Source organism: Apium graveolens, chromosome 8, assembly GCF_009905375.1.
Source record: "Apium graveolens cultivar Ventura chromosome 8, ASM990537v1, whole genome shotgun sequence".
Taxonomy (NCBI): Eukaryota; Viridiplantae; Streptophyta; class Magnoliopsida; order Apiales; family Apiaceae; genus Apium; species Apium graveolens.
Window position 1 is genome coordinate 265,445,022 of NC_133654.1, and position 120,233 is coordinate 265,565,254.

General features: G+C 34.4%; 16 protein-coding genes and 2 pseudogenes across 32 annotated transcripts; 6 read left to right on the plus strand and 12 right to left on the minus strand.

Annotated features, from left to right (window-relative positions):
- Positions 1 to 2,460: 2,460 nt before the first annotated feature.
- On the minus strand, positions 2,461 to 8,311 carry LOC141678436 (uncharacterized). Of its 2 annotated transcripts, none has more exons than XM_074484754.1 (4): positions 7,928 to 8,311; positions 6,890 to 7,327; positions 5,771 to 6,651; positions 2,461 to 2,972 (listed from the first exon to the last, which is right to left on the minus strand). In XM_074484754.1, exons 3-4 carry the CDS (start codon positions 6,147 to 6,149, stop codon positions 2,461 to 2,463), a joined length of 891 nt encoding a protein of 296 aa, XP_074340855.1. In that variant the 5' UTR covers positions 6,150 to 6,651; positions 6,890 to 7,327; positions 7,928 to 8,311. The 2 variants fall into 2 exon arrangements, 1 of the variants encoding a protein (XP_074340855.1); XR_012557756.1 differs by lacking the exon at positions 2,461 to 2,972 and adding an exon at positions 5,525 to 5,667 and having other exon boundaries at positions 7,928 to 8,303.
- A 6,867-nt stretch (positions 8,312 to 15,178) lies between these two features.
- Positions 15,179 to 16,999, plus strand: LOC141678865 (F-box/kelch-repeat protein At3g06240-like). The gene has a single exon (XM_074485280.1). It carries the CDS (start codon positions 15,262 to 15,264, stop codon positions 16,534 to 16,536), a length of 1,275 nt encoding a protein of 424 aa, XP_074341381.1. The 5' UTR covers positions 15,179 to 15,261; the 3' UTR covers positions 16,537 to 16,999.
- A 67-nt stretch (positions 17,000 to 17,066) lies between these two features.
- Positions 17,067 to 20,243, minus strand: LOC141678864 (uncharacterized). The gene is made up of 7 exons (XM_074485279.1): positions 19,933 to 20,243; positions 19,721 to 19,801; positions 19,438 to 19,614; positions 18,710 to 18,880; positions 18,263 to 18,475; positions 18,081 to 18,169; positions 17,067 to 17,944 (listed from the first exon to the last, which is right to left on the minus strand). The coding sequence occupies exons 1-7, from the start codon at positions 20,024 to 20,026 to the stop codon at positions 17,255 to 17,257; spliced, it is 1,515 nt and encodes a 504-aa protein (XP_074341380.1). The 5' UTR covers positions 20,027 to 20,243; the 3' UTR covers positions 17,067 to 17,254.
- Positions 20,244 to 21,089: 846 nt separating this feature from the next.
- Positions 21,090 to 26,289, minus strand: LOC141678974 (putative alpha,alpha-trehalose-phosphate synthase [UDP-forming] 10). Its single transcript, XM_074485446.1, has 5 exons — positions 26,067 to 26,289; positions 25,901 to 25,924; positions 22,395 to 24,465; positions 22,014 to 22,287; positions 21,090 to 21,734 (listed from the first exon to the last, which is right to left on the minus strand). The coding sequence occupies exons 3-5, from the start codon at positions 24,383 to 24,385 to the stop codon at positions 21,414 to 21,416; spliced, it is 2,586 nt and encodes an 861-aa protein (XP_074341547.1). The 5' UTR covers positions 24,386 to 24,465; positions 25,901 to 25,924; positions 26,067 to 26,289; the 3' UTR covers positions 21,090 to 21,413.
- A 16,445-nt stretch (positions 26,290 to 42,734) lies between these two features.
- Positions 42,735 to 44,425, minus strand: LOC141677389 (putative xyloglucan endotransglucosylase/hydrolase protein 33). Its single transcript, XM_074483294.1, has 4 exons — positions 44,107 to 44,425; positions 43,925 to 44,025; positions 43,570 to 43,778; positions 42,735 to 43,319 (listed from the first exon to the last, which is right to left on the minus strand). The coding sequence occupies exons 1-4, from the start codon at positions 44,333 to 44,335 to the stop codon at positions 42,920 to 42,922; spliced, it is 939 nt and encodes a 312-aa protein (XP_074339395.1). The 5' UTR covers positions 44,336 to 44,425; the 3' UTR covers positions 42,735 to 42,919.
- Positions 44,426 to 48,941: 4,516 nt separating this feature from the next.
- Positions 48,942 to 51,352, plus strand: LOC141677388 (U-box domain-containing protein 19-like). Its single transcript, XM_074483293.1, has one exon. The coding sequence runs from the start codon at positions 49,099 to 49,101 to the stop codon at positions 51,151 to 51,153; it is 2,055 nt and encodes a 684-aa protein (XP_074339394.1). The 5' UTR covers positions 48,942 to 49,098; the 3' UTR covers positions 51,154 to 51,352.
- Positions 51,353 to 52,799: 1,447 nt separating this feature from the next.
- LOC141676590 (RNA-binding motif protein 25-like) lies at positions 52,800 to 59,062 on the minus strand. Of its 14 annotated transcripts, XM_074482270.1 has the most exons (10): positions 58,508 to 58,646; positions 57,680 to 57,761; positions 57,372 to 57,479; positions 57,004 to 57,068; positions 56,618 to 56,868; positions 56,332 to 56,484; positions 55,633 to 56,059; positions 54,807 to 55,490; positions 54,135 to 54,733; positions 52,800 to 53,348 (listed from the first exon to the last, which is right to left on the minus strand). In XM_074482270.1, exons 4-10 carry the CDS (start codon positions 57,038 to 57,040, stop codon positions 53,097 to 53,099), a joined length of 2,403 nt encoding a protein of 800 aa, XP_074338371.1. In that variant the 5' UTR covers positions 57,041 to 57,068; positions 57,372 to 57,479; positions 57,680 to 57,761; positions 58,508 to 58,646; the 3' UTR covers positions 52,800 to 53,096. The 14 variants fall into 14 exon arrangements, with proteins under 14 accessions (XP_074338371.1, XP_074338366.1, XP_074338367.1 ...); XM_074482265.1 differs by having other exon boundaries at positions 57,004 to 57,479; positions 58,531 to 58,655; XM_074482266.1 differs by having other exon boundaries at positions 57,004 to 57,482; positions 58,531 to 58,655.
- A 1,597-nt stretch (positions 59,063 to 60,659) lies between these two features.
- LOC141677248 (polygalacturonase non-catalytic subunit AroGP3-like) lies at positions 60,660 to 63,558 on the minus strand. The gene is made up of 3 exons (XM_074483092.1): positions 63,406 to 63,558; positions 62,215 to 63,061; positions 60,660 to 61,868 (listed from the first exon to the last, which is right to left on the minus strand). Exons 1-3 carry the CDS (start codon positions 63,469 to 63,471, stop codon positions 60,877 to 60,879), a joined length of 1,905 nt encoding a protein of 634 aa, XP_074339193.1. The 5' UTR covers positions 63,472 to 63,558; the 3' UTR covers positions 60,660 to 60,876.
- Positions 63,559 to 74,627: 11,069 nt separating this feature from the next.
- LOC141677807 (uncharacterized protein At4g28440-like) lies at positions 74,628 to 78,007 on the minus strand. 2 transcript variants are annotated; one of them, XM_074483876.1, is made up of 3 exons: positions 76,905 to 77,142; positions 75,941 to 76,142; positions 74,628 to 74,799 (listed from the first exon to the last, which is right to left on the minus strand). In XM_074483876.1, the coding sequence occupies exons 1-2, from the start codon at positions 77,128 to 77,130 to the stop codon at positions 75,952 to 75,954; spliced, it is 417 nt and encodes a 138-aa protein (XP_074339977.1). In that variant the 5' UTR covers positions 77,131 to 77,142; the 3' UTR covers positions 74,628 to 74,799; positions 75,941 to 75,951. The 2 variants fall into 2 exon arrangements, with proteins under 2 accessions (XP_074339977.1, XP_074339978.1); XM_074483877.1 differs by lacking the exon at positions 74,628 to 74,799 and adding an exon at positions 77,877 to 78,007 and having other exon boundaries at positions 75,725 to 76,142; positions 76,905 to 77,119.
- Positions 78,008 to 78,121: 114 nt separating this feature from the next.
- On the plus strand, positions 78,122 to 80,433 carry LOC141677805 (2-methylene-furan-3-one reductase). Its single transcript, XM_074483874.1, has 4 exons — positions 78,122 to 78,570; positions 79,011 to 79,334; positions 79,484 to 79,643; positions 79,909 to 80,433. The coding sequence occupies exons 1-4, from the start codon at positions 78,160 to 78,162 to the stop codon at positions 80,172 to 80,174; spliced, it is 1,161 nt and encodes a 386-aa protein (XP_074339975.1). The 5' UTR covers positions 78,122 to 78,159; the 3' UTR covers positions 80,175 to 80,433.
- Positions 80,434 to 80,533: 100 nt separating this feature from the next.
- Positions 80,534 to 84,372, minus strand: LOC141677806 (carbonic anhydrase 2-like; annotated as a pseudogene).
- A 1,940-nt stretch (positions 84,373 to 86,312) lies between these two features.
- On the minus strand, positions 86,313 to 89,030 carry LOC141678853 (transcription factor bHLH90). Its single transcript, XM_074485261.1, has 8 exons — positions 88,575 to 89,030; positions 88,278 to 88,478; positions 88,106 to 88,175; positions 87,929 to 87,997; positions 87,363 to 87,833; positions 87,076 to 87,270; positions 86,799 to 86,975; positions 86,313 to 86,648 (listed from the first exon to the last, which is right to left on the minus strand). The coding sequence occupies exons 1-8, from the start codon at positions 88,673 to 88,675 to the stop codon at positions 86,514 to 86,516; spliced, it is 1,419 nt and encodes a 472-aa protein (XP_074341362.1). The 5' UTR covers positions 88,676 to 89,030; the 3' UTR covers positions 86,313 to 86,513.
- Positions 89,031 to 89,349: 319 nt separating this feature from the next.
- On the minus strand, positions 89,350 to 90,484 carry LOC141676675 (uncharacterized). Its single transcript, XM_074482373.1, has one exon. The coding sequence runs from the start codon at positions 90,251 to 90,253 to the stop codon at positions 89,579 to 89,581; it is 675 nt and encodes a 224-aa protein (XP_074338474.1). The 5' UTR covers positions 90,254 to 90,484; the 3' UTR covers positions 89,350 to 89,578.
- Positions 90,485 to 91,660: 1,176 nt separating this feature from the next.
- LOC141676848 (glucan endo-1,3-beta-glucosidase-like) lies at positions 91,661 to 93,199 on the plus strand. Its single transcript, XM_074482565.1, has 2 exons — positions 91,661 to 91,941; positions 92,081 to 93,199. Exons 1-2 carry the CDS (start codon positions 91,869 to 91,871, stop codon positions 93,040 to 93,042), a joined length of 1,035 nt encoding a protein of 344 aa, XP_074338666.1. The 5' UTR covers positions 91,661 to 91,868; the 3' UTR covers positions 93,043 to 93,199.
- A 1,219-nt stretch (positions 93,200 to 94,418) lies between these two features.
- On the plus strand, positions 94,419 to 98,147 carry LOC141678709 (uncharacterized). Of its 2 annotated transcripts, none has more exons than XM_074485076.1 (7): positions 94,419 to 94,634; positions 95,389 to 95,455; positions 95,934 to 96,074; positions 96,155 to 96,316; positions 96,847 to 96,969; positions 97,128 to 97,271; positions 97,551 to 98,147. In XM_074485076.1, exons 2-7 carry the CDS (start codon positions 95,426 to 95,428, stop codon positions 98,001 to 98,003), a joined length of 1,053 nt encoding a protein of 350 aa, XP_074341177.1. In that variant the 5' UTR covers positions 94,419 to 94,634; positions 95,389 to 95,425; the 3' UTR covers positions 98,004 to 98,147. The 2 variants fall into 2 exon arrangements, with proteins under 2 accessions (XP_074341177.1, XP_074341176.1); XM_074485075.1 differs by lacking the exon at positions 94,419 to 94,634 and adding an exon at positions 95,176 to 95,279.
- Positions 98,148 to 100,318: 2,171 nt separating this feature from the next.
- Positions 100,319 to 103,934, minus strand: LOC141678632 (polygalacturonase At1g48100-like). The gene is made up of 7 exons (XM_074484979.1): positions 103,483 to 103,934; positions 102,739 to 102,870; positions 102,317 to 102,544; positions 102,187 to 102,228; positions 101,907 to 102,114; positions 101,324 to 101,514; positions 100,319 to 100,974 (listed from the first exon to the last, which is right to left on the minus strand). Exons 1-7 carry the CDS (start codon positions 103,837 to 103,839, stop codon positions 100,582 to 100,584), a joined length of 1,551 nt encoding a protein of 516 aa, XP_074341080.1. The 5' UTR covers positions 103,840 to 103,934; the 3' UTR covers positions 100,319 to 100,581.
- Positions 103,935 to 112,857: 8,923 nt separating this feature from the next.
- On the minus strand, positions 112,858 to 116,988 carry LOC141677098 (uncharacterized). Its single transcript, XM_074482833.1, has 8 exons — positions 116,912 to 116,988; positions 116,524 to 116,607; positions 113,918 to 113,998; positions 113,666 to 113,805; positions 113,452 to 113,566; positions 113,301 to 113,373; positions 113,139 to 113,201; positions 112,858 to 113,066 (listed from the first exon to the last, which is right to left on the minus strand). Exons 1-8 carry the CDS (start codon positions 116,971 to 116,973, stop codon positions 112,992 to 112,994), a joined length of 693 nt encoding a protein of 230 aa, XP_074338934.1. The 5' UTR covers positions 116,974 to 116,988; the 3' UTR covers positions 112,858 to 112,991.
- Positions 115,023 to 115,767, plus strand: LOC141677615 (uncharacterized; annotated as a pseudogene).
- Positions 116,989 to 120,233: the final 3,245 nt, after the last annotated feature.

Here is a 120,233-nt window from a genome sequence, read left to right on the forward strand (position 1 = left end):
CAAATGTATTGATCCGGATGAGGCTGATTATTTTCTTCGGGGGGTTCATGAAGGAATTTACGGAGATCACTTAGCTGCCAAGGCCCTAGCCTACAAATTCATTAGAAAAGGGTATTACTGGTCAACTATCCATGCAGATATGATGGCATGCATAAAGAAGTGCAACAAATGCCAAAAGTTCAGCAATGTGCTGAAGCAAAGCCCAAACCTTCCGGGGTCAGTTCTCTCCCCGGTTCCCTTTGCTGTTTGGGGGATTGACATCATGGGTCCTTTTCCCCGAGCTAAAGGAGATTTACGCTACGTCCTAGTAGCGATTGACTACATGACTAAATGGGCGGAGGCTAAAGCCATGCGAACCATCAATCAACAGGATTACATAAAATTCATGAATTCAATCGTGATGAGGTTCAGAATCCTGATGTTCTTGATCTCGTATAACGGACCGCAGTTTGTCGGATCAGACTTCGAAGCATATCTGAAAGAACTCGGCATCAAGCATAAAAGCATATATTTGGCCCACCCCAGGGGAACGGACAGGTAGAGGTCACCAACAGGACCATACTCCGAGGTCTAGAGAAAAGACTAGAGGAATCCAAGAAGACCTGTCCAGAGGAACTCCTGAAAGTCTTATGGTCTTACAGAACCACCCCCGGGATAGGAACCGGAGAAACTCCATTCAAACTTGTTTATGGCACCGAGGATCGACTCACGGTCGAAACCGGGTCACCCTCCCACAGAGTTGTCAATTTCGATGAAGTCTCAAATATTGAAGGCCTTAAAACCAACCTGGAGCTCTTAGATGAGGTAAGATACCGGGCCATGGAAAAATGGAAAGCTACAAGGAAAAGACAAAGCTCTATTTTGCAAAGAAAGCCAAAATCAGGGAATATGGAGTGGGAGATCTGGTACTCCGTGACACCGAAGCTTCAAACCCAACAAAACAAGGAAAATTACAGCCCAACTGGGAAGGGCCTTACAAAATTAAGGAGGTGCTGCACCCCGGGACATACAAGCTATGTTATCTCAATGATACCGAGGTCCCGAACACCTGGCAAGGGGCCCGGTTAAGGAAATTCTACCAATGATTTAAAGGTGCACATTCCGGGATCATCTCTATGTCAGAACTATGATATCTCTATCTCTAAATCAAGTGATTTAAATTATGTATCTGCTCTCCCCGGAATATAATCTCTACTTTATTTCAATTTTAATGAAAAACCTTGTTTTGAGCATCCCATAGCTTAGAATAATTTTGTTCTATCGTTTGATTGCGATCATTATATATGCACAACCAAACGCGCGACTTGTATAAATTCATGACTTAGAAAATTTCTAAAAACTAGAAATTTTACCCCTGCCCGAGGTCAAAAAACACAACCCATGTGTACTTATAAAAATTTCTAAAAACTGGAAATTTTACCCCTGCCCGGGGGTCAAAAAACACAACTCATGTGTACTTAAAAAAATTTCTAAAAACTAGAAATTTTACCCATGCCCGGGGTCAAAAAACACAACCCATGTGTACTTAGAAAAACTTCTAAAAACTAGAAATTTTACCCCTGCCCGGGGTCAAAAAACATACAACGTATACTTAGAAAAATTTCCATAAACAATGATCTTTATCCCTACGAGGCAAACACAAGGAAGCAAAGCATATTAAAAACAAATTCGGGAAAACCAACCCCGGAAGAAACCAAAGTACATACAAATTAAAGTAGCCAAGAGGCTAAGTTCAGAAATTACTTAAAAACGTCAAGTTCAAATTACATGCCACAAAGGCCAAATATTTAATCTTCTGCCGCCGGATCGGGGGGAGGGGGAGGAGGCTGCTCTGGATCATCTTGTGGAAGAGGCGGCTGCTGAGCTAGGGGAGATTCAGGCAGAGGAGGCACATTGATGGATGGTCCAGCTCCAGACTCTATGGTTAAGATGGCGTTTGCTTCGTTCTCCGGACAGGTCTCCTCTTTAACGTACTTCTCAAGGAAGACATCGATGGTTCCCCCGGGATTGTCAGCAAGATATCGGGAGGCAACCCGCCAACAGATCTGAATCTTTTCAAGTGCCTTCTTATTCAGCTCCTCAAAGTAGGCAGGAGTTTCGCGGAAGCCGCCCAAAACCTCTTCCGGAGTGGGACTTGCAGCCAAATCATCTTTCAGTCTCAGGTTCTCCGCCCTCATCTCCCAGACTGAGGCCTCGTCCCGATCCTGCCTCTCCCTGATTTCATCCAAGATCTTTTTATGAGCCTCGGATTCCTTCACATTGGCCTCATTCAATTCCTTAACCTCATGGGACAGATTCTCGACCTCAGTCTTGGCAATCTCACCGGCATCAGCTTTCACCTTCAGAGTCCGGACGATGGCCACTAGTCCAGCAATCCGGGAGTTAGCCTGCGGGAAATTACATGACAAAACTGGAAGGTACAAAGTAAAAAAAGACAAGTATAAAGGATAAGACAAATACTCACAGCCGTGACTTCCTCCTGCATAGAAGCCAGGAAGTCTCAGAGAGGCTCCCTCCGGTACTGCCTCCTCTCGGCATTAGTGGCATAGTTTTCAACAATTCCTTCCGGCGAGTCTCCGGGGTAAAACTAGCTAACAATGCCTTGAGGGTCTCCGGAGTGTCCAGAACCAGCTCTGTAGCAGCCTTCTTGGAAACTCTGCTACCGGACCCCTCATCGTCCTCCTCCCCGATCTCCACAGGGGAAGCCTTACTCTTTCTTGGGGCCTTGTCTTTCTCTTTCTCTTTCTCCTTAACAGCCTCAGCCCGGGGCTCATTTATCACAATCGTAGTCCTCCCCGAACGTTTCGGCACAGTCTTCCCGGCCCCGGCACCGGCTCCACCATCCTCGCCCTCCCCAACCTTCTTCTTTTCGGTGTCCAGACTGTTCAAACCACCGATCCTCCTACACTTTGCAGCCAAATCCTTCAACTGTGCAGACATGTTGTTGGGGTAATGAATCAACTTCGGAATACCTAAAATTTCAACAGCTCAAACATCATTCCAGGATAGAAGAAGAAGACAATAATGAAAATCAAATAAAAAGCTAATGAAAGAGACTTACACCCGACTGCATGCATATTTTCGTTGTTATTAAAAGTGTCTCGGGTCCACTGTGCTCCGAGTGCCCCACAGAAGGCATAAACCATCGTGAGAGCTCCTTTCCCGAGCCGCCGGACCGAAAATTTATCTGTTTTTAAATTAAACTTATGGAGTAACATAAACTCCAAATCCCCACCCCGGACAAATATGAACTCCCGGTGCCAACCCTTAAGGGAAGTTAACATGCTGACCGGGAGAACCATCTTGTTGGACGGATAATCACAATCCTCGATCCGAAACAGAAACTCATATATTGGCCTACTGGTAGATTTTTTAATCTTGAGGAGATGGTGGAAGAGTCTAAAGGTAGGCAAGTAATCTTTGGCATGGCAGCAAGCCAAGAACCAACTAATCCACTTCACCGAGCTCGGGGCCAACTGAGTGAAAGGAATCCCATATACATCCCTGCAGAGGGATTTGGTGAACTGATGTAGGCCTAAGCGCATGCCCCGGAGATGTTCTAGAGGTATCCCGACATAGCCCCCCGTCGGTCTGTGATAAACCCTCTCATGTTCCTCGGGCCACCGCCACTCATACTCATCACCGAGGTTAAAGGCAAGCCTAAAGGCGCTATCTACTTCAGCGTCGGTATGCTTCTCCCCGATCTCTTTATGAACAGGGACACATTCATACCTGGTCCCCGGGGCGTTAAAAAATAGCATATCCATGGCCGCTTCATCATACGGTTCCCGCCCATCTAAACCCTTCGGGCCCCCATAGACCTCGGACAAGTCCCAATAGTAAAAACCCAAGGGCTTATGGTCTCTCCTACACTAGACAAAGTAGTGGTCCACATCCTCCCAGGACCCATCTGGATTGGACAGAGTATCCCCGGGGCCCAAAAGTAAGGTCTCGGCCAATACTTGAACATGTCTCTCAGCTCGGGGAGGCATCTCAAATGAATCGCTACTGAAAGTGGAAAAAGATGAACTGGGTACTATATCACATATAAATTCGGGTCTATCCGAGTTCCGTTTTTTAAGATTGGATATCTGCTTAAATCTCCTACCTTGCATATACTATATATACATATAGACGTACCCCGGAGTTAATGCCACACCCGAACCCAAACACAAAAACAAAAAAAAAACTTAGAAAAAAATATTAACAAATCAAAGCTCAAAAACAAGATCATGCAGTAAACATACACATATTGACAAAAACATAAACCAAGAACATACCCCGGGCTCAGCTACATTTTACACTGCTAAAAACCCATTTTACCACACACAAATAGAGCGATATCGATGTTTCCTACGCGAATCAAACAAAAAAACACAGCAAAACCCATTCAAAACCACTCAACTGTACAGATTCGAGCTCAAAACAACAAAACTGTTACAAAACTCGAACAAAAAAATGGCGACTATCAAAATATAACTCGCACAATATGATGGCATGCATGGAACAAAATGAAGAAAAACTAAAGGAGAGAAGGAAGAAGTGGAATAACTTACAAAAAGCATGAGAAAATGGAAGGCTTCAGGAAGAAACTTCGAAATTCGCCAAGAGTTCTTGTATCTGCTTTCTGTGTTCTGAGTTCGCGTAAAAGAAAAAAGAAGGAGGAGTTGGAGTTATTTATAGGGGAGTAAGAGAAAGAAGAAAAGAGATGAACCATTTTTAGGACAAGAAATACGCCCTTGCCACGTGGCGGCCTCTTATTGGTCCGCGTATTATAACTGCATAGCAGTTAATACACACCATGTCACAGTAATTATTGCAGGGGCGCGTCTTTTCAGAAAAAAGGGGGAGAGGAACGTTTTGTACACTCAAATATACATACATGTATATACGCATATATCTGTGAGTCCGGATTTTCCGCATCTACTTTCCAGAGTCCGGTCAAATCAAAGGACAACTTGTCCTTATCCATCCAACCTTATCCCAAATTCAAATTTCAAATTAAAGAGACTAACCAAGTCAACCCCGGAGTCTCATATTTATATGACTCCGGGGTTAGGTGCAACAAATCAAATAAAAACCCCAAAATTTTTCTTCCAAACAGTTTAAGGAACCCCACCTTGGACACAAATCAAAGAGACTAACCAAGTCAACCCCGGAGTCTCATATTCATATGACCCCGGGGTCAGGGGCAATAAATCAAAGAAAAACCCCAAAAATTATCAAAGAGGCTAACCAAGTCAACCCCGGAGTCTCATATTCATATGACCCCGGGATCGGGGGCAACAAATCAAAGAAAAACCCCAAAAAATTTCTTCCAAATAGTGCAACAATAACTAATCTACCTCCCCCCCTCCCATCCGGGAAACCCGCATAAGGGAGTGGGAGACAAATGATAGCCCATATTAGCTCAGGCCCAATAAGGGAAGCCCAGGACCCAATTAACAAGAACCTTGGAGGACTCCGGGACATGTGGCAACATCACCACCGTCCAGGTGGCCCGGATCCAGAACCTTCCAATGGTCCGGATCCAGAACCTTCCAATGGTCCGGATCTGGAGGTACTTTGGCTCATCGCAAACGTCCACGTGTCTTACAGTCCAAAACTCACATACGATCCAGATCCAAGGTGCAAACCCCTAAACCCTAATGGGAAGCCTATAAAAGGCTTAACAAAAGATGTACTAGGGGTTACTTCATCTTTGATATATACACACATATACACACACCACATTCGAATAATTCTCATTTTACCCTGTCTTCTCCATTACCTTTTCTCATTCTCACACCGAAGGTGCCCTTGGGGATGCCACCCCCCTCCGGTTCCGTGTTGCAGGAGCCCATCCTACAGCTACACCACACACCGCCATCATTTCTGCTCAAATGGAGGTTGAGTCCGAGTAGGATAAGGAGAGGACCCCGGGGTAATCTGGAATTATTTGACTGTACATAGCATTTTGCAACATGCTGAGAAATGTAATGTTGCCTTGTATAGCCAGAGATCTTGTGCATCTTAAGTTTTATTTTCTTTCTCCTGTAAAGTTGACGCGATTGATCATGGATGGCGTATGATTTCTGCAGGTTACATTTTAATATAATTACATTGAAACAGAATGGCTGCTTACTCGGATATGGAATATCGGCCTTCATGTTACAGGTTAACTACAATTGCAAGAAATAGAAGATTTGTGGTCGATTAAATTATTATTTCATTTGAATTACAACAATCCTCCAAGATATAAATGTAGAAGGTACACCACCTTCGACCTAGCTAGTCGGTTTAACTGGCAAGCTACTCAGATCCGGATGCCTCCTCCTGCGATGTGTTTAATGTCATAGATTGGCAGTCACTCGTGTTTGTTCCCAAATATGTTGCCTTTAAGGGTGATAATGATAAATTTCTCCGTGCCTACTGGTATATTAGTAGGCACGGAAAAATTGATCATTGATCACCCTTAAAGTCAACATATTTCAGAAGAAACACGAGTGAGTATCAATCTATGACATTAAAAACATCGTAGGAGGAGGCATCTGGATCTGAGTAGCTTGCGATTACACATCCATAATGCGGTGCAGCTCCTCCTTACAAGCACTGATTATTTTTAGATTATCGCGGAGACCTCCAACTCCTCCTATTTGCTCCTTATACCACCTGAAAAATAATACGAAATTATATGAATACATGTGTGCGCATTGTAAGCCCATGTACTAGCTAACATGCATGGTGACTTCGGCTAAAAACTGATGTCTATCTTCAGTTTTAACATCGGGTAAAAACCGATGTCAGAGACCCTGACTTTTCTCTACACAAGCGAAGATATCGGTTTGAAAAATTAAAGACATCAGTTAATAACCGATCTCTAATGCCATATTTTTAGTAGTTAACTAACCTGCAAGGGGAGTACTTATCCGGGGAGTACTTATCCAATAGACGCCGCCATAAAGGTACAAGGCACACCACCTTTGGCCTAATCATTTGGTTTTAATCGGCAAGCTACTCAGATCCAGATGCCTCCTCCTGTGATGTGTTCATGTCATAGCTAGACTGGCGGTAACTGGTATTTCATATTAGCGTCTGAAAGCTGAAGGTATTCATGATTATGACACCATTAGGCACGGAGAAATTTATCGTTATCACCCTTAAAGTCTAACATATTTCAGAAGAAACACTAGTGACTGCCAATCTATGACAGTAAACACATCGTAGAAAGAGGCATCTGGATCCGAGTATAGCTTGCCTTTACACATTCATAATGCGGTGCAGCTCCTCGCCCCAAGCACAGATTATTTTCAGATTGTCGCGGAGACCTCCAATGGTAACAAAATACCTGGAGGGTACAGAAGAATATATTTTCAGGCAATATTTGATAAAATGTAAATAACATACACAAGGTAATGTTGTCCTAAAATATAAGAAATGTTGTGTGGGAAAAGGTGTTTTGCAGATTCAAACAATTCAAACACCAGAATAATCAAGAATGAATGAACTTACAAGTTGAACTCTATTCGACAAAAAGGTACTTGTATACACAGTTAACTGCTAATCTAGTATTCAGTTTAGATTAATTGAGACCTCATATAATCCGGTATCACCTAAGATCTGATATCATGTGTTTTTGTGCATAGATCTGATATTTTGCTAAGTTAACAACACTCGACGACCTTACAGTGTTAGTAGATGGACTTATCGAATCATATATCCTTAACAAGTGGCTAGATATGATATCATGCCAAGTAAACAAAACTTAACGACAGTGTTAGTATATAGATCTTTAACAAGTGACAGAGTATATAGATCTGATATCATGCTACGTAAACAAAACTTAACGATCTTATGCTATTATAAGGATGGACTTATCGAATCATAAATCTTTGATGGAGCATATAGATCTGAAATCATGTTAACATAAGTAGGAAATAGAAAGTACCAGAGAGATTTTTCAAGAGCATGGCAGGAATGAACACTTGCAGACCATAGCTTATAAGAGCTGACTCGTAGATCCATCGTCATCGATGAACTGCCATCTTTATTATACTCAAGTGACCATGAAGTGACACTGTTGGGATCTCTATGGAAGAAATGCAAGGCTTTTGTTTTGTCTCTTAGGTCAACATACCATATATTTTGTTGAAGAACCTATAATTTGTATTAGAAAGTGAAATGCAAACACCTCTGCAGCACCTCCTTAAATAAACTTTTTTTATCTGTTAAACACACTCACACATCCGCCTTTGACAAGGTTTTAGCCCTCGACATCCCATAAACAGAGCGAGAGAGATACCATGCACCATAAACTGTAATCTGTTATATGGCCTATAGGTACAAATGTTAATGGTTGTGGTCCATGCAGGGCTACGGGACTTGTCCAGATCTGAACCAATTGCCTGCATTTGTCCTCTTGTATTTATTTCCAAGAATCTAGCTACAAAAATGGTCCTATTTTTTCGAAATTCTTGAATGGCTCTCATTATCAGTGACCAAGTCCTGTTCCTTGTTGATATTCATTCATATGTCTTATAGTAAATATAAAAAGATACCCCCTTCACGTCACAGTCCACTGCATTAGCCTTTAATAGTTGAAATATCTTGTTTCTAAAATTGAACAATTATGTCAACTTGAATAAGGTTTGCAATGGATTTGACACAAGATCTGAACAGAGATGGAATTAGTCTATGTGCTTTAATGGCATCGTTGTGCAAAGTGGTAACGATCAACAATAGTTAAACTTAAAGCCAAGAATAAAATGGCTTCTGTTGATGGTACTCTAGCGAAACCAGAACAACCTGCACCTAGTTAAAAAGCACGGTCACAGTGTAGTTGTGACAGTATGATCATAGGCTGGATCATCAGTTCTTTTGCCTTCAATTGCAGCAACTTTCTTGTAGGCGGATAGTGCAAGAGAGATCTGGAATGGTTTCATGCTCTTCAACAGGAAATTTTTCAGACTTTTCAAGAGTCGATGCCTATTGCAGAGTATTATAACACCTCAAGAAAATTCGGGATGAGCTAGATAATCTGAAGCCTTGGCAAACTGTGTGCCTGTACAAATTGTAATTGTAATCTCACTCGGAAGTTTCTCAAGATTCTGCAAGATCAGAGGTTAATGATGGCAAACTGTGACACATAATGCTAATACAGAAACGTTTAAACAGATGGCACTGTGAAACTGAACATAATCAATCAGTTTCATAGATGAACAACAATGGGGAATTAGTGCAGCTTAGAGAAACATTGAGATGTTAAAATGTTCTTCAAGATGCCATCATGCAACCATTGCTGTCATATTTTAGCAAACATCATATTATTTTAACAATCATATTTTTCTGAGTTCAACAGCCATCTACATTCATGATTAAAACTAAAATAATTATGACAGTAACAATCATACTATATTTACTCCAACTACCCGGATTCATATTATACTTGTTATGATATTGTTCTTAATAATTATAGTGTACTCTTCATGACTTAAACTTTTATTACGAGTCTCGAATTGATAATTTTTCAATGCTGACATTTGTTGTCAATATTATTAAATTCGGTGAATTCAATAGAGCGTTTTAGGAATAGATTAGAAATTGGAGTAAACTAAATTAATTATGTTTGAACTAATGTCTCATATCAATTACCTGACGAAAAACTATGTCTCTGTTCATTCCAAAAATAAAAATCTTATTATTGGCAATGATAATTGCAGACTTTGTAATTTGGGAAATCTGTGTGCTTACATAAAGCATTTCTTGCACTAAATATATAATTAGAACATTTTTTTTTTGACAAATGGAGAAAATTTTCATTAAATTGAATATAATACAGTCGGGACAAACCCCCAACTGTCGATACAACCAGGTGATTAAACAAATAACATACTAAAATCAATTAGATGATTTGTATCCTGATCGTTTAACACATAGAATTTAAAAATTCTTGAAGCTAAAAACGAAATCAAAAACATCTCAAGCGATCCAAATTACACCAGCATCTCTGAAGATAGCAACATCGCAATTGATCATATCACGTAAAAACTATGGTTAGCCTAATGTTCAGAAACAACAATCGCATAAAATGAGATTGGAGAAGCGGCACCCCAATTATCTACATGCCGGATACCAGCTATAGACATGCCGAAGGCACCCCAGCTATCTACATGTCGGATATCAGCTATAGACATGCCGAAAGTGTAAACCCATAAAACATGAACAATCTTTGATTGTGAAAGGTGAGCTCTTGCAATAACCATCACCGTCCCAGATTCGATACAGGTTTTGCAGATCACCAAAAATATCAGCAATTTCATCCTCAACAGATCCAATATCAGATTAACCCAAGCATGACTAAACAAAAACATAACAAACATTCCAAAAGGAGAGACAAACACACACTTCAAGAGGAGAGACACACAAATATCCAAAAGAATTGTGTTTTATTGAAAAGAAATCAACCAGAATAAAAGAAAATGAAGAGATCGGGGCTTTCCACTAGAGAAAACCAGTGGAAGCCCCTCGATTTACTTGAAAATGGACAAACCCTAGGAGAGGGGAGACTTTCATATAAACTTGTTAATTAGCAAACAATTATCGTTCCTTAATCACAAATTCATCTATTATCTCACTGTCGTTAACCTATTGTTGATTGTAATTATTGTTGATTGCCTATGATTACATTGCTAAGCGAAGGTATCCCTGGTTTGGGAAAGCGGACAGCTAGTTCTGCAGGAGAAAGAGTTGCTTGAGCGTTTAATAGACATAGATGAATTACTAGATGATAAGCAATCCGATTCCTGATCAGCTCCATCTGTTCTTTTAGATGCATGCTGGATCTTATTTCAGGACTAATGTCTAGTTATTTACTGTAGAATATTTGTGAAGGTTATGTAAATACAGTTTTCTGGCAATCATGTACATAGGTATTCTAGCTCGAGGTACTGCAGAAGAAAAAACTGCAAAATCCGATCCAATTTATCGTAATCGATTAGTTAAGGTTAACCGTATTCTGAGTTCAAAACATTAATATAAACTACACTATACATTGTTAACTACACTATACATTGTTTGGAATATGTAAATGTTTGTGACACTTTTGATTTGGGGCATATATATATATAGGCATTTACTCCATGAAAACCATTTTATATGGAAAAATGTGGAGAATTATTGATTTTATTATAAAATCTTATCGCAAATTGTAAAATTTTATTTTAAAAAATATATAATTTGATGCTAATCTATAATAATAATTATATTTGAATATAATAAAAAATTTAACAATTAAAATTTTAAACAATAATGAATTTTAAATTTGATTCTACAGTGAAATAATTTTTAATAAGTGTGATTTTACTGTGATTCTACTATAGAACCAAGTTAAGCTTTTTCATTAAATTTCAATGATTTTTTATATAAAATATTGTGTAACTTCGATTTTTAACTTGGTAATTAACATTTCTCACTATATATGATGAAAAATGAAATAAATTATATATTCTATATTTTTAAACTAGTGGTTCTCCACAATTTTTTATATAAGATGGTTTTTCCTAGAGTCCTATGCAGGCAGGTGTGGATTCAGAAATTTTTATTTTAGGAGGACATGACGTATTTTGAAAAAATCCCTTTAAATTTTTGAATTTTGAGCAGGCACTTTCATATATTTTCAAAAAATAATAATAATGAAAAAACATAAAATTTGATTTTATGCAGAACACTTGTCCCTTGATGCCCCTTACTACTCCTCCCCTTTATGAAGGCGTGTCCATGTTATTATTTGGATACTTAGTAATTACACAATTGACACATCAATATTTAAGAAAGATTTTAGAAAAAATATTTGAGTTCCTTGGAATTTTTCTTATAATCATGCTAATTTCGCAGTTCTTTGACAATTCTTCATTCATAATTAGAAATAAAATAACTACGACAACAACATTCATACTATATTTACTCTAACCACCCACACATTCATAATATGTTATGATATTATATTTATTCATAATATGTTTAGTGTAACTCTTCATGAGTTAAAACTATTATTATGAATCTGGAGTGATTATTACTAGTATAAATGAATCCAATCGAACGGGCCCTCGGATTTAGAAATTGGAGTAAATTAAATTGATTAAGACCCCGTTTGGAATTGCCGTTGCAGAAAGCTACAGCTTTTCAGAAAAGCTGTCAGAAGGTGTTTAGTAAATTCTAAAAGCTGCTGTCTGGAAAAGCGTTTTTGATCTAAAAGCTGCTGTTAGAAAAAGCATGTCCTCCCATGCTTTTGAAAAAAGTTGTTTTTAGCTTTTGCAGGAAGTAGCTATCAGTTTCACAATCAAACCTTCTCAAAAATATTATTTTTATATATTATATCTAAAAATATGCATAAATTAAAAAAAATTACCAAACAGTCATCTAATTTTCCTGACAACACATTTTCCACCAGCACTTTTTCTCACAGTACAGCAGTTTTTAACAGCACTCTCAAACGGAGTCTAAGTTTCGATTGAGCCTCCCTAGCGGTTTAAAACCTAAAAGAAAAAAATTTAACAAGAACTCATACATCAACTCAGATTGTAATTGAAGTTGTGCCGGTGAAAATTAAATATAACTTTTATTTAGAAGTCAAGTACTTCCATATTGAATAATTAATTTACATCAATAGAGCAAATAAATAAGTTACGATCATTTTTATTATTCATTATTGTATATTCAACCTTCTTTCAATCTCCTTTCATTAGCCTATTATTATTTTCCACTTAAATGGTGTCATTTATATTTTCATGCAAAGAAAAAGGTCATAATTACTTCGTGAAAAGAAAAAAAGAGGCTCAACATTTAGCAAAAAAAAAAAAAAAAAAAGAGGCTCAATTAAATTTAAATTTTTTTATTGTAAATAACCCGCAGACGCTACCCTTCGGGTGCGTACTGAGTAAATTTTTATTTATATTGTAGTGAAGTTTAATCAATTATGTGTTATATTTTATTAAAAAAATCCAATATTGATTTATCGAACACACTTGTATTTATCATCTTAATATCTTATTAGGAAGGAAGACACTTTTTTTTGCCAAAGAAGGAAGACACTTTTAACCAATTTAAAAATAGCAAGTCGAATAATATTCTAGTAAATGTCTTAAAAGTATAATGAAATATATTATACTGGTGATTTACGATAATTTTATTATATATTGATTCCAATAACATGCATTATATTTGTACTTTATTATTAAAATAATAATTTATTTGAATTATAACGAGTAGGGGAAGAAATTGATGAAAGAAGAAAGGCGTGTGAAAAGAAGGGGAAATAATCTTTTTGTAATTTAAATAAATGAGATAGATCATGCTCCGTAAAAATGAGGTACATAACAAATGTCTCGGTATTTTTAGACACTAACAAGATATTGTTCGAGCATTATTTTATTTTACTTGCATCAAATTTTAATTTAGGATATTGTCGAATCTTGTGCCATGTAGTCTCATACTTGGTCATCATTGGGGAAACTGAAATTATTTATTAATCAAAACCATTGGATAGTTTATTCGGGTTGGCGGTGTGGTGCGGTGGGGTACGGTGCGGTTTAGACCAAAATCGTAAATTAAATTGTGGGTATGATTTATTCAAATTCTCAAACCGCAATTGTACCGCATAAATCTTAAATCGCGCAAATCACACCACGAAAATGTGGTGCGGTGCGGTTTAAGCGATTTGAGCGGTTTAAACTATTTAAGAAAATAAAAAATTTTAGTGCGGGCTGTTTACTATTTTCAATACATCAATAAATGAATTAATAAATAAGTTTCATTACATCAAAATACAATTTTAGTAAATCCGAACCATGAACTACAATTTCTTTTTTTTTTGTCATCCGGAAAAAAGCCGGCCCGGTTCGGCCCGGTCCATGGGCCTTAAATGGACCTCCTTTTTCTCGAAAATTCATTCCGGCCCGAACTCGAAAAATTCGGATAAAAACCCGGATTTAAAAAAGTCCAGATAAAAGTCCGGGTCTAAAAAAGCCCGAATAAAGTCCAGTTCGGCCCGGATAAAAAAACCCGAGCATTTTGATAAGCCCGATTAAAAAACCGGATTTTTTATATAAAATTTGAAAATATACAACACTTTTTATAATTTTTAAAAAATTATCTTATAATATTACAAGCAATTAAGATATATATAATTATTTATAAGTATTATATTAAAAATTATTTATTTATTTCGGTGTCGAAATTAATTTATCTGATATATCAAGATATATTTTCTCCGGTATTTAAACTACTCATAATTCGAGTTATAAAATATTAAAATAATTTTTAATATATAAATAAAAATTCCGGATAAAGTCCAGTTTGGCTCGATCCGGTCCGGCCCAAGGGTGTAAAACGAGCCTTATATTTCTTAGGAAGCTCGGCCCGACTTTTAAAAAAGCTTGGCTCGATCCATTTTCAAAAAAATCGGGCTTTTTAAAGTCTGGATGAAACCCGACCCGATATACTTTTTGTGCATCTTTAAATTACACGTTGGCGCCTTGTTTGTGAAAATTGTTAAATGCAAATATAATAAATTAAAATGAAATGATAAATCCGGTTTTGCTATTTAAACTTCCAAAATTTTGATAGCACATGTGCGTAAAATAATATTTTATATGCAATTTAATCTCTAAATTCTGTAATTTATCATTTTCTAAATTAAAAATATTGTTGATCAATATAGTCATACGTGGAGGTTTTATCTTATAAAATACAAATTCTAAAATTATTTTATATAATTATGCATGAAGGTATTATTTTCAATTAAATGATACATTAAGGTTTATTTTCAAAAACATATTGAAAATCAAATTCAGAAACTTCAGGGTTAAAAATCCTATTGAGCCTTTAATTTAAGACCTCTTTCATTCATTTACTTAAATTAGTTATAAAAAAGTGTTCAGATCCAATACTGACAACAACAAATATTTAATTATTTGTTTATAAATAAGGCTAATAGTTCACATCTAATCAAAATCATAAGCTATTTTATACTATATTATTTGATCTTAATTTTAAATTATAAATAATCAAATTATATATTATTAGTGTTAGTCATTAATTATTACATCAGAATTTCAATAAAAACATGTGCAGCTAATGCGGGATGGTATGGTTTACCCAGTGCGCGCTGCGGTTCCCTTCTCGAAAAAGGGCTTAAGGATTAAGGCTTCCGTTCCATGTTCTATTGAAGTCTAGGGCACTTGCTTTATATGTTCCATTAAGTTTCTGCCTCTCACTTATCAATCTATGGTAGCTAGAGATATACCAACGATGGCAAAGAAGATGGCAACTCGAGCAAAACGTAACCTAAACGAACTCCTCCCAGAAGAAATCATCAACAACATATTCTTAGAGTTCTCAGTTAAGGATCTTCTGCGGTTAAGGTCTGTTTGTAAGTCATGGTTGTTTCTAATTTCTAGTCCCAATTTCGTCAAAACTCATGTAATGATCATGTACAACATATTCTTAAGGCTTTCGGTGCATGATCTTTTGCGGTTAAGGTCAGTTTGTAAGTCATGGTTGTCGATAATATCTAGTCGTGATTTCATCAAAACTCGGCTCATTATATCAACTAGAGACCCTCAGTTTACTTACCATCGCCTTCTTCTAGGGGGAGAACCACTCGATTTCGCTATTTGTTCCGTATACTCTCTGCTTCGTGAGCCCTATACTGAAAGACGGCTTGATTACTCTGATGAAAGCCTGCTTGATGAGCTCCTTACCGCAACTTTAATTGACAGCAATGTGCAGTGTGTAGTGGGTTGCTGCAACGGGTTGGTTTGTTTAGCAAGTAACGATGGACATGCGATTTTCTGGAACCCGGCTACTAGACAATCAAGAAGACTTCCTAAACCCGATACGATTGATCATTTTAGAGCATATAATGGGTTCTGCTACGATGAATTGAATGATGATTACAAAGTAATCTTCATCTATTCTTGTAGTCCTTGGCCCGGTAGAAGTGATTATAAAGTCTCAGTTTATAGCTCCAAATCTGATTGTTGGAGACTTATCGGAGATTTTCCTTTTCTCACAGTGTCACTAGGAGGGGAGTTTGCAGATGGAGCTATGCACTGGAAGGGTAGAAATGATACCGAAAAAGAGAATGTCATTGTTTCTTTCGATATAATAACAGAGGAGTATCAAGATATCTTGTTGCCAGAATATGGAGAAGATGAAAATCATGTAACTGACTGGACCATGGACACTTTTGGAGGAAACCTTTCAGTACTTCTCGGGTTTAGGGATATTCGCAGAGATTTCTGGGTAATGAAGGAACGCGATGTTAAAGAGCCTTGGACAAAATTGTTCAGTATCCCGTATAATATAGATGGACTAACAAACTCGTTCTATATAAGCCCGATATACATATCTGTGAATGGTGATATCTTGATATATTCAGATACAACAATAGTAGTATACAACTCTGAGGATCAAACGTTAAAGGGTCTTCCCGACGGATATTTTCAAAGCCTTAGTGTGTTTAGCTATGTAGAGAGCCTAGTCAGTCCTCATCTCTAAACTTGCAGACATGTGAGGAAGAAGGTCCATTTTTCGCTTTCTTATGTTGTCTAATATTACTCCAACCTCAGTTTTCTTCTAAACTACTTACGCCTTTTAAAGGGTACGATTAGGTACTCACCCTTTACCTGCATTTGTTTATGTTTTAGATCTTGAAAGTTTGCGAGACACTTATATTCTTAACAGACATCCTTCACTTATTGAGCTCTAGTAGCAGTATTTTATTAGGGTTTTATATGCAACAACCTTAGTACTTCGTCATGTGACCTTTCTATTTTAGACTGTTTTATTGCTTTTGTTTGTATGTTAATTGCTAACCTGCTCAGATCTATAATGTCTATACAAAGTACTAGAATATAAATCTAATATATTTGTGTCACATGCTAGTTAATACAGAAGTAGATTTACCATGATCTTGCAACAATTAATAATAGTTTTCTCGAAAAAGATACCTAATGCTAAAGTATCAAAAAGTGTAGGGAGTTTCTTGAAGAATTTTCACTGCAATGGAGTAATATAACATTTCAAACTTAGAAACAATATACTCATGATTTGTGCCTCGAACACTTAATTGAACATGTATCTTAAGCAATCACTACATTCCCCCCAATGATATATATTATACCTGCTATACCCTTGACCCCTAAGTTTAAAATTAGAGCACTCCTATAGTATGATAGAATAATTTGAAACATCAAAATTTCAGAAACGTATTTACTCAGCTAGTGTAAGGATTACCCTTGGAACTAATCCGAGAGCGGGATATAGTACGACGGTCATAAATAGTATTACCGTAGTCCAGAGGCTTAATAACAGATTCCCGTGGCTTATCTTGCTCCTGAACTGCTCCGAACATAACTTCATTTGTTTTCTCAGCACTCTGCTCATAGTATGTCTCAGGGGTGGACGAGAAATGACGATGGTGATGCTGTTGTTGTTTCTGTGTCTGTGCTGGTTGTTGCTGTTGCGGTTCTCCATCCCATCCACTGTAAAATTTGCGGCTTTGTCGAAATTGTTGCATTTTTTCGACATCTTGGGACATGAATGGATATGTTTTTCGTGGAGTAGGAGTTCTCGTGTCGATAGAGGGCGGCTCCTCTTCATCTGGTATAACAAAACTGTCCTGCACTGGCCAAGTATTTGAATACTTGTGCTCTTGCTGATATTCTTGCTGGTCTGGAAACTGATGGTTTGGATGCTTCTTCCTAAGCCCGGGAAATATCCCGCCCATTATTTCCACAGCTGAAGCTCCGGTACTAGAAATAAGCTTTCCAAGAGATACGATAAACCCTTCTTCTTCTTGCTTTTCTTGTTCGTCGGCACTTGGAATCAATGGTGGCCTGACTGATAACTTCAAAGGCTTTTGGTATGGACCAGAAGTATGACCCGTTTCTGTTGTGCTCTGAACCTGCAAAAGCATTTATAATGAAGTACTCTGTTTTTCTAATAAAATAAAGGGAGATCATTTGCATTTTGATGAACCTAATGAATTTTCATCACGTATTTGATAAAGACCAAATGGTCAAGTAATCTTTTGAACTCACATTTTGAGAAGATACGATTGAACCAACCCTGCGTTGTAGCAATGCCAGCATGTAACCAAAGAAGCCTGCTGCTAATAGCACAGCAATTCCTGTATAGAGATATTATATATGTCCTGTAGGTTATAATCAGTTTATATTATTATGTGTATAGAAGTGCAACTGAGTGAGTGAGATTAGTATACCAATAGGGAAGCCACTGTTATACTGATAAGCGCAGTCGTCGAAAGGAAGTTGGATTTCACGGATTGCCTTGTACCCTCTGTCAATAACAAGGAGGGAGCAACTGCTTCCAATGTAAACCACATCAAAATCACTTGAAAATTTTGCATCTTCACTTCGTCCATCAACATGCCCCGCGCCTTTACTCCGTTTGCCTCCAGCAATTGTTGTAATCCCTGCATTAATCAAAGTATCAAGATAGCTATTTTAAAGCTGAACTGTTCCCAGTTGTAAACGCTTTGCCACTGCATCCCAATGACTACATATTCCAGTCATGTCATATAACACAATTTGTGAACTGCAGTCGTGGTGCGGATCAAAATAAAAAAGAACCCTCCCCCACCCTATGTATATGCATGAATTAAAATATGTCCGCACAAATACATGTTAGGAAAATGAATAACACATACCTGAATCACTTATCTTCCGAATTGCGGTGTTCATAGTGTCTGCAACATATATATTTCCTCTGTAATCAACAGTAAGCCCCTTTGGATGGTTCATCCTTGCCTCTCTAGGTTTCCCGTCTATATGTCCATAGTATCCCTCAGCAGATCCAGCAATAAGTTTCGGTCTGGTAACTGCAGTTTTCCCCAAATACAGTGTTAGCACGGTTGCTGATTAGGGTTAAAAATAGGAAAATGAGAAACAACAGAAAAACAATTATGGGAAAGCAAAAGGATGCTACAGCTTCGTCTAAAGAATACTAGATTTTTTATAAGAGATACATGCTCAAGTCTTATAACAAGAGATGCCTCGATAAAATGAAGCAAGCATACATAGTTTAGCAACTAGTCCAGTGAAAGGTTGAATGTCATTGAAGTAAATCTATAAGCACTTCATACCTCAAATACCATTAGTCAGTAGAGATATACGAATGATATAAAAAGTTAACAAGAACTTAAGCAAGAAAACAAGATCATAAAAAACTGCCAAATTGTACAACCCCCAACTCCAAACACCTTATATCTTATTTGGTTGCTGAGGTATGGACAAAAAACAAAGACCAATAAACTTCCGAAAGCTGTCATCATCATAAAATCTAAACAAACATAAATCCACCAATCAGAGCAAATGCTTCTACAAACTAAAACCAAACAAAATCATACAAGAAAGAATTGAGATAACAATGACTCACATTGGGACAAAGAGGAGGAGATCTTGTAAAGATTACTATTCGCAGAATCCAAAACCAAAAGGTCTCCACTCGACAAAACCTCGACAGTATAAGGCTCAATGCCAAGCTTACTTCCATCGAAAACTGTCTCAACAGTGTATCCACTCTCAAACTTCATCATTGGACGGCCAGTAATTGCTAAACACACAAGAACATAAAAACCCCAACTGCTCAACATTCGAAAAATATTATTACATACATCATAAATGAAAAAAAAAACACATCAAGAATCAAAGGGCTAAACCTGTTTTTGTAGTCCTTTTGAATGATAACAGCCATTTCATTGCAATAGATACACCATTTGAAACTAGCCCATTTACAATTTCTGCAATATATAAACATTTTACACACATACCAACATTAAAATCAAGAAAAGTGCTCAAATTAGACCAAAAGATTCAATCTTTAAAATGGAACTTCTATAAAGACACATATAGAATGTAAGTATATACTCACTTGCAGGTGAAGTAGATGAAGAAGCTGCAAAAGACCCACATAAAAGAACCAAAAGGGTCAGTGTAAAAACAATCACATTCTTACCAAGAACCATAATTATTGAGAAAATTCAAGAAATGGGTCAAAAATGAGCAAGATTTAAACTTTGCATTTGAATGGAAACCCTAGTGTTTTGTGAGGAAAGTGTAGTGAAGAGTGGCTTTTTGTTGGGTTTTTTTTAATTTTCAAGAAAAGTTGTAGTGGGCATATTTTTAAAAAGAGAGAAAAGTTTGAAGAGATAGAAAAGAATGAAAGAGACAAAGAAAAAAATAGAGGGGCCAGAGTACATTAGAGTCCAGTGGTTTTAGTAGTGAAGTAGTGAACTACACTATGATCTGTATAGTGTGTGTGTGTGTGTTGCTGTTTGTTTGTATATTGTGTACATTGTTTTGGTTGGTTTGCAGAGAATTTGATATAGTTTGTTTTAGTGAAAAATGCCAAAATGTGACTTGTCTCTTGAATTTTATTTGTTGTAGCTATAAGTTTGTATGATTATTTTTGTAACGGATAGGCATTTATGAAAATATTTAGGGTCGATGATTGTTTTTTAACGTCTGAGATAGATATTTATGACAGAGTCGGATAGTTATTTACGAAAACCCTCTCTCTTCAAGTTGAAGTTTTAAGAATTAAGATTATCAACTTATCTCGGTGTAAGACTGAAACTTATGAAATCCGTGAACACGTCATATAAAAACCGTAAATAAAATTTTAGATAATGTGAAAATGAGTTGAATATCTGCCAGAGGTAATCAAACTATTGCAGACTTGCAATGACATATAAACCAACCTGTGATACGTTGGCTACCCTAGTCCCTACTCAATACTGTGCCCCCATGAAAGCACAATAATACTCCAACAATTGTAATGGCCTTGGCTTCTTAAAGTTGAGGTTCTTGAACTACATTACTGCTATTTCAGAATTGAATTATTGGGTTTTCAATTATTATGGTTTCTCAGAAACTATTACATTTGATGAGGTGTAGTTTCATGAAATTTAACAATTTCATTTTCTGTATTCTGCAAATCAGAAGATATTGAATAATGTATGTGTTTGTTAAATGCTCAAGTTCAATACTGACCCATACAAGATCACTGTGCTCTTCTAAAAATAGAAATACTCATGAAAAGTTCTATGGTTAGAAATTAGAATAGTTCGATAAAGAAGGTTTTGTTCACAACAAATTATACATCTATACTGAAACAAAGTGTGCCTATACAGTGTAATACTGAAATGGTGATTTCCAATCAGGAACCCCAGCTATCTTCTATTAAACATCAGCAGACTTTATGCTCAGCACGACAATTTGCTTCAAAGGTGTAGTGTCGCCAGATTGTATGTTTAATCCCCGTCGAGCATTAGCAGTATAAGTTAAGATATGACGCCCAAAAGACCTTCTCTACAACAAAACAATGTACATGCAGCATCACAATTGTCTACCTCAGATGAAATTGTCGAAAGAAACTTTGACATGTGGTGATGGTCTTGGATTTGGACTTGAAGCATTAGCAAGGCCTTGGAGCAGCTTTACAACTTCAGCACTATCATCAAGATAAAACTTGGCTTTGCTTGGCTTCCTTCCAACAGTGCAGGCAAAGACATCCGGAGCAGGGATGGATGCAGATGACACTGTGCTTAAGATGCTCTCGAACATATCTTCATCTGACTTGTCATCTCCAATACATACAACAAAATCTGGAGGCTTTCCGCTACTGACCATAGTTGACAGTACCCTCTCGGCCACCAACCCTTTGCTTACACCCTACAGGTTGTTGGAGTACATTAGTGAAGTTATTCCATGTTATAAAAAGAGAGATTTAACCATATATGCTATATGATGTAATTCTCTGTTCCCTCTCGCATTTTTACCCTAGTATTAAGAGGCTTTATCCGACGCTATAACTTTTAGTATTTAATTTCTAGTTGTCGTTTTAATCATGTCATTGGTGTTGGGCACTTGTTTACTAAATCAGGCACAGATATGTTGTATACATGACATATACTCTATGTGTGTCTGTGTGTGTAGAAAGAGAGTTTATACCTGTGGCTTGACTTCGACAATATACTGGCCTCTTTTAACAAGTGCAGGTTCATTTGCAAGGACCTTTTCCAAATGATCCAACAATTCTTTTGCCTGGCAAGATCCGAAGTCGGGATCGGCATCTTGATGATGCCACACAAGAGCACTCTCCTTAGTTTCTACGTAGGAGCCATCTGTTGATTCCGTGTACAGTTTCATGATAGGCTCAACAATTTCTTTCCAGTCAAGATCTATGGCCATGGGACTGCATTCCCATTCAGAATTTTTGCTCCACCTGCATGATAAAAAAATAAGGAAACATATACGTGATATTTGATGACCCTCATGAAGCTTCAGAATCAAATAGCACAAGTGAAAAGGCTGACTTTTAGTAAAAAATACCTTGTGAAGTACCCATGTTCAGCAGCTATGCCTAGCCTTTCGCATGGGGCAAGCCACTCACTCAAGGAACTTTTACCTCTTCCACTAACAATAAACACTGTGTTGTTGGGATCATTGCACAGAGTGTTGATAGCGCGAATGACTTCAGGGGTAGGGCTTTTATTAATAGATGTCTGAGGAACAACAGTACCGTCATAATCCAGAAATATTGCCCTGCTACTAGACCTTTTATATGGTGGTACAATATAATCGATAGACAACTTTCTAAAACTTGGGGAAAGAGAGACTACTCTAAAACCCAGGCCAAATCCAATGCCCCAACAACGCTTACTATAGTGATCTTTACAGGCTCTCTCCAGATCTTGCAGAAAGCTTCGAGCCCAATAAGCCACATCATGGGAGCTAACATACCGATGGTGTTTTTCATGTCTCATTTGCCTTTCATTATCAGGCATAGTGATAGCAGTATACATAGCCTCCGCAACTGAATCAATATCCCATGGATTAACCCTGATTGCTCCACTTAAAGATGGTGAGCATCCTATAAATTCCGACACAACAAGCATGCTTGTACGAGGAGAATCCTTCTTAATACCCTTAGCTTCATCTATCTGTGGAGATCCGTTCCTACAAATTATATACTTGTAAGGTACTAGGTTCATCCCATCCCTCACAGCATTCACAATGCAACATTCCGCAATGGCATAATACGCACTCTTCTCGTAACGAGCCACGTAACGATCAATGAGAATTACTGGCTCATAGTCAGGAGAACCGTACACTTCATTTATTCTAGTGGCAGTTGAATATGTCTCCCGTTTCACTTCCTGTACATCCTTTCCTGAGCTTCTGGCAGGATTCACAATCTGAATTAGAACTAAGTTTCCCTGTAAGTCCTGATGCTGCTGCAAGAGCTGTTCAAAGGCTAACAATTTAAGGCTAATGCCCTTAAATATATCCATATCATCAACACCAAGAATAACCTTTTTCCCCTTAAATTTCTCTTGAATCTCTTTGATTTTGGTACATGTAGAAGGAAGACTTAATACAGACTCGAGTCTACCCAAATGGATTCCAACAGGTAGAATTTTTATATAAACAGTGCGACCAGAGTAATCAAGTCCAATGTGCCCTCTTTTAGATTCATAATACAGACCCAGCATTCTACTACAGCACGAAAGGAAGTGACGAGCATAATCAAATGTATGGAACCCGACTAGATCACAGTTGAGTAATCCTCTTAAAATCTCATTCCTAACAGGGAGTGTGCGATATATCTCAGATGAAGGGAATGGACTGTGCAAAAAGAATCCAAGCTTGACTCTGTTGAAGTGCTTCCTTAAGAACGTCGGGAGAAGCATTAGATGATAATCATGTACCCAAATATAATCATCCTCGGGATTCACAACTTCCATAACCTTATCGGCATATATTTTATTTGCAGAGACATAGGCCTTCCAGAGCACACGATCGAACCTCTCGCCATGGTCTGGGGACATAGGTAGCATGTAATGAAACAGAGGCCATAACTGTTGCTTGCAGAAACCGTGATAAAATTTCTTCTGCAGATCATGCGGAAGATAAGTTGGCACACATTTGAAATTGTCCATCAGTTGTTGTGCAACTTCATCCTGTTCACTGGCATCCACCTCAACTTTTAGGGACCCCACATATATAACTTCAGTTTCTGGGGAAAACCCATCCCTTAACTGCAAATACAACGAGTCCTCATCCCTAGTGAAAACCCATTTGTTTGTTTCTAAATCCTTGTGCGCATTAATAGGCAACATATTTGTTACAATAATTTTTCTCTCACGGGAAAAAGTACTGCCATCAGAATCTGCGTCATTAAATTCGGAACCGTCTACATCAGGTATAACCCCAGGAGTAGTCATCACCTTTGGAAGAGCTCTAGGGCTTGGAATTTGAGGAATATCCAGTAGGTTCCCAGAAGCCAAACTAGCAAAGTTCACACGAGATCTTGAGTCCATTTTTCGCGAGAAGAGTTTTGATAGTTAACTAGCCACAATTAGAACCAGTGTTTTTCCAAGGAAGATAAGATCCAATTTTCCTGTAAAATTAGTATACAAAGAGGAATCACAAAGTTAACTTGGTCCACATAGGATCACAAAATGTTAAATAATGTTGAATTCCGAAAAAGGGTAGTCAGACAATGCTCTTTTAAATTGAAAACTACCAAGGAAAGATTTCTGTGTATAAAACAGGATTGGTGCTAGTTGTCAGCTCAGGAAATCTAGCAAGGTCATCAAGTCACTTATAATATTCATTAAATATCTCCTAAAGCTATATAAATACACCACATTGCAATCTATTCATGCATAATGTTGTGCAAGCAAGGAATGTAAAACCTTACAAGCAGTCGATCATCGTATTAAGCATAAATCTAAAAGAAAAAATTACAATAATGATAAAAAAAACTGAAAGGCACTCACACCAAAGACTTCATTAATCAGTATGACTGGAACGGGAGTCAGACAACCAAAGGCAAAGTGTAGAAGAAGAAACAGATATTTACTAACTTGATATAAAGGAGCTCAGAGCAGCAAATATGTTCATAACCATTATAGCTAGACAACTATAAAACATGCATTGGAGAGAAGAACGTTTAAGCCACAAGAGGCCACAAGTGTGAACTGACTAATAGTAAGTAACAGAAGAATGGGGACATGTTAGTTTGCTCATATGACCGACGTATAGTCTAATTAGCTAGTCTCCTTTGAAAATTAACACCATAAGATTCTATCATAAATTCGTAATAAAAACACAATTTTGAAACAAAATGACTAAAAAGTTAGGCATTCAAAATCAAGAAAACAAGTTTGGGGATACCAGTTACATTAAATGAACATACACAACAAATAATACAGATGTGTCATGTGTATACAGATTTACCATGATGTATTTGATTTGGATATCAGTTAGTCGAACAGTGAGAAACGGATATCCAAATTGCAACACAAACACATAGATCAAGAACTAATAAATCAAGATAAACAATAGCTTCTCGCCACCCAAATGCATCCTACACCACACTCCACAATTAGCATCTTCTTTAAACAAAACAAGTACACACTCAACCACATAATTTGTTCCGCAGCTAATAAACATATACTCGAAACAGCTCCTAGTGCCAACAGAGGTCTAAACTTACATTTTTACCTCCCAGAGTACTTTAAAAATCTAATTACATCGAAAACTATGTCAATTATGAATTAGTACCCAAAACACAACTCCCAGCAGAACATCTAAATACAGACCTAAAAATCCTTCAATTATCTCCACAAATTGCTACATGAACATAATTATAAGCACACAATAAAATCTTAAACACAACCAAAAACAAGAAACACATAATTAATAAGCATATAAACAATCAAAAACAAGACTAATCTCAACACTATCTACAAGTACATAAATCTATACACACAAAAATAAACTAAACCAAGATAACATAAAATCAAACCAACCCAAAAGCTCAAACTCACCTCAAAGCTAAAATCACCAATCACCTGAAAAATTGCAAAAAAAACAAATTAAACAAAGAATATTAATTTAATCAAAAAAATCAACTTGGGTATCTTAGAAATTTAAAAATGAGCAAAAAAGATAGTAAAAGATCAGATAAAGCAATGATCTTGACAGGTAACTCACCGGAGAGTGGCCGGAAATCAATCTGAAAATGCAAAAAGACGGCGAGAGTTGTCTGAAAATGAAAGCTTTTTATGTGGGTGCTGCTAAAAAAAATGAAAGGGAGACAATGTGAATGTGGGTAAACTAAAGACCCAATGTAACTAAATAGTTTTAGAGAGAGAAAGAGATATAGACTTGTGGAGAGAGAGAGGTAACTTTTGTAAGAGAAAGACAGGAGGGGGTCTTATCTATTGTTTTTGTATGTACATGTATAGTTGTATACATGTACTCTATACATGTACTTGTTGAATAGTTGAGTGTCCCGGTAGTAAAACGGGTTTTCAATCTATGTCCAAGTGTACACAATGAGCACCAAGTTTGGTGCATTTTGATCGATGCTCTCGTCATAAATATTGATGGACCTCTGTATTTAGAACAAGTCCACCAATAACAAGTTCACCAATAAAAATGAACCAAACTCATAAAATTTAGCGCTTAATGTGTGCCCTTGGGCACACATTAGAAAGACCTATTGTAAAAATAACCAAAAATGATGCTCTCTCCGTCCCCCATTTATTTATATTTGGGTTTTAAAAAAATAACTAGCATAAAAGCCCGTGCGAGGCACGAGCTCGAACGAATTTATGTTTATAAAAAATTAATTTTTGAATAAAGTAAATGATTTTTATAACTCTATTTTATATTCATACATCAATTACGTAAAAAGGAATAATATATTTTTATAAATTTAATTACATTTCATACAAATTTAAATAAATAAATATGCAATGAAAATGAGATGACATAAAGGTTATCACTGTATTTTCTTATTTTTTCCTTTTCGAACATATAGACAACTTAAGTGGTGAAAACTTATTTTTATCGTAAAGTTCGATTCTCGCTCACCCCCGATATTTTTAATATTAAATACTTAGTTTAAGGTAGATAAATCTAATTACTAAAAAAATTAAAACTATACTATTATAACAAAAATACTTGTAATTATTCATACGGATATGCATTGGATCATTTCAGGATCAGGAAGTGCTATATGATCCCCTACACCCCGAACGAAGATTGTATTCATTTCCAGTACTCACCCGAATGGGAAATTCTGCGAGAATTCTGGATATAATTAAAAATAATAATCATGTATTTTTATTTTTATTTTTAAAAAAATTCTACTAATTCGTATTATACAAAATCATTAGTAATATCTCAAATTTTTTAAATTAAATGATATTAAAATTGATTTACAATATAAAAAAATGATAAATTAAATTTCAGACAAATATTTTAAATTATAATATAAAAAAGTTGATCAACAAAGTTTTAGATTATAACGTCCATTGTTGCCTCCTCAAACCCTAAAAAAAAACTCTCTCAGCCTCTCTTTTTCTCTAGCCGTCGTTCGGGGCTTCCATCGGTTTTCACCGGTGGAAAGCCCCAAATCAGCTATTTTCTTTACTTTGTTCGTGTTTTTCAATAATACTCCTACCCGGATAAGAATTTTTATCGTTCAAGATTGCATTTTTATTTGATAAAATCTTTGTTGGGTGAGATTTGTTCCCAATTTATTTGGGTTTTGTTTATTCTCTCCTTATGAGAGCTTGGTGTGTTTTTGGTGTGTTTTGGTGTGATTCGATGTCCAGGACGTTAGATCTGCCGGATTTTCAGAGGTTTGATTCAGTGATAAAGATTTATATGGGATTACAATTACGATCGATAGCTCAAACTGGTTTTGGTGAAGGCGATACACGTGTATATATCAATTTCAACAAATCGCTTGATGGTGTCTTCGTAAAGACTAAATTAATCAGCGATATGATCTGTTTTATGTTTGTTCGACTCGATTGTTCTTGTAGATGCCGTATGGCTTTTCATTATTGAATTAATTCTGATTTTTTCAAAAAAAAACAAAGTTTTAGATTAATTTAAGAATAAAATAATATTTTATTCATATTTTTATAATAATTAATTTAATATAATATATAAATATGTTGTTATACATATATATACATATAATCGGGGTCATGGAAATGGGGCTAGAAGACACTAATCCTAAACTCCGCCTGACCCCCGAAATTTTATAAAACTTTCCTCGTTGTTAGGTCCGCCCCCGAAAACTTCTCGAAATTCCTGACCTAAACGGGCTGGGATCAGTCAGGGTCAGGAGGGATAACGTTAATTCCCATTCCTATTTATTTCGTTGAGATTAAAAAAACAAAGAGTGAGAAAAAGAGCGAATTCATTATACTTAGGTTGACTAAGCGCGTAAATTAATAAGTCTGTAAAATATTTTAAATCATGCATATCCTTTTTGCGGTTCTTGCAAATATTTTTTATCTATTAAAGTTCATCCTTACGTCGTTTTAATAGTAGTCTGTTATACATTTGAAATTTAGACGTAATTCCTAAAAATAAGAAAGCAATACATTTGAACCGTTTGTCACTCTTTGCAAAAGAATACAAACGTAACTAGAGACGTCTATCATCTGTATACACTTTAATCAAATTTTGTAGTTATAATGAAAAATTGAACGTTGAAAGAAATGATAAATACAATATTGAAAGAATATCTTAAACTTAAACATTTTTGTGTCAAAGTAATGTCAACGATTTTATATGTTCTTAATCGAGTATTACTACAACCTATTAAAATGAAGACTCCGCATGAGATTTATTTAAAAAAATCCCAATATAATTTATTTCAATATTTTTACAAGTGCTTTATTTTAAATATAAAAAACTAAATAACAAATTTTGACACTAAATTTAGTAAGGATAAACTGGATAATGGATATTTAATGTATAAAAACTTCATTGTACTAATTTACGTATAATTTATAAGATCAAACATAGTCACGAGTAATTTTGTTGGATTCGTATTTATGAGCACTTTAATACAATGAAGTTTTTATATTTAATATTAATACGAAACTAAAGATATTAACAATAAAAAATGTGCATTGACAAGCGTGTCCAACATAAATAGGAAATATTTTTTGGGACGGAGGGAGTATAATATACTGTATAATATACTGTACTTGTAAAATGACAAATATATGAATTATCACATCAAATAGTTTAAACGGGCATGTAATTTGGTAAATACCTCATCAAGTGCATTAAATCTAACCGATTTTTACAACACTGCTTACATTTTTATTATATCCTCAGTTAACCGACATTAATAATTTAAGACATCCATATCCCAAATTTGGATATGGTTGTATATATACGTGTAAGGGGATGGAAGACTGTGACTTAAATAAATGACAACGATAAGGTTATGTCAGCTTTTTGGAAGTAATTTCATGATACAAGATGTGTTCTTATAATCTTATCCGAAATCTTTAAAATAATTGTAATAATACCTAGTTTTATAATGCATAATAGTAGTTTATTATTTGATACATCAAGTTTCAACACCTATTCTCCGCACGCTAGTTTTTTTTTTAATAAGTTCATTTATGCCAAAAGTTCAATCCTTCTTCTAAATTTTTTTGTTCATGAATGTAGAATTTTAGGCTTCCATTTTACTTATAAATAAATCATAAAAAGGAACAAATTTGAAAACTAGAAAAGATGAACAAGAACTTCATTTATGACCCAGCTAATTTTCCGGTAATACCAAATCAAACTAAACTAAATATATTAGGAGGACGTTTGAAAACTTACATTTCATTTCAAACGAGGGATTGCAAATGACAGGATTTGAGTTGTCATTTCAAATTCACATGTTTATAATAATATTTATATGTCTGAATTTCAAATGAAATTTAATTTTTCAAACAACTTATTTGATCAAAACTAGAATTTCAAATGAAATTCAGATTTCCAAACAGGCCATAAGTTTATCCAGTACGCACCCGAAAGGTAGCGGCCGCGGGTTATATACGATAATATATATATATATATATATATATATATATATATATACACTAAGTTTATCTTGTTTAGAACAGTGTTCTCGAAAACTAAGATATACGTAGATTATATCTCTATTTTCTATAATAATAAGACTATTTTTTTAATAATCTTGATGCTAAAGAAGATGAGGGCGGATAATTAATAACTGGATAATTTTTTATATATAATGCTAATAATATATTATTTATGCTGTTTATTTTTGACACATTCAGATATTTGATTTTTGATACAATTGAAGTTTTAAAAAGAGGAAAGGAAAAAGTAATTAAAAAAATATAATGATCATAGATTAGGTGAATAACCTTCTTTTATTTGTCTTGCACATGTACCACTTAATTTTTATTCCACATGGATATACTAATTACAATTATTTTTTTTGTGGCTGGTTGGTTTTAAGGTAGTTTGGAAAACTAATTAAGCACCAATGCACAATAATGTTTTCAAATTGAGGGTTGTCGACATGCCATTCATTAGCATTAAAAAATTATTATTGTTTTTAGGTAGATTTGCCAATAAAGCGTACCTCCAAAACTTCAATCGCTTTCAATCTGAGTAATTCAATCTTATGGATATGGAACAAATTTCTCCGATTCACTTAAAGATAAGATTCAATTTCAATGTTAATAAACTGTTTGGTGCAGTAGTCGAGCTCGTGTCCCTCTTGCAGGAGATCACGAGTTCGACTCAGGTTCATGCGTGTGTTTAATTATAAAAAAAAAAAATCAATTTTAACATTTCGAAGTTTTTAAATTAATTCATTATGCGTCAATTGCCATCGGCTCAATCCAACAAATAACCTCGAATCAACATGTTTTTAGTTTTTTTGAGAAATATAGAAAAATACAAATTTAATCGAATTCAAGGTGTATTAACTTAGATGACTATACAAATTTATAAAATGTTCTTGCTAAGTGTTATAAATATGAAATAAAATAATAAAACAGATTCACTTCGTTTCTCTCATTTCTTTATATTTCAGAAAAAATATTCAATACATATTTTAAGGTATATATAAATTATACTTTCAAAACTTATATTTATAATTTTATGATTTTAAATAAAAACATAATCCTTAAATATTACGCAATCCTTAAAATTTTATTACAAAAATATATTTTTTAAAATAAAATTATGGAACTATCCTCTATATGAATCTTAAAATATGTACCGGAGATTCTTTTCGAAAGTTAAAAAAATTATACTCCCTTCATCCCTCCTAATTTATATCCTCCTAATTTATATCGTTTCTGGGAGAGTGTCCGACACGGGCGGACGTTACAAAGAAGTGGTAAGTGGTACCACATTTGTTAGTTTTCTTGCAGAAAATAAACGGGAAAAGAAACATAAAAATAAAACAGCTGTACGCAGCTCTATAATGTACTGACAATATTATTACGGTTTTGCAGCTGTAATAGATTGCGGGATTTATCTGTTTTTCAAAAAAAACTTTTTGAGCAAATTTGACAACTATCAGTTCTACTGGGTTGTTTACATTGGGAGACGGGGAATGAGCAAATATTCTAAGACTCTCGTAAAATATGGTTTTCTAAATAATTTTAAATATTTTTTTTTAAAATGAAAATATAATGTTTATATTTTTATACAGAAAAAAATTCTAAAAATAAATTATAGAACTATATTTTATAGTACCCTTAAAATACGTGTCAATCATGAGAAAAAAAGTATGAAAAAAATTCAGTGGGACAAAGGGAGTACAAAAAATTAGAGAAACGCTGATGTCAAAATAATTATTCCCGAAAACATTCCAAATAATAAGTTATCTATTTTTTATTGGATGATTTTTCATAAATAATTCTCGTGTATTAATACGAATCATTGAATTGAAAATGATTTGTGCCATTTTGAAAAAAAAAGATTTTTTTTTTAAATTCAACATTACTCAGAAAACTGTGTTATTTTATTCATATTTAAAACTTTTATAAATGGGCGTAAAAATTTATCCGTTAATATATAATCAACCATCGCATATTAGAATGTGACCTACAATTTCTGTTATATAAATCGTCCGATTTTTCAAAAATTACCGATAAATCGCTTAAAATCGGTCAAAAATATTGACCTGATTTGACCGATTCCCGATAAATCGCCGATAAATCATCCGATTTTTTAAAAATCGTCCGATAAATCGTAAATCAGTACCTCAACCGAATAATTCTGATTTTCGAAATCTGTAACACTGCCTACAATGAAATTGTACAAAAGAGGGAAATTAAATATTTAATAATATAAATTAATGAAGAAAAAGAAGAAGAAAATAGGGATTTGAGAGTGCCGCGGTGGGGGGTAAAATAGGATGCTGCTGTCTCCTCCTCCACAGCTGGCCGGCAGCTGGCCATTTCACAACATTTCTTGTCTTTACTCGTGCAAAATGCAATCTCAAATGCAACTCGATGCAACATCAACCGTAACAAAAAAAAAATCAGTATTTTTTCAGTGAAGTTGTATATATGGTTGATTTTAGCTACAAAACGCATTTTTAAAAAAAAATTAAAATATCATAAAATTACAAACAAATTTAGAAAAGTAATATTTTTGGTAACTTCTCTTTTTTTTTATTATTTAAGTTCAATTTACATAGCTTAATTTTGTTTGAGTAAATTAAGTTGACCATTAACATCACATCGTATCGTAAAAACTTTCGGCCACATGTATATTGTACGAAGACGGGTTTTAACAAAAAGTTAATTCCATATATTTAACAAAAATTAATCGGAATATGATATTCTGCAACAAACGTTAATTTTAATCAGTCCCATTCATTTTTTTAGTTTTATTTTAGGAAGAATAGCCCATGTTTTGCATAGTAGAATATACTTGTATATCTTTATATTTAAGTACTAATTAAGTTGGTGAACCATAACATATCACTAAATTATAAAACAAGATAGGACTAGCAAAACATATACATCCATAATCATAATCATTTTGTTAATGCAACATGGCCTTAAAAAACCATGTGTTGTTTGTAAATTGCAATTATCCCAAACTTAGTGCTAATAGTCAATCCCCATACCTACCAAAACCAACCAACGCATTTAGATTACAATCATAAAGTCGACAACAAAATTGTTAAAGTAAAAAGAAACTACTTTTTGAGATATCAAAAATAATGAATTAGGATTAAGAAATGGACTTCGCAACAAATGAGTTTCAAAAACAAAATACATGTCGTGCTCACTTTTATATTCTTGGGCCCTTTAGATACGGTATGGAAAATTGTTGAATTTTTTATAATTATCTTTAAACGTGTGGAGTTTTGGAGGATAGCGAGGTCGTGTTATTTTTACATTTTGGTTACAACAAAATTTAATAATTTTCAACACTAACCCATAAAATATATATTAGCTTCAAATAAATATCAATTTTTTCAAATTTTTTTTACAACACTAACCAAAATCACCGTCAATTTCCCAAACCCATAAAATATATTCACATAATAACAAAAGGGTCCATAAATCTAAAACTCATACAATGTTATAAAAATCGGTAATCGGAAAAGATTAGTCTAGGAACAAAGTTGGATTAATTGAAATAGATTAATTAAAAAATTGAGGATTAATCGAAGAAAAAAATCATATGCATTTCAATATTTTAAATATTATATATTTTATTATCCTTATTTTTTAATAATTTACAAGCTAATACATATTTAAAATATAATATAGTTTATAGTTAGGGTGAAATTCCTAAAGAACCGTTGTTCAAAATACCCACCAAAATTTTAAGTTTTCCAAAACACCCACCACATATTCCATTTCCGGTGGAGTAACAGTTTGATTTACAGTAACATATTAGTATTAGGATGATACTCCTTTTTTAGAGGAGTATACTTCTTTGTCAATGAATTCTGGACTCAGATACTCCTTAGTCACGGAATAACATGTGAGATACTCTTTTTCCACTGAAATGTCATTTAAAATTTTAAACTAAGATTCACACTTTAATCGGGGATTAGACTATAGGCTTTAGGACACCCTAAACCGTAAATCGATTTTATTTTTGTTCATTTTTTTAAATAATTATAAACCTCATATGAAATTGTTAAATCATAAAATATTAAAAATTATAAAATATAGTACATATTTAAATAATAAAATTATTAAAAAAATATTTAAATTAAAAAAATACACAATACTCCAATGAGGTGGAGTATCGGGCTTGATATTTTACTGGGAAAGGACTATCATGACTAATACTCCACTAACACAGGAATATTCACCATGATACTGCACTAGAAAAGGAGTATCACCCTGATGTTCCATTGGAAATGACGTATCATCCTTATACTTGATTGATAGTGAAGTATATGGTGAGTATTTATGTCACATTATTTCAGAATGAGTATTTTTAGCACAAGGACCTTTAAAAAGAGGTATTTCGGTCTTTTTTTATATAGTTATCTAAATTTAACTGAGATTATATTTTATATATAATAGTTTGTTTGCAAGATAACGCCGGGACGAATACATTAGGATTTATCGAAATTCAAAAATCGGATCGATCACATGCATTGCAAATAATTAATCGAGAATTAATCGACAAGACCGGGAATTCTTAGAAGCATAAACTCGATATATAATAGTTTTATTTGCAAGATACCGTCAAGAAAAATGCATAAAAAGTAATCAGATTTTAAAAATTGGACCGATTACCTGCTTTGCGGATAATTAATCGAAAATTAATCTATAAAATGAGAAACTTTTAGAACCATAAACTCATGTATTAATCAATATATAATTTATTTATTATTATTGTTTTGAAACTAAAATATACTCACTCTGTCCCGTTGATTAAAACATGCATTGTCTACACGTATTTCAAGTCTTCTATAAAGTATAATTTCTTAATGTTTTTTTTAATAAAAGTTTAAACATGCAACTTTTATTCAGAAAAAAATATATTGTGAAGTTATGTTTTACAAGAGCATTGAAAAGCGTGCCGAAAAGTAATGTATAGAATTTAACGAGAGAGGTAGTAAACTTTGTCATTGTCCATTTAAGAATCAACCCGACCCGTTCATTTGCAACTCCAACTCTCCAAGACATGTCTAGAAGGACTGAACTTTCTAAAAATCTTTATTTTGGAAAGAAATCTCGGGGTCCGAGCACGTGCCAACCACGTGGGAGTAGTGGATATTTGGATAGGGTTAAAAAGTGGGCCCAGATTTATCCCAATGCCGCATTTCCAGGCAACTTCGTTGAAAATAAAGAGGCCTTGGGAATTAGGCTTCCCCCATCCAGACACATGAATGCTCTTATCTTCAAACCCGGGCCCACTTTGCAAAAATCAAATTATCGTTTGGATTATTATTTGAGAGCCGAAAATAATCATTGGAAATATTGATAAGCTGAAATCTTAAAAAGTTGGTGATAAATAATAAATTTTAGGGAATTTATCAAAATTATCCATGTTTTTAAACTTAATTTACAAAAATACGGTTAATACTAGAATGCTGAGGAGGTTAGTCGAAATTACATAAGAAATTGTATATGTTATAAAAGAGATTATTTTTGAAAATAATTTCTATAAAAAGGAGGTTAGTTGAAGTTGAATACTCCCTCTGTCCCAAAATAAGTGTCGCTTTGACTTTTGACACGTTTTTTAAGGTACTAAAAAAAAAATTTACATATATTTTTTTCAAATTTTTTTTTCTTGAATTAAAATTTTACATTTATATTTTTATTTAGAAAAGAAAATTTATAAAAAAAATATACACAAGTACCTTTTTTTTACACCTCAAAATCTGGGTCAAAAGTCAAAACGACACTTATTTTGGGACGGAGGGAGTACGAACCTGCAAATGCAGAGGTTAGTTGAAGTTGAATATGAGCCTGCAAATGTGGTAGGCCATATTTTTGAAAATAATTTCTATAAAATAGGTATTTTTGAAAAAAATCAATTATTTTTAAAGGTAAAAATGTAATTATTAGTTCGCAGTGAGGTTTTATATATATATGTGGGTATGCGCGCGTCTAGAGCGCTCCAGTTAAAATTGTATACGAGTCGTATTTGAACAAATTTTTAATGAATTTAAACAAAATTTTAAGAACTAACCAATATTTTGTATGTTCATCGGATAAATTTTGTTACCCAAACTACTAATTATATTCGAACACCTTATAAATTCAGTTTCGCTAATTAATATTATCTAATTACACATGTAGGGGTTGTTCGAATATGTTTTCAACATAATGCATAAAGAGTTTATTTAATTCATCGCACTAGTTTTGTCTCACGAATAGTTAAACTCATTTATAACCAAAAAATTATATTTTATGATTCATTATCGATTTATTTCGTATATTTGTGTTTTAAATGAAAAAATATTGTTGATTACTTTAACACTATCTAGTTTAAATACACATATATGTTATATTTAATGTCATAAATTCAGTTGTTACTTGTGTACTTTGGAATAATTTGATCTTATTTTAAATACTCAATTTTGTCATAACCCGTTTGGTCTTTAACCTAATTAATCAAAAGAGTAAGTTTGAATGTTTGATCACTCATGCTAAATTATATCGATCTGCAAGAAGAATAAACTATGGAATGTTCCAAACTTGCCTTTCAAGGTCAACTATAATTTTACAGTAATTTTAAATTTTAGCAATTTTTTTTTTAACTCTATCTCTTAGCTTTTAACTCGTGCAATAGTTATTTATCTTTGTAAAATACGAGATATGATAATAGTAAAATCAATTTCCAACACTTTAAGTTTTATACTAACTCATTTTTTTACAAGGTATCAAGAGGTCATGAAAGTGGTATGACTTAAATTCGAATCCATTATCCTTAATATTATCAATAATTATTCAAAAAATTAATATTATACCTTGATAAGGTCAAAATAAATGGGACGAGATCACCACTGGTTAATTGAAAAATGTGTACTAATTAATAATTTAATAATTTTTGCTACAATTTAGTTAAAAATTTCAAAATTTCGATTTCAACGTTTAGGATACATCATACGGAAATCGATTTAGGCCATGTTTGACCAGCACTTATAAGGGACTTATTAACTTATAAGTCATAAGTACTTATTGATGAGTGTTGATCGATTTAATTTATAAGTCGAATTTATAATTTACAAGCTGAAAAATTGAATGTTAGCAACGACGTGTTTTTTCTCCAACTTATTTTTATTTTTGCTTTTTAATTAACTTTAGCTTAAAAAGTATATATTTATAAATGTTAATCTAATCTAAAATTTACGAATTAAGATAATTATATTTATAAACTATTTATTTTGATCCATTTAAGTAGAAAGATTCTGATTTATAAGTAGAATTATCCAAATATTTATATTACTTTTAAGTATTTATTTACTTATCACTTATAAATCACTTATTCATTTTAAATTATAAGTTACTTATTTCAAAATTACCAAACAGACACGAAATGTTATCATTTATTAAATATTAAATATTTTTTTAAGATAAGATAGTATTGATGGATAAGGTCCCCAATAATAATGTATTTTTTTTAATATATTTTTTTTTTGATGGTAGTGATTGGACCAAACATTAGCAATACATAGTTAAATCAATCTAACAATACACATGACTTTTATAATATGTGTGTGCATGCATATTCGATAAGATGCTCGATATGGCGTAGATTTTGCGATAGGTTAAAGTGAAGTTCGTTAACTTGCACCTTGTTTGGATTGAAGTAGATAGACAAATGATGTTGACGTATGGGCAAGAATCTATTAGGTAACGAAAGATTTTTATAAAATTTGTCAGCTATTTTGTTGGAATAATTAGATATAAAACGTTTGAAATGTTGCTAAGTTCTAAACTTACGCACCGACTTTATGTTGAATAATTATTTCGGAAAGTTGGCGGAAAATATTGTAATATTCTATTACGACAGACATGAATAGATCTAGAAATCAACGGTGAGAGAACACTGTCTATATATTATATGAATATATATTTATATTTTTAAGTTCTCGGGACACTTTTATATTTTTTTAAAAAAATTAATGATAAAAAAATGTAAATTTTATTTTATGAACTCCTCACTAGTTACTAGAGTGAGTGCCTGTAATGAAAAATTACGACAACGGTATTACATTCAACAATAATCGGTAGATTTTAATATTAGATAAAATCGGGTCCGAGGGTGTTCTCGGGCAAATTACATGAGGTTATGACATTTTATAGTGTAATATTTTAAGGGAAAATCTGTAAATATAAAAAAGACCCCTATATTTACAAAATTACCTATATTCTACACTTATTTTCTTTAACCCCAGGCAAGTCTTTTGAGATCATACTCAGGGTCAACAATCCCTTCATATTATTATTATTGGTAGACGTTTATATTATTATTATAATTTTTTGAAAGGGCTCATCTGATGATTGTGCTATTGGGTCGAAAGTCCGCCAGACCCATAAGCCGAAGATCCAAGGATAACCACAGGTCATGGCCCACCTTTCCTCCCAACCGTTGGAAAGCAGAAGAGGTACACCGCCCTCTTTTCACTCCGTCCTTAATGATAATTAACGTAAAGAACATTCATTGACAGAGAGGGGTATAAAATCCTTTGAAAAGTCTGACAAAAAAAAGACACATTCTCTCAAACACTCTGCTTCTCTTGTATTTTCTACGCACTTTACAATCAGATTCTTATTCTCACACCGGAGGTAAATCGGGGGAACAATCCCTCGCATTCTTTTCACTTTCAGGTCTTAGCAGAAGCCATCTTCACGGAAACCGAAACCTGTTCATCCACATGTGAGAATCTGGGCATAATATTAATATTTTTTCTTTGAAAATTCATGAAATATATTTGTTGACATTTGAAATTAGGCCGATTAGTACATATCTTATACACAAGCACGTATGTGTGGATAAGTTTGTCGGGATGGGAGGATCAGTATAATACTATTTGCTAAGTATGGATGTGATCGGATTAGATTTCATTTGATTATTGGAATTTAGCCGAATTGTTTGACTCCTCCCACTAGCTAGACAAATCAGAAATGTGTACGTTATTTATGACTTGGATTTCTATTCATTTCCCTCTAGTGACAACGGACCAATTTATCAAAGATTATCGTTTATTCTTCAGGATAGAATATGAATTTGTGTTGAAATTGAAGAATATATATTAGTCTCTCAGTGTAGTGTTTTGGAAAAAAAATTGGATTAATGGATAAATTTTTGCTTGCCGCCTCTTTTTTTCCTAACGACAAAGTGAAAAATTCATTAAAATATTGAATTTCAGCCGGGACAAACCCCCAACTGTCAATTACAACCTGATTTTGAAACAAAAATTGAGCTAACCAAATAGCTGTTTTGTTTTAAGATTGTTTAACATATAGAATATTCAAATTCTTTAATCTAAAAAGTTTTACAATGACATCTCCAGTAATCCAACATGTATCAATTCTGAAACTATTAGTAACACAATTGGCTTTCACATAAGCACCGGTAGCCCAATGTTCAGAATTATCAATTATATCAACTGATATTAGACCAACAAATACCCCTAAAATACGAACACTTTTTATTGTAAAATGTGAGCTTTTGCGAAATCCACCACCGTCCCGATCTGATACACGCTTTACGGATCTCCAAAAATATCATATAAAATCTTGTCAGAGTGACTTTCAAAACCGGCAATAAAATACAGAAAAATATCACAATATAAAATACTAACATCCCCGAAAGATGGGTACGACTAATAATCTTGCCGTTTCTTGATTTATCATGAACATGACCAAAAAAATCAGATGTGTATATATGGTGCATGTATATACAAGTGTCTATCTCATTCACTTTAACATGAGTGTGATGTGGAATTTTAGAATTTAGAAGGAAATTGCTTAGAGAATTGCCAAGCAAAAATATTAACCTCGTGTTTGACTAATGACTATAGTAGTCATTTACGTTGCATTTTACACAAAAATATCACTTGTCTATTTTCCTTTTTATCCACACAAGTCAATTCCTTATCTGCAATTATGTGATCTTGAATTGAAGTTTTTGTTGCAAAGCTTGTTTGTTTGATAGTAATATCAGGAGTCAAGACTAAGATTATATGGACTGTTGTACACAATTTGTTTTAAAAATTTAAATTCTTTGGAGGCCCAGTAAAGGTTAAATTCCTTATTGGGCTTTCTGGTTTTATCCGGTCTCAAATAGTGGGCTACTTGCTCTTCTATAACAGTACTTGAGGCCCAGTTATAAATTTGCTGGAGGGCACTTGCAAAACATGAGGAACTTGTCAACTTGGTCTTCTTTCATGCAATAACTGTAGAGTTTTTCTTTTCTATTTTTAATTTTTTTTTACAAAAAAGTCATATTTACAAAAAAAATTGCGAAAATATATTTGCCAACTTTGCAACCAAAGTTTGCAATGCAAATCAACCACAATTGTAATTTTAAAACTTAATAATTAGAATAATTTTTGGTTGCATAATACGTTGCTTAACTAATTGGACTCATTAAATCAAATGCCACATTGAAAAAATCCGTATACAATTGAACGGGATTCATGTGTAGCATATGTTATTAGTTTATGGTTAAATTTTGCTAGTTTAAACTATTCCCTCCGTCCCTCCCAATTGTTATAGTTTATAAGAGAGTGTCCGACACACATTTTAAGATGAATAAAAAGTATAGTTGTATAACTTTTTTAAAAAAAAAAAATTCTGAATAAAAATTTAAACATTCTATTTTTATTCAGAAAAAGAAAATTTTTAAAAAAAGTTATAGAACTATACTTTATATTCATTTTAAAATGCGTGTCGGACACTCTTTCAGAAACGATAACAATTGGCCGGGAGGGAGTATGTTTTACTCTTGGTTCTTCCTACTTTGATAATGTCTAACATAGAGATGGTTTTGATTTATAGTAATAATAGAGAGCATCAGATGAATATGTCTCTTGGGTAGAATTTTGATGTTGAATTAAGGAGTACAGTTTGCATTTTGCTTTCTATTTCTCTGCATGTTATAGAAAGGCAGAATGTCTAAATTCTAGTTCTTGCATGAATGGTTGTAATTCTGCTTTCTAATTTTTCTGCATTTTGTTGTTTGTTAGAAAGTCTGGGATGCCAACTTCTTCAGTTGAAACAGTTGAAGCACTCTGGGAGACATTTGAGAAGAAAATCGAGTTCGTAAAACAAGAAATGGAGGCTCATGCTGAAGCTTAAAGAAAAGAAATGGAGCTGAGAATGGAAACCTTAAATCAAGAATTGCTCTCTCAACTACAATCTAAGAGAGGTAATTGACTATATCTATATTATTGTGTTCTGGAGATTTATACATACTGAAGTTGCATTTTTTAGTCTGCGTATAGGCATTAATAATCTTTGTTGCTAAATTTTGTTTGTTGTTACATGATTGATTGATTTATATACAATGTACATCTGTCATTTCCCTTAGGTGCTAAGCAGGCCAGCTGTAAACGATACTTGGAAACTGATTTTAGTATTCATAATTCTAGGGATGGACATACAGATATCCATGGAAGCTCTTTACTTCTGATAGTTTCTGTAACATAATTTTGAGATACCTATATAATCGTTAGATTGTTTTGAATATGTTTCATCTTGTAACATATGTGTTACTATCTGGTTTTCTGTTATATGGCTTCAGAATGCAGTTCAATGTGCATGACTTTTCATGAACTCCAAGTGTAGGACTATAGATTTTCTTGACTTGATAGTCGACCAAAGTGGTGAAATCTCTTGCAAGGTTCGATTTCAAACCTAGATAATAGCATATTTGGAAGCTAAAGAAAAAGATTATGTCTATGTATGAACCATCTGCACTAACAATTCTTGTATTTTCCTATACAACTCCTGTAAAATAACACCTGGAAGCAATCAGACAGTTTTTTTTACTTGATAAAGCACTTAGTATGTAAGATGAGGATATAATTGCTGACAATATAGTTCTATATATTATGATTATCTTCACTGGCATTCGACGTTTACTAAGATTAACTTCCACTGTTATGACCTCAGGTGTAGGTTCAACGAGAGGCATCCTGTTTTGAAAATATGTTAGATCTGAATCCTGATCATCGAATAGCTAATTGGTTGGTGGTTTTAACTTCCACTAATCTTTATGCAGTGAGAGCTTCAAAAGTATTTCGATGATCAGAGGCTCAAATTGGTTGGTGGTTTAGTCTGCAAAAACATGAAGTAGTACTTGAAATGCAACTCGTAAACACTAGTAGTACAATTTTGCATTTTTGCAATTAAGATATCTGTTTTAACCTTTTGGTTTGGGCTTGAATGTAATATTGCTTTGAAGTTATGATTTTAATAAGCAATTGGCCCCCCGAAATCGATCATCGAATATTTGTTTCTTGGTCTTATATAAGGTTCACTAGACAAATTTGATTGTTTATAACTCTTTCAGAACACAAGAAACTTGGTCTTCTCTTCATGAAGTTTTGCAGAACACAAAGTTTGCTACAGGATCATGTTGTATACCTTCTTGATTTGGTAATGTGGGAACGGACAGTGACAGAACCAGAATTTTAAAATTGTCGGGGCTAAATGAAATATCGTCAGTATTAGGTTTTTCAAAATTTTTTAACAATTAATCACTCCTTGTAAGCTTTGTTATGGAAATTGCCCGATTTTTCAAAAATCAAACAAATCGCGACTTAATTATCCGATTTTAAAAAACTCCCGAAAAATCGTAAATCGGTAACTTAACCGAATAACTCCGATTTCCGGAAATCTGCAATGTCTGTGTCTGTATAGCAAACTCAACCAATCTAGAACATATATTTATGAATTTACAATAAAGTTGCAGAATATCACAAATTAATGTTGCTTGCTTAAAGCTAATACATTACAAAGAATTGTTAACATGATTCTTCACTAAATTACCTCCACATCTTATTATGTTGTCATAGATTTATGTAGTGAGATTACTGGTTCCTAAGCTTTGTTGCACTCTGCTGGCAGGACTTTATATCGAGAAGTATCTTTACAATACGAATAAAACATGTGCTTCCTCCTCGCCCAATCCATCCCTGTTGTCTGTTGCTTGGATAGCTTAGCAAACTCTTGTCCTTCAACAGGATCTAATGTTGAAGGGCCTGTGACACATGATTGAGTTGAATCTGTTCTTTGTTTGATGCAGCCTCCCATCTCGATTTGTCCAAGTGAGGCAACAAATGGCGCGTACTTGTAATTGACTGCGTACTTCCCACCATGAGTAGCCCACTCTGATGCATCCCATATTGTTGCATAAACTGACATCGGCTTTGACGGATAGGCAGATGCAATGGCAGCATTGTGAACTACTTCTCTCACCGGCACGTTGTCTACCAAGAATCTGCAGAAGTTCATTAACAATTTCAGAATCACAAGTGGGAAATTTTAGCGTCTTACTTGTTAGGAGTTGTCTCACAGTTTGCTAGTATATAAGCAGCCAGATGAACTTCATTAGTACGAGGCCTTTTGGGGGTTCGGACCAGAGTGGACAATATCATACTAATGTGGAGTTAGACATGCTGAAGCCCAACATTACTGTTGTTAGTATGAGTGCTTAATTTTGATTAAATTTGCGGTTAGATTAATCTTACACGGTGTGATGGTTGTTCCAGAGGATGCTGTATTGATGGGATTCGATTGTTGGATCAAACCAAAGGTAAAACTTCTCTTCTCTTCCTGTTTTAGTACTTCCATTTCCATATATGTTTGTTTGCAGAACCCAATCTCTTCTCTTTTCGTGTCCGAGCAATTCAAAGTCAATCTCATCATGGTTATGAGGATACATATCTGAATTTGACAACTGAACATGGCAAATATATTAGTAATTATACGTAATTCTTTTTTATCGTAGTGGAGACTTTAGACCCCGCTAGCCCCTATGTAGCTCCGCCACTGCATACTGATTACTGTGCATGGAAATGTAATAAACGACGATCAAGAACTTACATAAAAGGCTACTACAACTCCTGATGTAAAACTAGCAGGCAGTTTAATGGCTGCACTGAAAAATCCGTAATAGTATCTGTTCTTGGAGATTAAACCTGATCCTGTAAAATGCAACAAACATGTTAAAAGTTCTGCAATTCTGCTTAAACATATTTAGGCATTTTTCGAGGAAATTCATATACCTGAGGATTTATCCAGAATAATATTTACACTCGAACCGTTATTGAGTTGATGAATGTTCTTGTTCCCATACAAGTTAGAGAAGGCCTTATCAACTGACTGCTGAACGAAACGATCTGTTAATCTCTCCACAGGTGGCGGTTTATAAATCGGACCACGAGAGGATACTGCAACTATGGAGCTGCAGATGAAGAGTACTAACAAGAATGATCTCATTTGCAGAATACTCATACTTTGATACTTCTGCACTGGATGCTTAAAGATTGTTGTGTGGAGTAAAGGTGTGAAGTTAGAGGTATTTATTTGTAAAAAAGAAAGTATGAGAAGAATCCATAATTGTTAATTTGCTTAGTTGTAGCAAGCTGGCTGTATCAACCTAGAATCTTAGTAATGTTTGTTGATGGAGATTAATGATTTGAAATTCATGTAGGGTTGATTTGGACATAATTGGAGAAAAGCTCTTTTACTCTTGTTGTCTAGTAGAGGTTCTTGAGAGTAGTTCACTAGTTCTACACTTTAAGGATCATGGGACCAAATTTGAAACTTGTAAAGTTGACTCTTCTCAAAATTGTTAAATCCATGAAACCAAATTTGTAGATTTTACACCACTGACCAGCACTTTTAATCTTTTTACTTTTCTATTTCGGAATGCGATACGACATATATCTTTGATTTACGAATTGATTATACTGCAACTCCTTTACGTAAAAAATTGCTTTTACACTACCAGAAACAGGGCAATAGACATCAGTTCAGAACTGATGTCTTTTTATTTCAAAACCGATTTCTTCGTGGGTATAGAGAAAAGTCGGGATCTTTTTACATCGGTTTCTAACTGACGTTACTAGGACTCTACTTGACTACTTTGGAATGAGACATAATGCATTATCTTGTATTAATTGGTTTTGGTTTTGGTTTTGGTTTTGGTTTATATACATTGCATTGCAATTTGCAACTCCATTATGCATACTACAAGACACCATTATTTGTGGCTTAAACTTGATTAGGTTCTATAATCTGAGTGTCAGTTTCATCAACTAATATGTTCATGCACACATACAGCTGCAAGATTCCATGAATGCAAGTAGTACCTAAACCTGCCAATACTAAAGATGGAGCTAACCAAGCATTCAGCAAGCATTTATGCAAGGCCAGCTTAGGCTCATGCGCTGGAATGGGAACAAGTCACTTTTCATATCATTCATAGTCATCTGACAGTTGGGCGCCACCGTTCTGTTTTTGTTGTCACTATATGTCGTCCATCAGAATTATTAACTCCTTTATTACTAATATAATCATGCGTTTAGTCACTTTATAGTTGGAGAGAAAGAGAACTCCGAAGGTATTAACATCTTGAGATTTTAGAAAAGTTCATGTAATCTCGAGTTGCAGGTTCTTGAAATGTTAAATCTAGAGCAGGTATTTCGTTCAGTTTCGTATCATGAATGTCTAACCTATAACCGACCAGTTAAGGGTTCATTTTGTTTCGTGTTCGTGTATCATAATTTCGTGTCCGTTTCGTATAATTTTAAATTAAAAATAGAAATAATAATAAATGAATAAACTATTTAAATATTAAGTTTTTACTAGCTGAGTCTCAAGTCAGTAAGTCATGAAAAATTAAGCGCGGTCAAGTCCTGTAAAATTTGAATTTGATATCTTTTGTAAAAATTATATATACTGTTATTTTAAGATATATACTCACATAATTTTATTAAATTTATTTAACTATTTATTTATTTCGTGTACTTTCGTTTTGTGTCGTGTACCCAGGGGTAAACCCAAAACCAACACTAAATTCATCAGTGTAATTTTATGTTCGTGTATCGAAAAGGTCAACCCAAACCCGTAATTTTCGTGTCGTATACAAAATTGTCGGCTCTAGTTAAATCTATCTCGTTGTTCGTTCTCGAAAATCTTTTGTGGTTTAAACAAGTAATTCAGCTATAAATTATACTCCCTCTATTTCATAAAAACTCGCGTGATATAAAAATTTAGAGTCAAACTAGCCTAAATGGTTAAACTCGAATATGTTTAATTTTTAAAAATTATGTTAAAACAATCATATTGTAGGAGAATATGAAGATCCGGAGGAAGATTGTGACCAGAGTGGTTGTAATTCTAAATTATTTCTACTACGTATGCATGTTGCTACAACTTATAGACAATATCTCCATGCATAATTGTAAGTGTAGATTATATAAATGATGAAGATTTATTTATTAGAGACTAATTACTGAATGGAATGAATTCCGAAGCTGAGGCAGGGGGTGGCCGGTAGGTGCGGCTGCCACTTCAAACTCCGTATATTCATGAAATTAGTATTAAAATTTATGAAAAATGTTACATATTCATATATTCAACAGTTTTTATTTTCAATTTTCGCCCCCTCAACAATATATAAATTTTATAAATTTAGTACTAATAAGAATGATTTTTACAAGAGTTATGAATTTAGATACAGAAATTCAAGTATAATTTGTATATTGAAATTGTTAAAAATAATATTTATTAATTTATCTAATATATAATAAATTAAAAATATATATCAGTTATTCCCGAAAAAAATTCTCCACCCCAAACTCTCCGGTTTCTGGCTCCGTCCCTGTTTCCCAGTGTGTAATATTAATATTCTATTCCAATCTGTCCTGCCCATGATTGTCCAAACACAATTATATAAAATTAGCCACTAAATCATTGTATTATCTCTGAAATGTTTATATTATGATCATCCTGGTTTGATACCTATGTTTAACCAAACAAGCCACTTACAAAAATATGTCTGTTTAAAGAGGTGTTACATATGTAGGTGTTTATTTGGTCGGCCCATTCAGAATGCTACATCTATTGATACACATTTTTTTGGGCCTTGTTAAAGTCCAGCGTATGATCAAATGGGCCTAACAGGCCTCAAAACCCAGCTTGTCGACTACTCTCCTCCGCGTATAAGGCTGGCCGACTAAAGTCTGATCCAAACTCATCTAGTTAAATAAGTGAAGTCGACTAGCTACTAGGGCTGGACATTCGGTTGGTTCGGTCCAAAATCGGACCGAACTGAATAGACCGAAAAATCGAATAGTCATTTTTTCTTAAACCGAACCGGACCGAAGTTATACTATGGACCGGACCGAATAGACCGAAATCTTTTAAAAAAAAATGCATTCAAAATTAAATCACAAATTATAAAATTTAAAATATAATTAAAGTAATGTGATATGTAGAGTTCCAATACTCCATAAATATAATTAAAAAATTAAACATTTATATTTTTAAGATATATGTAAAATATATATAATATGAAATTATATTATTTATGATTTGGTCTATTCGGTCCGGACCGAAATATTTGTTCAAAAACCCGAACCGAACCGAATTTTATTTCGGTCTATTCGGTCCGGACCGAATAGACCGAATTTCTGAAAAATTTAGGACCGAACCGAACCAAATTAGCACGGTTCAGTTCGGTTTTTCGGTTTCGGTACGGTTTTGCTCAGCTCTAACTAGTAGATAAACTTGACTCGGCTCGTTAATTAGAGAGGCGAGTTCGATCTGATATTTAAGTTTGATTCGTTAAAAGAGTGGTTAAATTACCCAAACTTGACCTCATTTACTATCTAACCCGCTTTACTCGATCGGAATTATAGCCCTGCTCGGCTCTGCCCGAGTCTAGAGGGTAGGGTGCATGTCACAACGGCACGGGCATGCCAAGATGGGCATGCCCATGACGTTAATTAGCCAGACATGCCTTTTCATGATTCGACATGCCTTTTTACTAATTTTTTAATAATTATTTTAATATTAGAAATATCCATAGATAACAAATATAATTTTAAAATATTTACATATATTTTAATATCTAAAAAGTTATTAATTTAAATGAGTATTATGATGATATTTGGTTGTTATTGTCAACTTTAATTTTATATTCAAGTTCATTGTATATTAGTATAATAATTATTTATTAAATTTTATTATATTTAATTGATAAATGGCATGCCATTTGGGCATGTCTTTTGACAAAAAACATGCCTATGCCCAAAGGCATGCCTTCGGGGAGTCTCGTAACAGGTACTCTACTAACGTGAAAATTACAATAGGATAAAATATTTATAATGTATATATAGTCCTTTCAAATAAAATCTCTATTTAGTGTTCCATTAACATTGTTGACCACATTTCTATAATTGATCTACAAATAATGTAGAAAAAAGGGGGAAAAATAATTATGGCTCAAATTGATAAACATCACTCATAGGAACCTACATACACACTGCCTCATCAATTTTCCAAAAACAGTCGGCCACAAAAATTCAAAACCTCATTTAATTCCAACTAATTGCTTAATTATTGTCCTAAAATAAATAAACAAAACATTTTTTAATAAATTCATGTAAATTCACGTCTGCATGTCGGCTAGCCCTTCATTATTTCAACGCCTTACGTGTCACGCTATCATTCGTTATCTGTAACTTCCCCTGAAGCTGCCTTTTTAATCTCCCCATATCTCTCCACGTTCTTCACTTCTCATACGTTCAATCTTTCCCTCGTCTTAAAATACAAGTGCGTTTGACTTTTTACACGTATTTTAAGGTGAGTAAAAAGTATAGTTTCGCAAATTATTTTTCTATTTTTTTATAAATAAAAGGATATATATTAAATTTAATTTAACAAAATAAATTTTAGAAAAAAATATACGGAGATATGACTTTATACACCGCAAAGTACCCGTAAGTGAAAGAGACTGTATTTTGGGACGGAGGGAGTATTCATTCTTTCAGATTTAACTCCTAGATCCTAGATTTTCACTATATATAAATCTAGCCTCGTACCTTAATAATCTATAATCTCACATACCCCAAGTTCACATTTTCACAAGATCATTGAAAAACAAACAAAAAAACCTAGCAAAATAACAAAAATCTTCCCTACTTTCTTTGTAAAAAAATTTCGAAAAATTTCTACTTATTTTTTTTTTCAGTTCTTTTTTCGTATCCATGTTGAACATTTCTGATGATTTTAAACGTCGGATGTTAAAAACTCCGGCGATACGACCTTGCGAGTCGGTTAATCCGGCGACACTTTTGTCATCATTGATAAATCTTGCACAAACAATAACATGCAAGTACAAGTCTAGTGTTATTTTTAGTAACAAACGAAATTTTAAAGAAGTTACTAGGCTCATTAGTAATCTTCTCATGTTTTTGGTCGAAATTAAAGATGGTTCTTCGAGATTTTCGGATGAATTTGTTTTGAGCTTCTCGGAGCTACATTTTATTTTTCAGAAAATTGAGTTTTTGTTGCAGGATTGTGGTAATGAGGATGCTAAGCTCTGGATGTTGATGAAGTGTGAGTATGTTTCAGATCAGTTGCGAATGCTGGTGAGAGCGGTTGGTGTGGCCTTAGATGTGATAGAGCTCGAAAAAATCGATGTTTCGGATGAAGTTAAGGAGGTGGTTGGTTTGGTTAAGAGGCAAGCATTGGGAGGAAATGTTGGAGTTGAGGAGGATGATAAGAGATGTTTCGATAAGGTTTTGTCGATTTTGAGATGTTTTGAGGTTGGTGTTGTTCCGAAAACAAGTGATTTAAGTTGTGTTCTTGAGTATTTGGGAATAGAAAAGTGGAGTCAGTGTGATCAGGAAATGAAGTTCTTGGAATCTGAGATTTTGTTGGAGAGTTTGAGTACTGAGAAGAAAGATTTGGGACTTCTGAGTAGTTTGATGGGGCTTATGACTTATTTTCGATGTGTTCATTTCGTGTCTGTTGGGGATATGACACTGATCAAACAATATGATGAGTCTGGTTGTGATAGTGAAGTGATCAGTAGCCTGAATTCGGATGATTTTCAGTGTCCGATTTCTTTAGAGGTTATGCTTGATCCGGTGACTATAGCCACCGGTCATACTTATGATCGATCATCGATTTTGAAATGGTTCAGAGCTGGGAACTCCACATGTCCCAAGACTGGTAAGAAGCTAATCTGCAGAGATTTAGTTTCTAATCTAGCTATGAAGCGTCTTGTCAGGCAGTTTTGCCTGGAAGGAGGCGTTGCAACGGGTGAAATGGGGAGGCAGGATCGTCGTAAAAGAGAGGCATCTGTTGCTGGAAGTGTGGCAGCTGAAGGGGCAATAAGAATGGTTGCTGTTTTTATCAATGGCAAGCTTGTGAAAGGGACTAATGAAGAGCAGAAGAAAGCTGTACACGAGATCCGATTGCTCACCAAATCAAGCAGTTTTAATAGATCTTGTTTGGTTGAGGCTGGTGTGATCCCGAGTCTGCTGAATCTGCTTTGTTCAAAAGATTCTGTAAAGCAAGAAGATGCAAGTGCAGCCTTACTGAATCTTTCAAAGTACTCAGAGACAAAGAGGATACTGGTGGAGAACGGAGGCTTGGAGTTGGTTCTAGATGTTATCAAGAATGGCCTAAAGATGGAAGCTCGACAGCATGCTGCTGGTACGCTGTTTTACATTTCTTCTGTGGAGGAGTATCGCATTCTGATAGGTGAAATTCCATGGACTATCCCAGTTCTAATGGAGTTGCTACTGGAGGGGACTTTTCGGGCAAAAAAAAATGCACTGGTGACAATCTTAGGTCTTCTTATGTACCCTGACAACCATTGGAGGGTACTGTCAGCCGGTGTTGTCCCTTTACTGCTTAATCTCTTAGGATCTCTTCAAAGAGAAGATCTCATTTCTGATTGTCTCGCGGTTTTAGCAACTCTGGCAGAAAATCATGATGGAGCAATGGCCATTTTAAGTGCCAGGGCATTACATCAAATTGTGGAAGTTTTTGGTGTTTCTACGACAAGATCAGTGAAGGAACACTGCGTTTCATTGTTACTGTATTTGTGCATCAATGGTGGGGCAGATGTGGTTCGAGTTTTAGTAAAGAACCAGGCTCTGATGGTACCATTGTATGATCTACTTGCTGATGGATCTCCTCGAGCAGGCAGAAAAGCCAGTTCACTCATTAGAATCATACACGAATTCGATGAGAAGAGCTCCTCTGGCTTGATGAATCTACCTCTTCACCATCAGTTTATCCATGTCTGATAGCATGTACATAGACTTTCCTCTGTAGATACACTTAGCCCTAGAATTTCCATTTGATTTCGGTTGTGTTTAGCTCGTCTTTTTAAGAGCTAATCACTTGACAGCTTCTGTTTTTGGGAATGAAGCTTTGTCAACATGTATGCATAGCTAAATATTTTCATGATAATGCAAATAAAGATACTTTACCAATGTTCACTTCTGATAAGATTGTGTGATGTTACTGCAAAGACCATTTATTTATCAAAAACTTATCACAGGCTCAACTTTTTCTTACTCAAGTATGGATTAAGGCACATCAAACTTGGCCAAAATTTCAAGTGCTTTTACTATCATTCCAAAAACTTGCTTCATGGAAGGTCTTCACTGCTTGGAACCAGGGATCTTGAATGCTTCCTCTGGTGACTTTCCACGAAGTTTCGGATCTGTGAGTCAACAACATTTCCTTCCCTTGTAAGCATCTTTGCCTAAACAAAGAGAGATAGAAACAGATGATCTATGGTAACATGCACATGGTTCTCAGACTTCCCAATATGAGTAGTCATCCATGTTGGATCAAAATTCAGATTAATAGGAAGTTCTGGCATTGTTTCTAGCCTCTCTTGATCCAGATCAAAGTAGAAACAAGGGGCTGAGCCAGTTATCCAGTGGATACGCCCATTGCAGTAGACACTATTCCCATAATGTATATCAGATGACAAAACAGGTGTAAAAGCAGTGATAGGTTGGCCAGAAGGCGTCCAAGTCCCGGTTTCAGACGAGTAGGTCTGAAAGTGTTAAAGTCTTGTCTGATCAGAGGCGATAAGGCCAACACATATAGAAACTTTGTAGTGAGGTGACTTTGATGGATCAAATAAGGGCAAGAAGCACATAACTGTAGGCCAGCACACGAGTCGAGAATACGAAGCTTAGAAACATAAGGCTCAGAAGCAACCTCAAAAGGGTAGGTTCTGAAGGGGAAAACTGAACTTCTCTGGTTGTCTAGAGGAACAAAAAGGATATCATTGGGTACATTGTATCTGGTAACATTGAATTGGAGGAATATTGCAGATGCAGAGGAGGTGATTGGATTCGCGGAGACGACAGAAACGGGGATTGTTGATGAGGTAAAACCAGAGCTTTGATACAGTTTGAAAACACACAAGTTTTCTAACAGGAACATGCAAGAGGATGAATGTTAACAGGTCTTGGTTTGAAAACACTTTTTCAGCAGAAGAAAGATTGTCATTGTCCTGATGAGATGAACAAACAATGTCAGAAAGTTGGGATTCGATTTTCGAATAACGTCTAAATTTATAACGCTTCCTTCTTCTCTACAATCCAATGTCGTCAGATCAAATCGACAAGAACCGTTAGATTTATTCTTAAAAAATAGTATTATTTAAGAGGTATAATGTTCTAATTCTGCCAGCAATATATTAAAATTATATAAAAAAAAGTATTCTCTAAGAGGTATAAAGTTCCAATCTTGCCAGCAACATACCGAAAATAGAATTTACAATATATTGTGGTGAAAACAACCGTGCATCGCACGGATTATATACTAGTAATGTGTTATATATAAGAAAACATTGAATATATGATTAAACTCCTAATTAGTTAATGAATAGGAAACTAAGCCTTGATTGAATACCCAACTGAATTAAATATAACATACGTAAAAAAAGAATTAATATAACAGAAAACAATACTAAACAAGACATTTTTGCTTGTCACATTTCTATGATACATAGATCTATTAAGCAACTGATACAACTTTATTTATCCCCCAAAAATGAGCCAAGTAACTTACTTTTCAGCCTTTGTTGTTACTTCTAAAGCAAAAATTGCCTAAAATTAAGATCTAAGATTACATGCTTGGACAGCAGTTTCACCTCAAGAAGGTGCTGATAGAAAAATTGCTTAAAGAAAGAATTTCTAAAGGATCAATTGTGGAACAAATGATATCAACCCTTGGGCCTTGCAGCAAGCCCGGTCTCTACTTTCTTGATTTCGAATATAAGCATCCTCCACATCTTCAGCACAAACATCTCAGCTTCATCATCAAGGATGGTCTGAAGTCTGTCCAGTACCTCAGACGCATTCACGTGTTCCTGAGTGGTAGACACAATGTAGTTTACCAGTGAGGTCTCTTCTTCACCCAAGAACTCGGTTATCTTCTTCGAGATCCATGGTCTCATCCTTTCATGTAAATGATTCTGCAAGTGATGAAGAAATTAGAAAATACTAGGGAAATAGTGAGCATAATTGACCAAGAAACCAATTTGCTCCTTTTATAATTATAGAAATTGACCCTATTACATTAAAACAAGTCTAAACTGGTCTGAATTTTATGGATTTACACCCCCAAAGTTCCTTATGCCCCCAAAGTTCCTTATGTTTTCCTTATTTCCAACGAATTTATGATTGCTTATTCTAACAGCACAATAATTTACCAAACCTAAATATCAAGTGCATAACAAATTCCATGATACAATTTGAATTTCCGTTCTATATCATCGAAGTTAACAAGTGTAGATTTATGCAAATTTATAGCTAAATAAACCGGTAGGGGCTCAACTTGCCGCATAAGAACTAATGCCTAGACTAGCAAGTCAACTGGTGGCTGCTAAGTGCAAGTGAATGTACAAACTTAATGCAAGTGGAGGCCATTTCTGTCTTTTGACAAATTTTAAAATATGCAACAGTGTGTGCAGGTTTAAAAAACATGCTATTTACACTGGAAAAAAACATGCATCCACTATGACTCATGCAAGGTTACAAGTCTTGACGGAAAAAGGATGGAGAACCAGTCACCATCCTGGACTAGACCAGTGTAAAAATTGAAATTTAGCTAATTCACAGTCAGAACATATTGTGTCCTTGACAAGTTAGGTTCAAGTTTAACCAGGTATGTTTATGCTTTCCTCTATAAATTAAAATTCAAGATGAATAAAAACAGCATACATACTCAAGTTCAATATTAAAGATTAAAAATAAAATACCTTATCATAAATGGTCCAATTGATCTCATACGAGAACAACTCATCTTTTGTCTTTGGAATTGTATCAATCAACTGCTTTGCATCTAAAAGTTTCCTGTTATCTGGTGTCTTTACTTTATCCAATCGGCGTTCCCTTTCCCTGTCATGGTCAACAGTCTCTTTTCTGTTATCATCTCTGGTCCGATGACTTCCATGATCATTCCACTCTTGGTCCCGTTGGTTAGATTTTTCATGTGAACGTCTACTTCTGTCCTTTTCATCGTCAGGCCTCTCTTCTTTGGACTTAACACCTGTAATACGCTTTGCAAATTCAGCTGCTGCTGCCAAGTCTGGAGATAATGCCCCAGAAGGACGATGTTGGACAGCCTGCAGTTCCTCATTTGAGTAGTCAATGGGAACCAGAGGCCGCAACTTTTTCTCCTTCTGCGCATCCTCGTCTTCTTCGTGAAAAACAGAGGGTACTGCAGTTCGTTTTCCAGATGCTACAAGCCCAAAGCCTAACCTTCTACTTTGAGGATGGCTGCTCTGCTGGGCATCTTCCGCAGTAACAGAGTTTGCACATATTTCATCACCGGTGCCATTTTGTTGGATCCTATCAGCTGTCATACAAAAGTACAGAATTAGATAAGAAGAACAGATGAACTACAATACTGAAAGGTAATAGAAACTTACTCCTATGGTTATCATCGTCAGAATCACCATTAGAAGACTGATCAATGAAGTTAACTTTACTTTCAGCAGTGGTTTCATCAAACAGCACATCCTCTTCTTCACGCTTTTTAGTTGCAGAAGCAGCAGCCAAAAGCCTCATAGCTTCTTCTTCATCCTGTTTCTGCTTCTTCCGAACCTCTTCAGCCCTCAACTTGGCCTCTTCAATTTCTTCCTCTTCTTTTAACCTGTCGGCCAAGTCATCTTCCTTCTCTCTTTGCCTCCTCTTCCTCTCATCCCCACTACTTCTGTGTTTCCGCTTCTTGTTATAACCATCATAAGTGTCATGCTCTTGATCTATAATTTCATACTTCCTCTCCTCCGCCCTATCTTCCTCACTCTCTCTCTCCAACTTCCGCATATGATCTTTTTGTTTTTCTCGAGCTTCCCAATCATCGAGACGTAACCTGTATCGACGCTCATCCTCTCGAGTCTTGTATTGTCTTTCTCTATCTCTTCTAGCTCGTTCTTGTTCCCATTCTATCTCGTTCCTTTCAAGTTCTCTTTCCCTTTCCCTTTTAGCATCCCGTTCCTTTTTATCACTTTTTCTGTTCTTGTCAGGTGAACTTGTATCTGGTTTATCATGCTCATTAGGAGTTCTATTTGCACTTTTCATTTCATCCACATTTCTGTCTTCTGCTGCTTCTGCTAAATCAAGAAATATTTAAGTTAAAAAGCAAATCAATGTGACTACATCGTACAGTGTACATCCATAGTCAATCAAAGTATCTCTAGAAAAGTCTAGAAGAGATTAACAGAATATACTAGTTATGTCTAAAATAGGACTCACCATTTTTCACTCTATCCACATCCATGTCCCCTTCCTTCGATCCTACCTGAACTTCTTGGCTTAAAGTACCAGAACCATCGGTAGCCACTGGCGGCGGGGGTGGAGGTGGTAATGGATGCGTCTTCAACCTTTCCTCTATCATGCCATTGAGTTTCTCTAAAACCTCTTTATCAGCTTCCCTATCTTCATCAGTCACAAGACCAAATTTAGTAATGTCTTGATCTTTTTGGTCAGTAACGCTGTCTTCTTTGGACTCCTCTTGGGTGGACTCTGAAGGGACACCTTCCCCACTACCTGTAGCTTTTCCTTCCTCTTTATCAATCTCTTGGCCCCCTTCGGTGTCAACTGCTTCAGATTTTTTTATATTTTCCCTTTTCTTTTGAAGATAACGCTCCAGATATTCTTTAGTTGCTGAATTAAAATTTAACTGTGAAGGTGACAAGTAGCCAATTATACATATGAAGTATCAACCAATAAAAAAATTATCTAGTAATCTGGTAAGTAGAGCATGCAAAAGTCTACAAGTAACACTAATTATTGTAAATGCTAGAAAGAATAGCACAAACTATGTATTAAGTCTGCATACGATCTCCGAAAAATAAAAATCTCAAGAGCCTAGATCATTTAATAAAAGCAAACATGATCTCTAGACTCTAATCATGAAAATTCAATATTTGACAAATTAAGTAAAAACAATACCATCAGTTCTTGTCCATCAATATTTAATTTGCTCAGCAACCTTATTGCACGAAGAATTCCCTCTGCTGAATCAAACTCACAAAATCCATAGCCTTTCAGAGTCCCAGATGTTGGATCTTGAGGGCGTTTCCAGCTCTTAACAGGCCCACAGAGCTTCATAAGATGCAAAATTTCAACATTTAATGAAGTCATAATTCATGTCGCCTAATTAGGATTAAAAATATAAGAATGACAAGTGATGAAATAGCTAGCTGATTAGAACAAAATAGCAAAAAAAATTACGTACTTGCAGGATAGAAAGGATGAAATCATTGTCCACTGTCGATGCTATCTTTCCTACATAAACTGTTGTTTGTGGCTTCTCTGCAGGAGTAAGACTTGGAATTCCACCTGGTCTGATAACAGGAGGGATAATTGGACCACGTATTCCAGGAACAGGAGGGCGTGCTAGTGCAGGATTGATGCCAACTATTCCCATAGGACGTGGAATTACCGGCCGAACCATTACTGGGTACACACCGGGATAACGAGGAATTCCTGCACAACAGAAAAGAAGATACTATGCAACTTTGTTAGAACAGGATCACAGATAAATCTGAACAATAATTCTTTAATAAGAGAACAAATATCCAATCACATAATAATGTTTGAAGAAAAATTAGTTGCTCTTACGACGCGGTACAATCAATTTGAATAGCAGCAAAGGCATGTCAAAAGTCACCAGTTGAACATAAAACCTGAAGTAAAACAAAGAGAACATCGAACTCGGAAAAGAAAAATGAAATAAAATTGCGAGTAAGGTTACCTTCATTTCCGCAGCATAATAATAGTCTTCTTAGACTATCCAATGCACCAATTGAATAATTGGAATAGGTAAATATGAGACCCCTTGTGTCCCACTCAAACTGACCCAATTGACGACAAAAACATTCTACTACTACCTACAAACTTAATGCACTTATGCTTTTTTATATTTTACATTTCTTTTTAGTAAAGAATAACATAAAGAAAATACTGGATATATTAAAAGATTGTGATACCTTGGTATACAAAGGCAAGGAGCAGTCAGTTGCTAGCATGGGTCTGCTGCCGGAAAATAAAGTAACGAGAACCCAAGGATAAGTCCCCCTTACGACTACAATACAAGCCTACTAAGATGAACATGGCACAAACCAGGTATAATTTAGCGTATCAAGTGGGAATAGATTATAATTGCTCAAATTGCCATTGCAAGATGTTCAATCAACTCCAAGGCTATCTTTGAGTCAACATAATCTATAAAAATTTGTATCTTTTCCATTTCAAAAACTACTAAACAACGACAATCAAGAAGGTACATAAAGCATACCAAAAGCATTGTTGATAGTGGTAGTCTCTACATTGAAGCCTTCAGAACGATTCTCATCGTAACCTCAATCAAGAGGTAGACACTGTAGGAGAAAACATCTGGTCACAGATATCCCTAAAACCGACTAACCCCACTCAATTTCTCCTCACCAAACACTCACACTCTTTATCGTACTACCACATTTAATCCAAAAATCATGCATTGTATAATCGATTAATTTAACAACAACAAATTCATCTACCAATACTATCAACATACTAATGTCAAAGTTTTGTTTTTTATCATATTCTTGACAAAGTTTCGATTTTATCACATTCCCATCACTAAAAATCCAAATGGACATAGAATTCCTTACAGATTCTTGTATATACATAACATAACACACATTCACTTACAATCAACATAATAATGTCAAAGTTTCGATTTTTATCACATTCCCATCACTAAAAATCCAAATGCACATATAATAACATAAAGATTCTTGTATTTACAGTATTTACATCAGATAACACACATTCATCTACCACCAACATAATAATGCCAAATTTCGATTTTTATCACATACCCATCACTAAAAATCCAAATGGGCATAAAATAAAATACAGATTCTTCTAAATACATAACATAACACACATTCATCGACCATCAATAAACTAATGTCAAAGTTTCGATTTTTACCACATACCCATCACTAAAAATCCAAATGGGCATAGAATTCCATACAGATTCTTGCATAACATAACATAACACACATTCAAATATCCACACACATAAATAATAAAAAAATAAATTTAAAAAATTTAAAAAACAATAAAAAATAAAACCCACCAGGAGGAGGCAAAGGCAAGTACCCATTAGGCAGCTGCATATACGGAGGCCTCTGATTCGGCAACTGGGCAAACACCAACCCACCGGGTCCGGGTCCTGATCCGGGTCCGGATCCGGGTACGGATCCGGGTATAGGCGGAACACCCGGAGGCTGAACTACATTATTCTGGGTCTGAAAATTGGGAACCGGCGAAAATTGCGGCGGCAATGGCAACAGAACCGGCGGCCGGAAAGAAGGGGGCAGCTGAAGAAGCGGCGGTTGGGGTTGATTTAACGGTGGGGTTAATTGGGGATTAGGGTTTGACGGAGGAGTTTGAGATGGGTCGGGTTGGGAGATTGGGGTGTTCGGGTCGGGTTTTGGGGGAATCGGGTCGGTGGGTTTTTCTGGGGAGGTTGTAGTTGTAGTTTCCGCCATTGATATGCAGAGATACCAGTAAAATCAAGAAATTGAAATTGAATTGATGTGAAATTTGTGCCCTGATTTCTTGAATTGAATTTAATTATTTTTATACTTTGTAAATCGCTTATGTGAATGATGAATTGTGATATGATAAAAGGTAGTTCTAGTTTGATTTACTAAACCCTTCATGGGTATTTATAGATTTTTAAATTTGATCCCTTTTCACATATCTTTTTAATTTTTTTTGAAAAATTGTAGTTTTCTTGAAAATGACATATTATACTTTCAAGTGAATAACATAAATGTTTAATTGAATTATGCTTAAAGTGTTATTTGTTTGATAAAAGTGATTTTAAATATGGACCAAATATTTCAGTTTTAGGTTATATGTCAGTTACATTCCAAATTCCAATAAAGCTGAAGTGTTTAGATATCGTACTGTACGGAATGTAGTATCAGATATCGCATGTACGGAGTGTAGTATCAAGTATGTTTAGATATTGTATTTTACGAAGCGGATTATCAAGATTCGAGAGGATGAAATCTTAATTTAATATTTTATCGAGAGTGAATTTATGTAGATATTTTTTGTCATTTTTTCAAAATTGGTATTGGAGTAGTATATCTTAAAAAATGATGAGTTTTTTCATTTTCTCATGTAATTCAAATGTTTATATTTTAACTATTTTTTAAAATTATTTTTTAGATAAAAAACCTTCAAATCTTTTTTTAGCTCAACAATACTAGTACTACTATGTAATTTTAAGTAATTTTGGATTGGGCCGGATGTCTTTCAGAATCATTGAGCCTGCTCTCCTTTAATTTTTGGATTGGGCCGGATATGTTTTAGAATACATTAAGCCTGCAATCCTTTGTCATCCTGGACTGGGCCGGGTATTCTTCAGAATTCATTAAGTGTCCGTTTGAGAAATCTTAAAATAAGTAATTTTTGATTTAAAATGAATAAATGACTTATAAGTGATAAGTAGATTATTATTTATAAGTTGTATTAGTGTTTGGATAATTTTACTTATAAGTCAGATTTTTTTTTTACTTAAATGAACTATAATAAATAATTTTAAATACAATTATCTTAATTCATGAATTTTAAATGATAAAAACATTTTAAAACATATATTTTAAAACCAAAGTTAATAAAAAAGTAAAAAAATCAAAATAAGTTGAGAAAAAATATGTCGTTACTAACATTTAACTTATCAGCTTATAAGTTACAAATTCAACTTTATAAGTTGGGTCGACAAACACTCGTCGATAAATTGTTACGAGCTTATAAGTCCACTTATAAGTTAGAGCCAAACAGACCCTAAGCATCAGCTCCCGTTTCATGATTTTTAGTTCCCTTCAAAGCTAATGGATTGGCGAAAATTATTTGAATAATTTTATTAGAGCTTCTCTCCTAATTAACACATTTTTGTGAAGAAAGTTTAAGGGAAGTTGGTTATGTCAAGCGATTGTTGCTAATCATCCATCCCCATGGATGGACACGTCGCCCCCTTGCATTCACAAACAAATTTAATGTTAAACCTATCCGCGGATAATTTTGACGGCTAGATGTTACAACAATCGGTTGTCGGAACCGGACCATGGTTTAAGAGATTTAAATTTATGACTACAGGCTTTTAACCTGATCATAGGTTATATAACACCCCTAAAAATAGCTTCAGAAATGTAAGCAAACATGTGAAGATGACAAGCATCAAAAAGACATTGACCCAACACAATGCTGGTCTGTTATAGGTAACAATTATTTCATAAAATGAGTTGGTTTGTGCAGAAACCTATATTTTCAGTTGAAAATATACTATTCTTACACCAAAAAGAAAAGCTAAATTGACCCATCTTTACAATTGTGATCCTAAATATATTATTTTGCTCAAAATATATATTCACATTTGCAATCGGATCAGATTCTGCAAATGGATCTTCCTGTCAGCATGCATTCATTCAATCAATCAGCAATAGCCCAGTTCATATCATTCTCAAAAATCCAATGGCACACCTCAATTTTCCCAGGAGCTGAGCCTAAAGCTGCAAATGCTCCATGACTTGCACTCCAGTCAGACGTGTCGACGTGACAGACAGCCACACCATGGTTGATCTTGGCCTTGGTTTTCGAATCCAGGATATCAGCCTCGTAAACCCGAACCTTAGGAACTGAATGACAGTAGTACATCAAATAAGGGTACAGGCTCTGATGGCATGAGACTGACTTAGTGACTTTACCACCATTGATCCCTTTAACTTCCCCTATCATAATGTCTTCCTTTGATCCCTCTGTGTTCTCCGTTGAACGGACAACGACATTTCGTCCCAACACTGATGTTGCAAAGTCAAGCATGTCTTCAATTGAACCAACACACCGCTTTGTCTCACCTCGACTTGGTGCCCTCTCACACTCGGTCAGAGTGTTAACTATCATCCCTTCCATAGTAGAATTATCACTCGCGTGGAACAACTTCTTCAACTCATTAAGTTTAGTCGTCGAAAATGGCAACTTCGATGACAAGACCCGAGGCAAAAATGCCCTCTCAGGCATCTTATCTTTGATATCAGGCATTGGCATAATTGTTCCAGTCTTCAGCATTTTCTCCCTGAAAAACTTGCCAGGCTCAACCCATTTATTTACAAGTTTGGCATTCACCTCTTTCAAAGAACCCAACTCTGCAGAGCCTTTTGTTGCATATGTACTAAATTTAACATCCTTCTTGTTAGCATACTCTTTAAAAGTATTATTAACACCATACTTCTTGAATCCGATATCAGAAAACGAGCCCTTTTTGCCGTATCCAGTAAATTTATCAGTACCTTCGTTGAACGACTGACCATAATTCGAGAAACTAGCCTTAGCAGCATTAGAGTTCTTAGCATAGGACTCAAAAGAATCATCACCTACATTGGACTGATCCCTATAACTTGTAAAAGTTTCAACAGCACCGTTACCTGCAGGAGCAATTGCAGTCGAAAACATCAACAAAATTACAAATTAAGGCCAAACTTTAATAATCAATTATCAAGTACTGCCAAAATCAGAATTATATACAAAAACATTGGGCCTGAGGAGATCATCTAACTACATTGCCTTGGGAAAATTTGCATATAAAAATTCGGGAACATATAATTTCAGGTTAACGAGTCAATCATATTACCTGTATCACCGTAATTCTTGAATTTGTTATATACAAAAACATTGGGCCTGAGGAGATCATCTAACTACATTGCCTTGGGAAAATTTGCATATAAAAATTCGGGAACATATAATTACAGGTTAACGAGTCAATCATATTACCTGTATCACCGTAGTTCTTGAATTTGTTTTCGGGGACATTGCCATCGAAGCCGTAAGAAGTGAAATTATTGGCAACACCATTAGCATTTTGTCCATAGCCTGAGAAGGTGGAGCCAATAACATTGGAATCTTTGCCGTAATTTTCAAAATTGTTGGGCTGACCATTACCATCTTTTCCATAGCTAGCAAAACTTTGACTACCTGAATTAGCTTCTTCAGTATAAGCCGTAAATGTTTGCAATTGACCATTACTGTCCGCTGAGTAAGAATTGAAGTTCAGATTAGGCACATTGGCGTCTTTGCTGTAAATAGTAAAGCCACTAGCACCACCAGTTGAGCCCGCGGCATAAGTATTGAAACTCTGATCAACTACATTGGCATCAGTAGCATAACTAGTAAAATCCGTGTCGTGTCCTACCGAGTCACGCCCGTAGCGTCTAAACGTGTTGACGGGGACATTGTCCCCGTCAGAATATTTTTGAAAACTATCGGTATCACCGCCTTTTAATGTCCCGTAATTTGTGAAATTCTTGTCACTGTACGAGGAAAACGCGACATTCTGGTCATGTTTTTCGAGACTAGGCGATAAATCAGAAAAACAGAGGAGTTTCGCAGAGGAACAGAATGATGAGAGCTTTGTTGACAGGGTGTTTTGGTCAGCTAGTTTCGAAAAAGTTGCTGTCTCAACAGCTGTTAATGGAGATGCCTTTTTTAAAAGAAATTCTGGTTTAGCTAAGTCATTAGATACTTGTTTTCTCCAGTAACGGAGAAGAGAGCCCTTAGGGGAAAACGGGCTCTCTCCGGTTGTCGAATCTAATAGATTCCGGCGAGCTCCGACGACATTTAACTGCAAAAATAAATACAACAACAATGTACACAATTTATAAATCAAGAACCAATACATATAATAACAATCGCAGAACCAAACCAAACCAAACATGCACAGTATGTCACGCCACTAAACCAAACCAAACCAAACATACGCAATATAGATAATGTACAAAATTTTGAATCATGAAACTCGATTAATATGTAAATAAACTGAAATCATGGTAAAACCGAATCAAACTGGACCAAACATATACAGTATATCCCGTTTCGTATATTAATGAAACAACATACAACATATTTCACTAGGAACTCATAATGTACATGCTAAGTGATGGTAAAATATTGAAACATGAAACTTACATTGAGGAGGAAGAATATGGAAGATAACAGGATGAAGAGATGAGTGATAAGCTTGAGTTCATTCATATTTTGAGAGAGAGAGAGAGATAAAGAATGTTGGTGGATTTTTCGTATGGTTGGGAGGTGAGAATTATATACTAGAAAGCTTGTGACTTATTGGGCCCGAATTTTATTATATTTTCCTCTATTATATAAATTGTTTCTTTTGTTAATATATTTGTTTTATTTCTATCATATTACCTTGCTATATGCTTGTCAAAATGAACTTGGTAAGAGAGAGCTTTTAGCATCACTACCAAAAGGCATGATCATTTGTTCATGAGATTTTTATGGCTAAAAGATTATAATTTTTTTTTTCTAAATAAAAAGATTATAATTTTAATCACAATAAGATAAGAGTTATCCCCTATGATTTTAATCGGAGTAACAGTAAGACGAGAGTTATCTGTTAGTTCTTTTTTGCTTTAAAATAATTGACATCTCAAATTATATATTCTACAAAGTATAACGAAACAGAACTTCTAATATTTTTCGTTCATAGTAAAAAGTAAAGCGTAAGTTCACTTCACTAAAATTGATTAATATTTTTCCGTAAAAAGTAACAGTGTAAGACAAGAGTTATCCGTTATTATTTTTTGTCAGAAAACAATTGACACCTCGAATTATATCTTCTAGAAAGTATAACGAAACAAAACTTCTAGTATTTTGCGTTCATAGTAAAAAGCAAAGCGTAAATTCACTTCACTAAAATTGATTAATATTTTCCCCTAAAAGGTAGTTGGCTAAAATCGGACTTATCAGTCTGATCGTAATCATCCTAAATCAAGCGCAAGATGAGTTGGCTAAAATCGAACCTGAATCTCATCATAATATTGCAAAATTGAACCCTTAATCTTAATTTTAGATGTGTCCATTAAGAACATTCAAGTTACCATGAACATGACCTAACATTTAGACATAGAGATAGAGATGGAAAAAGAAACAAGTGCAGTTATACTAAGAATGACAGACAGGTAAGTGTAAGAAGCCGCGTAATGAGCAACAAAGGAAAAAAAATCACATGTCCTTGTCATATTTTATAAGCTTAGCTGGGTTCAATTTTAAGTTTGTGTAAAAAGATTGGATTCTAACGCGTTTACAAGTTTGTTTTATTTTGTTTTATTTTATGAATTTTATGTAAATAAAAACTTTTCGTGAACCGCTCTTCTCCACTCACTCTCATAACACTTACTACTCGTTTTCCAACATTTGTTTTTGTGATATTATTTGTGAAGAAGATGATAAAAACACCTCTTGTCATCGACAAAGTCCGTGATTATATATGGCAAGTTCTTCATATATCTATTCTATACACACTTGTTTTTTTCTTCTCATTATACATGTTCACCATTAATATTGCATGTTTTCTGTTTTCTTTTAACCTTTTATATTTTACGAGCTCACGGTGACGGTAAGTGGACACTTTTCGAATAAGATCTGTCGCAAAAAAAATAAAGAAAATTTACCAAAAATACTAAAATTTTTAAGTTTTTTCATAATTTTACTATTTTCTGGTTTTTTTTGCAAAAATACGGAATCAACCAAAATTAACTAGATATGCAACTATTTGAATAAAGTTTTTTTTGGTTGATTTGAGGTTGCATGTATTTGCAGAAACTCGTCAAAATTTGCATCTTATTGATTCCAGTTGCCAAAAAACGTATTTTTGCAAAAAAAATATATTAAAAAATAGTATTTTTGCAAATTAAAAAGTATTTTACAAATTATTTTTAAAAATGACAGTATATTTGAAAAAATATTTTTAGCCTTCGGTATTTTTCAAAAGAGCCCAAAAATTAAATATTTGTACATAAATTTTACGAAACTAAAATTCTCAATTTTTGGTAACTGAAAATGTGAAATATCGTTTCGAAAACTCGATCATTCGAAAACCTTTTTTTCGTCAAAAAGTGAATCACGAACGTCAAACTGAGTACTCTGCCGTTCTTAAAGATGATAATATTTTAAATTATCGGTCCTTAATTTTGACATCATTTAAAATAATAAATTCATCTAAAATTATAAAATGTTAAAGACAAATCCGGTAGAATCTTATATTATACTTTAACAATTGTAAAAATATATCGGATTTGATTTTCGCTCACACGTATTAGAATTTACGACATTAATATAATCTCTTTAATACTAAATACTAGTATTATATTAGGTCTCACGTGAAGGTACTTTTGACAATACTCACCTTTCTCACTGCCACCATCTCGAGTGTTATTCTTTACTACTTTTTAGTATCCTTTGAATTACCAAACATACAATGATGGTATATGATAGGTTTAAAACATGTTATGCAATTATATGTTGAGCTGCAGGAACAAGAAAATTAAAGCATGAATCTTGAATGCTTTTGTACATTCTTCTCCCTCGAGCATCAAATTTTATTTATTAATTTTATACCGACTAGCTTGAGGAATAAAGAACTTTGGCCTTTGGGGCTACAATGCTTTGAATATTTTTATGCTTATCTTCATACTGTCTACATGGACCATTTGTAGATATAAATGCTTTTCCCAATATGTAATCTTGCCTCAACCATATTTGAAAGAACATAGGAATAATTTTTAGTAAAAGTGTAACCTTCATTTTCCCATGTTAGCTAAAAACAACTTACGTTTATCGACAGTCAACAAAGAGCAAAGAGATGGTGCAGTGGTTTCTTCGGACGAGGAATTTCTGAGTTTGTGTAGGTTTACTAAAAAAAAGAGAAAAGAAAACTTTTGTTTATTAATCTCTTTGCTAAGCTATCACCACCTCAATTAATTGTAAGTCTTTATCAAGTGTTCACCTTTTAATTAGATAATCATGTAACATTATTCTTTCAAACATTTTTTAAATGGATTTGAGATGACAAGTGGAAAAGACAAAATCACAAGGAATGACACCATGGAAAATGAGAAAAGAGCTTGTAACATGGGATTTGTTGGAATATTACATTATTTTTCGGGTTTTAACAAAGGTGTGTTGTCATACTTAACGTGTTTAATAATCACTGTAAAATATAAATTAGTTATATTTATATTTTTACGAGTTTAATTATTCTTAATTTAAGTGATTTTTTCCGATGTACAACCATTTCGCGCTATAAAAAGTGATAAAAATGTTAATCGATATTTAATTATATTACAGAAATCGTTTGACGTGTAATGTATGCCTTATACAAAACTTTATTACATTCATATATGTTAGTGTTAGACCACCAGCAGCCTAGCAAGTGAAGTGGAGCAGATGGAAGAAGGCTAAATTCCATTCTCTATCATGATTCAAAGAATTATATGTAAAAATATAATGACATAATTATAAAATGTGGGGTTGATAATACAAAGAGTACTAGATATAATTTATATAAACAATTCTATTATAAAAATCGGTCGATTTTTCAAAAATTGCCGATAAATCGCTCAAAAATCGGTCAAAAATATTTGTCCGATTTGACCGATTTCTGATAAATCTCCGATAAATCATCCGATTTTTTAAAAATCGTCCGATAAATCGTAAATCGGTATCTTAACCAAATAGTTCCGATTTTCGAAATCCGTAAAAACACGTGTAAATAGAAAGTGGATAGGGATGCCATGCATTGTCGGCAAATATGTAAGACTGATGTTTTCGAGTATGTTGTTTTATTATTTGTTCTGAATTATTATTGCAAAAAATAAAATAAAATAAAATCAAGCAAATACAATAATAAGTTGACAAAAATAAATTAAACAATAGTGAACAGCTGCAGATGGCATTCATGGCAAAGTGGTTTGCTGATTGAACTTTAACTTGACTAATGCTTTTTCAAAATTGATGTTAAAATATTACTCACTCCGTACCAATTTATCTGTCCTCTTTGACTTTTTGCAGTCAAATTGATCCAACCCAATTTATCTGTCATGTTTGACTTTTTGCGGTCAAATTGACCCAACTTTGACTGAAAATTGCACGTGGTATATTATTAAAATATTTATAAAAATTATATCATTAGAAAATATGTTCACTCTACTTTAATATATATTTTTCAGTTTTTCAAAATAATGAAATAATGAGTTTATATTTATGGTCAAAGTTGAGTCAATTTGACCATCAAAAATCAAACAAAACAGATAAATTGGGACGGAGGTAGTATTTAATTATGATAAAATTTATTTATTATGTTGAGAAATGATGATTTTTGTGAAAAGCATCTTTAAATCAGCTAGAAAACATCAATAAGTTGGTATAACACTTTATCACCATATGAAATGAATAATTAGGTTTAGTCATGAGCATAGGAGTTGAGCTTTGTTGCTGTCAATACTTTGTGAATTTGTGTAAAAGTTTTATTCTTAATAAACTAGTAAAATACGAGTTAGATATTTGTAGACTTTATCATGATTAATTATTTAGCAAATAATAAACTCTTAATCATTTAAGCTAATCATGCGTGCTCAACTCTTTCTTTTTTATATACGTAATTTTTAAAAAAATATGTAAAATGAGATGAAAGGAGTATTTAACCACTTAAGCTAAACCAATTAAACTAACAAATGGTGTTCAACTCTTTTTATAATATACATAACTTTTCAAAAGAGATATATAAAATGGGACAAAAAGAATATTGTAACTAATTCTCTGTTCTAGAAATCGGTCGATTTTTCAAAAATCGTCGATAAATCGCTCAAAAATCGGTAAATAATATTGATCCGATTTGACCGATTTCCGATAAATCGCCGATAAATCATTCGATTTTTTAAAATCGTCCGATAAATCATAAATCGGTATATCAACAGAATAATTCCGATTTCCGAAATCTATAAACATTTACAGTTTAATTGCAGTAACTTAAGTATGCTTTCTTGACATTTGACTTATGTCTCACTCTCACCTATAAAGTTTCGATATTCGAAATTCTTATAAACACCATAAAAGGTCAATATGAGCCGACCTAGGTGTGTACATATTCCATGAAAATGAATGCAAAAGGAGTGTTTCCATGGAAGCTAGAGGGGACCTTGTGAGATACTGAGATCACAATACATGGGTGGTTGGGCAGCGAGGTTTCAAATTTGAGGGCATTAATGCCCCCATTAAATTTGTGCTGCTGCAACTATCTCTAGCTAGGGAAGAGGGTCAGATGAAAATAGCTGTCACACGCATGGACAATGTAGCTGGTAGATGCGGTCGTCACCCCAAATTTCGAAAAATTTACGAAATTATAGATTTGACCTACAAGGGAGAAATAATAAATTCAGTAATATTTTAAAATCGGTTGACTTATATGAGTATTCTGAAATCGAAGGTAAATCAATTCAGATGTAATCGAGTACATATCGAAAATGAGTACTTAAAAATTGGTCGAATATTCGGATTTTGAAGCGGCAAATGAGTTAAACCGATTTCAAAGTTTTAGTTTTATAACCGCGATTAAATCAAAGGTTACATGTTGTAATGCATAACAAGATGTGTACAAATTTATGTAGCCGGGATAACACTATTATCGCGGTGGTCACGCCAAATTTTGAAAAAATTACAAAAAATTTGGTTGGGCTTATATGTGAGCAATAATTAAATTCAGTTGACTCGGACGAGTACTCTTACATTGAAGGTCGATCAATTTAGATGTAAACAGGCACATACCGAAAACGAGTACTCTGAAACCGGTCGATAACTTTGATTCTGAAGTGACAACTGAGTTAAACTGATTTCGGAGTTTTATAACCTCGATTAAATCAAAGATTACATAGTGTAATGCATAACAAGATGTGTACAAATTTTTATAGTCGGGTCGGGATAATACCATTACTCACACACACTTTCCAACTAATAATCGACCTTCGGTAAAAGGAAGCGAGGAAGATATCACCGGTCTTTTTATCACAATATCACACTTATAAACAAGATTCTATTGGCCAAACAGTACGAGACCAATAAATGTATGTAAACTACGATCTATCTTATTCAGTCCCATGCCTTCATGACCAACTACCATTTATGTTGTGTATGTAATTATATGTACTACACATAGTATTTGTATGGTCGCAGCTTGTACGTAGCATGCTGTAAAAAGTGTATTCAAGACTGACCAGTGACCACAAGGAAGAAGGATTTATAAAACTCAACTACTTTTGTTTGGAAATTAGATGAGAAGTTTTAAACATTGCTGAGCAAGGGAGCATGGTCTCCCAGTTTTGAACATTTCGATTATGCAAACACATGAGTTTCCTGACAGATATTTGGGACTGGGATCTTTGGTGTACTGGCATCTTGAGGTCCTTAAATCTTGGACTAGATCCCATTTACATGAATCTCCATGCTAAGTTAAAATTTCGTATGTAGGCAAATTATCCACATTCGACTTGTTTTGGTATATACCGGTCGCAATATTTCATTGCGGCAGATAAATGTTATTGCAATGAAATATTACGACAACTTAAACCATCCAATGATGACCGGGAAGCGCCCCTCTATGTAAATTACATTCTATAAATGCACTGCCTTCATATTTCAAATTATATAAACGATAATTAAATGTGCCCGTATTTATATGCGCCTTATTCAGTTGAATTTAGTCGTGATCTTAAATTCGACCGAACGCAGTCAAATTTAGCCCCGCTTGAATTTCTCCTATTGTACTTAGCCCTATTTTCTTATAATGATATTCACGGTCATTTATAAGTATCGTCAGAATCAGGATTCCGAAAAACAATTTTTTTTTTGAAAAGTAGTCATGACTTACTAGAATAATACTATAAAATCCGGTTAAAGCGTTCTCCGACCCTTTACGATTTTAATGAGCTAATTACTCGACCTGATATTAAATTTACGCTGTCAAACGACTCCCGCCTTCCCTAACATTCTAGCCGCTTCTGTTCCGCCATCTTGTTCCTGTACAATACAACTCAGCCTTACAAGTTACAGTTACATCACCTACTACCACATGGCACTTGAGTTTTAAAACCTCAGTTAGAGCAGGTGGGTAATCAGACATTGGCTATATTTCAAAGGAACATGCTTTTATGCTGTTGAAATTTAAATCTATATGAAAAGTGCAGAGATTGATACTTTTTCATATGCTCAGAAACTCTGTTATATAAATCAGCCGATTTTTCAAAAATCGCCGATAAATCGGTAAAATATATTTGATCGATTTGACCGATTTTTAATAAAACGCCGATATATCATTCGATTTTTTAAAATCGTCCAATAAATCGAATATCGATACCTCAACCGAAAAATTACGATTTCCGAAATCTGTAACACTGCTCCGTGAAAAAAGAGAGGCATATATCTTACTCAAAAATAATTGTCTATACAGAAGGACACACATAATAAGAGGGTAGGTTTGAATATTGTTTATGACAGATTCATATCTTAGTTGATCAATGGAGATTAGTTTAGCTCCTCAAAATTAATCACAGTACAAAGATATATTATAACATAGGATCAGTAGATGATTAACTGGTGTCTTATCTGCACTTGGGATTTCAGTATTTCACACTTCCTTGTTACAAGGGTCAAATAACTGTATTCTATTCCATTTCAGAATTAACAAGTTTAATATGAGTCCAATATGTTGACTCATAATAAAACAAGAAAGGAAAAATCATGAAAATCAGTATCCTGCTGGTCTTTAAGTACTGCAACTATGTTATAGAGTGTTTAGAAGTTTTTTTTGTTTTTTTTGTTACTCCGGTATCCGGGCTAGTTTTCACGCGTCTCAACTAATCCGGAAAACTGCTAGCACACTTTAACCACCGAGTATGACAATCCACTTACTTACGTGTTTTCCAGCAGATTCGAACTTGTGATTGAAACCTCTAGTTTTAAGATTTTTCCAAACAATACAAGACTACAAGCAGAAAAACAAAGGTGCAAAGTTCGATTCTCACCGAACCCCATAAATAGCTAAAGTAATTAAGCACGATAAGATAAACTAATTTATTATCGTATCCGATTCGAAATTTGTTGTAACATATATTCAATTTTAAGACAAACAAGACTAATTTTCATAAATAAAATTAGGACAAAGTACACATCAAAGTACTAATATTGTTCCGCGATTGATCGACCGACTACTAAATTGTTACCAAATAAAATTAAAGCTCGTCTCGATCCAACATAATCCAGTTAAATGTCTGAAAGTATATTTTCATATTATCACGGCTATCTCATGTTGACTCAAATCGAATCATTATCATTAAAAACCAGCATGCATAACATGAGTGATGAGCCTTATTCCCTGATTTGCTGTCACCACCCATCGTCTCCGATCAAATCTCACATGGCTCATGATTGTCAATTAGTCATCAACAAAGGTTGCCGACAATTTGTGGGTGCAGTAATCTAACTCTGGGTTTTTCAAATAAAGGCATAAAAGCCAAAGGTTAAATTAACGGTGTGTAAGTGAGTTTAATTATTGAAAAGAAAAAAAAATAACAGATACATAAATAACCACTATTCCCATAGATAAGAGCGCAGATTTGATATTTCAAATAAAAAAAATATGAAAAACATTATTTTCAGAGCCGAAAAATGGAGGTGACCATCAAATAGACTCGACAATTTCGGACACGACACGACTTACACGACACAAAACGACACGGAAATTTAGTGTTTGTGTTTGTCATTTTAGTACACGGCATGAAAATACACGAACACGAAAGTACACAACCGAGATTTAGTGTCGGTTTTGTGTTTTCCCTTCGAGTACACGACACGACACGAAGTAATGAAGTTTGTGAGGTGAAGCAATCGATTGATACAATAAGGTGGACAAGCTGTGAGGCACCCATGGTTTCAAGGGACCATATGAAAGAACATTATACAAGAATTAACATGCATGGACAGGAAATTGAATTTCTGCAATAGTATGATCATGACCATTCACCAAAGCTCTATACTTTAATTGACAAAACAAGTCATATGAGAAGAAAGGATAAAAACACTGTGAATGGCAATCATATACTTGCATTGGCTTCGTTGACAATTCCAAGTCCATGCAATTTTTCTTTCTTTGTATAAGAGATACACTAGCTGCCCAACTTGGCTTGTCTAATTGTTTATAGGCTAATACTTTTTCGGAATATAATATAAGATTCAGTTCGGATATGATTTTTTGAATGTATTAATATTTTAGAAGAGTTGGTTGCTTGACTCGATATCAAAATTGTAGTTGAGGGACTCATCAAGTTCGATTCCCGGTCATTAATGGTACTCCCCAATTTATTATGAATACAACTATACTTCTTATTGCAGTGATGATGTTAGTGATTCACTCTTCGATTATTTTCGGTTGACACAATTAAATTATTTTTGTAGATTCATATGCAATCCTTCGATTCCTCCCGGCCTATTTCGGTATTTCCTATTAATAATTTTGGGAATCCCATAAAGATAATGACGTGGATTAGATATCGATTCGTTTTTGAATTTCTATACGTGCAATTCTCTCAACGACGAATGAAATTTTCATATTTTTTTTACATAATTTTTAAGAAAATCTCTTGTTTTTTAGTTTTTTTGGTTCTTTAAACCAGTGATTCACTCTTTGATTCAAAAATGAATTTTCGAATATTAAGAAGTATTAGGATATAATATAAGATTCAACCGGATCTTGCTCCGTTAAATTAACCTTGATTTTGAGGTAAAAAGCATGCAAGTCACTACACTAGCGACTAGTCATTCAATATCTAAAAATAATTAAAATTAATAACATACATTAGTAATTTGAGTGCAGATACATAACTAATCAATCATAAACTAGATTCTTTGACTAGTGAATAGTGACGCAGAGATATCGTAAGCAATGCATCACTGCATCAAAGATCATCTTATATTTTATTTCAGATTCTAGAATAATTTTTGGGCGGCTTTGTTGTTCTTTGTATCCATAGTGTAATAAGTGTTCATATCTTGAGAGAATTTAAAAAAATGAAATAGTTTTTCTGGGGCCTGTTTCTTGTTTGTTAATCTATTTGATCCTTACTTTCCTCTACCAGCTAGCTGGATATCATTAGCCTCCGAATTATATTAGCTTTTTCTCGCATACGTAATTATCGCGTCATCGGTATATTTTCGGTCAAATAATTTTATGTATCGTACGTTAAGGACGTGTTTAGATGCACCGTAAATGAGGATGAGAATAAGAATGAAATGAAAACACAAGAGATAGTATTAGTTAATTTACCCCCTATATAAGATCTGGTTCTCATTTCACGGTTGCGATTCCTGATAAAACCGAATACATTAACCATTAACTATTAACCAAACACCGCTTACGATAGACGTTAGTAGTTTTGCATTGCAATGAACTTTCGATTATTCAATAAAATGTCGAAAGAAGATTAATTGATTATTGTGTATTTCGCGAACTTATCGATTATTATTTTTCGGTGAGTACTGATCAAGTGATCTTATTGGTTAGATTAATTAATTATCGTGCATTTTCGCGAACTTATCGACTACTCCATCCGTCCCTAAAAACGTTTCATATTTGTGTTGGACACATTTGCCAATGCACACTTTTGATTGTTAATATCTTTAATTTCGTATTAGTATTAAATATAAAAACTTCATTGTATTAAATTACTCATAAATACGAATCCAACAACATAACTCACGACTATATTTCATCACATAGATTAGATGTAAATTAGTAGTCAATAGTTGATCATGAACAGTGTAAAAAGTCAAAACGAGAAACGTAATATGGGACGGAGGGAGTATTATTTTTCGGCGAGTACTCATTAAGTGATCTTATTGGTCTTGCAGAGCTACTATAATTGGCCTGTAAAACAGATGTTGATCTGATAGTGTCTCATTCATACTCATCAAAACAAGAAGAAATCCAGCTACTCATGATCTTAGAATAGAATCCACTTGGTTTACAATTACTACTTCTCAGTTCTGTGGCATCTGTACTATAATAGTGGATAATGCAAAAATCTTAAATTTAAATCAGATATATAATGATGTCGTTATTGTGCGATTCATTCACCTACTCTATTGAATATCCCCCTACCATTTTGACCCACCTCTTGTCCTCACTAATCATCCTGTTCTTACTCATTTGATCCTCGTTCTTTTACGGATTTTCTATTGTGTGCCCATATGGATATGATAAACGCGAAGACTTATAACTTTAGACCAGTTTGATTGCTGAAGTTGGTATGAATGCAGGAGTTCACGCTATTATAAAAAAAGAACCAATCAAGACGACTAAATAGAAAAACCGTTACTTTTATGCATCGGATTCTTAGTTTTCTAAGTAGTCTTTATCTACCTTCCTGCAGACTGCAGCTGGTATCAACATTCTTCCATAACCAAAAAATCTATAATTTTATATGATCACATTTAGTCGACATGGATTCGTTTGACCTGTCAGATAAGGAACTTATAAGTTGAAAGATAAGGGAAACTGAACGATTACGAGACGTGTATATACTGTTAAAAAACTTAGGCATTTCATTATTGTTCATACAAAAGAATATCAACAAGGTCATGACAATACAGGTTAACAGATCAAAATCTCACATTTCTCGCATCACAGGCTTGCAGATTGCGTATGATGCATAATGTGGATGATATGCATTTTTTTCTTAATGAATCTTGAAGATGGTAAACATTCATGATACACAGTCCATGCTGATAAAGAATTACCACATCCGAGATTCCTGAGGCATTTTCATTCCTTGTCTATAACATTTTCGACAAACTTTTCCTAAATTGTGGTGATTTTCTACCGACAACCTAGCTTATAACAAGTTAACATCGAACTTGGGCTGTCAAACAGAGAAAATTCTACACGAAGGCCCCTCAGTTGTTTGAACTTCAATCAAACTAGTAGTGTTTCTGAAAAGGCCAACTGCCAATAAATATTTCATTGCCATATTGTTATCATGCTATTTCAAGGGGTTCAAGCCAAGATCCGGAAATATATGCAAGGCCTAACACACAAAGCTATTCTCTAAAGTCTAAATGAATAACATGAGTCCAGTAATAGACATAAGAACAATATTGAACTATACATAGATTAAAAAGCCAAACTAGAGGTTTTTCGAGGAAAAAAAGTCGCTGATCCATGGGCAATGTCAGATTAAGTTCCAATAAATAGGTATCAAGAACACTAGTAGAACTAACATAGATGCGATATACAAGTCCTAAGTAGATACACTACTACAATTAGATTAGTCATATCTATAACATTAAGTATTCTAGCAGTACCCCTCACCCTTTTTACCAGGTGGTTAAGGGTTTAAACCTCCTTGGAGGCAAATGTGGTGTGTGAGTTCGATTATTAAAAGAACAATCGGAAACTGTCTAACTCAGATAAGAAAGAGTTTAAACACAAATTTAAATACTTGCCTTACATTATTTATCCTCGGTTCCATTAAATTCTAACTCGACTGAATTCAACTTCAAAAACCCTATTCTTATAGGCATACGTACATGGGCATCTTAGGCAAGTCAAGAAAAAGCAAAACCTTTCCTAGATTATACTCTCGATTAGGATCAGAACCTGTTCAAATATCACTCTTCAACAGCATTCAGAAGCTCGTACTCAATCAAGGAGAGGTTGTTATCTTCCTTAACAGAGAAGCTGGCTGGCTCGGTAACTTCAACACGGCCCCACTTGTCCACTGCAAGCCTCATTGATCCTTTGAACATGTCAATTTTCGCATTACGCAGAATCACAGTAGTGCCCTCTTTCATCAACTCCACTGAAAATAAGACTCCTCGTCAATTTACAACTATATATGCGAAATTGAAATTTGAGCAAGTACGAATCAACTTATTATATCTCGCATCGATTCCATGAGCATTTGGATAAGTTGCGAGACCTAATTTTGTGCTAGGATGAATTAGTTTTCTGTGCTCTGTCAGTAAGTCCACTGGACAGAAGAAAATCCCAACAAAGCAATAGAAGAGAGCTTAGTCTCGTAAATATTCAAGTGACTCTCAATCTTTTCCTCAGTGCCAAAATAAGGAACGAATTAAATTAAAAGCATAACAAAGGGATGTTTTTTCCTGCATATTCTTCCCAGAATTTGTGAAGGTTCCACTGATAAATATAGAGGTAAATATTGAAATGATAATGCAATTCTGATAAGAATTTGGGACATTATAAAGTTTTCATAAAACTGTATTTTGCAGAAGAATTTATCGTATCTGCTAATTCAAATCTTTTTGTATCGGCAACTGAACAATTGTTTCATAGCTGAACCTCACTTGCAATATTCCCCTAATTACTTGCACAAGTCCAAAAGCTGGCTTAGAACTTACATCAAAAGTAAGAACCACAAATGCAAAAGAATGCACACTTTGCAATCCTCTGAAAAGAGTTTTTAAATCCTATAGACCACAGAGTCCTATAAAATGTAACTCTAATTATTTACTGCAAGTTTACTCCGCTAAAAATGTCATTTGAAGGACAAACAACAACTTCCTGCAAATATAAATAGTAGATGAGGAAAAAGAGATACCTTGATCATTTCTGGCTGTGAAGATAACCATTCCCGTCTCATCTCCTACCAAGCATTCAGCAAGACGCATTGGGCGTGCCTGACCTCGCTGCATTATTATTTTAGAACTAACAATCTTTACGGTGAGATTAAGCCCATTGGCTGCAGGTCGAAGTTGTTCCACCTTAATGAAAACTGGTTGCTTCTTCTTTGTTTCGGCCATATAGAAGCACTCTCTAAATATCATGTTTTCATTACAAAAAGTATAAAAGGAATAGCATATCCAACATATATTCCGAAGTGCCAATCATAGGTTTATCTAATAAAAAGATTCAAGACATACATGAGTTAAGCTTCGGAGATTTTAAAGCTACGAGGAACTAATACTCAACTTGTTTGAAAGCAAAGGAATGGGGTTGAGAACGGCCTTGAAACAGAAACACTATCGTGTACTCCTGTTGACATTAACATACAAACTCCTACATTCCATTCTTACATTACTCGACCACAAGTCACACTAAGCTTCAGTCCATCCGATTATTAACGAATTCTCATTCATTTCTAACACTCATATCCTAACATAAACAATCGTAAGAGGTTCAAACTTTAACAATCTTTCAACTCTTGCCACCTCCATCCTTCTCTCCCACCCAACAAAATGCAAATAAACAGAAACTAATTATTAACTTCCCAGTAAAAACTAGACCTTTTTTCTTGAACAAGTGATTCTTGAATTACCATTTTAATTTCAACAAATAAGCTGAAAAAGTGAATACACACACATGTATATATGCAAAATTCTAAATTGCTACAAGAAACCACTTTTCTATAAGGCCACAACTATTCATCCATCTCTTGATAGAACATAACAACAATCTCATATTCAATCACAATTCACATACATCAGTGACAAAAACATATAATACACACAAACAAATACACAATCAAAATAAAAAAAATTAAAACATATCTCAAATTTGCAAGATTACTAACCTGGGTAAACACAATGAAGAAAAAATGAAAATTAAGATCTGGGCACTGGTCAAAATTATCCACTAGTACTTACAATTTCATAAAAAAATAGTCAACTCTTGCTGATACATGCAAGTTCTTGAACCGGGTCACCTTCATTATCATCAGGCCCATTAAAACACCATCTGGGCCTGTTAACTATTCACCAAGGTCCAAGAACTAGCCCAAGCCTGGTGACACAATAACCATATATTTGAAACAAAGAGATAAACTTGTCACAAACAAGAAAAAACAGTTGCAACTCATGGAGACTACCCTCCTCAGCTCCACACCTCTACACCTCAAAAATCTTGAAAAATCTTCTCCATTTCAATCCCCATTTTTGTTGCCTACATGCAAATTTACGAGGTCGAAAAACCCGAAAAATAAGGCTTTAAGTACTAAATTGTCACCTTGTTACAAATTTTTTCCAAGAATTTCAGCTAGCTCACAGGCAGCTACTGAGACTGCAACTTCTACTACCATTCCTTCTGTAATGAAGGCATGGATGTATGATGAGTATGGTGGTGTTGAGGTCCTGAAATTCGATACGAGTGTTTCGGTACCTGAGGTTAAGGATGATCAGGTCTTGATCAAGGTTGCTGCAGCTGCTTTGAACCCTGTGGATTTTAAAAGGAGGCTTGGAAAATTTAAGGCCACTGATTCTCCTCTTCCGGTAAATTTTCGATATAATTTATTATTTACGGATAAATGTTGCTAAATTTAATTTGTAGCATGTCCAAGAAAATGTTTCAATGTGCACACACTTCACTTTAGGTCTTATCAAGCTTTCATCATGTTTAGTCCTTGTTACAAATTATTTAATATCATTGTAGATTTTTAATATTATTGTAATCGGAGATAGTCAGGAGCAAACGTTTGTTGCAGCATATCATGACACGGACGCAATAGTGGTCTCATTGTATAACTATATTAATTAGTGGCTTTCTTGACAAAAAAAAATATTAATTAGTGGCTTGACATTTTGATTGTACATTGTTTATTTATAATCTTTGGTTTATAAATTTATATCGGTTAATCTTGCTCGAATAACTTATATACTACATTTCGATTAAATTGTTAGTTATGCATATGAAAGGGTTGATTTTTTTGTAGACGGTGCCAGGGTATGATGCTGCTGGTGTGGTAGTAAAGGTTGGTAGCCAAGTTAGTAGTCTAAAGGAAGGGGATGAAGTTTACGGAAACATAAGCGAGTTTGCACTTGAAGGGCCTAAACAATCTGGCTCGTTGGCAGAGTATACTGCTGTTGAGGAGAAATTGTTGGCTTTAAAGCCTAAAAATCTGTCGTTTGTCGAGGCTGCTAGTCTACCACTAGCAATTGAGACTGCTCATGAAGGTCTCGAAAGGTCTGCATTTTCAGCTGGAAAATCTATTCTTGTTCTTAATGGCTCAGGTGGAGTTGGATCCCTGGTGATTCAGGTATCTACTACATTCCGGTTAATTTCTTGCTTGAAACAAAGTAATATTCCAATTCTTTTTTTTTTGCTAAGTGAAATATTCCAATTTTTAGAGGAAAGCGTCTAAATATTAAGTTACACGCATCAATCAGATTTGTTAATGTTATGCAGGTTGCTAAACAAGTGTTTGGTGCTTCAAGAGTTGCAGCGACATCTAGCACAAGCAAACTGGAGTTGCTAAAAAGTTTGGGTGCTGATTTGGCAATTGACTACACTAAGGAGAACTATGAAGAGCTAGACGAGAAATTTGATGTAGTCTATGATGCAATTGGTAAGGTTGTTTTTAGTTGGCTACTTAGTTGCAGTTGCATTTACTTTCCTATAACAACATGAAAACAATCGCATGGATGATAATAGTCCGATGCTAGATATATGTCAATGACCCTATCTTATGTTCTGTGAGGTACCTTGACAACTTACTAGTGACAATCATTCTAATATTTCATTTTCATTGTAACTCAATCTGCAGAATACTCTGTATACAACTCTTATACGCTTTTAGATATGACATTCTATTAACCCGATGAAATGAACAGGTCAAGGTGATAAGTCATTAAAGGTTTTGAAGGAAGGAGGTACTGTGGTGGCTCTAACTGGTGCAGTCCCAACACCTGGTTTTAGATTTGTTGTCACTTCTAAAGGATCAGTCTTGACAAAACTGAACCCCTATCTAGAGAGTGGGGAAGTGAAGCCAGTGGTCGACTCTAAGGGGCCATTCCCATTTGACAAGGTTGTTGAAGCCTTCTCGTATATTGAAACAAATAGAGCCACCGGAAAGGTAGTTATAGCTCCAGTTCCATGAGAAGAGAAATAGACTACCTATTTAGGAATGTTCAATAAAGATTGCTTGCAATTGGAATTTGTCAAGGGTTGTACTGCGGAATAGAGGTATAGATAATGACTTTGTACAACTCCTATCTGATGAACAACTACAATATGTAGTAATGTCTTAGAAAAAAAATTCTGCAGCTGTTAGAGTAAATATCTTGTGTATCAACTGATTCTGCTTTTCCGGAATTAAGAACATAACGGTGGTAATTGCTTTTCAAATTTTTTTGTTACTATGACTTGCAATATGTTTTAGTACATTTACTACTTGATCACTCACCACATCTGCAGCAATAAACATGATCTAGTTAACATGTAATCACTTAAAATCACTGAAATCGCGTAATACATGACACTAATATGTATCACAAGTCTGATACAAGCAAACATACCTTATTCTGTAGTAATTGGCATGGAATATGTTTCACAAGTCTGATACAAGCAAAAATACCTTATTCTGTAGTAACTGGCATGGACGTGTACAAATAGCAAAGCAAGGACTTATTACAAACACAAGGAGACAAACACAGACATGTAGATTATTAAACAATTAAAGCGGGTGAAAGGCCGAAATCAAGACTCCATAGCTCAAAAGATCCCTTGACGAAATCATAGTGCCCTCCTTTCACAGATACAGTTTTCTTGGCTACAGCATCTCTAACAAATGGATATGTTAGCAGGTTTCCCAATGATACATTCACAGCTTCCTGCAGTCAGACCACCACAAGGGATTCAATTTTCGCATTAACAATGTAAAGGAAATCAGATGAAAAACAACATCATTCACAAATTACAATGCTCTAGTTACTCTGAAATTCCCTGTCTTTACCACATGGCTCTCAGTTTGCTTAAATAAGCTGCATTTTGTAAATTTAACAAAAAATTACCTTCTCCAAGCTTGTGCACTGTTCTGTGAAGTCCAAATGCTTTCTGCTTTCACCTTGGCCTTAGCTGGTGCACCAATTTTCACCCAATTTTCAATGAAATCACTGACAATCAAAGAAATTATGAATTAATGAGTGCCAAGTTCATGTAACTTCTCTTAATATCTAGACAACATTAGAAGCAAATGATTTGGATAACTACCAGAATAACTGGCTACAAGTAAGCATGGATATAGCAACATGTCAGATGGATGGAGATAATATCATAGGCATTCTGGGATTCATTATATTAGAAAAAAAATGCATACAAATAAATTGTTGATTTAAATTTCTGTCACTGTGTCACTGTTAATTTAATTTTGTTTTATTTAAAAATCTGAAAAAAAAATCAAGTTCTTGACAGTATTCGGAGTTATTACAAAAACAGTCTTTCTGGAAATGGTGAAAGGTATACAGACATCTAATCGTTCTCATTGTCTGCTTCCGAGTGGGATATACTGGGTATGTTGGTTGAAAGTATTTAAATTTAAATCATTCTCAATTATTAGTATTGTTGCTAACACAAAGCTGGAGGAAGTAGTCAGCAAGAAGACTCACCTAGCTGTGGTGTCATCATCAGAGCAAGACATGAGGCCCTTGATCCCTCCACAACAGCTATGTCCAATGACTAAAATATTCTCCACCTGGAATGCATTATCTTTTATAAAGTGCTTCTTGTGCTCCAAATTATTTGAGACAATTACTAGTACTTACAATTTACTAATAGCAAAAGAAAAATCTGATCCTAAGTACTATACATTGCATTGATACTTTTAGCTCTTGCTAGTCCAATCAATGGGAAACCAGCCTCCAAATTTGAACAATAACACTAAAGATTACTTTATATTAGCTTATACATTGACTATGAGCATTGTACTCTTTTGGTTTTGAAAGAGTAAACTGAAAAAATATTCGATTCTATAGATAGGTATCGTTTACTGAAGTTTAAACACTCTCGCGATCCTGTCTGAGTCTGGTACCCTCAAATTCTAGTACGTACGAGACGGGTAATATCCACTAGGCTACAATGCTAGGAATTTAAGGCATAAATCTGAGTTCTAGTTAAGGGTATATGTTCAAAAATGCATGTCAATAATGTGGAAGGAATATGTGGGGACTATTTCACCAACATTGTGGCATCTCCCAGAAAAGGCTTACTTGATTCACCACCACCCAAAAAACTTTATTAAAGAACCACCAACTATACTACTTATATTATTGTTGTGACAAAGATAATTATCATCTCTACCTTCAAGTGCAATACTGCATATTCAATGGCTGCCCCAGCTCCTGAATATTTTGTCTGCAACAGATATGAAAAGCAAATGTACTTAAACTTTCTTATTCGATAAAAGAGGAAACAAAAGGTAATTATCATACTAAAGACTATTAAGATGCTGGTTTAGTTGACGTTGCGGTGATTAAAAGAATTAGGATGTGGTCAACTTTTCCAATATAATGTGAAGGCCAAGATGCAAACTTTAGTGCTGTCAGGGCCAAACAGAATGAGATTCTCAAGTAAGCAATTTTTTTCTCTAAAAAAGAAAAAAAGAATGCAGATGATGTTTTGAACAAAGCACATTTTATAAAGAGTTCATTTCAAAAATTATCCTGCCTTGTCGAATGGAGGGACCATGTTAGCTATGTTTCGGACAATAAAGGCCTCCCCTGGTTGAAAATTGAGGATATGTGATGGGCAAACTCGAGAATCTGAACAAGCAAACACCAAGAACTGCAAAAATTTTGAATCAAAACCGTAATTAGTACACGTACAGCATCTTGAAGCTGATGAAAGTACACAAAATATTATTTGCATGGTAGATTAACCAACAACCACCCTGGTTTTCAAGCTTTTTCAAAAACAATAGTCATTAACAAAGTACAAACTAGCATCGAAGCTTATAGCTTTACTGTTTGAATAATATAAAATCCTGGAAAGGGTTACATCTCACTTTTATCCAATCTTCTGAATGACAAATACACATTTTAAGTTTGAGCAAGCATCAGAAAAACTGACCTTAGGACTCTGGCCCTTGGCAAGTTCATCAAATAAATCGGGATTTTTTCTGCAAAAATACATAAATAAAAAAACTTATAGACTGCAGAACATTTTAGCTTATTAGCGACCGTGCTACATAAAAATTTAAGTCCTTTTTGAACGAAGCATTGATGTAAGAATTTCATGTTTACAACTTTACATAGATAAGAGTTTTAAGTCGGAACAAATATTTTGGAACCTCTAGCATTACTCGTGATATGTACGTAAACCTATTTAAAAGAAGTATAAGGATACATACTCATAGATTTCTTTTTTAAATTGTGCAAACCCGGATTGAATCTTTTCAACAGGGTCAAACTTGTCGGTGACCTCCAACTCAGCTGTTAATTGCTTGATCTTAGCAATGGCAAGATCACCAAGATGGTCCTTTTGACTGGCACAACATTTAAAAATATCAAACCATCAACTTAAAATCCATAGTTACTTAAAATTAAAAAATCATTAAAAGATCAACAAGTGGCCAAGTGAATGGTTATATTTTAGTACTACCTGAGAAGCTTCTTGAGTCCTGCAATGGCGTCCTCGTATGAAGCTGATCCCATATCTTCTGCGAAAAATGATGTTCATAATGCAAAACTCGAAAAAAATAGGAGTTTCTTACAACATGTGTATGTTTAAATGATGAACAAACATCATAGAATCTTCTAGGGAAATGTTATTTCAAGAGCGTTTTTTGTTTCCATAGCAATATAGCGTGAAATTACCAACAGCGTTTTTTTGTTTCCATAGCAATAGAGCTGAAATTACCAAATTACCCTTGTCTCAGTCTTTTGAGGAGATGTTTATTGTGAATGCAGGGTGACAGTTTGGTAATTTCACTCAATTTTTGCTCTGGAAACAAAAAAACGCTCTGGAAATAACATTTCCCAAGTTACGTTTATGACATAAATGGAAAGATTCATCAAGACTGAAAAATTAAGAAAGAATGATACGTGCAGTAATGGTAGTACGCGGTGGGGGCCTCTACTTAAATCCGCCCTTGGTAACACTAGTGCAGATAAATTTATTTGAGTGATAATAGCAGAATGATATGTACGGACCTGAAACTTAAACTGATTCTGCTCCTGCTGCTGTTTCAGATGGCTGTGTATCCCCCACTTGATCCTTCTATATTTTATCCATGTGCTATTGATGCCTATTTATATAGGCTTCTTATGGTCTCGTCTCTTGGCACCATTTTAAATAGTATTTTTTGAAAGGGCGTGGATGTCATGGACGGTTAAAGTAACATATCATCTCATCTAACAGTCTAAAGATGATATGTTACTTAAACCGTCTCTCGCATACAATTGCCTCGACAAGGACCAGACTCCTATTTTAAAATAGCATAATTCACATATTTGAAGTTTCGAATCATTGCTTGTTAAAAAATTAAATTATTAAGTCATGCGGAAATTATACATTCTGAATATTTTATTAAATGATGTGTGTATACGAGATATTTATTAGATGATATCCATATTGAGAAATGGACCAAAATATTACTTTGGTGTGTAAAATGGTTCAAAATATCACTTTTGAAAAAAATGACCCAAATATCACTTCAAAACGTTACATCGTGTAGCGTTTGGAAAACAATCCAAAACGCTACACGATGTAGCCTTTTTTTATTATTTTTAAAGGTAAAAACGTTACTTTATATGACGTTTTGTTGTTTTTGTACCAAAACACTACTTTATCTAACGTTTTGCGCATATACATAAAAAAAGTGTCAAAACGCTACACGAAGTACCGTTTTAGTTCTTTTACACAAATATTACATGAAATACCGTTTTGAAGTGACATTTAAGATTATTATTTTTAGAAGTGATATTTTAGACCATTTTAACCCCAAAGTGGCATTTAGGACAACCACCCTGAGACGCTTACCAGGTTTGCGGTTGTTTTTACATTTTACAAGCGGTCTGCAAGAAGAGAATAAGTGGTTATGTGACAGGCGGTGTGTGCAAACGAGAACACAGTAGTGTGTTGATGCATGTGCACAAGATTTTTTTTTTTCTATTGTTAGATATTGGTTTAAACTTGGCCAAATTGGAAAATTTAATTTAATCAATCTACCCTTTCCAGATAAGGTAAGATTAATAAGCCAAATCTCTCATTTTACGCCATCAACACATGGTTTTTGTCCCTTTTTCATCCTCATCTTCAGGAGTTCCGACCTGTTCAACAACCAATGTAACAGATATCTAAGTTACATAATTTACATTCACGAGCAGTGTTTGTTTATGGGTGGTGGCCCTAAATGTCATTTTGAGGTTGAAAATGATCTTAAATGTCACTTCAAAACGGTACATCGTGTAACGTTTATGCAAAAGATCTAAAACGGCTCTTCGTGTAGCGTTTTGGCATTTTGGATTTTTTTATGCGCAAAACTGTAGATAAAGTAACGTTTTGGTACAAAATGCTATATGATGTACCGTTTTGAGCTAAAACGCTACTTCAACTAATGCTTTGCAGATTATAAAAAAATTATAAAAAAAAAATAAAGTATCAAAACGGTACACTATGTTCCGTTTTACATTTTTGAAAAAAAAATTACAAAACGGTAGACGAAGTGCCGTTATGAAACATTCTGGGCCATTTAACACTCAGAAATGACATTTTGGTCCATTGTTCTTTATTATCTCAAGGCCTATCTTATGATTTCACATGGATCAACTGCAGTTTTAACAACTTGACTTGGGAATCATGACACTAGCCACTACTAGATTTATCGTCGAAATTTGTGGGTTATGGTCCGGTCCATGCTCACAGGTACAAAACTTATCTAGATTGTTCAAGTGCAACAACTGGCTCTTCTATTACACTGGATCCTAGAGACTAGGGGACTTAAAAAGTGAGCTTCACAAAAGAAATCAACTTTTTTTACAGTTATCTTCTTGAACATAGAAGTTATATCCTACTATGTGGATGGATTGGTGGATGCCTCTGTTCTTGTTGTTGAATATTTTATGATCCGGTTATAGTCTACTCAGGGCCGGTCCTGAGATTCGAGGGGCCCTAGTCGAAATCAGTTTATGGGGCCCTAATATACATATATCATGGAAATTCATATATATTTACTTAAAAAAGTTATAAATTTTTGGGGTCCTTATGTGTCGGGGCCCTAGGTGCAAGTTTTGCTCGCCTATAGCCAGGGTCACCCCTGAGTCTACTCCTAATATATACCTCAAGGTTTTCAGAGAGCTGGTTACTCAGATTAATGTAATCCGATTTTAAACTTATACTAACTTTCTATAAAGTTTGCTGTTGCATGGTGCAGAACTGCAGTGGACATGGACATTACAATGCCTATTGATAAGATTCATGTTGCAAGAAAATCTTTTTTACTCTACATCCCTACTTGAACTTCCTGATGAATCACTGTTCTTTGACACTTCTCTTCATAGATAACATCTGACTTGGATGTCCAGATTGCCAGCAATGAATCCTTCAAGTCGTTTGGTTCAGTATCATCGCGGTTTACCTTAAAAACAGATTAAGTTAACACTCAGTTGGCATTCATCTGAAAATTGTAACAAGTTCTGTAATAATTTTGCAATTATAATTTTAGTGTTCCCCCTACTGCAATTGCATATTTCCATTGAAATGATCAAGCGTCGAATGTTCATCATACCTCAATCTTGAAAATGTTCAAGACCTTCCCTTCACATGTGGTAACATTGATGTCCACAACTTGATGACCTAAAGAATGTATAGCCTCCAGCAATCTCAAGAATCCAGCTTGCTTTCGACTGTGAATGAATTTAAGCAAGAACTCCCTTTTGCCAATCCGAATTACTTCCATTTGTACCTGAACCGAAAAGAATTATGGGACTAATGGAGCATTCTTCTAGGATGCAGTTGATGTGTAGTTCTGAGAATAAAAACTTAGGATTGTATTATCTTCTAACCTCTGAATCCTGGATTTCAGTAGATTTCTGGCTTTCAGTAGATTTTGTCGAACCTACATGAGACTGTTTTACAGGACTGCTTCTACTGCATTCTACTTCTTCTAGCTCCTTGAGCTCAGTTTGGAAGCATGCAATCATCTTTCGCAAATCCATAATATAATCAACTGCATCTCCTAGTATGGATGCCCTGTCCATCTAATAAATATCAGCCATTGTCAGGAATTTCATAGCATAGTTAAATTTATCGCTGTAAAATGAATATAGAAAGAACAGATAAATATCAGAACCTTGGAAATCTTGGGGACTAAAGCACGTAGCGTGAAGAGCCCATCTTTGATTCTCTGCCTTCGGTTTCTCTCTATAAAAACATTTTTCGATTGGTATGATTCTGTCCCTGTTCTCTGCCTGCTATTTGGCCTATCTGTCCGATCACGTGCACGTTTGGAGCACACTAAATCAGTTCTAATCTCATTTTTTGTGGACAACATGGTCTTTGAGTTTAAGTCCCAATATTTCAAAGAGTTCCCAGTTGATTTGTTAAGCGAGACCTGAGTAGAACACGATGGCAATGATGAGTATTCGTGTAACTGGGCTGAACCGGTAGGTGATCCTTCAATGCTACAATTTGGAGCCTCAGTTTGTAGCTTAGGCATTACAATCGTGTCAAATGGATCACAGTGTCCTGTCATAATTTCGTGTTCCAGGGAGATGTTATAGTGAGCGGTAATGTACTCTACTAATTTCTGGTCTTTGGGTACCTAATGAAAATTACAAAAGGATGATTATTGTTTCATAACATTAGTACAATACTGCCACAACAAAATGTAGCTCAAGCAGAAAGTTAAGTGCTTACGTTCTTCGTGCTGAAAAGCTCAATCAGACCTCCAACAACAGGAATTATAACTTGGGTCTCTACTAGTTTCTGCCAATATATGAAACAAAATTTAAATTGACTAATTTAGTTTTCTCAAGCAATGTGATCATAATGAGGACTAAACGAACAAGAACGTGAACGGGAAAGAAGACTAACTGGATTCGAGGCATCTGCATTGTTAGTAAGCCACATTTGAGTGTTTGATATTGCTACATCTCCATGAATCCTGTTTTATGTTCAACAATCCTTATTAATCTTGCAATCGAAAGAAATAATCAAGATGCAGGCCTACAAGATCATTGAACTACGAAGGAAAAACGATGTATACCCCGAGTACAATGGCATTGAATCCGGATACTTGGCAAGTGCCTCACAAGCTTTAGTCTTTGCCAGATGAGGAACATAGATATCTTTGCATATAGGAAATATATGTGGCTTCACATCATCACTTCTTTCGTCTTTCACTATGTTAAGCCCATCTGCAACACCACCACCACCGCCACAACAACAATCCACCCATTTGATAAAGCTAAACAATCACAACCAAAGCACTAAGAGACCACTTAACAAAAATAATCCCCAGAAAATTTAGAAATAGCACAGTAGACTATTAAATATAAACTACCTCGAAGGATCGTCTCCTAATTTCCAAATCACACAGTAGTCCCACTCGCCGTTCTTAACAAGAGGCCTTAGCAACTCCACAACTCTTTTCAAAGCTCCCATTTTTTTATTACACAATGTTCATTTTCAAGACAAATTTTCAGGTGAGTTTTTGTATGAATGTTGCAAATCAGTGATGCATGAAAACAAACATATTTTAGAGCCTAAATGCAGCTAACAGAACAAGTGTGACAACTGAAATAGTACAACTATTACAGAAAATCTTGAATTCAGAAGATAATCTGTGTCAGAAGAATCTGATACCTCTGTCTCTGTTTCTCTGATATGCCTTGGACAGCAAGTACTCTTTTGACTGAAAATTACAGAATAGTACAACTGAAACAGACACATTTTCAACCTCCTTTGATATTAGTCTCTTCTATCTTGATTAAGAAGTTTGTTGAACATTTTACAAAATTTATGTAACACGGTATTTATTTCATATTGTTAATTCGATACTTCAGCGTGGCACGCGGTGTTATTCTTAGCATTTTAGTATTGATATGTTCAAATTTCGATAACGTTGAGGAAACAAGAACTTTGTACTAATTTTATGTTCTATGTTCAATGTTACATTCAAAAATCTGTGAAATTGACTTGATCATGTTGTGATTTCTGATTATTCGATGCAAGGCTGAGAGATTTTAGTTCTTTGCAGAAGCATCTGATAGTGGTCCAAACAAAAGGAACAAGAAAATACAGAGATATGCAAAGATGTCTAATTCTGAACACACATCTGCTGTGACAATAAACTTGCTCTGCACTTCTGCAGTTCTCATAAACTTTATACCATAAAACATTACAAAAAGAACAAATAAAAAGACCATTACCTTACAATTCAAATTTTTCATGCATAACAATGTTAGTTATATGAAACAGATGTGCCATTAAAAGGCAACTCCAATAGGTATTAAGGCTACATGAGGGAGTTCCTCATGCAATACTATGAAACACACCGGTTGTTAATTAGTTCCCATCGCCAGCAAACCTCGTTACCCTTTTAGATTGCCCATTGTGAATTGGTTTGTGCCCTCTAAATTCTTCATTTGCAGCCCCTTTTCCGCTTGGAAATGGCTTATCGAATCCAAATTCTATACCTCCTCCTCCTCTACTAGTCGTGGCACTGTGAAATGTCATAGGTCCCCTCATTTCTTCGTTTGTAGCTTCTTTACCACTTGGAAATCTCTTATCAAATCCAAACTGTGCATCTCCTTCACCGCTAGCTGCACCATTGTGAAACGCTTTAGGCCCTCTGAGTTCTTCATTAGTAGGTCCTTTACCACTTGGAAATCTCTTATCAAAACCAAATTTCATATTAGGCGGTCCAAAGTCTTCGTTTGCAGCAACCTTGGAACTTGAAAATCTCTTATCAAAACCAAATTCTATATCCCCTTCTTTAGGATGAGCATGGTGGTTTTGCTTAGCCTCCTTATCTTTTGAAAGATAAGCACCTTTAGGATGACCTTGACGTCGGCTGCCTATCCTTCCAAGAACACAAGCTATCGCAGAGATAACAACTATAACTGCTAGGACTATGAACACTGTCCCAAATGATTCATGAGAGTGGTGTTCAGCTGCAGGCCTTGGCATAACCTGATTCGGGAAAGGAGGAGAATAAACTTGAAACACTGGTTGTGACATTTTCGATAGTCAGTTACAAAAATTTGACACCTAATCTAGTATATATGTTTGAAGGAAGAGCTGTTCCTTGAGTACACACTAAGGCAGAGTTGCTTGAAGTTGATTAGTGAAAGAGCCAAGAACATTATATTGCGTGCGGGATTTAATTAAGCAAACAATGGTTCTTAAACGAGTTTTTCAATTCAAAAAAAGGGGAATTTTTCTTTAATAAAGAGACAACTAAAGATATTCCCTCCATTTCACTTTGCTGCAGAAGAAGGGGGATTTTGTGTTGCTTTTTATGCGGAGAAAGCAAGATTTTGGCTCCTTTGAACATCACTATCTCAAGACCCCATGAAACAGCCTCTGATCATTCTCTTGTCCCTAGCATAATGGTGGGATTAGCAAAAGTCGCGATATGTGGAAAATAACATATTTTCAGAAGGCATAATGCTGATTTTTTAGCTTTTTTTTTCGGTACAATGATTATGCTGCATTCTGAGTAGGGTTCATTTTTTGACAATGATTAGAGCATTCTATTATCTTAATGATCATGGATCATTACAAAACTACCAGCAATGAAACAGGCATTGCTGTATTTCTGGAAGAATAGAATTTGATATAGTCATTTATATTCTCTCCTTTAATCCATATGCTATGATACTTCTGCACAGCATCAAAGCAATGCAGACCTCAAGAAAAGTAGCAGTGTCCACATTCAAGCGTGGCAAGCATCAATAATATTCACCAAACTCGATTAGACTCGTTAAAATAGTCCATTTTCTAGTGCATTGAAAAAGATGTCTCACTTGTGAGGGCGAGGAATATGATATTAGTAGCAATTTTAATAAGTTTGTAAGATCGCACCAAGTTTTTAAGATGGGGGGCGAGTGAGTCGCGCACTAACCTTTTGAAATGGCAAAACAATCTTCTAAGAAACCACATCCATAGACTCGTAATGACAGGGGTGACCTTAGCTATAGGCGAACAAGACCTGTGCCCAGGGTCCTCGACACTAAGGGCCCAAATTCTGAAATCCTTTGTTTATAAATTTGCTAAATGTGCACGGTATATGTATGTTAGGGCCCCAAAATTTGATTTCTGACTTGACTCGACTGGGCCCTGATGTTAACAGCTTCTAATGCTAGGAAAACCAGTCATAAACTATTAGCTGATAATCTACTAATTTCTTGTTAAAATATAGTGTTAAGAAGTACTTATACATTCATTAGTTGCTAGATTTAGGTTGGGTGCACTAATGTTGCTGGTCAAAATTTTACTCACAACACGAATCGCATTCTTAATATTGAAGCAAACTCTGGTATAAACTGTATCAATTTGAAAGGCATGTTAGCAGAGCAGAAGGCCTAAAGTGTACTAAAAAAGTGCTTTACATTGATCAATTAACTGGTGTAAGAAGCAAAATAGATCCGTTTCTTATCATCTACACACCGACCAAATAATTTTAAAGTAATAAAGCCTTAACGGCTAATTTAACAGAGCAAATCTCAAGACAAACATTTTGAACCAAATCCAAACCTAATCCCATTAAAATAAGCTCTGATCTTCTTCTGCAGTATATATACATGTGTGTGCACTTCACCACTCAGAAACTCACTCTGTATTTTCTCCGAAAATGTTACTAATGGTGATTAAATCGCGATATCTGATATGTTTCGTCTATCTGTTCTTCCTACTACATACCACAGGTTTTTACCAAACACCCTTTGGCCTATTATGTTGTCTTTTATTTACGTCATTTAAATGCCCGCATGCATGCATGTCTCTACTGAAACTCGAACTCTGACTAGTTTATAACAATTATGTTTCATTCTTTTGTATTTGTAGTTGCTGCGCCAATTGGACTATGTTATGGCAGAGTTGCAAACAATCTTCCACAGCCCTTCGATGTAATCAACCTCATTAAAGCAAACGGCATTTCAAGAATTCGACTATTCAATCCTGACCCTGAAGCACTAGCACCATTTGCAGGCACTGGAGTCGAGCTGATGATCGGAGTTCCCAACGAAAACCTCAGTTCCCTTGCTGCAGGAGATGTCAACTACGCGTTGCAATGGCTTCAAATGAACATACTAGCCCATATTCAACCGAATCAAATTAAATATCTCGCGGTTGGAAACGAGATTTTACTAAAAGATCCATTTTACACTCCTCATATACTCCCTGCAATCAATAATCTTTATCAAGCTCTTCAAATCCTTGGCCTTACTGAAACAATTAAGCTTTCATCGTCTCACGCAGCTTCAATTTTATCGAATTCTTACCCTCCATCAGCTGGTGCATTCGACGAAAATATAAGACCCGTCTTAACCCCGCTGTTACAATTTCTACGTGACACAGGGTCAGTACTAATGGTCAATGTGTACCCGTATTTTAGCTACATAAATAACCAACAATATGTGTCACTAGACACTGCATTATTTCGGTCACAAAACCACGAAGTCGACCAAGGCCTGGTCTACACCAATCTTTTCGATGCAACAGTCGATGCATTCGTGTACGCGATGGAACGAGAAGGGTTCACCGGGGTGCCCGTGGTCGTGTCGGAGACGGGGTGGCCTACTGCAGGCGGTGTGGCTGCGAGTCTGGAGAATGCAGTGGCTTATAATGGGAATGTTGTGAGAAGAGGAGTGAATAATGTTGGCACACCAAAAAGGCCAGGAGTTGGTGTTGAGGCATTTTTATTTGACTTGTTTGATGAGAATGAAAAGAGTGGGGATGAATCTGAAAAACACTTTGGTATTTTTCAAGTGAATGGTAATAAGGCCTATGACATTAGTTTTAGTTGATGATCCGCTACAATAAACCGCAGCCGCTACTTTCGGTGCACACTGGCTAAACCCTAGGTGCTCACGCAATTAGCCTGCAAATCACTTTAATTTTTTTTATTTTAAAACAATGTAATTCTTTTTTATCAATTTATTACGGCGGAAATTTTTCGTAGTACGTAAAAATGAACCCCTTGCACATTAAATTTTTTATTATATACATAATGCTGAAAGTTTTCGTTAAATATGATATATTGTAAGAATCACTCTCCGATGGAATTTGTTTTTACAGTTCATTATTTTGTTTTAGTCAAACATTGTATTGCTAGTTTATGTAATTTTGGTAGTGGTTTAGGTATATCATGCAGTCTAGCTCCTTTGGAAAAAGAGATATTCCGGATCATCCTAACGAATGAAACACTAGATTTTTTATTTTTACAAAATGATGTGTCTGGGTAATGTGGTGTCGGTATGAAATAATTTAATTAATGCTATTAGTATGAATATAGGCGGTTTGTTTACATTTAGTGAATAAAAATTTGACACAGTCACATTTAATAACTATTTTAAAAATTAATTTTATACCTCTAGTATTTTCTTCTAAATTATGTAGTCCTGAAGGACAAATGTGTACTTTCGACCGTATCAAGTTATTTTCGATTTGTATTTTATTTTTCCCATCCCATTTTACATATATTTTAAAAAATTATGTATATTAAAAGTATTATCAACTTGAAAATAGAGCAACCAATTATCCTTTTACAAGATTATAATCTTGAAAACAATGTTTATATGAATAATTTTTAGATATCGTCTTTAAATTTGATTTGTGAATAGAAATGAACGTATATTAGAAAACAAATATTATTTCTTCAATGGACACGTAAAAAAGATAGACATACAAGTAAGTGAATCATAATTGAAATCGAATTGTGTTATCAATTTCTTTTTTGTTAAATATTATGTTATATGAAATTGTGTTACCTTCTTTTTGCTAAATATTATGTTATCAATTCGTCGTCAATAATTTAGACTTAATTACATTTTCACTAACTTGTCATCACAATTTACGCTTAATTATAATTTCACCGCTAAAATATAATACGACATATAAACTCATTCTTAAATAAAAAAAGTCTAACATTTTTAGACTCAAATATAAGTTCACATACATTAATCTATTTTCTTAATTAAGTTCCACTATTATCATTGAATTTAACAAATTATTCTTAAAAAACTTAGTTTTCACTTAGAATTAAGGTCAAATTTTAAATTTGACACAAACTTGTATTAAAAAATCAACTTTATTTACACATTGGGTATTTTTGTAAAAATATTGTAAAATCTCATAACTGCACAGTGGTGTATTTGATGTTATTGGCACCGTCCGTGGACTAACAACCATTTTATCACCAGCCCACATGTGTATTTTCTATTAACATTGCTGTTTATGTTTATCACCAGCAAATAGCAATTTACATATAGGCCTTTTATAAAAAAATAAAATTAAATGAAATGCAACAGTGGTGTTTCTTGATTTTGGTCAGCTAAAGAACAGTTCTTGGCCCTGTTTCAAGCTTCTAAAATGGTGGTTTTCAGTCTAGATCTCCTTTGTAAGCCTGCCCATTTCTTTAATTTCCAAGATTTTGCTATAATCTTGTTTTTTTTGTATGTATGTTTGTGTATGTAGCAATTGGTTTCTTTATTTTTGGTAAAGTTTGTAACTTTTTTATTGTATATGATTTATAATCTTGTTTCTTTGTATGTATGTTTGTGTATGTAGCAATTGGTTTCTTGATTTTTGTTAAAGTTTGTAACTTTTTTTTTGTATATGTTTGTATTGAATCATTTTCTTATCTTGTTTATTTTTATGTATGTTTGTGTATGTAGCAATTAGTTTCTTGATTTTTGGTAAAGTTTGAAACTTTTTTGCTATATGTTTTTATTGAATCATTTTATAATCTTGTTTTTTTGGTATGTATGTTTGTGTATGTAGCAATTTAGTTTCTTTATTTTTGTTAAAGTTTGCTACTTTTTTGTGTATGTTTGTGTTGAATCATTGTGGATGTGGTAGAATTGTTCTTTTATGAATTGGGGTCAATCTTATCTTATCTTCTTTTGATTAACTATTTGGATTTTAGTGATATATGTGTTGAGTGGCTGGTTAATATGATACATGTGGTTTTTCTCGGGTTTTATTTGTTGGGGTATTGCTGTTTTGATGTGTTATATGAGTTGTTTTCGTATTGGGGATTAAGGTGGAAGATTGTCGGTTTTGATTATGATTTGGTTTGTTACAGGATGGTTTTGTTCAAAGGTTGGTTCTTTGATGAACTAATGGTCTGTATTTGTGTTATATTTGTGCAGAGAAGTTTTAGGTAATATTTACTATTTAGGCATTTGGATGGGGAAGGAAATACAATCAGGCTTCCAGGTCAGGTTTTAAGCTGTACCTCGAATAATTTATTGACGTGTGCAAAATTTGTTATGAGTAACAAAATTATAGTTGTATTACCCAATTTGGCATATAAAGGATTCATTCTGTTCGGTTATTAGATATAATGTCTAGCTAAAATTGATGATATGCTCATGAAATTTTGACTTCCAACTTCAGTACATAATGTCTCGTGCACTATATTCAGTCGAACGCCATCTTTTTTTGTGTGTGTAAGACAATAGCAAATTATCTTACAGTTCTAAAATGTTACCAATAAGAACAAAAGCTTTCAGTTTAAAATTGTTCTTTTACGGAGGGTGAATATCTATTGATGTAATGATATTGGTTTTTTTTTCCGGAATATAATGATATAATGATATTGGTTTTGGACCCATTTAGGGTGATGAAATTGGTGATTCTGTTTACAATCAAGCTGAGAAACATTGTCTAAACTTGGCATTTGCAATTGATGTAGGATATCATGGGTAAGATAAAAATGACGAGAACAAGTTTTAATTTCCAAAATAAGGAGAGGAAGGAACGTCCCCGGATAACTCTTCAGGCATTTTGTAGTTTTATTGTGCGGCTCCCAGAAGGACTTAATAATAGAGTAAAGGTCAATCATTCTTCCTATGGCTACTACTATCCCATGTACATTAATTGTGTTGTGAGTAACATTTGTGTGTGTCCGTGCAGAGAGATTTAAAAAGATTTATTAAGAATAAACAGGAGGCGACCTCAGCAATTTCTATGCGCAAGCATAAAGAATCATCTTCCATCTTTGAAGTGAGTCTAGAGAAACAATTACAAGCTTGGCATGAGAATCCAACTTGGATTGATCAACCGCCAGTTATAAAGGTAGGTTAAATTGTATGTACATGACAGAAAGATTCCTGATATTGTTCCATGAGTGGTCAAATGACAGACCTTGATAACAACACATCTACAGTATATTATCTGACTAGTAGAAGGATGAGCATTAATTTAAATGTATAATTCTGGTTTACATGCATCTTGTGTTTTTTTACAACCTTTCCTTGGTTCTTTTAGCATTAAAATATTCGAGAACTAAAAGTTAGACACTACTTCTACTCTGTGCAAGTCATAAGGGTAGAAATATGATGTTCGTACTTCACAACATCACCTTCTTCTGAGTGTCGGTATAGGGTGAAATTCTGCATTTCGTTTTTGGACATTGAATGTAGGAAGGTTTACAAGTATAAAAAGTATGAGTAATATAGCTAAATGAAATGCATCACTAAAAGAGTTGGCACCTGAAAGTTGAGTTTAATCATAGTAATGAAATGATCTTTTTGGCTAATGTTGTATATGTCTATCATGATTTATCCAACTTCCAGTACTTGGAATAAGATGTAACTATTTGGCAGGTCACTGTCCCTAAAGGTTCTTTAAGCCATCTGAGTGTGAAAGTTAACGTTGGGTTTCCTCCAGATGCAGTATACAACATTGTCACAGACCCTGATAATAAAAGGGTTTTCAAAAATATCCAGGTAAGATTTTGCAAGTTTCCATCATTTTTTTTTTGTTTTGGATAAGGAGCTTCAGTCAGTTTCTGTTTACAGCAAGCGATAACTAATCACTGTCATCCATTATTAGATATTTATGTATGTATTGCTTTTCATTAATGTTTCTATGATTTTGCTGACAGGAAGTAATTTCTCGCCGAGTCTTGGTTGACGAAGGTACAAGGCAGGTGGTTGACTTAGAGCAAGCAGCCTTGTGGAGGTTTCTTTGGTGGTCAGGAACGATACCAGTTCACGTTTTAGTCGATCAGAACAGGGAAGATTATTCTGTAAGTACCAAGTTCTCATTTGTGCATTTCTTTTTTATGTTAGAAAACAGTATTATTGGAAGCAGCCCCACTCAAGTTTATATTGAAAGCAAAATAAGAAATGTGTCCACGTTGACCAAATACAGTTAATTGAGGATCCAGTCTCTTAATGTCAACACAAAATAACATATATGGTCTCTGATTATGTTTTCAATTGACTGTAATAGTTATTACTTGCTAGTCGCTACTTTGTGTAAGAAGTCTGACCATTAATTATTTGTCTTTTGCAATGTCAACTAGATGAAATTCAAGCAAGTGAAAACAGACTATATGAAAAGATTTGAAGGTTGCTGGAAAGTGGAACCTGTACTACTAGATGAAAAAATGTGTCACCCGTGTAAGCCTAAAACGGTGAAGGAATATATGTCATGCACGAAAGGCAAAGGAAGGATTGGATCATTGGTAAGCTTGGAGCAAATCATAGAGCCAGCCGTAATCCCTCCCCCTCCCATTTCATGGTATCTTAGGGGTATTACCATTAAAACCACCGAGATGCTGATAAATGATTTGCTTGCCGAAACAGCCAGAATTAGGGGAGTATCTAGCTCTGATAGTCTTGAAGAGCAAGTTTTATCTGAAAAAATACTTGACAAGTTCAGTGTTGATGAATTACGTGACATCAAGGAAAGATGGGAAATGCGAAGAAAGACTGCCAGGCAACATCGCAATCGGTTGTCCTTGACGGTGAGATGACAAATATGAGTTTATCCTAACTTTGTAATATGCCTGTGTCTGCATTTCAGGGTGATCATGTATTTGTAGTAAATCACAACTGCAATGTTGTATTTATATTTTACAAATTCACAATTTTTGTATAAAATTTGAATTTGATAGCTATATTACTCAAGTCCAGGACTAGTGGAAAGGATGTTATGATTATGAACTTATAATGTGTGAGGTACCTAAAATCTGAACTTAAATCCAACACCACAATAAGATCAACAATTACAAAATCCGATCAAAATTTAAATTATGAGTGACAATTTGTCGCTTTCCAATTAACACGATATTAACAAGTTTACGAAAAAAATTAGTAATTATTTCAGAAGTAGTATTATCACGTGAAAGAATAAAGTTTTGGTTCGAGTACAAACATTAACTTAATATTAATATTAAAAAAATGTTAATATGATTATGTTTATAAAATTATTTTTGACCGTACTATGATGCAACTACACTATGAAAATGATAAATAAATAAAGTTTTATTGGTACATTACCGGAGTTGTGCATCAAGTTGTGACCTGTGGACTGGCGGCCACCGGCGAAATGGTTTTCCGATTCCGTTCATAGGTGCTCAGTAATACAAGTAAGATTACTGTTTACTTTAAAATCATTTTTCAATTTATCATTGATCATATATGCTATATTATTGTTATGATTATCGAATTTTTTTACCATATGCCCATGACACACAATAAGCCCTGAAAATTGTAAGTTTAACTCATTTCGATTAGTTCTTTCTTTTTTGCATACACAAAAATTACACCAATCAAAATGGCTCAAATTTATAAGTTTTCGCGCTTACTGTGTGCTCATGGACACGTGATAGAAAAAACCGTATGACTATTATTACTCTGTTGCTTGATAAAATATTTATGTTCCCTGAATTGACTAGCTAATAGCATGATCTATATTTGTTTGTATGTCTCTGAAGACATATCTAGTAGAAATATGTATTGGAATTTTATCCGAAAGTGTGATCAGATAAAGACATAACATAATTTAGCAACAAAGAATAGGTACAATTTCTTGTTCTGTTTTCAATTTTTCATTTTCTCAAAAACATACATTGTCGTGATTCGGTCATGCTTCAGAATTCAGGCGTCCCTATGCCTTGAACTTGAATAAGGAATACTAGAAGTAAGATCTCGAAATAACAACTGAATAAGTAAATAATCTCTAAAATTATTAACAAGGATTCAAATATACTTATTTAATGATCAAGCTAAGCCTCCTCCTAACACCCTAAAGTATACGGAGGATAAGTAATTAACATGGCATTCGAGATTCGTTAAGTGAAGTCTCAAGTTCGATTACCTTCTACCCCCAATATTGTCATAAATGTTTATGAATACTAAGGTAAAATATATCTTATCACTTTCTCTGGAAATTTTATTTTTGGATCGAAGAGTAGATAGCTAGCACCCATATTTGGTGCAATAATTTGCCTAGCGTCCAAATTAATTTATGAGAGATATTGGGTGTAGGAGCGTTTGAACTCGAAACTAATACCATGTTAAGTTACATGTTCTCCTTTGGCAACTCAAGATTACAATTCAATGCATATCGTATCCAACTAACCACCACGGGTCAGTCTATAAGAGTTATCAACCTTGACATCATTTGTTGACTTGTTCGATCATATAAGAAGGTAGCTAGAAATTCAACTTTAAGCCAACTTATATAAAGAGTCTTGTATATATATTAGCTTTACACGTTTTGACGGCATTAGCTTTTTTGTTATAAGCTCGTTTTTTTGTGAATTTGTCAACCTATAAACTCAGAATGCCCTCTCTACTATTAGCTATGAGCCAGTTCTGTTTCAGTTGGCTTTAGTATAACTTTCCTCTAAAAACAAATTTACGGACCTTGGAAATTACAAACCAATATTCTGATTTTATTTTTGCCCATAACTTATTCGTTTGATCTTTGTCTTTCTTAACATCAACGAACATAAAGAGCTAGGGAAATCCATTACGCTTGTACATTTGAAAGAGAATCCAGATAATGTTGTTATCCTTGTGCTATTTTGTTTCCTCTGTAAAAAAATACTGGTCTTGGAAGACCTAAAAAATACGGTCTTTAGGAATTTCAGCATTGGTATTCTGATTTATTTGGTCGTAACTTATTCAATTATTGTTTCCAGATTTTAGTATTTAGTCTCAAGGTTTATGATTTTTGAGTGACCTCTCGTTTCATTCTAGGAAGGGGGAGTTGAAGTGAAATATGTATGTAGTCGTAAATAATTGCTTTGCTATGGTATTTATGATTGTAATAGGATGCATGTATACATCTAATTATTTATTTACACGAAACAATCAATCGTTCTTAGATATCGACCATAGAACCTTATATAAGGTCATAAACCACACTATCAAACTATGAGCTACTATAAGTGTATGTATAATTTTACAGAAACAGAACCATGTCCTACTAAAGATGAATGCCTACAAAATAACATCTCCCACTGTTACCTCTGGGCTAATGGTATGGAAGGGGTCAGGAATCTGCACTGACCACACAATTGAATATACCTTAATTAGCTATACTTAGCATATATCACGATTTGATTGAATCCGGTTGTTTGACGGCTTGCCAACCTCTAAACATTCTATTGGAGGGACAGTTGCGGAGTACAACTCTCCAAATGTTCGCCAGCAGAATGGATCATACATGTGGTATTTTTCTTGTACTGGTTTTAATTCGATGGCATTTAAGGTGACTTCCGTGCATGGCAGGCTGTCACTACACGCAAAGTGCACAGGTTTTACTGTGTATGTTCCTCTTATCCTTTCATAGGTGATCCCTGATAGAGCCACGGCAGTTGTTTGATTCTTACATTTGCTTTTGTCGCAATAAAATTGGTCAATTATGATTGGGAATTGGACTTCAGAAACTTGAATATTTGAGAATAGTACTCCTTGTACGGAACCAGACCCACCCTGCAAAAGGTAATATTTGGAACCAAGTAAGAATTGTTTTTTTTTTTCAATTTTGAGATAGAATGTTTAATTTTAACTTGTCCATTAGGAAAATTAGCTAATCGAGAATACAAAGGTTTGAGTTGACAATGATAACGTGTGCGTCATATTAGACAATTAGAAAGTGAAGGGACTCTGTTCTCAATACTGAGAAAGTAGCTACTCGGTACTTCAGATTTTAAAATTACGTTGATACTTAATTTCTACTTCATAAAATTGGTCCAAAATCTCCAATCAGCTGATTAGGAGATAGTTTCTTAAGTTAGTGCTGGTGAACTAAAAGCTGATAAACAGAAAATGGTAAGCATACCTGCCAGGTCTTTATCCTAACACCGTTCATTGTGTTATGCATATTCACATCTCGAACAGTAATGTTTGAGACACAGGCTTTTGTGTTATCTCTTCCTAGCCCACCAATGCTGATTCCATGTCCCGGTCCACAGTTCACATTGTGTACATATACATTTGAACATCCAGTTTGTATTGAAATGCAGTCATCTCCTGCAGATGGCATTAGAGACTGTTATTTTTGTTTCTACACATTGGTATTCACCTTTAGTGTTGATAGAGCAAAAAACAAAGGGGAAGAAAGCAGTTGGTCTTGTTTCCTAAGAAGATATCGCAGATAAAAAATGATAATAGAAGAGTAACTAATTGTCCGTGACCACATAAAACATGAATGATTGTCGTTGATCTGATAAATGGGTGGACTTGGTGATTTTAGTGTGTTAATAAACAGTATAAGGTTGGTTTTGTACTCACTACTAGAGGGTGCAACAAATTTTTTGGGATTACTCAATGACTGAACCTAAATTGTTGACCACCGGAACTGCAAGTCTTAGATTATAAGGAACATATAACAATAATTTGAATGATAAGACAAAGGTACTTACCGCAAGCAATGTTGACAGTGCGGATCAGTACATCTCTCGAATTTTGTAAGTGAATGCCATCTGTATTAGGACTGTCACCCGGGGATGAGACTGTTATATTGTATACTGAAACTCCCAAACAATTATCAAACTTGAGGTGACATAGCGGGCTATTCTGAATTGTAATGCCAGTGACTGTCACATTAAAACTCCCATAAAACCTCAGGGCCTGCATAGGAAAACTACTTGTTAGGTTACATGGTTTGTATGGTCAAGAAACAAGATAGAAAGCGGTCCTTACAGTTGGCTTTATGCTTGGCATCATTCCTAGTGAGCTGCTTATCTGCCACAATTTTTTTGGATAAATTGAATCAGATGACTTACAATTAGAAACTAAATTAAGACAGGTACAAGAGGAAAAGAATTATTACTGGAACTGGTAGAGATTTCTCCAGTGTGCTGTTTAATGGAACAATCAGTTTTTCTTCATTATCTAAAGGGTCCTCTAATGAGGAATCTTGCCACCAAATGGACCCTCTTCCATCTAAGACGCCTTTACCCTGAACCGTGATTCCTACCAATTTTGTGAATTGAATCCATTGAAAAAGACCTGAACCAAATGCTTTGAAGTTTGTTGGAGCAATTATTGTACCATCAAGCTGCAAAAAGATGTTGATCCTTAAGCATTAGAATGATTCTGATGGCATGATCAGATAATGATTGAAGTTCGGACATGTTAGATCAGCCTAATATTAATTTGATGGGAAATTATAGTTAATAGTGTGAATAATCTGTTAGCAAAAGGTTGTTCATGTTTCTGTCATTTCATCAAATGTATGAATTTCTTAGGTACCTGAAAAACGATGTCGTTTTGACAGAAAGGACCGGAAAATGAGACGGGGCCCACAACAAACACATAATCTGATGGCACAACCACGGTGGATGCCTCAACTTTGCAAGCGGCTGCCCATGCAGCTTCAAATGCCTGTGTTGCAGAGCAAGAAACATTTTATTAATCAGAAATCCAATTTCAATTTGTTAATATCTTTCTAATTGTCTAGTTTGGGTTTATATTTTTCTACTCATGGCGATATTTACTCACAGCTATATCATATTATGGAATCTGGAAAAAACTGCAGGGACAAGAGTCACTTGCATGGCTACCTCCTGATTTTGTGGTTAAACATCGTGTAAGTTCTGTTGTCTTTTTCTTGTTTGTTTTTTTACATTTTCTAGCTTTAATTCAACTTCAATTATTTCACCACGTATTTCCGAACATTTTTTTAACTTCTTTAATTGAAGGAATATGTGATGTAACAGGTCATTGTTTTAGCAATGATATATTCTCTACAATTTATTTGAGCATTTCTTTCTAAAATTACTTAGACTGTTGGACGACCTTAAATTCTAATAAACTGGTAAAAAATAGTGAATTGGGAAGTTTTTTAGGTTCCTTCTGGAATGTTAACTTAATGCATGTTTTAATTTCTAAGAAGTTTTCATTCTATACCATAATAGAACAAATTTCACATTCTGCGCACAATTGTATCGAGAATCTTAAGAAACGTGAGTTCAGTTAGGATAAAACAAATGTTACCTTAGTATCATCGGTTTTTCCATCGCCTTTGGCGCCAAAATCTAATACATGAAATGTAGCAGGTGCAACATAGCTGCGGTCTTTCGTTGGCGTGGATGGTGGATCATCTTTTGGTTTAGTTGCTGGAGATGCTGGTGCAATTGGAGACGGAGTCTTTGATTTTGACTTGCTGCCACTACTATGGTGATGACTACTTGCATGATTCTTTCCTTTCTTCTTAGATAAAGACGTCGGGAAATTTCTATTATGTCTCCAATGCTTTCCTTGCCTAGCTTCGCAAGTTTCAAATGTGGAAGACCAGCCAAGCAGGAGAATGAGAAGTACAATTGTGAGGCTTCTGAAATTAGAAGAACTCATTTTCTAGGAAACAATCAGTGAAGAGCAATTTTGCAGATAGCCAACAGAGCAGCTATTTCGGTATTTAAATAGGAAGATTACTCTAAAGTCCTCAACTGTTCAAAATGAGTCGAAATATTTTAATATTGCTACTTATTTATCTTCTATTTTACCTTTTCTGTAATTACCAACTATTTCCTATCCCTTTTTGTGAAATTTGGTTGGCTTTTCATTTGTCCCACAAACAGGTCATACAACGCCACATGGCAACACGTATTAGTCTATCCAGATGCTCGAGGCTATGTGTTCTATACTATACGGTCCATGGAAATCTGTACGTAAAAACTGAGAACTTTACGCTTATTCTGAAATGCAAGTTTTTACCCCTGTCCTGCATTTCATCACTCGTCATAATTTTTCCGCAGATAAAGTATTGCTCAATTGTTGTGTGGATATGAGATAATAAGATACATCTCGTATCCAGACAACAATTTGCATGTCATATAACTCATATATAAGATATGCAGCATACCAGAGGCTTAACTCTGTTTCAGTTTTGCATGTCTGATCATTCAATCGCAACCTTTAGATTAGGATGTTTTTGCTTTAATTACTATAATTACGATAGGAATGATGCACTGCTTTCCCTTTAAATGCAACTGTATCCTGCTACCAAATTCGATTAACAAATGGTTCTTGTTCTTGTATGATGCATCAACTCCCAGCTCTATTCTTTATGTGCCTTTCCTTTTTATGATGTTAATGTATTAATTCTATTGGTTATATCAGCTAGTTGTTGCAATTTACAAAGGGTAGCTCATGTAAAAGCCAAAAAAGGACACGTGAGTGGGTCTATAATTTGTCAATACAAGTGATTATAACAGCTCTTGTATGATCACATGCAACATTCACGGGTTAGAGTTCTGTACTTTTGTCTTCTCAAACCAAACCAGCAACACAGGTTACTACTCCTAATCCAGTTTCTTCAGCTTTCTTTTTTCTGTTTTTTCGATATAATGTGTAGGAGCTTCAGTTACCACATAAGATCTAATGATGGAGTCGACATGGACCATTTGTAGAAACTTTAGGAAGATGTTTAGGTATTTCTTCAGGTATTTCCGTTTGTATTCGCGGAAACAGGACTTTAATTTACGGAAACTAGTTCTGCGTACATCACATCCTCCCGAAATACTACCTTAGAGTGAGATATGCATAATAAGCGTGGTTTAAATATTTGCTTTGAGCATAGTTAGTACGATAATCGTGTCTTTATGTTATGTAAAACCAAATCAAACCGGCATCTTGCAACTTTTTACCTAAAAGTAGTGTCGTAAAAATCGGCTAACTCGGTCAAGTACTCAACAATCAGAGGTCAACCGACTCGGATTTAAGTGAGTAATCGAAAGTTAAGTTGTAAATGAGTACTCCCTCCGTCCCAAAATGATGTTCCTGTTTTGACTTTTTGTACTGTTCATAGTAAGCGATTGACTACTAATTTACGTCTAATTTATAATATCAAACATAGTCATCAGTGATTTTGTTGGATTCGGATTTATGAGTACTTTAATACAATGAAATTTCTATATTTAATACTAATACGAAATTAAATATATTAACAATCAAAAGTGTGCATTGACAAACGTGTACAACACAAATGATGGAGGGAGTACTAGACTAATCGGCCGATAATTCGAATTCTGAATACGTAACCGAGTAGAATCGATTTCCGAGTTTTACAATGCCGAGGAACAACTTGAAAATGTAACTTGGCTGCAAGCATTTCAATGAATACAGAATTAATAATGCAACAGAATCAATAATAATGCAATAGAATCCTCAATACGCCCATGGTTTCAAAATTTTAATATATCTTTACCATTGGTTGGTACTACCTGAACGCTACTAACAAAATACACTTGTCAGAATGTACAATGTACTGTACGTGATTTGCTAGGTGGAAATTATTTGTCAAGCAGCAATAATTAAGTTTGCAAAAAAAAATTATAGCAAGTGGTATATTTGAATTACTATAGGGCATTATCCTATTTATCAATTAATTAATAAAACTTGAAATGCGATATTTCATTTTAAAATAAACAGTGCTCATATTTGTTTTTATGAAGAGTGTTCGGATACCAAGATGGCGCATGTATTATGTGCATGTATTATCTTGCATAATATAATCCATAACGACCCATCTCGGGTAGCTTAACTGGTTGAGTACAAGAATTTGTGGTGCTTACTACCTCAAGTTCCAAGAATTTGTGGTGCTTACTACCTCAAGTTCCCAGTTCAATTTTAGTGGATGCTGAAATTTAAGTAGTAGGTCTGTCGGCGGGTTGTTGTGCATTCATGTCCATTATTAGTCGAGGTTTTCCCGGATTAGTCGAGATGTCTGTATTTGTAACGTATATGGAGTACAAGAATTTTTGGGAATTACAATCTCAAGGTCTCAGTTTCGATTTCAGTGGATGCTGAAATTTAAGTAGTTGGTCTGTCAGTGGGTTGTGCATTCATGTCCATTATTAGTCGAGGTTTTTCATGATTAGTCGAGATGTCTGTATTTGTAATGTATATAGAGTACAAGAATTTTTGGGAATTACTATCTCAAGATCCCAGTTTCGTTTCGATTTCAATGGATGCTGAAATTTAAGCAGTGGGTCTGTCGGTGGGTTGTTGTGCATTCATGTCCATTATTAGTCGAGGTTTTCCGGGATTAGTCGAGATGTCTGTATTTGTAACGTATATAGAGTACAAGAAAAGTGAATGCTGAAATTTAAGCAGAGGGTCTGTTGGTGGGTTGTTGTGCATCCCTCTCCAGAATTAGACGAGGTGCCTGTATTCGGTGCCTGTATTCGTAGCGTATATAGAGTACAAGAATTTTTGGGGATTACTATCTCAAGGTCCCAGTTGTGATTACAGCGGATGCTGAAATTTAAGTAGTGGGTCTGTCGGTGGGTTGTTGTGCATCCCTCTTCAGGATTAGTCGAGGTGCCTGTGTTCATAACGTATACATGTTGGTCGATTGATCCCGGAAGGCAGGGTTGTGAATGCAACATGCACAACTTGATATGGCAAAATGCAGGCACTGCCTGATAGTCCCCCACAAGTTGGGTAGCCAAGGCCTGTTAATTTATTACATAAACCCTATTTGATTAATACAAGAGTCTTCCTCACGAAACCATTAATGAATACAATATACACACTTGGGAACAAAGGGTTTGATTGATCATATACAATACGACAACGTATAGCCGTCTTTTTGTGAAACACACTCGTGAACCTCTTCTTATTTACGCTTCTCGTGAGCATTATATGATTAGCTGAGAGTTTTTTTGTTCTTGGTTCATTCCATTTCATTATCATCCTCTTGCCAGCATTTTTTTGTTGTTTTAGTTGATGGCCTCAAAATTTTCGAAATCTCTGAAGGTCAAACAACTTGAACTTAACAGTCTACTGCAATTTGCAGCCCCATTGCATAATTCGTAGTGTAGGAAGGCCTGATGGATAAATAGTTGCAGATGGAGGTTTGTCGCGTCTTTATGAAATGAAAACCGTTAAGTAACTAGTTCATCTAAATCTTAAACTCTCGGAATATGACAAACACGATCTTATGTCATTCAACAGATCGTATACATAAAAAAATTAAATCATATAGATCGTGTTTAGAGAAATGTAGTAAATGAATCATATATTATTGAGTTTTTTTTTGAAAAATAGCCAATGTCAAAAATATATTTGCAAAATACGGTCATTTTTTAAAAAAATTGCAAAAATATTTTTTTATTTGCAAAAATCCGGTTTTCTGTAATTCGATTCACCTAGATGTAACATTCGACGAATATCTGCAACTTCATGCAATTTCGTATAACTTCAAATTCAACCAAAAAACTCGATTCAACTAGTTACATGTATCCTTGAATTTGGTTGATTTTGCTTTATTCCGAATTTTTTCAAAAAAAGCAAAAATAGTAAAATCGTAATAAATAAATAAATAATATTTTTAATTATTTTTCTCGATATTATTTAACGGTTTACAAACGACTAGGCTAGGTAATCGATGTAGATTGTGTAAATCCGGTTTTAACTTTTTGTTAATTATGCGGCTAATACTCCAAACTTTTTCACGGACACCAGATTTTATGGGATTGTCAGTTGTTTTACACCTTGATTAGGAGGTCTAATTAAAGCTCATCAAGTACTTGAGTACAGATTATTATGTACTGTTTTCCAGATTAAGCACAATAGATAAATAAAGCTCACTAGCACGTGTAAAACTTTTTTTTTCATAAATATTTCTTATATCCTTACAGATAAGTATCTGTTCTCATAAATCTCGGGGTGAGCGGGAATTGAACCAGTACCTGGGACGACAGAGAATAAACTTTTAAGCACTTGAGTTATTCAACCGTGCTCGCACGTGTAAAGCTTTAGTTTGATCATCTCTTTTTTTTATCGTAGATAACCCGCAGCCGCTACTCTTCGGGTGCGCACTGGGTAAACTTTACAAGCAAACCACGTGAACCAAGGTAAACCGCATTTAAGCGGCAAGCTCTGACTCAGGCATAATCATAAATTCTCCTCATGTGTGATTTGAACATGTGACCAAGAAGATAATTATCCTCTGTTTAACCAACTGAACCCTTCTTGCGGGCAAGTTGAACACACCCTTGCGCGGGCAAGTTTGATTAACTTGCACTTAACAAAGTGGAATGTGGTTAAGGTCACGGATTATTAAAGAATGTAAAGATGCTAAAAACATCTATAAAGTTTAGTATCACAAGAAACAATCATGTCCCATCTTAGGCTTTTGAGTATAAAGAATTTTAACATCACTTATTATGTGAATTTTAAAATTAGTTGATTTTGGTGATTTTAATGTTTGTGGCTCTGTTGCCGTGCATGTGAACTTCAGCTGAGGCCTGAGGGGTCCTGTTTTTTTATTATTATGTGTTTGATTTCATCTCATCTTTATTCCAAACATGTATGGCAAGAATTTATTATAAGTTTGTCTCTACTTGTATGGTAGTTACAGATACTCTATATAAACAAATTTCTTATATAAGGTTTGAGGTCCACAACAAATGTAACTTATATATTGTATTTGTTAAGTAGGCAGTCACGCTAAAATCTTAAGATTTTAAGATTGTAGAAAAAGTTCCTAACATGATCTTATACTTTTCAATACGGAGGACTCGAATTCGAGTCCTTCCTTGAACCGAGCTCTGATACCATTTTAAATAATCGGGTCATCTAAAATCTTAAGGTTATAGGAAATATCCCCGACAGGATCTTATACTTTTCAACAGTTTTTACGTACCAAAACCATAATTAAATTACGATTGTATTCATGGAAACAATTGTTTAGCTATTTATATATTGTAACATATATAATGTATACGTTTATCATATATTCATAGAACACCTTGTATTCACGTACCAAAACGATTGTTCACCTGTTGTATATTGTAATATACGTTTGTCGGAAATTGAGACTTGATAAGTAACACTCCTTCCGTCCCATCCAATTGTATACAGTTTTTCTTCAATACGCGGCACACATTTTAAGGTGAATATAAAATATATTTCCATAATTTATTTTTGAAATTTTCTTTTTTCTGTATTAAGCTCTAAACAACAAATTTTTATTAAGAAGAAAAAAAAATTAAAAACTATTTACATAACTAAACTTTAAAAGAGACTTAAAATACGTGCCGAACTCCCGTCCGCCGATGTATACCGATACAACCTAGGGGGCAGATGGAGTAATGCATAAGTGTTCATGATCATGCAAAGGCCAAGAAACAAAAAGGGGGTTTCAAAGGGTTCACGGATACCTAATCCTTTTGTTTCATGAGGCCCAGAGTGAAAGAACATATTATCATTCTTGGACAGGCAAGATCTAAGAGTGAGAGGAAGCACTCTGCAGTTGTTGTACTTTTGCATTCCTACATGGCTTTTGCCCAATAATTCAAGCTATTCATGTCAATCCACCACATGATCATCATCTCTAATCCATCAGAGTTATCTACTCAAATGTGGCTATCCTTTCGATACGTAGTTTTCGTGTGTGTCTTACTAGCGAGATGGAATGTCTTTGGTCCTTAGTTAAGCAACTTCTTGTGCATTAAAAGCCCTTTAGTTGCATCTTGCTTGGATATGATAAATTTCTGTTACCAAGGTTTTATAGCAAGTTAAAAATTGTGGTTGTGGTATATATGTTGCCTTGTTGAAAATTTATCCTCAATATACCTAAATTTTTGTGTCCTATTTGTAAAAGACATTACATTAGAAAATAGAAACAGGACAATTATCGACTGTCAAGACGGATTCATGTAAGAGCTAGCGGGGACACGTATCCCACATATAAAAAATTATTGATTATTTATTTAAATTTTAAATTAAATATGTATATTATATAAAATGTTTTCACTAAAAAATATTAAGTGCTTTTATAATGTTAGTAAATCTTTCATAATATGAGTAATATTTAATTTTATTTAAAGTTATATGATCATAATATGAGTGATATTTCACAAATTTTATTTCATAGATTGAGCATTCGAGTCAGTTAAATATTCCTAACAAAAATTATTAATTACATGCAAAACTCCCTTGAGAGGTCTATGACTATTTAATTAAAAAATATATTCAAGTGTACAAAATTTTGGCAAAATGCTCATGCCGGCTATTAGATGATGCAATATTTTCTTTGTGGGCCTTCTCCAAGATAGGGAGAAGTAAGAGATCTTAAAGAAATCAAAGTGGGCTTTGTATTCTATAGTAGTAAAATAAATTTGATAATTAATATTTGTTCAAAATAAGATGGAGAATGTATAATTTAATTAAAAAGTTAACTACATATTCCTAGTCGAGTTTCATGAGACGTGCAAGATTTCTAAAATCTTAATTTATTAATATTTGTCGGAATTAGATATTCTAAAATCTCAAGATGTTAGAGAATGTCCTTATTCGAAATCCCATTTAGGATGGCCCATGACCCTTCCTTTTCAGGATCTTATATTATTCTAACACTCACCCTCATTCGAAATCAAATCTCATTTAGAATCTTTGGGGCATAAATAAATTTGTCTTTCGTGTCCCATTTAGGAATCTTTGGGCCATAAATAAATTTGTCATTAGTGTCCTTCATAAATTGTGAAAATGTTGGGGGTTTCTAGGGATCGAACCTGAGTCATCTGTCGCGCTGAGTTCTGATACCATGTCAGTTCAACATCTTATATTATTCTAACAATATTCTATTATCATAATTCTGAAAAATCCAAATTACGTTTCCCAAGCAAACGAAAAAACGTGTATGTAAGATTAGTTTTAAATAAAGTTTAATTTAAATAGTTATAAATACTAGCTTACAACGGGTCTTGGTTAATATTTATATATTTTTAATTTTATTTCATATAATTTTATTATAATTCTATATAAATAATTAAATACTAAATAATGATTATATAAATATAATTTCAGGTTATGTTCAAATAGTACAAATAGTATATGATTGATGAGATCTTATTCATAAATAATAATGTAGATGTTTGTTGTTAGTGAGTGAGATTCGAATCTGAAAATTTATATATATTTTTATAAATAATATAAATATTTGTTGTTAACATGATTCGAACCTGAGAACTTATATGTATCTTTATAAATAATAATATAAATATTTGTTGTTGACGGGATTCGAACCTGAGAACTTGTGGAGTGTATTTTTTTAGTATTTGGATCTAACGGCTCTGATTATTTGATGAAGAAGATCCAACGGTCGTGATGGAAAGGGATAACCAAAATGAGGGGTTAACCAAACTACAAATTATACCTCATTCTGGATATTATAGTATAATATAGATTTGAAGTGTTTTAATTAAATAAATAAATTTAAAAAAGGTCCTAAAAATGTACGCATAATATATTTTAGACCAGTAAAGAGAAGTCCAAGTTCAACTATCGAAAAAAAATACGGTACACATCAGAATATCAAATTTTTTATATTCCGGATTAAGGATGTAACATGTTTTAATTAAATTTTTAAATAAAAATTATAATCTCTCCGTCCAACTGGATTCTTCACATTAGGGAACGGGGATCGTCACGCATGTTAAGGATCCCGTAATCCATGATTCCCTAAATAATTTTGAATTACTTTTTTAAAAATAAAAATATAATATTTAAATTTTTATACAAAATTTTTTTTAAATAAAATTATATTTTACAGTAATGTGTCACGAAAAAATATATAAAGAATCTGACGGAGACGGAGGAATAGTCCTAATCAGAATTGAATTGGTAGCTCCGGGTTGTCTATATAAATTGTATCCCAGAGTTGGGGTTGTGGTACCAATTCAAAAACATTCGATGGCTTATTTTTCTAATAAAAAACAAAAAACCAACCACCCTAACCCTAACCCTAGCCTTCCAGATGATTTAATCTACGTTATACTCTTAAAGCTTCCAACAGAGAATCATGTGAGATACAAGTTAGTTTGCAAGTCATGGAGGTCTATTATATCTCGCCGAGATTTCATGAAACGTGCCGGAATTCCTCCTAAGCTTCCGAAACATATCATCTGTCACGAGATTCTCGCACGGCTTCCCTTGGAATCTGTTCTCAGATCAATGTGTGTTTGTAAGCAATGGTTGTCTCTCCTTTCTAGTTTTGAGTTCTGTTTTTCTCGCCGTACTAGCATACCTGTTAGGAATCATATAGGGAGAATGCACTTTTCGTCACCCTTATTCCGTGTTTATAAACTTACCACTTAACTGTAATTTTCTTTGTTTTACTTATTAATGTTAGGTTCGGATTTGATTATTAGTATTTTGTCAAATTTTTGTAGTATTATTAAAACATAGTGGTAACTAGTACAAAAGTGTAATATGCGCCTTATAAAAAAGTTAACGTGCGTCTGACTTTGCCAGATGCACATTAAAAGCATCTACACAAACTTAAAGGCTCCTAAAGTAGAAACAATTAACATACGACAAAATTGATCAGCTTCTATTGAGCAACTTCAGCTGAACCACAGAGCTAAAAACCAGATATATTACTATTTCAATGGTTCAAAACCGCAATGTGTAATGATAACTCTATATACATGAGTTTTCAGTTATTAATTTACCATGGTGTTCAGTCAAAAACTCATCCTCTTTTCAAGAATACGTCAAATTCTTCTTCTATTATCCACCCGTGGTTTCTTGGAGAGTCCAGCTTCTAGATGGTCAGCACTTGATTGTATCTGAAGCGTCATTGGAATAAATTGTAACAATCTATAACATAAGATTATAAAAATGTGAAGTAAATATATTACCTTATTCAGCTTTTCCCTGACTAACTGCACCGTCTGGTTCATCGATTGAGATGAGAAATAAGCCTGAAAGTATATGCAAGTGAAAATTTCATTTTTCTTTTTATAATTTGTTTAATATATGCATTAAGAACTTAAATTACTAGTTCACAAGCCAATAAATACCTCGTCTGAAGTAACTAACAAATTAGATGTAGAATCTTGACGGTAAGAATTATTTGGTGACACTTTAGCGTCCCTACATTGATGGAAACAATCAAGCATTAAAAACATGTAAAAGCCATAATTGAGTAAGCTACGAAATAACTTGTATTACCTCTGACTAGAACTTACTGCAGGAGTTGGGTAGTTGGTCTGTGATGGAGTTCCACACAATACAGGCTCGCCCGATTGAGTGTGGTTCTGGGTTTTGGATCCTTTAACTTTTCCAGCTGAAATGACAGGCATCACATATATTAACAGCACAAAGCAAGCTTTCAAATTATCACTTCAGAAATACTGTAAATAGACCAGATCTAAATGTAACTTACGGGTCAGTCGAGCAAGAACTTCCCTTCTTCTACCTTCTAACTTATCTTTGGTGTCAGAAAGGCTTTCATACTGGGGAGCGTAAGATACTTGAAGCCGATTACCAAAGAAGACATGTTCATCTAGTTTCTTCTTGGCAAATCTGTACCCATGCAATTAGCTTAGATGTATAGCAAGGTCTAATTAATGTATTATGTGTAGAACTTCAAAGTTCTATCACAAGTACATCGGTAAACAGAAGCATTTTTGTTTACCTAGCGTTATTGACCTGATAGAATTTAATCCAGAAAACATCAGTATATTGCTCACACTCTTCAGCATCCATTGGTTTACATCTAGAGAAAATGCCAGACATACAAACACAACCGATTGAAAATTGTTGAGTATATAAAAACAATATAAACTCAAGTAATACAAAGAAAAATGGTACTAGTCACTGAACTAACATGCAGATATGAGATAATCAAAATGCAGGTTACTTCCTTATCTGTCTTTTCTGTCTTTTTCTTTTTGATCTGACATAAGATAATCGCTATACCAATTTAAATTAGTAAATCAACATCTTCACAAATGTAAATATTTATCAAACTGAACCCATTTAATTGTCCTTAAAACCATTATTCCACAATTACACTGAGGAATGATTTGATTGGAAGTAACATTTAAACTGTGACGATTAACTCTAGAAATATAATATACGTGGTAGATATGTAGTTTGGTTCAAATGAGAACCCATATGTTTTGTTGGTTTCTAAATGAGGACGGCTGAACCGTGAGTACCACATGTTCTGCATACATAGTGACGTAGACGGAGGTGCAGAACACAAGAGCATAACCAGAACCATGTCCTTCGTCTCTTCAATCTGTCAACTAAATCTGTTATTAAGCTTCGGAGCAGGGGCAAACTGTCCTCAGGTGAGCCATAACCCGGGTAAAACAAAAAAATATTAAAAAATTAATAGTTTCCGTCAAATTTAAAATTCAGCTAGGTGTAATACTTTCTGTGTATATACATTGTATCCCACCATTGAAGTTGTAATAAGAAGGAAAATTCGATAGCAAGTCATTAAAAAAAAAATCTACCCTACCCCTATTCTTCCAAATGATATAACAGGCATACACTCATCAAGCTTCTTGATAATATATTGCCATATACTATAGCAATTGTAATATTTTGGGACCAAAGTAACTTTTGTTGCTAAAACTAAAATACAACTTGTACTCCGATGCTTATTTTAAAACAGATACAAGCAAATTTAACTAACTTCAGATCTTGTCTTACTTCTAATTTATGAAGTAGAATAAGCGAGTGAGTGGTGATTTGTTTGTGATTAGTCAACACTGGTAATCACTTTCCAAATGGTTACAAAGGAGAATGGTGGGGTGCTGGAGCCTCCGAGCAAAATCGAGAAACAGCGCAGTGAGAGAAAGTCGGAAAAGTAGAAAATGAGAGTGAAAGAGAGAGAGACCGGGGGGGGGGGAGTCAGCAGTGAATAAGCTTGAGTGAAGTAGATAAGGGCGGGGAGGAGCTTGGGAAAATCTCTCTCTCATTCGTAAACTCAAACATCAACACCCTAAGTAAGTTCTTAAACACAGGTTATGTATCTTAAACAACGCTAATCTCCGATCTTCTCTTGGTCCTGATGTATGGATCTATATGAACAAGTAGCTGTTGCAGGCTTGCAGCAATGGAATGTCAATGCATTGATGTTGCAATGGATTGCATAAAGGATTTGCAGAAGAAGTTTCCGGACAGCAAGAGAGCTGATAGGTTAGAGGTGACATTATTAGAAGCCAAGGGACCTTGGCAACAGGCAGAAAAGGCGCATTTTTCAAGTCTTTTAGAGGAAAGTCCATTAGATCAGGTTATTCTTAAAATGAGGGTAGTTATGACAAGGGCTCAGGAAACATTTCAGGGGCCATTGAAAAGCTGAATCAATACCTTGAATTTTTCATGGCAGATCATGATGCATGGTGGGAACTAGCAGAAATTTATGTTTCCTTGCAAGTGTACAAGCAAGCATCTTTCTGTTATGAAGCAAGCATCTTGCAGAATTTTTTATACAAGATATGCAACATGACGTGCCTTTTTCTGCATCAATAAAAGCAACCGTAGACTCTGTAGTCACTCTGAAGTCTTAACATAAACGTGCCCCAGTCAGGCTGGTTTATTGACTTGCAACTTATAACTAAGAGATGTTTAATAAACAACTAGCTGCAGCAATATATATATATATATACAAAACAATCACACAATATATCAAACTGCAGGCTATATATACTTAAACAACAAACACTAACAAAATCTGACAAGTAAATAAATATAACTTTTATTCCAAGCCTAGACACAACTCAGGTTCTTCCACGAGTAACAAGTTGAATCAACTAACTGTATCAGTACAATACAATGTGTAAATCAGTCAATATCATAATTTTTTTTTAGGCTAATTAGAAGAGCAAACTGAAAATAAACTTTTTGACTTAATTGTAACGAAATAATATTCAATTTCAAAGACCAGTTTTTTCCACATCATACAGAACTTTTCTTTTATGTAACCTCACATTCGTCACACTAAAAGGAGACACAAAGTATACACGAACCAGCTTATTAAATCAATACGAACAGTTCTTTTGTGTAACCTGTCTTCGGTTTTACTTTGAGCATATTCTTCAAATGATATACATTTAAACTTCTATAATTAAAATCCCACAGGACCTTACAATTCTTATATATTTATCGAGGCCAAAGTTACATTCTCTAAAATCAAGCTGATTCCCTTATCGAGTATCAATTTATCCAGGCTCAAGCTAATATCTCTTTATGTACGTAAACATATAGAATTAAAAAAATGAAGCTTACTCTTCGACTTGTCCATAAGAGCCAAACAATTTGAGCAACTCATCACCACACCCTAAAGCAGGTACATTCCTCACAATCAAATATCTGTACCACAACATATCCACAATTCAGCACATTTCCACTAGTTACAATATATCTTATAACTTATAAGTAACTTACATATTTCCGACTTATAAGTAACTTATACATAATCGACAACATACTACTAGTATTTAACAATTTTAATCATAAAAACAAAAAGGGCATCTTCTAAATTACACAAAACATGCATTCAACAATCAAAAACAACAAAAATTCAAAAAATCAAGAATCATCACAATTTATGAATATATAGATACATGGGTATGTATGTATATGTAGAGAGATAAATAAGGATAAAGATACAAACTTTGATTCATCAGAGACTGTATACACACGAACTGCAGGTGGGTCATCTCGATTTCTAGGCATATTATACTTGCAGGTATACTTACAGAAATTCAAGAACAAGAACAAGAAAATAAAGGTTTGATCTTGAAATAAAGAGGTGGGCTTTTATTTGGGCTTATTTGAAAACAAGTTAAGTTTATATTACAGGCCCAATTGGGATTTTCATATTGGGCTTAGGAGTTTTTATAGGCCCAGTTGGTTGATTTTTTTATTGGATTTTGGAGGTGGGGAAGACTTTTATTTTATTTATTTTTGTATATTATATTATGAAATTTATTTATATGTTGTTACCGGGATGATGGTTACAGATTTCGGAAATCGAAACTATTCAGTTGAAATACGGATTTGTGATTTATAAGGTGATTTTTAAAATTTTGGATGATTCATCAACGATTTATTGAGCAAATATTTTTGATCAATTTTTTAGTAAAATTTATCGATAATTTTTGAAAAATTAGCCGATTTCTATGACCGGTGATAACTAATAATTTGATGGGAAGAATCAAGTTGCTGGGAAATATTTGTCAAAAGGTTACCTAATCAAGTTGTAAATCTTCATTAAACATTACGACTTATGAGGCCTAGTGGAACTATATATTTATTTTTAAGTTGGATCGAAATTAAATATACTTGTTAAAGTTCTAATGGAACTGTTAATAGAGGAGGGTTATTTTAATTAAAATTTATCACATATCATTTTTTACAAAATTTTGTACATAATATTGTAAATCGAACATTTTCCAAAAATTAATCATGTTACTGATATCCAACATGTTAGGCGAAGGACTAAACAAGTCAATTGCCTATACCAAGCTGTTAATTTTCCAGGGGATGGGTCAACAATGTTACTGATCAAACTCTTTGCGTTCCTAAAAACTTTTATATTAAACACGTTTGTTAATGTACATTTTTAATTGTTAGTATCTTTAATTTCGTATTAATATTAAATATAAAAATTTCATTATTTTAAAATACTCATAAATACGAATTCAGCAAAATCACTCATAAATTGTTTGTTCTTATAGATTAGACGTAAATTAGTACTCCCTTCATCCCATATTATTTTCCCCATTTTGACTTTCGTTACTGTTTGTGATAAACGACTGATTGGTAATTTACGTCTAATCTATAAGATCAAACATATGAGTGATTTTGTTGGATTCATATTTATGAGTACCTTAATACAATAAAATTTTTATATTTAATATAAATACGTTATTAAAGATATTAACAATCAAAAATGTGCATTGGCAAACGTGTCCAACACAAATAGGAAACATTTTTAGGGACGGAGAGAGTACTTAATCACTTATTATAAACAGTATAAAAAGTCAAAATGGGAAGAATATTACGGGAACGAGGAAGTATCAATTAGTAACATTCTTTTATCAGCATGAAATGACTGATATGACTTGAACCATCAAAGATCTTGAAATTAAAGTCTCTGTGTGAAACTGGACAACTAAAGTCTGATGATAATGTTCAACAAGAATATTAATTTTTCGCCTTAAAATGCTTAAAACATTAAAATCACAATGTTGAAAATTTCTTCTCCTTTAATCTAGTGGAAAGTTTTAGCTCTTTCCTGCAAATTACACACACTCACAAAACTTGAGCTCTCGATATCCTGTAAAATTTGAATTCTCGATATCCCGTAAAGAGAGTTAGCAGATACGGTTGCATATTTACCCCAACGTTAAATTATAAATAACGGAATCATGTAATTATGGTTAAAAATAAACACAATTTCTAAAAAGGATAATAATTTGACAGAATATTCAGTAATAGTACTTAATTTAGTAGTATTTAAATTAGTAATCTCTGTTTAAACACATGTCTGCCTTAATTTGGGGTTGGTGCATTGATATTGAAGAGAATTTGTACTGATTTTATTAAAAATAATAAAATAATACAGAGATTGTAGACTGGAGAATATTTCAGCTTTCCCAAAGCGACAAAAATGCCCTTGGGTCTTGAATTTTTGATTCTGAGTTTGGGGATTTCAAGGCCATTCCCAATACTATAATATTATTTTACCTAACTGCACTATAGTTCAACAGTAAAGTTACTGCCCTTCACTAAAATAACTTCTTTTTTCCTTATTTGTAGTACCAAACATTTTTTTTAGAGATGGAATATGGTAGTTCCCCCCTCTTATCTAAAAGATGGGTGGTTCTTTTGCTAGTTTTGGACCCGCAGGACTGTAAATCGGGTCGAGCGATACGCGTTTCGAGTCAGACATAATTTGAGACGGGTTAATTAGGTTAATTGAGCTGAACCGTGTTGACTCGTTTAATTAATTGAGCTTCAATCTTTGTCCGAAACGAGCCAAGTTGGCTCATTTAGCAAAATGAGTCGAGCGAGCCGTCTCGTTTAATTTTATGTTTCATCGAGTTTAAAACACTACTCGAACTCGACTCGTTTAATTTCACGAGTCGAGTCGAATCCACTTAAACGAGTTCGAGCCGGACGAGCTGGCGAACCGCCCGACTCGAATTACAGCCCTATTCGTTCTTACTAATTCGTATTGTTCACGTTTATTAAAAAAAGGTTGATTCGGAATTTTTTTGAAATAATACGAGAGTCAGAACGTATCGATGCAAGATTGATATATAATTACGAAAATTTGGATGATAGTTGTATTGCCTTGGATTCTATTTGGAATTACTGTTAAAAATAATTGTGTTGTTAAAAAAATGCTGATTAAAAAGTGTTGTTGGAAAAATCATATAACTGTTTGGTAATTTTTTAATACGTATATATTTTGATATAAAAAATAATATTTTTGATGAGATTTGATGATTAAATCAATATCTGCTTCCCACAAAAGCTGAAAAGCAGATTTTTCGAAAAGTATGATGTCTTACTTTCTCTAACAACAGTTTTTACGCCAAAAAAACTTTTAGAAAAAAAGAAGTTTTCGAATTTTATCAAATAAATTTTTTAAACTATTTTCAGCAAAAAACTGGTGTTACGGTTGACCACAATACCAAGCACACCATTAGTTAGTTATTACAAATCATCGATTAAAAATAAAACCAGAAACCCGATAATAATGTGCAACCTCAAAAAAGACAATATAATTGTTGGAATAGTGAAATGGATTCTCATTTCTCCATCCACCACTTTGAAATAGGAAGCAACATAATATATCATTAATATATCATAATAACAAATTATGAGCCAACAAGTACTTTACCTTAAAATAATAAATCAAGGGAACAAAATAATTTTATATGACCAGAAAAATAATTCAAAAAACCAAAACAAGAAGACAAGCA

Bases quoted from the DNA above. Each gene is read 5' to 3' on its own strand.
- LOC141677388 (XM_074483293.1), top strand. From the start codon at position 49,099: ATGTTGAACATTTCTGATGATTTTAAACGTCGGATGTTAAAAACTCCG.
- LOC141678709 (XM_074485075.1), top strand. From the start codon at position 95,191: ATGATACATGTGGTTTTTCTCGGGTTTTATTTGTTGGGGTATTGCTGT. The intron at 96,075-96,154 runs GTCAATCATTCT...GTGTCCGTGCAG, and splicing joins GACTTAATAATAGAGTAAAG to AGAGATTTAAAAAGATTTAT. The intron at 96,317-96,846 runs GTAGGTTAAATT...ACTATTTGGCAG, and splicing joins ATCAACCGCCAGTTATAAAG to GTCACTGTCCCTAAAGGTTC.
- LOC141678853 (XM_074485261.1), bottom strand. From the start codon at position 88,675: ATGGGAGCTTTGAAAAGAGTTGTGGAGTTGCTAAGGCCTCTTGTTAAG. The intron at 88,479-88,574 runs GTAGTTTATATT...GTGATTGTTTAG, and splicing joins TTAGGAGACGATCCTTCGAG to CTTTATCAAATGGGTGGATT. The intron at 87,271-87,362 runs GTTCTGATATTT...GATATTTATTAG, and splicing joins TAGTCCCCAAGATTTCCAAG to ATGGACAGGGCATCCATACT.
- LOC141678865 (XM_074485280.1), top strand. From the start codon at position 15,262: ATGGTAGCTAGAGATATACCAACGATGGCAAAGAAGATGGCAACTCGA.
- LOC141677098 (XM_074482833.1), bottom strand. From the start codon at position 116,973: ATGCCTAGAAATCGAGATGACCCACCTGCAGTTCGTGTGTATACAGTC. The intron at 113,374-113,451 runs GTAATACAAGTT...CCATCAATGTAG, and splicing joins GCAGTAAGTTCTAGTCAGAG to GGACGCTAAAGTGTCACCAA. The intron at 113,067-113,138 runs GTAATATATTTA...ATGACGCTTCAG, and splicing joins TCAGGGAAAAGCTGAATAAG to ATACAATCAAGTGCTGACCA.
- LOC141676675 (XM_074482373.1), bottom strand. From the start codon at position 90,253: ATGTCACAACCAGTGTTTCAAGTTTATTCTCCTCCTTTCCCGAATCAG.
- LOC141677805 (XM_074483874.1), top strand. From the start codon at position 78,160: ATGGAGACTACCCTCCTCAGCTCCACACCTCTACACCTCAAAAATCTT. The intron at 79,335-79,483 runs GTATCTACTACA...AATGTTATGCAG, and splicing joins TTGGATCCCTGGTGATTCAG to GTTGCTAAACAAGTGTTTGG. The intron at 79,644-79,908 runs GTAAGGTTGTTT...TGAAATGAACAG, and splicing joins TGTAGTCTATGATGCAATTG to GTCAAGGTGATAAGTCATTA.
- LOC141678974 (XM_074485446.1), bottom strand. From the start codon at position 24,385: ATGGACTCAAGATCTCGTGTGAACTTTGCTAGTTTGGCTTCTGGGAAC. The intron at 22,288-22,394 runs GTATTTTTTACT...TTTATCATGCAG, and splicing joins GAACATGGGTACTTCACAAG to GTGGAGCAAAAATTCTGAAT. The intron at 21,735-22,013 runs GTATAAACTCTC...AACAACCTGTAG, and splicing joins TTGTCGAAGTCAAGCCACAG to GGTGTAAGCAAAGGGTTGGT.
- LOC141676590 (XM_074482259.1), bottom strand. From the start codon at position 58,922: ATGGCGGAAACTACAACTACAACCTCCCCAGAAAAACCCACCGACCCG. The intron at 56,485-56,617 runs GTACGTAATTTT...CATCTTATGAAG, and splicing joins TCATCCTTTCTATCCTGCAA to CTCTGTGGGCCTGTTAAGAG. The intron at 54,734-54,806 runs GTAAGTTTCTAT...TTTGTATGACAG, and splicing joins TGACGATGATAACCATAGGA to CTGATAGGATCCAACAAAAT.
- LOC141678436 (XM_074484754.1), bottom strand. From the start codon at position 6,149: ATGAAGGCCGATATTCCATATCCGAGTAAGCAGCCATTCTGTTTCAAT. The intron at 2,973-5,770 runs GTAATGGAGAAG...TTGAAATTTTAG, and splicing joins CGGTGTGAGAATGAGAAAAG to GTATTCCGAAGTTGATTCAT.
- LOC141678632 (XM_074484979.1), bottom strand. From the start codon at position 103,839: ATGAGTTCTTCTAATTTCAGAAGCCTCACAATTGTACTTCTCATTCTC. The intron at 102,871-103,482 runs GTAACATTTGTT...TCTGCAACACAG, and splicing joins GAAAAACCGATGATACTAAG to GCATTTGAAGCTGCATGGGC. The intron at 102,229-102,316 runs GTAATAATTCTT...AAATTGTGGCAG, and splicing joins AGAAATCTCTACCAGTTCCA to ATAAGCAGCTCACTAGGAAT.
- LOC141678864 (XM_074485279.1), bottom strand. From the start codon at position 20,026: ATGGTTCTTGGTAAGAATGTGATTGTTTTTACACTGACCCTTTTGGTT. The intron at 19,615-19,720 runs GTTTAGCCCTTT...TTGTGTGTTTAG, and splicing joins CAAAAGGACTACAAAAACAG to CAATTACTGGCCGTCCAATG. The intron at 18,476-18,709 runs GTATGTGTTATT...TGATTAATGCAG, and splicing joins TCGGAAGATAAGTGATTCAG to GGATTACAACAATTGCTGGA.
- LOC141677248 (XM_074483092.1), bottom strand. From the start codon at position 63,471: ATGAATGAACTCAAGCTTATCACTCATCTCTTCATCCTGTTATCTTCC. The intron at 63,062-63,405 runs GTAAGTTTCATG...TTATTTTTGCAG, and splicing joins CCATATTCTTCCTCCTCAAT to TTAAATGTCGTCGGAGCTCG. The intron at 61,869-62,214 runs GTAATATGATTG...TTGCTCCTGCAG, and splicing joins CAAGAACTACGGTGATACAG to GTAACGGTGCTGTTGAAACT.
- LOC141677807 (XM_074483876.1), bottom strand. From the start codon at position 77,130: ATGATATTTAGAGAGTGCTTCTATATGGCCGAAACAAAGAAGAAGCAA. The intron at 76,143-76,904 runs GTATCTCTTTTT...TCTTATTTTCAG, and splicing joins CACAGCCAGAAATGATCAAG to TGGAGTTGATGAAAGAGGGC.
- LOC141676848 (XM_074482565.1), top strand. From the start codon at position 91,869: ATGTTACTAATGGTGATTAAATCGCGATATCTGATATGTTTCGTCTAT. The intron at 91,942-92,080 runs GTTTTTACCAAA...TTGTATTTGTAG, and splicing joins CTTCCTACTACATACCACAG to TTGCTGCGCCAATTGGACTA.
- LOC141677389 (XM_074483294.1), bottom strand. From the start codon at position 44,335: ATGAGTATTCTGCAAATGAGATCATTCTTGTTAGTACTCTTCATCTGC. The intron at 44,026-44,106 runs GTATATGAATTT...TGCATTTTACAG, and splicing joins TATTCTGGATAAATCCTCAG to GATCAGGTTTAATCTCCAAG. The intron at 43,779-43,924 runs GTAAGTTCTTGA...TGCCATGTTCAG, and splicing joins GAGTTGTAGTAGCCTTTTAT to TTGTCAAATTCAGATATGTA.